The 142,518-nt window shown below is 43.9% G+C and overlaps 8 protein-coding genes and 1 long non-coding RNA gene across 27 annotated transcripts; 5 read left to right on the top strand and 4 right to left on the bottom strand.

The window, feature by feature from the left end:
* Positions 1-9,742: 9,742 nt before the first annotated feature.
* LOC111839884 (myelin transcription factor 1-like) lies at positions 9,743-34,607 on the top strand. Of its 9 annotated transcripts, none has more exons than XM_023804190.2 (23): positions 9,743-9,860; positions 17,692-17,792; positions 18,842-18,896; positions 19,281-19,311; positions 22,017-22,279; positions 22,974-23,918; positions 24,509-24,643; positions 24,770-24,860; positions 25,740-25,844; positions 25,928-26,142; positions 27,200-27,399; positions 27,492-27,746; positions 27,885-28,039; positions 28,231-28,293; positions 29,497-29,565; positions 30,454-30,516; positions 30,793-30,876; positions 31,193-31,414; positions 31,497-31,588; positions 32,294-32,397; positions 32,935-33,078; positions 33,854-34,037; positions 34,237-34,607. In XM_023804190.2, the coding sequence occupies exons 1-22, from the start codon at positions 9,803-9,805 to the stop codon at positions 33,995-33,997; spliced, it is 3,594 nt and encodes a 1,197-aa protein (XP_023659958.2). In that variant the 5' UTR covers positions 9,743-9,802; the 3' UTR covers positions 33,998-34,037; positions 34,237-34,607. The 9 variants fall into 9 exon arrangements, with proteins under 9 accessions (XP_023659958.2, XP_023659957.2, XP_023659959.2 ...); XM_023804189.2 differs by having other exon boundaries at positions 34,199-34,607; XM_023804191.2 differs by having other exon boundaries at positions 33,857-34,607.
* Positions 11,055-12,270, bottom strand: LOC111839886 (uncharacterized). Its single transcript, XR_002837208.2, has 2 exons — positions 11,810-12,270; positions 11,055-11,185 (listed from the first exon to the last, which is right to left on the bottom strand). It is a non-coding gene; the product is annotated as an uncharacterized lncRNA (long non-coding RNA).
* Positions 34,608-37,568: 2,961 nt separating the features above from the next.
* Positions 37,569-47,033, top strand: LOC111839808 (protein-L-isoaspartate O-methyltransferase domain-containing protein 2-like). Of its 3 annotated transcripts, none has more exons than XM_023804045.2 (6): positions 37,569-37,733; positions 39,762-40,101; positions 42,211-42,313; positions 44,095-44,266; positions 44,716-44,839; positions 45,295-47,033. In XM_023804045.2, exons 2-6 carry the CDS (start codon positions 39,795-39,797, stop codon positions 45,723-45,725), a joined length of 1,137 nt encoding a protein of 378 aa, XP_023659813.1. In that variant the 5' UTR covers positions 37,569-37,733; positions 39,762-39,794; the 3' UTR covers positions 45,726-47,033. The 3 variants fall into 3 exon arrangements, with proteins under 3 accessions (XP_023659813.1, XP_072571390.1, XP_072571391.1); XM_072715289.1 differs by lacking the exon at positions 37,569-37,733 and adding an exon at positions 37,763-38,217; XM_072715290.1 differs by lacking the exon at positions 37,569-37,733 and adding an exon at positions 38,245-38,691.
* A 772-nt stretch (positions 47,034-47,805) lies between these two features.
* Positions 47,806-70,983, bottom strand: asxl1 (ASXL transcriptional regulator 1). Of its 4 annotated transcripts, none has more exons than XM_023804038.2 (11): positions 70,442-70,982; positions 57,782-57,865; positions 57,221-57,340; positions 56,419-56,572; positions 55,836-55,909; positions 55,637-55,721; positions 54,264-54,427; positions 54,079-54,175; positions 52,803-52,908; positions 51,442-52,273; positions 47,806-51,098 (listed from the first exon to the last, which is right to left on the bottom strand). In XM_023804038.2, the coding sequence occupies exons 1-11, from the start codon at positions 70,496-70,498 to the stop codon at positions 48,330-48,332; spliced, it is 4,542 nt and encodes a 1,513-aa protein (XP_023659806.2). In that variant the 5' UTR covers positions 70,499-70,982; the 3' UTR covers positions 47,806-48,329. The 4 variants fall into 4 exon arrangements, with proteins under 4 accessions (XP_023659806.2, XP_023659807.2, XP_023659809.2 ...); XM_023804039.2 differs by having other exon boundaries at positions 47,806-51,092; XM_023804042.2 differs by having other exon boundaries at positions 50,960-51,098; positions 51,425-52,273; positions 70,442-70,983.
* Positions 70,984-72,930: 1,947 nt separating this feature from the next.
* Positions 72,931-88,763, top strand: LOC111839807 (zinc finger protein PLAGL2-like). Of its 2 annotated transcripts, none has more exons than XM_023804044.2 (5): positions 72,931-72,987; positions 83,235-83,331; positions 83,857-84,320; positions 84,754-84,970; positions 85,254-88,763. In XM_023804044.2, the coding sequence occupies exons 3-5, from the start codon at positions 84,007-84,009 to the stop codon at positions 86,340-86,342; spliced, it is 1,620 nt and encodes a 539-aa protein (XP_023659812.1). In that variant the 5' UTR covers positions 72,931-72,987; positions 83,235-83,331; positions 83,857-84,006; the 3' UTR covers positions 86,343-88,763. The 2 variants fall into 2 exon arrangements, with proteins under 2 accessions (XP_023659812.1, XP_023659811.1); XM_023804043.2 differs by lacking the exon at positions 72,931-72,987 and adding an exon at positions 77,531-77,666.
* A 2,338-nt stretch (positions 88,764-91,101) lies between these two features.
* On the bottom strand, positions 91,102-102,081 carry LOC111839857 (transmembrane 9 superfamily member 4-like). 4 transcript variants are annotated; one of them, XM_023804137.2, is made up of 18 exons: positions 101,895-102,081; positions 101,041-101,148; positions 100,267-100,366; positions 99,795-99,963; positions 99,094-99,241; positions 98,394-98,472; positions 97,199-97,311; positions 96,177-96,288; positions 95,969-96,036; positions 95,497-95,647; positions 95,311-95,392; positions 94,438-94,513; positions 94,028-94,111; positions 93,622-93,797; positions 92,953-93,016; positions 92,712-92,831; positions 92,525-92,614; positions 91,102-91,918 (listed from the first exon to the last, which is right to left on the bottom strand). In XM_023804137.2, exons 1-18 carry the CDS (start codon positions 101,907-101,909, stop codon positions 91,769-91,771), a joined length of 1,905 nt encoding a protein of 634 aa, XP_023659905.2. In that variant the 5' UTR covers positions 101,910-102,081; the 3' UTR covers positions 91,102-91,768. The 4 variants fall into 4 exon arrangements, with proteins under 4 accessions (XP_023659905.2, XP_023659904.2, XP_023659902.2 ...); XM_023804136.2 differs by lacking the exon at positions 101,895-102,081 and adding an exon at positions 101,513-101,875 and having other exon boundaries at positions 91,104-91,918; positions 98,394-98,517; XM_023804134.2 differs by having other exon boundaries at positions 91,105-91,918; positions 98,394-98,517.
* A 1,032-nt stretch (positions 102,082-103,113) lies between these two features.
* On the bottom strand, positions 103,114-118,221 carry LOC111839877 (tyrosine-protein kinase HCK-like). Of its 2 annotated transcripts, none has more exons than XM_072715287.1 (13): positions 117,789-118,221; positions 114,560-114,690; positions 113,072-113,102; positions 112,558-112,651; positions 111,381-111,476; positions 110,687-110,790; positions 110,182-110,331; positions 109,543-109,695; positions 109,273-109,459; positions 108,755-108,827; positions 105,608-105,761; positions 105,353-105,484; positions 103,114-104,891 (listed from the first exon to the last, which is right to left on the bottom strand). In XM_072715287.1, the coding sequence occupies exons 2-13, from the start codon at positions 114,677-114,679 to the stop codon at positions 104,689-104,691; spliced, it is 1,497 nt and encodes a 498-aa protein (XP_072571388.1). In that variant the 5' UTR covers positions 114,680-114,690; positions 117,789-118,221; the 3' UTR covers positions 103,114-104,688. The 2 variants fall into 2 exon arrangements, with proteins under 2 accessions (XP_072571388.1, XP_072571389.1); XM_072715288.1 differs by having other exon boundaries at positions 114,560-114,687.
* A 9,160-nt stretch (positions 118,222-127,381) lies between these two features.
* LOC111839874 (neurotensin receptor type 1-like) lies at positions 127,382-135,737 on the top strand. The gene is made up of 2 exons (XM_023804171.2): positions 127,382-128,094; positions 135,261-135,737. The coding sequence occupies exons 1-2, from the start codon at positions 127,426-127,428 to the stop codon at positions 135,459-135,461; spliced, it is 870 nt and encodes a 289-aa protein (XP_023659939.2). The 5' UTR covers positions 127,382-127,425; the 3' UTR covers positions 135,462-135,737.
* A 1,798-nt stretch (positions 135,738-137,535) lies between these two features.
* On the top strand, positions 137,536-140,563 carry LOC140592272 (neurotensin receptor type 1-like). The gene is made up of 2 exons (XM_072715286.1): positions 137,536-137,667; positions 137,924-140,563. The coding sequence occupies exons 1-2, from the start codon at positions 137,639-137,641 to the stop codon at positions 138,165-138,167; spliced, it is 273 nt and encodes a 90-aa protein (XP_072571387.1). The 5' UTR covers positions 137,536-137,638; the 3' UTR covers positions 138,168-140,563.
* The last annotated feature ends 1,955 nt before the right edge of the window (positions 140,564-142,518 follow it).

Below are 142,518 nucleotides of genomic sequence, written 5' to 3'. Positions count from 1 at the left end.
AAGAAGTGCTGGCCTGTCTCCTGGGTGACCCTAGGATGATCGTGCATGGTGTAATTTAAAGACAATTGAGGACATTTTCCTGTGTTACCAAATGCATACCTAAAACACTAATTGTATCATTGGAGAAAGACTGAGCAAAAAGAAGATTTTCCTGCACTGCTCCCTCTTTTACCAACTACACCTCCCCTTTATTTTATAGTTCTCTTATCCCCCTCTCTCCTGAGATATTGTGGACGAGTTTTCTTTTCACATAAATAATACTGTTTTTGTTTTGGGGGGGGGGGGGGTAGGTTTGAAAGCACTCAGCATTGCTGATTAATCTTTATGTTGCTTGGTTTTTCAGTCTTAGTCCATGGGGTGTTTGCCGTCGCCATGGCGACTAAGTGGCACGCATGCTGTGCGCCCGCAGTGCTCCCCGGCCCCCAGTTAGAGCGCAGTGACGAGCAGCAGGGTGGAACCCCACCGTGCCACGTGAATGGGGCAGCCGACCTCTGACCCCGGGAGACCTGCTAATGCAGGTAGATCCGCATGGCCGCCATCATGCGCATGTCACATGCTCGGACGAGGGCTGAAAAAGAGGAGGCCTGCCAAGGCCCTCAGGGGCTTTGCAAATCAATAAGGGGGAGGCCTGCCTTCACTTCACAGTAAGTGGGAAGGGGATCTCCTAAAAACCATGTGTGTGTGGTTTTGCAATTATTATATTGTGGGGACCAGATTCCCTTCACAATGTGATAAAAACCTGTAACCTTTTACCTTGTGGGGACTTTTTTTCAGTTATGCACATAAAAATGAATGGAGAGTCAGCATAAAGATATGAATATGTGGACTGTGTGTGTGTGGGGGGGGGGGTTGTATATATCACAGCCTGATTTTGTGATAGTCATTTTTTCTTTTGTAAACTCAACTAATCTGTGCCTGCAATCAAAGAACTAAAAATCCCAAATGTCTTTCATTGGTTGCTTATAATTAATGTTAGGGCTGGGAAGGGGGGTTAAGGTCATCATTGTTGTGATCAGGGTCTTGCCCACAAGGATATGAATACAAAAATATGTGTGTGCGTATGCGTGTGTGTGTGTGTACGTGTGCAGGTGTGTGTGTGTGTGTGTGTATGTGTTTTTGTGTGTGTTTGTGCGTGTGTACGTGTGCAGGTGTGTGTGTGTGTTTGTGTGTACGTGTGCAGGTGTGTGTGTGTGTGTGTGTATGTGTTTTTGTGTGTGTTTGTGCGTGTGTACGTGTGCAGGTGTGTGTGTGTGTGTGTTTTTGTGTACGTGTGCAGGTGTGTGTGTGTGTGTGTGTGTGTGTGTGTGTGAGTGTGTGTGTGTGTGTGTGTGTCCACAAGGGATAAACTTAATCTGGTACAGCGACTGGCTGTGAGACAGGGGCCCTAAAAATTAAGAAAATAAATGGATTAGTCTGGGTTTTTGGGGCCCAGTATGATATGCTTTCATGGGGCCCCCACCACAGACAAAAACACATGGAATACTGACAACCAGCCTCACCCCAGCGCACATATATTCAGCAAAATACAGAGAAATGCACAGGTCTTACTGGGTACCTGCGAAGAGTGGATCTGCCCCAAGCGTGGTGCCCCGTCTTTCCTGGGGGCTGAGCAGCCCCAAGCGGCAGCCGCTCTTCCCCCCGACTATGACTCAGCTCCAGTGGCTCAAACCGCCAGCTGTATATACTGCGCGCCACTGCGCCCCAGGCAGTGCAAGCTGGACCTTATATAGAGGCCGTCAGTCAGACTCCCTGTTTAAACACCTGTCACCGGGCAGCAAGTGGAGATCACACAGCACACATTCACACCCTGGCAACTCCATTACTGCTGAATAATCTATACAATGTGTGCATACCGTACACAAAGCCTTCTCTTTATGCTTTAAATTCATATCCACGCCATTGTGAGTTTTAAGAGCAGCTGCTTGAAGCTCTACCTTCATTCTGAACTGCCATAAGCTCCACCCAGTTTCCCTTTACAAGACGGGTCAAACACTCCTCTCTAGGGGGTTAATGGATCTCATTCACAAATGCAAAGATTAAAAACTACAATGTTTTTGGTTACTAACTCTTGCTTTCTATTCCTTTTCAGACTCACCTTAGAAATACGCGCATTTTATTTTATGTAACTGATTTGCCGCAGCCCACCACAGGACAGAGTCTGAGTAAATCAGCCCACATGGCTCAAAATTTGCCATTTTCTGCCTCATTTCCAGGAAGTGATGTACTCATTTCGGAAAGTTAGCTTACTCGGAAACAGGCGGGAATTCCCCAGAAGGACAGCCGATCCTGGGGTTACGAAACTTTGTTGTGGATCACTGAGTGTTTGCCGGCTGAGTGACCTCCCGGTGACCTCTGTATGAAGGCGGAAGATGTTTGTGCAGAGATGAGGAGAGGGGTTTTGTGGTGGCAGGTTGGGCTGGCAGGAATGGCCTGGCTTAAAAGACCAAGCGCCCTTGCAGGTGCAGACCCTGCTTTTGTTTAGAGGCTATTCCGGCCTTCAGCTGTGGGGAGCCCCTCTTCCACCTGGCTAATGTCATTCCTGCCCCCTGCACATGCAAGCGGGAAGCACACGCAGCACAGGTGAAGAGAGGGCACGCACACACACACTCCTCCACACGCAGCACAGGTGAAGAGAGGGCACGCACACACACACTCCTCCACACGCAGCACAGGTGAAGAGAGGGCACGCACACACACACACTCCTCCACACGCAGCACAGGTGAAGAGAGGGCACGCACACACACACTCCTCCACATGCAGCACAGGTGAAGAGAGGGCACGCACACACACACACTCCTCCACACGCAGCACAGGTGAAGAGAGGGCACGCACACACACACACTCCTCCACACGCAGCACAGGTGAAGAGAGGGCACGCACACACACACACTCCTCCACACGCAGCACAGGTGAAGAGAGGGCACGCACACACACACACACTCCTCCACACGCAGCACAGGTGAAGAGAGGGCACGCACACACACACACTCCTCCACACGCAGCACAGGTGAAGAGAGGGCACGCACACACACACACTCCTCCACACGCAGCACAGGTGAAGAGAGGGCACGCACACACACACACTCCTCCACACGCAGCACAGGTGAAGAGAGGGCACGCACACACACACACTCCTCCACACGCAGCACAGGTGAAGAGAGGGCACGCACACACACACACACTCCTCCACACGCAGCACAGGTGAAGAGAGGGCACGCACACACACACACTCCTCCACACGCAGCACAGGTGAAGAGAGGGCACGCACACACACACTCCTCCACACGCAGCACAGGTGAAGAGAGGGCACGCACACACACACACTCCTCCACACGCAGCACAGGTGAAGAGAGGGCACGCACACACACACTCCTCCACACGCAGCACAGGTGAAGAGAGGGCACGCACACACACACACTCCTCCACACGCAGCACAGGTGAAGAGAGGGCACGCACACACACACACTCCTCCACACGCAGCACAGGTGAAGAGAGGGCACGCACACACACACACTCCTCCACACGCAGCACAGGTGAAGAGAGGGCACGCACACACACACACTCCTCCACACGCAGCACAGGTGAAGAGAGGGCACGCACACACACACTCCTCCACACGCAGCACAGGTGAAGAGAGGGCACGCACACACACACACTCCTCCACACGCAGCACAGGTGAAGAGAGGGCACGCACACACACACACTCCTCCACACGCAGCACAGGTGAAGAGAGGGCACGCACACACACACACTCCTCCACACGCAGCACAGGTGAAGAGAGGGCACGCACACACACACACACTCCTCCACACGCAGCACAGGTGAAGAGAGGGCACGCACACACACACTCCTCCACACGCAGCACAGGTGAAGAGAGGGCACGCACACACACACTCCTCCACACGCAGCACAGGTGAAGAGCGGGCACGCACACACACACACTCCTCCACACGCAGCACAGGTGAAGAGAGGGCACGCACACACACACACTCCTCCACACGCAGCACAGGTGAAGAGCGGGCACGCACACACACACACTCCTCCACACGCAGCACAGGTGAAGAGAGGGCACGCACACACACACACCCCTCCACATGCAGCCCAGGTGAAGAGCGGGCACGCACACACACACACTCCTCCACACGCAGCACAGGTGAAGAGCAGGCACGCACACACACACACTCCTCCACACGCAGCACAGGTGAAGAGCGGGCACGCACACACACACACTCCTCCACACGCAGCCCAGGTGAAGAGCGGGCACGCACACACACACACTCCTCCACACGCAGCACAGGTGAAGAGAGGGCACGCACACACACACACTCCTCCACACGCAGCACAGGTGAAGAGCGGGCACGCACACACACACACTCCTCCACACGCAGCACAGGTGAAGAGAGGGCACGCACACACACACACTCCTCCACACGCAGCACAGGTGAAGAGTGGGCAAACACACACACACACTCCTCCACACGCAGCACAGGTGAAGAGAGGGCACGCACACACACACACTCCTCCACACGCAGCACAGGTGAAGAGTGGGCAAACACACACACACACTCCTCCACACGCAGCACAGGTGAAGAGCAGGCAAACACACACACACTCCTCCACACGCAGATATGTCTGGACACTTCAAAAAAGAATCTGATTCTAATATCGAGATCACGGCCAGATCCAGGTAAATGACCTTCACGGCACTGTGCGGAAATAAAGCATTTAGAGGAGCCTGGCATCAGAGGAGGCGATGCTAAGAAAGAGCCCAGAGACATTCCTGAGCCCCCCCTCGTCCCTCGTCCCCCACCCCCAGCCTCAGCCTCCCACTGTTCTATCCCACCCCTGTAATTTGCATACAGATGTCTTGCGCAATCCATCCATCTCATCAGCTGCTTGCCCCCCCCCCCACTTCCACTCTCTCTGCTAACTGCCAGGGTCAGTGGATGCGGTAGATGAATGGAGGATGGGGTGGGGGGGGGGGGTGGTGTTCGGGGGCATCATCGGCCACCCAGGCTCACCAGCTATGTGCCCACTTTGGCCGCCGGCATCCGGAATGTGCCGCGTGGCGTCACGACCGCCGGCAGATTCCGCAGCTCTCTGCTTACAGCTCACGGCTTTGGAAATTCCTGACTTTATTAACTCATCTGGCTGCTTTATTTCCCTTCATATCAGAGCCGCAGCAGCGGAGGGGTCCAATGGAAGGGGAGCTGGAGAGAAGCATTAGGAGACTGTCGAGGAAAGCGAGAGCCTTTTCATGAAGGAGGAGGAGGGGGTCTGGCAAGGGGGAGCTTTGGGTCTGATTGGAATGGGGAGGGAGCAGACTGGAGATGGGGGTGCTTTGTACCCTTATTCATGCGACAAGCCTCTCTTCACCTCTTGAGACAAGCCACATTTACTTGGGGGGCATCTGCTAGGCTGATTTTATTGGGCTTAACTGCAGGTCTATGCTGCAGCACTGACTGCAGGTTTTATTTTTTTCGATTATGTTTTTTTTCCTTTTGGGATGTTTCAACATATAATTTTTGGGATTTTTTTTTCCTTCAATCTGCAATATAAGGTGGATTTAGAAATGAATTTAAATTCTACTTGCAGTTTTTTGCGGATTGAATCTTAGATCAAAAGTAAACTAATGCCTAATAGTACTGTTTATTGATTTTTGTTGTTGTTGTTGTTTGCAGCAAGTAACAGAATGAGAGAGAGAAAACAATCATAACATTGGCAGTAACTTCTTTGTGATTCCTATTAAATAACTTACCGAAAGTTAACATTGAATTTTACATTTTTGAGAACCATTAATATTTAGATGAGGCAGCAGTTATATGGTTGCCAATTCACAGAGCTAATTCATACTTTCATAATTCACCATGACAGAGAATTTATTGGCACGGAAACACGGACGCTTAAAAACCCCTGTCTCTTAAAAATGCTTTGACTTTCTCACTGCTTACACTCTGAAAGTGCATGTTTGGTTTGATTTAATACTTGAGATTACCAAGCTTTTTCCGTCGGTTTTTCCTGCCCGCAGAGCAGCCTTAAATAAATAAATAATTGGAAACAGTGGAAGCAGGCCAGGCTGATATTACCCACAGTGACAGCTGGCCTCTGAAACCAGGGCTTTTCTTTCACACGCACTCGCACACGGACACACGCGCAGTAGCGCGCACGCACACACACACACACACACACACAGCCTGTCCCCCGACAGCCCATGCATTCTGGCCTCGCCCCAAAGTGTGGCAGCTTTTGTGATTGTAATGAGGTCTTGTCTGTGAAGTGGGGGCTTCTAGCTACCATCGGCAGGGTCTTTATTCACTCCTCTTGCTGCTTCATTGGGAGGGGGGAACGGGGAGGGTGCTGAGAGGTGGAGTTTACCCTCAGACAGACAAGGATCACTGGCCTTGTGTCCTCAGACAAACCGCGTTATGCTCCAACTTGACTTGATTTGTTCTTCCTGGATTTTTCCCTTCCCGAAAATCCCAGCCTCAGGAATCACAACACTGAGGTGTTTTATTTGAAAACAACTATTTAATTTATCTGAATCTTTTATGAAAAGCAACTTACGGAAGAGAGAAGGGTCGTAATTTATGTGCACTCCCTGGGACTCAAACCCACAACCTTTAGGCTATTAGCACAATAAACTACTTCTGCAGCTACAGGAAGTCTAACAGCACTGTTGTTACCTCATCATTTTTCTCTTAAGGAATTCTTGTGAAAACTGATGAGTAAAAACAAAATCAGATGCATTTGTGCTAAATAGGTTTATAACCTTTTTTCCCTGTCATTCATATATTTTGGCTGAATGTTTCTTTATGTGGCCGTGTTTGGAGTCCCGCTGCAGCTGACTGATAACGGGGTCTGGGCACAATAATGAAGCCATCATGAGCGGCTGCGGGGCGCGGAGCAGTGTGAAAGCACAAACGGCCTCCCATCTGTGCGCAGTCGCTTTGTGCGCAGGATAATTACTGCAACTTCACCTTTGTGTGGAACACGGTCCGCACGAGTCGACCGGACCGGCGTCCCTGAGGAACCTGAGACGGCAGGACAGCTGCTGACGCAAAAACACCAAAAAAGCAGCGACGGCCATGTTGCAGGATAACGAATCTCTTAATGCCACTGACATGGCGGCTTGTAGTTACTTTATGATTGTAGTTACAGTACGTGTTTCTGAGTGATGCGATGTGGCCCATTTTCTCATCCTGACTTAATGTGATATCAGAGTTGTGTTGAGATTTGCCAAGTTAACTTTTAAACAGGGTAAAGAGGTCACAGATTGCAGCAAGCAATCTGCAGTCAGCATTGGACTTCATTTAAATGTTTTTATTAGCAATAATAAAGGCTTACAGCTACACAGTATTGTTGACTTCCTGTATGATTTCAAAGTGTCTTACAACAAAAATGCATAGTGAAATTGGAGTAAAGGGAAGAGTGGGCCAACAAGACTTTAACCAATTCTGGAAAAAGGACAAATTAAAAAGGAAAATGGCCAGAACGCATCTCTCCAGTGTGCAGTTTCCAAAAATCCAGACAGGGCAGACTGGGGCGGGCAGAGTTGCTAGGGGAATTATTGTGGGAGTTGGAAGTTGGGGGGGTGGCTTGAAACCCCTTCATTGGAGAGTGGATGATTTTTTTGGGGGGAGGGGGGGTAGGGTTGTACTGAAAGTTAATAGGTTAACGAGCATTTGGTGTGCATGAGGAATATTAGGGGGTGCCTGGCTTTTTCGGCTGAATGGGGACCGGAGGTGTGGGGAAAGCCGGTACTCTGATTGGTGCAGATATTCCATTCATGGCAGCCGGTGTCTCTAATGAGTGCCTGGCCCCTTTCAACCTCTCTCCTGTCCCCTTGCCATGGCAACCAGTACGGGGCGTCATTATCTGGCAGGGCCATCTGTCGATAGGGGCACTCAGTCTGTGCAGATTCAAACGGGGCAAAGTCCACCATTTACTGGGGCCGGGAGCTACCCCGGCTGAGAGCACATGGAGACAGCGGCCGAGGAAGAGGAGAGGGGAAGAGAGGAGGAAGCACGGAGACGACAGGGGGTGGAGCCCCCCAGAACGATGAAATATAAGCATTTCACAGCTGGGGTGAGGCTGAAGAAACACCCAGTGGAATTGGTGCTGCTGATGCGATTCAGAGGAAGACTTTTTACATGGATTTGCTAACACTGTGAACGAACATTTGTTTAGTCTATATCTAAGTTTACATTCAGGAGAAACCTCACTGCTATAAGCTGTAAATCCACAGAAAGATGATCAACATTGTTTAAGTGATAAAATGTAGGGCAAATAAGGAATAATCCACCAATCAACAGAAATGTAAATTATACAAATAAAAAAATATGTTTGAATTCTACTTGCTCACTTAACCAGAGAAAACAAGCAGGGTTCCTGGCTGTAGGACAGTGAAGGTGGAATCATGTACTGTCTGCACACCACCCGGGACTCAAACAAGTATTTCACAAAGGCAGAGCGAGCTTTGGTTTGATTTGGCCTGTGAGAGGCATTTTGACATGTCATCCGAGTTGTTCCGCAGGGGCACTGGGGAAAATGAGAGACATGGTACCCTACAGCCCAGTGACACTTTAGCGCCTTGGGGTTTGTGCTGTTCTCCATTCCTTGCATCATGCAGAGTTTTATTATGACACCACTGTGTGACAGCTCTGCTTTGAGTTACCAGCACCATCACTGCTAAAGCTCATCCTTGTATGCTATAACTATGCCTATAGCATAACTGTAACATGTATAATGTGACTTCAAACTGTATATCTATCTATTCCTCCGTCTATCCAGCTTCTAACTGCATGTGCTGGTAAGAGTTGTGAGGACTTGGAGCCTATCCAAAGAAATATAGGGCAAAAGGCTGCTGTGGACTCTGAAATGCATAAACATCAGAAATATGTGATGAGTTAGTTTTTATTGATAGATGAATACATTTAGTTGCGTATATTAGTATTACTATTTCTGTATATTAGGGTGCTTTATGATTTGACAGATTGAGTTCCCACTTGCCCGTTTGCGTATGTCTGACTCCGTGCTGTCCGTTGTCCTTCTGCTGGCTTGTCTCTGTGAAATTGCCTGGCACGTATATCTCCCACACGTCTGTGGAAGCATATTTTGGCGCCAGTGCTTCTGTCTCCTGCCTGAGCTGAAAGTTGAACGGCAATGCACAGACCCAGAGGAACATCTCCAAAAGCCACTTAGCTCTAAATTGAATATTGACTGTAACTTTATCTGTAGATACATTGACAAGCACACTGAGTTACACACTGTGTTGGCATATGGACTGGTACAATGACACGGAAACTGGAAGGAAGCACAAACGGATACAATGTCAATACTTTGTTACCTATTTTGATAATGAGCATAATTTACTTCAATGTAATTTCTTTACCTAATTAAACTTAAAATAATATATTCAGAATCACAATTTTCGATATTACAAATATTTATATAATAACGTATTTCATTAGCTTTTTATGCGAAGAGCATTTTAAAAGTTGAGTTAAGTTGGGGTCAATTCGTGGTAAGGCCATTAACAAAAGTATCTATGAGAAATCTTAGTGAGATTCTCTTCTTTAGTAGTATAGTAGACCACATGTCCTTTGTGTTTGTTTTGAATGGTCATTGTTGAGGAACGCTTGGGAGGTGTGTGGTCGTGATTGGCTGTAAAAGTGGCTTCTCGGGCTCGTCTACTGACTTCTTGTCTCTGATTGGTTTGAGTAAGTGAGCCCCGCCCTGACTGGTAACTTGTCTTCTTACACGCGCAACTTTCGCAAGAACTAAGTAACTTCTTAGTAGTTGATGGTGGTTTGCAGAAAAAAAACCACCGCAAAGATGAGGCTCTGTGGAACTTTTCTAGGTTAGTACTCAAACGTTTTCTTTTCTTAACTTCTTTTCTTCACGTCTCAGTTTACGCCTGCGCGTTTCGTGCTGCCGAGTTCCAAAGCTGCCTTAGAAAGTTTCTTTCAAAGCTTTGATTTAGAAACTTAGCACTAATGTTAAATTTCACTCTTAAGACTTATATTTATATGAATTGTATAGAAAATGCATTGTATTATATTGGTACTTCTGTTCCGTACTGTTAGAAAGTTTTAACATTGTTAAATGGATAACCTGTTCAATGGATGCATTGTAATTTTTATACAGTCAGAAATTATGCATCTCGGATTTTTAACCATAGTATATTTGAAAACTGGCAACCAATATCCGCATTGATGTAAACTTTAAAATAGTTTCATTTTTAATATTGATGTTTAACAAGCGTGTCTAAGAAATAGTAGGCCAAGGATTCTGTGAATAAACCAGGTTAAAATTTGTTTGAATAAATTAAACGCTAATCCGATTCAAAAAGATTACCAAATCACACTGATATTAGACCGATTTCTTTTAAACGTGTCAGCGGGTGAAATGAGTTGTGGAAGAAACTTTGATACGGGCAACGCTCGAAGTTGTAGTTTACTTTTGACCTTCTCGAGTGCTCGTCCTAAACGTTTATCCCCTCCAGACACGAACAGACAAAGAAGACGCTGTTTCTATTGGGACTTGAGGCTCAACAGCGTGGGGACAGCCCGCGGACTTGTGAAAAGTTTTTTGTGTGTGTCACTGCGTCAGCTTGTCCCATCTGTCAGGGGACCGAGCCAGGTCGGGGTGCGTCATTCTCTCAGCTGGCATCCTATGTAATATTTATGCACGTCGGATCCTGTCACAATATAGTCACGCCGCTAATTATAGTCTGGAGAGACGAGGCTACTCATCTGAAACGGGGCTGTAGGCATTATCTCGACTGAAAAAAAAAAAGAAAGAAAGTACTCCAGCTGGTAACCTAAGACGTTCATACTCATTAAATATGCAGAACCTTAGAGTTTACTCTCTTAAACTCTTCAAAGAGTCGAGGGACATATTTTAGAGCATTTAAATATATGCAATCAAAAAAACGTGATAAGCAATAATTCCTTTACACTATAGAAACCGCATTTTTGCGGGGGAATATATATTTATAAGTATATATTAATTTGACATAGTTAGAAATTAAGTCGTTTGCATACAAAAAGAATGGTGTCACCGGGGTTGCTTTATTTTTGGATCTTTCCCTTTTCGAAATCCGTGTCTATGCAGCAATCCAGAGACCCTGTCCTTGGTACTGAAAACGGCTGTGAAGTGCGCTAAAACGCGCTGTCTCGGGTCCTGAAAGAAAGGGGAAAAGAAACTGCAAATCAAGGTATTTGGATTTGGGAAGTTTCCTCAGTTTAGAGGTATTTCTCTGCCGAACTATAGTTACGATTTGCAGTACTTTCATGTGGAGATGGTATTTATATCATCGTCGAGGCTGCGAGCGGTGGGTTGTCTTAGCAGCTAAAATGCTACGCTGACGCCGAACTGGAGTTCAGCTTAGATGCGTGACAAAGGGGTCGGTAGAGAGTCTGTTTGACTGCGATAAGAATTTAATAGAATTTCTGAATGGCAAAAGTTTGCTTTAAACGTTTCCAACCCGGTCGGCGTGGGAGCGCAAGATAAAGAATGACATTTGCGAGCATTTCTTTAAAATCGCTTGCACGAAATTGATTCATTATTATTGCTAAGATACTTAGTTTACTGTTCGCGACTCTGCTATTTGAACTACATAACTTGTGACCTAACAAGAAAAATGGAATACCTGAGGAAACATTTGAGATTAATACAATGGAGCTAATAATGGGCGCGCGCGTGTGTGTGTAGGCATATATATATATATATAATATACATATAATATACATATGTTTGTGTGTGTGTGTGTGTGTGTGTGTTTCACAGCAAAGTAAATGCACTTACTTGAACAGGAACTGCTGCATTAGTCGGTTATCTTCCGAAAGTCCTGAGTTCAGTCAAGCGTTGTCCTCATAAAATTGCGTATTGTACAAGGGAATAATCTTACGATGCCTTTATGATCCCAGTATAGTCGGATCTTAATCAAGAGGAGATTAGACTGTCCATTGTTTGAAGTGTTGGATAGTACCATTTGCTAGGAATTGTAGGGGGAGGGGAGCTTGGATAACATTAGTGACATATGCGGACTACTATGCCTGGAGAGCACATATAGTTATAAAATAATGACTATGTGAATTAAAGACCTTGCGTTTCTTATTTTGTCTTTTCAGTGTCGCTCGTTAAGTATACCTTAGTTTTAATCGAATTCGTCCACTTGTCTCACAAGTATGCCGTCACATTTATCGTGGCATTATAACGATACAGTGTATAGTAGGCTACAGTATACAAGAATAGACCATTCTACTCCAATCCGCCTCGCTAAAATAAATAGCTGTTTAGCGCATAGCCTACCTGTTATTTAACGAAATTGTACTGTAAAACGGAGATCATCCACAATCTCCAACAAGGATTAATCCGTGTGTTTACGTGCTACACTGGGGTGCCCGAAGCCCGTCCCATCTTATGTTGTATGGTTTACTACGGCTTTTCAGTGATGTCACAGAGAGGGAGGGGGGCTCATAAGGGAAAGGTAAGTCAATATTACGTTTTCATGCTGGCAAAGGCAGATGAAGCCATGTTTATTCCTATGAATAAGTAATAGTTAAAGCACCCGGAGATTTCCACCTTTTGTAGGGCGGAGACGTGGCGGAATTGTGTCCTCACATTTTTATTTGACCACACCAGAATAACGGTGGATGTTAATAACGAAAACCGAATCGGGAACGGACATATTCGGGACGTTGTGCAGGGCTTCGTATAGAAGTTCATGAAATAAAGACGAAAGGGGCCATTGCACTTGTCCAAAGGGAAGGCTTCTGTGGAAATCACCCTCTTAAGGTATTTGTTATATTTACTATTATAAAATTAAGTAAGCACACTTGAACAATTAAACCATTTTCATTGTTTGCGATCTACAGTAAGGCATAATTTCCATGCTGTGTTTATTGTAAGGCATGGTGTTTCAACCCAGTTCTTCTCAATATGTACATGCGATGTTCTTGTCCGCTGTAATGGACGCCCGGTGGGTGATCTTTTAAAGACGCCGACACACATTCTGCTTCTTGTCAAAGAACAGTCTATAAAGCCAGGCCTAATAGCAAGAGCTATTGCTACCGTGTTTTACGCAGCCACACTGGTTTGTTAATGCCGAACCCATCAACGCATATTCAAATAAAAGAATGTACTTCGTTTTCCAAATTTTAAAATATAAAGCAATAGTTCGATAACACCGTACTATTTTTACTGGAATTGCGGGTAATATTGTTTCCCGTTTAAAAGCATAGTGACAATAATATAATTATACCAATTTTGATGACTGCAACTTAATAATACAAACATGTTAAACAATATTTTTATGCATAATACCATCGTATAATATTTCTATATTTTATGTGCATACCGGTATGTGGAAAATAAGTGAAAAACGTCTAATACTGCTAATTTCATAATAAGGGGCTTTTTTAAAAAAAAATCTCTTTCGGGCTTATTTGTCTTTTGCGTGGCAGAAGCGTAACAGTGTCTCTAATACTTCCAAGAAAATAAACCTCTGATTCCTCGTTCTTTGTCTTATCTAGCTAAATCGGTTTCATTATACAATATTTTGTATTCTTCCATATCAAACTCTGGTATTATTAAGTGCCAATTGTACTATGACAATCCTAAAAAAATTACGGAAGTTCTTATTTATAGAAATTATATGTAGCCCATCGCGGATTGACGTCCCTGGTCAAAAGTTAGTTCCATGTGTTTATTTTTGGTTATGGCGGAACAATAACACCCGGCTCCTATAGCTCTAGGAAAGAAAAGTGAAAGGTGGGGGAGGGGGCCGTCATCCCATTTCCAGTATCGAAACACAAAATGTAAATGCTCTTCCGATGTCAACCACTCCCAGAGATAAACACAGTAAAGTCGCTGGCATTTAGTTTAATATAGTAAACTCACACGCATGATAAAACTGAATTCGGAAGGGTTTCACACATTTGCAGTTTTATTTTTTGTCGATGTGCAAACACATAATAATTAAAAGCAAAATAATAACAAGGCTACAAAAATGTAGCGAGACCAAGACAAAAGAATATTTTGCCTGCATTGTGACCGCTATATGACAATGACACGATTAACAAAAAAATCGCGTAAATATGGTTACCGTTGTATTAAAATAACGAATCGGTGTATCATCTATGCCTCGAAGAACAGAGAAGCGTGATGCCAAAGAACGGAAACTAGTTAGACGCCAACATATGGCTATCGCGCGAGGACGCCCCTGGCCATGTATAGCCCTGCCACCCAGAGTGCGCTCTCTGTGCTTTTAAGACCAGCCGTTAAGGATAATTATACTATTAAAGAAAAAATCAAGCCCGTTTTCCTTGTCTGTCTTACTTATTTAATAATCTCTTCCTTTCCCCCCAAAACATTTGCTGTATATGGTTAATAAATTTTGCCTAATTTAATAAGTTGTACAGTATCGATCAAATTATCTTAAAGGGTCGTTGTTTTTCTATACTGGCCAAAGACTTATTATTGAAGTACTTGTAGGGAGCTCGCAGTGTTCTTGTACAAAAAGAATAGGTCAATAATTAAATAGGCTACAATAAACCGCATATAAAACATTCTCTGTGAAAAGAAAGGATGACTACCGAGAGAGCTTAAAAACAGTCTTCATTTCTTCTACTACTTTACGTCTGATATCCATGATTTTTTTCCAGAATTTCTTTCAGTTAGGTTACATTTACATAATTTGCAAACTGCAGTTAAAATGTCATTCAGCTATAGAGGTATACCAAAGATAAAAACGCAACTTAAAGCAACAAACAGTAATAATATTGACTTCAATAGCAATAATTGTGATTTGTTTTGCATTTTTGTAAAAATGAAACCCAATTAGCGTTTTCTGTCTTCGTAAACTCGGATGGCCGTCGCGGTTAGTTTCCATTTTGGTTGTGGCCGTTCTACAAAAAGTGGGAACGTGATGCATGGAAGGTGAATCAGGCACCTCGCTGAACAGGAAAGCAGAACGCGGTCGGACTTCCGAGAGTTAGATGGGGGTCTCATCAATAAAACACGCGGTCGTCACCACAGCAACGGGCACGTGGGTCAGAACAGTCCGAGTCATCAATAAAACGTGTCGTTCGCAGCGTGTAAACCAAGAAGTCTTGGAATATGCAGTTGTGATGGCATGGAAGGAATACATGCAGGCGGTGCTGATTAATTCATATCCGGTTTCATCATCCTTATGCTGTAGTTAATAAATTAGCTAATACACACAATCACGCTGTAATACATGGGCTTTTTCACTGTGAATCTTACCGTGCTGTTCTTATTTGTCTATTCTGTGTAGCATATTTTACATTGATCTGTTGCTCAGAAGATGTTTTAATATAAAAAGACTTGTGTCAGTTACATATTTACAATATTACACATTTATGCACTGATACTTTTCCTAAACTATCCAGCTATTATCCAGCTTAAGGCCTGCAGAAGTGTGATTTGATTATCATGGCTGGTGGAAAATTGGATTTCATTTATAAAATGTGAAACTGGATTTAGGCGGTGGTTTCTCAGCAAATGGTTTCCACTCTTCCGGAATGAATTTACTTTTTACTCTTGCTCGGGATTTCCCCATTTGTTTCTGGCAAAAACCAGCGCAGCCAGATCGAACATTGCATTATCTGGAGAGACTTTACAGTTTTTCTCATTTCTGGTAATGGCATCCAGACTTGAAAGCAAATCACATGACATATAGCTCATCATGTGATTAAAGGGAAGGACACAAATCATATGAATCCCCACCTCATTTTAATATGATGTCTTGCTATTAGGATGGAAAGGGAGCTCAGCATGGCCATTATAGGCTCATCTTACCTCCCTCATCATTTTTGTGCACATAGTTAAATTCTCTGCGAGAAGGAGAGCCCTCCGGAATGACTTGGATGGACCTTTAAAGCTCATACCAAGGATGCCCTTGTTAAGTCCATTACAGCTCTTATATACCCCCACTGCCCCATCAGATGCATAGTTTATGAGTGGATGCTCTTTTTAAATGCTGCATGCATACTTTCCAAATTTACACAGTAACTCTCTTCTACCTAAAACTGTCAGGTCCATCAGCTGATGCAAGTAAACAGGAAAGCGTGGGTGAGCTGTTCTTAAAGCACAGTTGCTACATTAAAAAGATCTTCTCGGTCATAAGCTTACAAGATAACAGTTTAACACTGATATAAAGAGCTTGCATCAATTTAAGCAGCGTCTAATAGGGGTGTAATCTTACTTCCTGTAAAACAATACTCACCAAGTCTGTAATAACGGAGTTAGGTCCTGATATGTGATAGGGAGGGGGTTTGGCTGTGACCAGGCCATTTTTCTTCCTCTCCCCAGGAGCGCGGCATTAGGGCTAGATTTAGTCAAGACCTAAAACTAAAAGCCTGAACAATATCTGGAAAATCAATCAAAAATTGAAGGTGGTTGACAGGATCAATATTTAAATCAATAAATACATTTTCAGCAGTGTGGTTTATGACCATGCTGCACTTTCCCTTTAAGTGTGTCAGATGGCTGTTTAAGTGAGCAGGGGAGACGGATAGAAATAGAGCAAGCGAGTGTGCGCACGCATTAGCAGAATTAAAAAATTTTGACCGTGGTCCCATCAAATATACATCGGTGGCTATTGTGCAGTGTGTCAGTAGGTGTCCTGTCAGGGCTGTGAGCATGTCTGGTAAAGTGTATTGCATTTTCAGGCAGTGGGTGTTCTGTCTGACGTACCCCATTGAAATTGAGCGTAATGACTTCCCCCATCCGGGCAGCCGTGACAAGCTGTGGGGACAGTCATGTTGCATTCGCACTCATGCAATCAGTGCAGTCATACTGCATCTTCACACGCGCGTGCTTCACCTACTGCTGGAAATGATTCCTCAGCGGGGCTCTAAAAACAGGGGAAATGGGCTGGGCGAGTCTTCCACGGTGTCAGTGCACCGGGAGAGAGCAGTAGGCGGTCCCCTCAGCTGTGCAAGATGCTGGACTGGGGCTGCACATGCATGGGGGATGTTCACCGTGAGGCGTATCTTCAGCCCCGGAAGATGCGAGAAGCTCTAGTTTCGGAAGGGCTCCTATTGACACCACAAAGAGGGGCGCTGTAGCGATGGGGAGTGTATTGTAGAGGCGTAGAGGGTACAGGACTGTCATATTCAGGATTACCTGTTTGTTACATCATGCCACCCCCACATTCCCAAGGTTTCATCACCGGTGTTCCTACTTGGTAAAACATCCACATAAACCTTATTAACTGGTTTTCATAGCATCCTTTACCCAGAAGGCTGTTCTGTGGTGTCTTTATTTAGATCAACAAATACCTGCCCCCCACATAGGAGACATAGGCAATCGCCTAGGGCCCCATTTGAATAGATATTAATAAGTTTACGCTAGTTTTAGTATTTCGTTGTTTTTGATATAGATTAATCGAAAAAAAAAGTTTTTCACCCGCTCCGGGTGGTGGGTTGGGGTGAAGGGTCAAGGGAAACAGGGGTGTTCCTCAGAATCTCGGCTAGGGTGCCAGAGCACTCAGGACCGGCCCTGACTCATGCGGTTTGCAGCGGTACCTTTTGTCCAGCTCGCTCTGTGCCCTTCGCACTGACGTGTAGGTGCTGAGAAGTCCTGAGGGGGCCGGGGGACACCCTATATACTGCAGAGGCTGACGACTTTTAATGCTTGCTATGCTGTCTGCCGTCCAACAGAAAATGAGTTCCGAGGCAAGCTGCTGAATCAGAGGTGGACAAGGGGGGAAAAGATCAGCAGCTGCAGGTCATCAAGGGGCCTGCAGAGGGCGCACATCAAAGTGAGTGACGCTGCACTTCCTTCCTGCTGCCTCTGCATTTGCCTGTGGTGTGTGTGTGTGTGTGTGTGTGTGTACAGGGATGTAGGAACCATAGGGTGGAGGGGGGAGGGGAACATGTACTCCCCAATGTTTAATTTGGCTTAATTTGTCTTCCCCATAAATAGACCCTTACCTTTATATTATGTCATGTCTTCCCCAATAACAAACTCTCTCCTACACAGTGTGTGCCTGTGTTGGTTTATTTCTCTGTATATCAAGGGCATAGCTTTGGTTTCAACACGGATAGGGACCAAATCAGCCCTGAACCTCCCGCCCCCTTAAACACACATGTTAATCTCACAGTATTGGTGGGACATGTCCCTGCTGTCCATACCCAAAGCCACGCCCTTGGTGTATACTTTTTTATATCTAGATGTGCATGCATGTGAAATATGTGACCTGTGTATAAGAAGTAAGCTTGGGGGCCTCACTATCTGGGATAATGTACCCCTGGGGTCTGTAGGGCTGTACCCTCCCGGGGTCTATAGGGCTGTACCCTCCCGGGGTCTGTAGGGCTGTACCCTCCCGGGGTCTGTAGGGCTGTACCCTCCCGGGGTCTATAGGGCTGTACCCTCCCGGGGTCTATAGGGCTGTACCCTCCCGGGGTCTGTAGGGCTGTACCCTCCCGGGGTCTATAGGGCTGTACCCTCTCGGGGTCTGTAGGGCTGTACCCTCCCGGGGTCTGTAGGGCTGTACCCTCCCGGGGTCTATAGGGCTGTACCCTCCCGGGGTCTATAGGGCTGTACCCTCCCGGGGTCTGTAGGGCTGTACCCTCCTGGGGTCTATAGGGCTGCACCCCCTGGGGGTCTATAGGGCTGTCTGAGTATTTGTTGCATGTATGGCACTGTATTATCCACCTGCCCTGATGTGCAGCTTTTGTCCACATTTGACTGGCATAGCGGTTTCTGCTTTATGTGCCCCATCCATTCAGTTCGATACTCTGTGTGTCTCCGTGTGTTGTGTGGGTGTGTGTGTGTGTGTGTGTGTACGTGCCGTCATGTCCTTGGCAGATGAGCTTGGCCGGCGACGACAAACGAACACGGACACGCTCTAAAGGGACCCGAGGTGAGCTCCGCGCCACAGGCTGAGGATGCGGGATCAGTGGTTCATGCTTAAAAACCGACTGGCCCATCCACAAGCTCGTCTTAAAAGCACGGCAGGCATCGTTTAGCTTCCTGCTGACCTAAATAAGCCAGCTGTGCGCTAATGTCACCTTGTGGGCTTTTACAGCCAAATCCAGGCCTCTGGCTTGTTGTGTGCACTAGACATGGTTTGGCTGCAAAACGGATTCATGTACAAATATAGCTTAATTTTTTAACAACATATCTGCAGTTGTTTTACTTAACTGGGTTCTTTTCTACATATGTTGTACATTTGGAGTGAACAAGGCATTCTGATATCTGGACAGGTAACATTCCATAATTGTCACTGTTTTTCTCTACCTTTCAGTGCCTGTTGAACTCATAGGACAAGACTTAAGGTAAGAGGCCATTTTCATGGATATTTCAGAGTGACTACCCCAGACAGCACGGAGCACAAGGCCTGGGCATGTGCACACACATACATACAGACCAGCACAAAGGACAGTGTTATTGGCAAAGGATGTATTTGTTACGGTTGTCTGCTTAGAATCAGCATGTAAGGTCATTCACCTGGGCTGCTGCCTTCATTGTTTCTTCTTCAAAATATTCACTGTTTGATATTTGCACAGGCACATTTTATTGCATTTTATTGCTTTTTCTGTGTTCCTGAAGAGGTCCCTGGTTAATTTCCAACCATACAAACTCATGTACCCCGATGCTGACAAAGAGGATGAAACATGACCCAGTGGGAACACTCCTATCAAAGCAAAAAGCGAATTCTGAATATTCTAGCAATATTCTTTGGTTAATAATGATGATAATGGTGGTGATGATGATCATTATGATGATGATGATGATGTGTAACTGAGGCCCAGGGTATAACTAATCAAAAAAGTTACATAAATCTTAAATATGAAAATATAAAATATCAATAAACTGAAGTATTTCTCACACATACATATAAACACAAACCATAAACCCCAGCAATAGCAATGATAGACTGGCATGAGCCACATCACTCTCTACAGGAATTTAATTGAAAATGGCAATAAAATAGTGAGGTAGGTCAGTAAGAAATTACCAAATTATGTTAAACATTGAGTTCTACAGTTACAAGATTTCATGTCCCTTTATCCCCTAGCATTGATTGGATGAGCGACATGAGTCTAACAAATGACCTTGTGCCAAGCATGACCTACAGGGCAGCCTTATAGGCTAATTAAGACCATCATTATAGAGATGTTGTATTCATGACTCCCTTTACTAAGCCTTCAATTGTGCCATTGAGCACCCCTGTGGTCAGTATCTCATAAAGTCTCAATGTCTCCCCCTAGAGGCTGTGCAAAGAATAATTTCAATGTGTGTCTCTTTGCTTCCCCTTAGTGGCTGAGTCAGGCATTTATTATAGTGCCTTGACCCCTAAATAGTTCTTGATGAAATTTTTAGGTTTTATTAAGTATTATTAGTATAGAACATATTTTTAATTGGGTAAAAAAAACTAACCCATCAATAGGTAAATGCAGTAAATGCAGAAGTATGTGTTACTTTACTTTAGCCAATGTGAAGAAGGAAACAAAATAGCATCATCACTTTTGTGATGAACCGATAGGCTGTTAAAGGACCGTATGCAATGCATGTAAATATATAAATGGATATTGCTAGCATGCCCAGTAGATGTATCTCTCCATCCTATGATCCTGGTCTAGGTTATGGGTATATGGGGAGTGGGGGAATTCCAGCAGACATTGGATACACCCTGGACAGACTGCCAGTCTTATGCTCTTCAAATATGAAGAGAATACATATATTTTTGATATATAGACAGACCACTAATCAAATAGTAGTATATATCTTCTAAAGAACATTATGTATACTAGTGTGACAATAAGATAATGCATGAAAGGGGTATGCTATTGCCCGGTGATAGACTGGAATCCTGTTCAGTACGTCCCCTGCCTCGTGCCCTGAGCTGCTTTAGTCTCATCACTGCCCAGTACTGGATAAGCCGTTACGGGAGATGGACAGATGTTTTAAAAGGCCGTTCACTGTACAGTTCACTTGCATTTATGCCAGTGCTTTAAGACATGACCAAAACTATTTACAGTGCCAGTCAAAAGTCTGGGCACACCTGTGTTTAATGCATTTGTTTTTATTTTATCTACGCCATTCACATTATAATAAAAGGCCTCAAAGCAATGAAGTAATATATATCAAATGCTGCAACAATCAAGAGAAGTGTTCAACATCTCAGATTTTTCATCTCTTCAAAATAGCCCCCTTTTGCTGTGATGACAGCATTGCAGACTCTTGGCATTCTTTTAACCAGCTTCCAGATGTAGCCACCTGGAATGTTTCTCCAACAGTCCTGAAGGAGTCTCCACAAGTTCTGGGCAAAAGTTGGCTACCTTGCTGTTACACTTCGATCCAGCTCATCCCAAACCAGCTCTATAGGGCTTAGGGTGGGGGATTGTGGGGGCCAGGTCATCTGTCACAGCACTCAATCTCTTTCTTTGTTCACGAGATGATACTTACCACTAGTGTTTGGGAAGTAATTCATTACAGACAGAGGTGGAAAGGTCTTTTTGAAAAACAAATGATTTTCACTATATGTGTACTTCCTTTTGACCGGTACTGTATGATTTCTTACTTTGCCTAAGTATCAGTTTTCCAATACTTTGACATATTTGTCTTTTACAAACCTAAGCTGCTTGTCATTACTTCCATGAAGTGGCACTTTATTAGATAAGTAAAGAAGGACGCTCTAGCAGCATAACAAATCAAAACTGGAACAATTCAGTTTATGTACTGCAGCAATGTCAATCCTGGAAGTCGAATGAGCATTTTTTTTCATGCCCATTTCCTGTAAATGTGTCCCATCTGGCTCAGTTTGGCTGTAATGTTATCTGTATGGTTTTAGGTAAATGGTGGCACAATGATTTGTCAGATTAACTCAATGTCAATGTGTGCTGTCTTTGCCACTGTAGGCAGACCATAGAGTCTCCATGCAGTGTGGCCTTATGATGTGCACCATTCATATGTGTCTGTGTGTCTGTGTATGTGCTGGCATGTGATTCACTTTTTTGCTCCTACATCCCCTCATTAGTGGCCTTAGCAGCCCACCGCCCCGTAAGAGGAAGAATCAGGAGGCGGAGTCAGAGGCAGAGTCAGACCAGAGCCGACCCAACTCCAAAAAGAAGGCCAACCCTCTGAAGCTGGCCTTAGACGAGGGCTACAGCGTGGACAGTGACGGGAGCAGCGAGGAGCCGGATCCGAGAGAAGAGGAGCAGCAAAGGGAAGAGGAGCAGCGAAGGGAAGAGGAGCAAGCCGAGGCAGGAGAAAGAGCAGCGGAACCAGAGCTTGCCGAAGGTGGTAGTGTGACAAGAGTGACACGAGCCATGACACATTGTCAGGATTAGAGGGTTATAGGGGACACTGGAGCACCTACTGATGTTATGGCTGATAAGGGTGAAGTCAACCCTTCTGCGTCACGACTTTGCCCATCGCAGTTTCGATATATCGCGGGGGTCGGCACAAGAAGTTGTACAGGAATATTGGAATTTTTGGGGAGTGACGCAAAAGCCGCAGGCAAAACACGAAAGCCAGCAGACACACAAAAAGCTTAGTAACTCATAAATGCATGAACTATATGTACAATCTATATATAATAGACATACATATCTAGCAGTGATTTTGTGTTTCTCATATTATATTGTGTCCTGCCGCATGCTTGCTTTGCTCGCAAAGGGGACCAAAAAATTTCACAAGGTTTTTCCAGACCACGGGGGGCCTGCACCCGTAACCCCTGCATTGTGGAAGAGTTGCTTTCATGAAGAGAAAGTTCGGATTCTGTCAGAAGTCCAGCTGAAAGATCTTCAGACTGTTTTTAGTAAATGTGTGTGAAATCGCACATGACATAAATGAATCTTAGATAAAGGCATCTACTCAGATCTTGGCCAGTTACCCATAGATCTCCACACCCTCCTGACCTCTGACCTCCACTCTCTCCTGACCTCTGACCTCCACACCCTCCTGACCTCTGAACTCCACTCTCTTCTTGCAGAAGGACAGCCACCGATGGAACACCTAAGCGGAGAGAAGTGTAAAGAGGCAGAACCCTCACCTGCTGGAACCTGCGGGGCCGTACTCTCTGGCCAGGGCCACACTGAACAATACTCCAGCCGTCACGAGATGGCAGCCAACTCACTGCTTCACCTTGGCCAGGTTGCTGAAGCATGTGACGCCAACAGCAGGCCCATGCCCCTCCAGCTACCGCCCCCCCAGGAGAGGGACAGTCAGGAAGTGACTGCGATGACCGAGGAGAAGGAGGAGGACATGACACATTCACCCATGGCAGACAGGGCAGATGGGCAAGCTGGGAAGGGTGAGGAGCAAGAAGAGGAAGGCGATGGAGAGGAAGAGAGTCAACGTGCAGGCCAGAAAGACAACTCAGACCACCAATACTTCAGTGGCGGCTACTCAAATGTACCAGGGGACAGAGTGCAGCCTGGGGAGAACCTTGCAGAGGAAGAAGAGGATGATGAAGACGAGGAAGAAGGCAATGAAGATGGCGATGGGGAGAACTGTGCTGAGCCTTCTGTTAGCATCAGTGGTGTGACAACTCCGGGGTCTGAGATGGTAACACAGGATAGAGGGGGCCAGCTCCCTTTCGCTGAAGAGGACTACGTTTCCCACAAGGCCATGCCATCCATGGTTATTGAAGTGCGGTCAGAGGGCTCAGAGAGAGAGGAGGAGGAGGAGGAAGATGATGGGGAGGAAGAGGAGGAAGATGACGACGAGGATGACGAAGATGGCGGCCCGTCGCAGCAATCCGTCCTTTCAGATGATATAGAAATGTATGACATGAGACGGGGTAACCTGGGCCTCCTGGAACAGGCCATCGCCCTCAAGGCCCAGCAGGGGTCAGACACGCCCAGGCAGGGTCACGGGGACGAGCAGATGGGCAAACGCACCGACGGCCAGCGCAAGGGTTACTCCTTTGGCAAAGGTAGGGCCTCGTTCAGACACCCACGCTTCTTCAATCTCTTCTGTTTTTAATTATGCTTCGAGCTTCTAAGGTAGCTTCTAAGGTCGCTTTTAAGGTTGCTTTCTGGTGAATTGCCTTCAGTGTCAGCATACGGCGAATCAAAGCAACACAGACAGCGACACGAGAAGGAAGGGATGAACTGAAGCGAGCCAGAAAGGAAAAATGCATTTTTGTTCCCAGGCACACTACCTGATGGAGAAACCTGAAGGTCTTCATTGTGTTTTGGCATCGGGCCAGTTTCAATTAGCCCACTGCCTTGCTAATAATGAGCAGGGCTGTGGTGTGGCTCCCAAATTCCAGGGATCCCAAGCCTGTTCCTGTCAGTCTGCTGTGTATATAAGTTTGCAGCCAGGCAGTACCTTGTTAACATTGTCTAGATGGAGAGGATGCTGAATTGGATCAACCATGGGCAAATTTAATTTAATCAATTTAAGTGCTAAAGTCGATTCAATGGCAAAGACGCAATTATTTGCACACCATTGTTGCTGAAAGTTTTCGTCTTTCCTGAGCTGATGTGTGTGGCCCCTCCTCCATCTCCCCCGCCCCCACAGAAAGCTCTCGGGCAGAGAAAAAGGAGGTCAAATGCCCCACCCCTGGCTGTGATGGAACGGGTCACGTGACCGGACTGTATCCCCACCACCGCAGTCTGTCTGGCTGCCCCCACAAAGACAGGATACCCCCAGAGAGTGAGTATTCGCTTCCACAGTCATCCACTGCTGCTTTATGAATGGGGCAAGATCCTGCAGCACAGAGAGTGCTTCCCACTGGAGGGCATTTCGCAGTGAAATAACGTTCTGTGTCTCCTCGCTCAGTCCTGGCCATGCATGAGAATGTGCTGAAGTGTCCAACGCCTGGCTGCACAGGACAGGGACACGTCAACAGCAACCGCAACACCCACCGGAGGTAGGGCTCTCGGTGCCTCATTGTCTGAAGCAGACAGAAGCTCTGCCTGGGTGTCTGTGAATTACACCTGGAGGCGTCCAGCTTCCCCTGCCCCCTTGTGGTGAATTGTGAAAATACAACCATTTCTTCACTGTCAGTTGAAAAACACGCATCTCCAAAAATGCATTATTCCAGCACTGTGAAAAAACACATTTTCTCAGAGACTTCTTTACAAAATAAACCTAAAATAACGTAATGAGGCACCCATAGCACCACAAATAGAAACCTATCTTTAGGAAGCCATCAGTGTACGGTTTAATGTTTTAAATTGACTTGCGTGGATTGTTGTCAGCAGGGCAATACACAAACTAATGTCACTTTGTATTCACATTTAACAATGATGTTCGTTAGCTAGCTATTAGGTAACAATGTTACAAGTTGTTAAAATAAGCAATTTAAAGTAATCCATACAAACAACCCTCATGAATACAAATATTACCTAGTACAAATATAAAAATCACTTAAATAGATGCCTTCATAAAACATCTTTTCATTGGTTAATTATATTCAAACACTATCTGTAGACAGAGGAGAATGGATGTATAGTAAAGTATAGTAAAGTATAGTATAGTATAGTATAGTACAGTATAGTACAGTATAGTATTGTGTCTTTTTCTGTTGTATATGTACAGTTTTATGTCACTTTTACGTATGCTTCTGTAGCGCTCTTGGAATTTACTTTGGGATTAATGAAATACTACTACTACTACTACTATTACTACTAAACATACGCGGTTTTCAACGGACAGTGATGCTTTGCTACAAACAGCAGGCATCTTCAAGTCCGAACACTCCCTGTCCTCAGTGCTTGACTTTAGTCTGTGTCCCCTGTCCTCCCAGTCTGTCAGGGTGCCCCATTGCAGCAGCAGAGAAGCTGTCCAAAACTCATGAGAAACAGGTGACACCCCAACCCGCAGGGAGCCCTCATTCGGACAGGGTCCTCAGGTGAGCCCTGCCCTGCCTCGTGCCTCCACCCCCCAATCAGGAGAGAATCCACACCAGTGCTCACACCTCTCTGCATCCCATAGGCCAATGTGCTTTGTAAAGCAACTGGAGATCCCCCAGTATGGCAGCTACAGGCCCAGCACTCTCCCCGCCACCCCTCGGGCCAACCTGGCCAAGGAGTTGGAGAAGTACTCCAAGGTCTCCTTTGACTACGCCAGCTTCGACGTCCAGGTCTTCGGGAAACGGATGCTCGCTCCGAAGCTGCAGCCAGGAGAGATGTCACCGAAGGCACTGAAATGTGAGGCCCTTCTCTCACTGCGACTTTTATTGAAGATTAAAATATAAACAGGTTACCCATAGCAGGCAAAACCTGCATACATCACATTTAATAAGATAATGTAACAAAAGGTAGCCTTTATTGCCATTGTACAAGTACAACGAGATATAGTGTGTGGTTCCCAGGATAACAAAAATATAAGACATTTACACACGACAGAAAACATTTACATAAAATATGCAGTAAAAAATGTGCAAGAATGTATGTGCATGTACAGTACTGTGCAATAGTTTAAGGCAGTCAAAGAAAATGTTTATGGCTATTTATCTTGGTAGTAATTGTATATCTGCTCAGAAAAAAAACACAATTCAACATTATAAGGTGTGCAATTTAACAGTGACACAAGAATTCTGTGTGTTCTTCAAAAATAAACGCTATGCCGTTGGATAGCTAGATAACTTCTGTTTTGGTTCCAAACCCTCTCCTCAGAGGCACCTCAGTCATTCTATGTATTCATTACATTTCTCCGCCAGCTCGATTAATTAATTATGGGGTACTGATTAGCCAAACAAGGTGGGATTGTGGTTGAGTCAAAATTCATGGCTGTTTTGGACAGTTGCTGCAAATACTGCAGTAATTTCAGGATAGGTTTTGAAATGGCTAAGCTGACACACTTCGACAGACAATATCATAGTTTTACACCAACATGAAGATCATTTCAAACGATTTCTGTGAATACCTTTGAAGACTTTGGCACAGTACTGCAAGTTTGCACATGTATACAGTAGCAATATATCATCGTAATAAGGTGCAATTGATACATTATAAAGTGTTTATAGTCCAAAAATATGACGAGCAATGTACAATATAAAATAAATATTAAAAATATCAGTTAAATATTTACAGTTCACAATATAATAAGTAATGGTTGGTTCTGCAAGTGAGTTTTAGGAGAAGCTGCTAGTTGTCTGGTTTAGTTTAATGCTGGCTCAGTCTAAATTCAATCCCATGGTAAATCTGCTCTGAGTTTCACAGTCTGTTACTCAACCTGGTTCTTGTCTGGATCTCTGATTCACAGCCAAACCGTCTCCCAGCCACAGCCTACCGGGCGGCTACGCCAAGTCCTCCTCGTCCTCTTCTTCCTCCTCCAGTGGGTATGACTACTCTCACGATGCAGAGGCTGCGCACATGGCCGCCACAGCTATCCTCAACCTGTCCACACGCTGCTGGGAGATGCCGGAGAACCTCAGCACCAAGCAGCAGGATGCCGTCGGCCAGGTCTGCTTCGGAAACCTCACCCCCCATGCCATACCTTAGCCCCGCCCCCTTCCTGTCAGTTTAACACCAGTGACCTCTGCTGCCCTCTCTAGAGCATGGACATCGAGGTGGATGAGAATGGCACGTTGGACCTGAGCATGAAGAAGCCTGTCAAGAAAGAGGGCTCCAGTCCTGGGGTGCTGTCCCCAGAGCCTTCCTCCTCTTCCTCATCCTCCTCCTCACAGACCCCAGGCAGTAGTGGAATAAACGCTTCGTCTCACTCAGGACACACCCACAAGCAGGAGGAGTGGGAGGGGCCTCTGGACTATACCACACCCAATCGCCAACGAGAGGAGGAGACAGAGGAGGTCAGCTCCCTGTCCTGCTCCCTTCTTTTACCTGGATTTCTTGCTGCTATGTACTTATGAATTGATACTCCATAATTTTTGTTCTTGAGGAGAAAGTGCTAAATGTACGCTAATTTTACTGGGTCTTGTGGGATGCAGGCACAGCAGGCCGAGCAGTCTGAAGCTGCATCAGATGACGATGAGCACGAGATGATGGAGGACAGCCTGGAAGACAGGAAGTACCCCGGCGAGGTCACCACACCCACCTTCAAGGTCAAATTCCAGCCCAAGGACAACAAGAAAGACATTTTGCTGTGAGTCCAAACCTCATATGTATCCATTGCGGTTCATAAAGACAAGAACTATCATAATGCATACATTTACCTGCACTAAAGTCAGCACATTATTTTGACTTAGGCTGCCAAATACTGCCTCAGGGACAGGAAGTGTAGAGTCAGTATGAATACCTCTGACGCCACCTGTTGGCCACTTTGACTTCCTGCAGGTGTCCCACTCCAGGCTGTGATGGAAGTGGTCACATCACTGGAAACTATGCATCTCACCGCAGGTAAACAAGCAGACTAATAGGCTAAAATAAGCCAAATGTGGATCTCCCGGCCTTAAATCAAGCCGCTGTTGGTCTGTCCCCTCTTTAGAGGCAGTCTACATAACAGGATCACAGCTTGTGAGAAATGACCACAGCAGCTCTAGATAAAAGTCTGTCTAGGAGATATTTGTTGAATATAGATGCCAGGTGTTCTGGCCTGTTATTATACGGCTTAAACAGCCTAAACATCTGTTGTAGTGTTACCATCCCAGCCTTGGGTGCTGTAAAACTTTCTGAAATAATTATTCCCAAAAGAAAAATGAAATAGCAATTAATATTGTTCAATAGAAATATGTTGATTACAAATGCTGACTCCAGCAGAACTATGTATGCAAATCAGTTATACCTCAAAAGTAAGGCCCCTCGCACAAATCCTAACCCCCCCTCATGTTTATAAATGCACATTCTGCTATAACACATAATAGGCAATATAAGGGTTTTTAAAATTCAGATATAAACATCCATAGCAAGTGAAGGTAGTACTATTAAGCTTAACCTGAAAAGATTACTTGTGTTACATGGAATTATATTGGGGAAATGGAAGTTTTTTTTTTTGGTAAGTTTGATGATAAATGTATAAATTTCTGTAAATTGTACTAGCAGACAGGAGCACTGCTAGAGATTTTGGGCTCCCAGCTCAAGTCCAATTCAGTTATGTTACAAATTTTTCAGGGGCCCTTGGAATCGTCCTGATTTCTCTGCACCTTTACGCCACCCCTGTTAGCAGAAGCTGAGTGAATGTTTTTATCAGGAAGCTCATCAGCTTTTTCTTTTTGGTATCTCCTATGTTATGTTGACACAAGCCCACCCAGCTTCTGAATGCCTGCTCTGTCTTCCTGTGCTCTGTGATTCCGGCACTGTGCATCCCTCTCAGCTCAGCCTGTCACAGCTAGCTGGGTGTCACTAACTGTGGCGCGTCAGCCACCGCGGACATCTCTGTGCTGCCGGCCTGCCGCTGGCTGGCTCGCACAGCCCCAGGCGCTAAAACGCTGGTCTCACCCAAAAGCCGCTGTTCAGATCAGCGCGAAAGACACAGGCAGCGCTTTTTAAAAGGGCTTAATTATCCTTTCGTTGTGTTTCCTCAAACTGCTCTGACAGAATACTTACCCCTCCCACGATTGTTGTTCCTTTTCCCTTCTTGCCTTCTCTCCTTCTCTCTCTCAGCCTGTCTGGCTGTCCTCTTGCTGATAAGAGTCTGCGGACCCTCATGGCAGCCCACTCTGCTGAACTCAAGTATGTCTGCACTGCACTTTCCCTCCTCTGCTCCGCTGCATTGTTAACTGCAGATACTGCACCGTTAACAAAGCCCACTGCACTATTACTGCATTGTTATTCTTACTCCCTCTCGGCACCATTTCCACACTGTCTCCCCACTAATAATTCAGGGTTGCCAACTCTCACGCATCAGGCGTGACACTCACGCTTTCAGACTCCCGCGGTCACGCGAAAAATCTTAAGGCAAATCTATATTATTCCATTATAAAACTAAAATTAGCTGCATCAAAACCGTTGCGGTAGTTTGCAGATCCTACAGACTATTTACAAGGTAATAAAACTTGCGCAGACTTGCCTTGAAAAGCTCGCGCCAGCCAGCTGACCGAAGTTGGTGACACTGATAATTATATTTACTGCTGTCTTATTATTACTACTGCTGCTTGCAGGTATTTCACCACTAACTGTGCTTATTCTGTGTTAATTACAAATACTGATACACTCTGCTGTTGCTGCATGGACTGCTCCCTCTCCACTGTTAACTATGCTTGATGTAATATCTATTATTACTGTGCTGCTTGCGATTACTTCAATGCTAACGGTGCTCATTCATTTGAAATTGCTATTACTATTTCCCTCTTCTGTTGATGCTCTGTTACTGCTACTCTCTGTGGCTGCTTCACTGTTTCACTTACTGCCCCCTTTCAGATTTAGCTGCATTAAACATGATCCTTGATCATTGATCATTTGTTTGCTGGAACAAAATCTATGTTGGACAAGAAAAAAATAATCGGTAGTTAATGAGTCTGGATCTTGTGTAAGTGGTGAAATACATTTAGGGTTCAAGTTAATGCTGAAGTACAGAGCTTTTGAAGGAAATGTAATAAATATCCCGCCTGTTCCTGACAGGTGCCCCACTCCAGGATGCGATGGTTCAGGTCACATCACAGGAAATTATGCCTCCCACAGAAGGTACGTTGCTGGGAGAAATGGGGCTCCCATTTCTCTCTTTTGACACTCAGTGGGTCTCTGATCCCTTCTTCAATCATTTCACTCAAAGGACTTAGAATTTTACTTCTATTGACTGGCTCAGTGTTCCAGGTCTCCTCATCTTTAATTATAATTACTTTTTGGTTGGTGGGATTATTGTAGAATAAGCCTTACAACCTATTTTTTTCGCCCCACGCCAAAACCATTTTGAAGGTAGTCCCTGTTTCCTTTAGTGAGATTTGTGGTCTCTTCCTTCAGTCTGTCTGGGTGTCCACGTGCTAAGAAAGGAGGGATGAAGACCACACCAACCAAGGATGACAAGGAAGACTCGGAGCTTATTAAGTTTGTACCATTTAACTGGTAGCTTGTGTAAAGGGTGGTATAGTGCAAGGGTCATACACTCCATATGGTGGGGTAAAGGATGGCCGACGACTGACGGTTGTAATGGTTGTAAATGCTTCCTTTGTGGAGTGACACCTTATGCCATGCCTGTTCAACTTAGGTTGGTGTTTTCTTCAGCCTTTACACCGAATGGTGAAGGCAATACTGAGTGATGGACAAACTGAATGTTTTGTTCGGTTGTCTTCACTCATGTTTCCAGCTGTCTCTCCCTTCCCTTTGGCTCCTGCTCTGCTTCCAACTGTTTCTATGCCAACAGATGCCCAGTGCCAGGCTGCGACAGTCTGGGCCACATCAGCGGCAAGTACGCCACCCATCGCAGCGCCTACGGTTGCCCTCTGGCGGCGCGTCGGCAGAAGGACGGCATACTCAACGGCTCCCCCTTCTCGTGGAAGTCTTTCAAGACCGACGGCCCCACCTGCCCCACCCCAGGCTGCGATGGCTCGGGACACGCCAACGGGAGCTTCCTCACCCACCGCAGGTGAGGCCAAAGGAACACATTCCACTGCTCAGTACCTGCTTCTCTGGGATGTTGCATCTGACCCGTGTGTTTGTTCTCGCAGCCTCTCTGGCTGTCCCAGGGCATCCCTAGCCAAGAAGAAGGCCAAATGTCCAGGAGAGGAGTACCTAAGCACCAAGTTCCGCTCCAGCGATGGTGAGCAAAGGCCCTGGGACTGTCTGTCAGGGTGACGTCACCGTCCCTAGCAGAACTCAGCTAAACCTTAACTGATTCCTCTGGTCAATGAGTTTTTACTTCCTTTTTGTCACACAAATCAAAATAGGTGAATCTAACGGTAACTGTATGCTTCTTATCGGAATCTCCTTTTGAAGCAAGGATTTTGCGTGACAAATGATTAAACCTTAATGGTGAACGAGACTCATCTAAAAGGTAGACGTGTATGATTTTATGTATCTGGCCTTAGAAACATCCTGCTTAAGGGTCCAGCAGAGTCAACAACCATACTGGGACTCCGCTAGCCTTCATATCATTTTTCCATATCAGAGATGTCCTCTGGCGAAACAGACTTATACAGACTTATACTTAGATTTATACAATTCTGTAAAGCCTGAAAAATGTTCAAAAATAAAAATAAAATGTTTTTTTATTTTTTATCTTTTACATTCTGAGTGCATTTCTGAAATCAGCATTTAAAGAGTTTGTAAAAAAAAAAACACCACACACAATTGTTCTTTGACAAAATCTTTGTTGCCCAGTGTTATTCAGAAAATTGCCACCAGTGAGGTCTACAAGTACATTAGTTCCTCGTAGCTGGATTGTTCATTAGACATGTAGAAGTGTCATTTGATTCTTAAACCTTCACTACTGGTTCTTTATACTTTTTTTTCCTCCTGTTTTCAGTTCTGGATAATGATGAGGATATCAAACAGTTGAACAAAGAGATCAATGAGCTGAACGAATCCAATAACGAGATGGAGGCGGACATGGTCAACCTTCACACGCAGGTAGGCTCTGCTTCTCCACCTCATCTACATTACTAACCCCCGTCCTTATTTTTGTCTGTGAATAAATCCTATCTGCCAACTGCCATTATCTCAGAATACTTTTTTGTCAAGGACAGAGAGGATCTTTAGTGAGTGGCATAAAAATATCAAAGGGCACCTTCCCTTTGAGCATTTATCCTGAAACATGAGAAACAGTATCCCTTATATGTGTTCTGAATGAGTCAGAATGTTATCCACTGTCCTTTCTTGTGTGCATGACTTAGAAGATGTCATAGTGCCCCATATGTGGGTGGGGTAATGGTGGTCTGATGGATGTTACAGTCAAGGTAACATGGTTTGAATCAGAGATATAGCACTGAATCCTATTGGATTAGATCAGTGTTTCCCAATACAGTCCTCGGGGATCCACAAACATTCCATGTTTTGCTCCTGGGAAGGGGCTCAGAGGGAGCAAAAACATGGACTGGATTACTGGGAAACACTGGATTACATCATTCTTAAGAGCAAAACAGCTAATGGTATTTTGTCTCGATGCAGATCTCCTCCATGGAGAAGAACCTGAAAAACATGGAGGAGGAGAACAAGGCTATCGAGGAGCAGAACGAGGCACTCTTTGTGGAACTGTCAGGCCTCAGCCAGGCGCTGATCCGCAGCCTCGCCCACATCCGACTCCCCCACATGGTAAGCGGCTTGTCCCCGTTCGTGACAGTGGGGGTGACAGGGTGAGGGTATGACTTTGGGTACCAATATTGTGGGAGTGCCATGTGTGCTTAGGGGAGCAGGGGGTTCAGGGAGGATTTGGCCCCTACCAATGAACCACAATCAATATCGAAACCAGCCCTTGTGATAGGGGCTTGTCTAATGATACTTTATTGATCCCTATGGGGAAATTCCCTTTTCTTGCTCTCCATGACATACATGTAGGTGAGAGTAAGCTCAGCAATGAAGGGCAGCCACCTGTAATGGCACTCAGGGAGCTGGGGGTTGCAAATATCAAGAATAAAAATGCTTCAAGGGCCTGCAGACATGCTGAGGCTGGGGTCAAACCAGTGACCTTCCGAACACTGGCACCAAGGTTTAGCCCACTGAGCCACTGCATTACACTACACTGCATAATTAGGGTCAGAGTTAGCACTCAGTTGTCATGCTGTATACTGTAGGTCTGTCATACCTCATGTTTATTACACCAAACTCTATTTTTGCTTGATTTTCTTTGTACGGATGTTATGGAGTAAATCAGTTTCACAGTCACTAGAAGGGCAGTTACCGTTATAGCACATCAAATCTAATGTCACATATTCGAGCTGGCAGTTTCTGCAGTAACAATCATCAGTCAAATGGGAGAGAGCGCTCTCTCTTGAATACAAAACAGGTAGACTTAGGGCAAGAGTGTTGAGAAGAATTGAAGGTCAGTGCTGAGTTTTTAACAAATGTCTTTGCGTTTTGCCCATGACAGCAGGAGCCAATCACAGAGCAGAATTTTGACACCTATGTGGACAGACTGATGGATATATACACCAACAAGGAGTGCTACCAGAACCCTGACAACAAGGCTTTGCTGGAGACCATAAACCAGGCTGTGAAAGGGATCAAGGTCTAGAGAATATGACAAGGAAATGAGAGAGAGTGAGAGAGACAAGGTATGGGATACACAGATGGCCAAATGGCAAATAAAAAAGGGCATTCAGGTTATATATGCGACTGTAGAATTCCTCCAAAGTTAAAGAGCATTCTGAGAGAGAATTAAATACAAAAAAACCCAACAGGACCAAAATCCATACTTGCTGCTCTTCATTTTCAGGGGCTTGGCGGAACAAACCAAATTTTTCTCTTTTTCAGTTTCAAATGTTATTTTCTCTTCCACAACTTTTTGAGGAGATGGTTTGTCAAGAACAAAGCGCGCAGACCTGATGCAGGATATGGGATTTAGCCTTACAGACAAAGAGGACTACATATCACGCCCCAGCTCGTCGGATTGGGTGGGAGCAGAAACCCAGCACTCTCAGATTTAGGATCTTATGCCCTTGATGTAGCTGCGGTGCACAGCAGCTTCCTTTCCGCCACACTTACACGAAGACCTCCAGCGTAGCGTTTGGCCTCAACAGACTCAATGACATGCACCTCGGCCTTAAACTCCTCATTTACCTGCCTGTCTGTGCTGCCTCTTTGTAGCTCTCTTCCACAACGTAGCGGCGTTCCTGCATTTTGGGGGTGGGGCTGGAGGGGTATGGGGGGGGGGGGGCAAGGCAAAAACATGGGTTAGGGGTAAATCTCAGCAGAATTTCGATTCTCTGTGATGACCACACCTTCTTGAGGCTGTGACAGACAATATGTGCATGCACGCATCTGTGCTTGGCACTGACCTTTAGTGAGCAATTTGAAACAGCGGAGAAAATGTCCTTTCTACCATGAAAAAAGCTGTGACTGTTTAGAGGACGAACGCAACCTCTTCACCACGCAATGGTACAAGACAAAACAGAACAGACTACGGACCTGACAAGCTTTTCCTCATACAGAAATATAACTATCTATCATGTAAATTAATTCCATTCCCATCTAGTTCGAGGTACTTATGATCATAGAAATTGCACTTCATTTGAAGAAATAGTGAGTAGTTGAATTATTGTTACATAAATTATTTAAGTTGAATCTGTGAATGGTACGATGTAATTTATTCATTCTATTCCACGTTACGTTTTCTTATTTATTTTTACCATGCCTATTTATTGACTTATTTAATTGTTCTGAAGGATAGCATGCAACTTAAGATGTTAATGTATTTGAACTGGCTAAGAAGTAGCGAGATATTGTCCTTTGTGTCAAGAATAAAAATGCTATTTACGAATTTCAACCACAATGAATTATTTTATATATCATATTTTTTAATTTAGAGAATGGGATTTTTAACTTCTTTTTTAAGTGCAAATATTTTATAATGGACCAAGTTTGATAATTTTTAAAAGTTATCATTTTTGTTGATATTATTTATGTTTTCCGTTAAAGTATTTTGACACCCCCTGAATTCAGGAAAAAAAAATGAAATTATGTATTTATTATTTATTTGATATTTAAAGAACAATGAACCGTAATATTGTTAGATATTTATTTTGTAACGTCTGTGTTTGTGATGACTGCGTAAAAATAGTTGATATCTAAATAAAAATCACAATCAGAACAAAGGGCATTTGCCTTGAAGTTTCTGCATGTTCTACTTCGCAAAAGCATTTTCTGTTATCAATACAGAATTATTGATAGTTATTATTGTAGCTCCCCATTTTTATTTTTGCTCTTCTGTGTTATCAGTTCTATCTGAACACTAAGAGTACGTTTGCAGTAATTCCTTGTACATCTGTGATAGTGAAGTTTTTAAGAATTACTAACATGCAGATATTTTTTTCAATTGCATCATTCAGTTATTCATAGGTAGTACACCAGAACCCCAACTGGGAATAGATCAAGCAAACTTGAGGTTACAGGTCCATTATACTGTCTAGTACTGCAGATGGGAAGCACACAGTCCATTTGCATGCAGTGCCAGGTAACCCATAAGGCGACTTGGGCGACCACCTCAGTCTGCATCTCCTGTGTGGTCACCAACTCAGCGAGCCAACTTCACTTTGCCTCCAGCAGGGGGTACCAGCAGCAAGGCTTGCCTAGGGAGCAACATGGGCTTCGACCAGTGCTGTTCACAGGTACACTACACGGCCAAAACATCTGAGACGTATCTCTGCCTATATTTGCCGCACAACAAGATCTGGTGGCTGGACTGAAGGGAGTAACCCTGTAGTGGTTTGTATTTTTTGAATTTGTAGGGTCCAATGCAGTTTTATGCTTCTAATCTTCTTTAAATAATGATGCTTCATTTTCTATTCCTTGGTTTTCACATATCCAGTCTCACCCTCCTACAAGACACAAATACAAAGGGGTCAGAAGGGAAAAGGTTTTCGAAGTTAGCGGCATTTCAAGGGACCAACAATAATATGATTATGGCATCAGTCATGGGATTTGAAGCAGTGATCTACTGGACACAGACACAGAGCCCTAAACCAGAGCCACACACCATCCATTAAGTGCTGCTCTGTGACCCAGGAATTATCGTATATAAGTAGGTGAGGAAAACTGGATTTAATTCTTTTTTTTTTTCAATCATCTGTCATTTATATAAGACAAAATGGTTACACAAAATAAGATTGTTGCCATTAAGACAAAATTATAAGGCAATACAAAAACCAATAACCGTCAGGCAGAATTCTCAAAATCAAGCACAAAGTAATTAAATACTGTGGCATAATGTAATGGATTTGCCCAGTCAGTAAGTTTCTTCTGCTTTGACACCAAGGAACAGTAGGAGGCGTCACAGTACTCATGAACATGAACACGTGACCAAAAGATTACAGGGTTTGGTCTTGTTCAGAAAGTGCTTTGCTGGTGTATTTTTGAGACAAAGGAACTTTACATGAATTGATCCAGTAAACATATCCCTCTACGTTAAGTAAAAAACAAAAAAGCATAAATCAGGTATGTAGCTCTGAACTGTATTGATTTAAGAAAAGATCATTTACAAATTATGAATATTTACAGAGTAGAGGTTTTAAGACAGTATTAAGCCAGACTTTCAACCTGTTTTCAAAAACGTTATATATAGACAAAAATGAAGAAACATGTTTTTACGCATGATGACTCTTATATTCATTATTATTAGGCCCAAACTGAATAAAGTGCTGCCTGTCAATCAAAATATTAAGAAAAAGGTACTGAACATACACTGAACATACTACCTCCCAAAGGAAATGTGTGTGATTTGCTAATGGTATACACATGTACAAAGGTATCTTAAACACAGATTTCCTTGGGCAGAAGGTTTACACACTCACTGTCTAGACTCCAAAATTTAATAACATTTGTATTGATTAAGTTCTAATCTAAACACCCAAATTTATAATGACCGTTTTATTATTAAAGTATTCGGTGAATGAATTATCGGATCTTACCTAGATACCCAAGCAAATATGGTTTTGTGCGCATATGTTTTCACCTCCGAAGAAGGGCAACAATCGCTTCTGATTGGGTCAATCCTCACTTTAGTGACGCCGTGGCCAATCACGGACAAGTGCGCGTTGGGTGCGATGAGAAAAAACCAGATCCGTTTAGTCCACATTTGGTGTGTTTGTGTGCGTGACGTAAGAGCACCAGCTGGTCAATGTTTACTTCCAGCTCTGTACTGGATCAGATTATTCAGGAACAATATCTTGGAAAAAGAGAAAAACGCAACGAAGATATCAGTGATATCAGATTAAATTATAAAGAAAATACCCCACAAAGTCGGCATATTCTCGGTAAAATATGAACTTCTTAGACCGTTACGATTAATGGTTTTTGATGCGTTTTCATAGCTAGTTTCTCTGCTGTTGCAATGCTTAAACCATTGTGTTTTTCTCACTTGTGGTGCTTTAAAAGGTCTGATTTCACGGCTTAACCGGAAGAATGTGGGGAACGTCTTGCCGCGTTTTTACCGTAATTTGCAGTCATTACTGAATTAGCTGCTGGTTTCGGTGAGCTTATCTAGATATATTTAGGTTGATTCGATAGCTAAGTGAATGGTCATCTCTGCTCCTGTGTTTCGTGCAAACGAGACGGGCTGTGTTTTCAAAGGCAGGCGGCGTGCCGGATGCACACGAAGATCGGCCGTTCATGTGTGGCGCAGCTGCGGATAAAGGCACGGCAGCTGCAGCCCTCTCTGCCTGGAAGTGCTGCCTTATCCACATTCGCACGGAAATACGTCTGCTTTGACAGTTGATGGAGATGGGGGTGTCAATAAACGTTAGTGTGCTGACATGTACACTAAAATGACAGATGAGCTCATATCTCTTAACGTGAAACTCTGCAGCGTGTGCGAGCACGGATGCTGATTGCGATAAACCAGCTGAATCTGGTCTTCATCCATTTGCTGGTAGAGCCGTGGCACTTGTGATTGTTTTTCCTGTCTTTTACAGTCATATTGGGCAGGATGGGGTTTGGACCACTGTTTGCTGAGCGGCTTCGCTCTGATGTTTGAATTGCGCCGTTTTCGATTTACAGTTATTTATAGTTACGGAACATTTTATTGGTATTTCAATTATAAAGGGACAGATAGGTTTAAAAGACAGTAAGTAACCATATTGTTAAGAAGCTGTAATTGTCATTTCACATCACAAAAGGGGAACTGGTGCTCTGAGGAGCTGTTCAACTAAATTGTTAGTAACATCCACCTGCTGTAAGAGGATAATAGGCTACTGGCCGCTTTTAGATTAAAAGGTAAATTAAATTTTCTAGTTCAACTGGAATCCGACTTGTATGACTGGTAGTCAGACAAGAAAGCTCACCCAGTTCTAGCTTGTGCAAGGCGCAAATGATGAAATTTTGCTACCAATTTCGATTATACTGATTTGAAGTACTATAGAGTAAACCTTGTTTCTGATCTGAAATGGTGATTGATTTAATAAATATATGTTACATCCATGTAATTCATGTCTTTTTAATTAATGACCATGCCATCTTTTTAAATGTAATTTGGATATTGTCATTTTTGTATTGATATAAAACAGAACTTTTGTCCAGCTCTAGATATGAGATTATTTAAAATGAAGAATGTAAATTCAAACATCCATTCATTTTTTATACCTGCTTGTCCAATGCAGGGTATATTTTAAAATGATCAGAATTTTTAACCCATGTATGGTTTTGTAGAAATCTTCACCACCAATTTTCTGTCATAAATTTTCTTTTAAAACAGACATTTCACTGTCATCCAATGTAAGCCAAGTAACAGTGCTCTTTCCAAAATGCACATTTGAGGTGTTTTCAACTCATTTTATTACACCTAGACTTAATAAATAGTGCATACCTTGTCCTGGACTTGCAAACCAATTTCCTGCAGCCTGTCCTGTTCAGCATTGTGCACGGGGCTGGGATTCATGAGCAGGATGGCAGTGCATCACAGGGCAACCACAATTTTACTGTGTGCTGTATGTGGACTTCAGGAAGCAGCTTATGTTACATGGGGAGGACATGCTAACTCCTCACACAGAGCAGTGCAAGTATCCAAGCCACCAGCCCTGGGTGTTTGAGGCGACATACTGAGCCATCATGACACCCCCTGAGTTATTATTAGTGTAATTCCATTGATAGTGTGATCACTTCAGTTTGGGGTTAGAAATTGTGCCCATTCACATGGCAGCACATGGGTAAAGATTTTCTAGGGAAGGGCATTTCAGCTACGACAATTAGCTTGTGGCTGAATCTCTGGAGAGGTTTGTTGAAGCTTGGATCTTGGCAGACATACCTTCAGATGTATGAAAAGGTCTGACTTCTGCTGTGTCTACCAGGTGTGGCCCCCTGGCCTGTCACTCCACCTGAAGATGGGTGGTGCTGTAAGCGCTGGGGAAGACAACGACGAGCTGATTGACAACTTGAAAGAGGCGCACTACATCCGATCCGAGCTGGTGGAGCAGGCCTTCCGCGCCGTCGACCGCGCCGACTACTACCTGGAGGAGTTCCGCAACAGCGCTTACAAAGACCTGGCCTGGCGCCATGGCAACATCCACCTGTCCGCCCCCTGCATTTACTCTGAGGTGATGGAGGCGCTGGACCTGCAGCCTGGGCTCTCCTTCCTTAACCTGGGCAGTGGAACTGGGTACCTGAGCACCATGGTCGGCCTCATCCTGGGTGAGTGAGTACAGGTGCATCAAACTGGTGGATCAAAAGGAGATAATGGATGCAGTGTATCCACAGAACAGCAGATATCAGGAAAAACAGACAACAGGCGAAAAATATTATCTGTTTATTTTAGAAAATAAATTTAAAAAGCAAGGTATACAAAACATAAATAGGCATTAAAACCAGTGTAGCAATCTATGCATGCATGCATATCTACATTACTATATATCTACTCTGAAAAGCCAAAACATTATGCTCATCCGTACATAATGTGAATAATGTTGATTGTCTTGTGAAAAACAGCATGTCGAGGTCTGGAATATATTAGATGGCAAGTTACGATTTGTTACTTATAGCTGACATGTTGAATGCAGAAGAAATGGCCAAGAGTAAAGACCTGACTGACTTTGATAATGGTCAAATCATCATGGCCAGATGACTGGGTCAGAGCATGTCTGCAGTGGCACGGCTTGTGAGCTGCCCGCAGTCAGCTGTGGCGAGTACCTACTGAGAGTGATCCACAGAGGGAGAACCACGATCTGTCAGCAGGATGTTGGGAAGCCGAGACTCCTTGATGTGAGATGTGAATGGAGGCTATCCCATCTGGTAGATACCAACCGGAGGACTACTGCAAAATCAAACAATCCCATACAGATAATTTTGATAATCACAGGAGTATTTTGTCATGATACACAGAACCTGGCTGCATATGGGGCTATGAAGGTGAATGTCATGCTCCATTGTGCCAAGGTCCTGTTCCAGTAATTTAGTTGCCCGTTGTAGGTGCTTTTGACAGTGGTCAGGGATTAGCGTGTGCCGTGGCACGTTACTTATGTGACCATCATTAAATTATCTTACATTAGTGTCACAATGTTAGAGTGGAAAATGTATTACTTTTATCATATTAAGTATGTGTGTTAGCATTATGTAATATATATGTATCAGCCCCTGCGTCTAGAGACAGGGCAGAACAAAGTGGTCCCTAGACGCCGAAGGATGAGAGAACAGGAACTATAACTCTGGGTGGGGAATAGGCTTGTCAACATGGCCAAGGAGGCCTACCCTGGGTTGTGTAGCGGTTCCTGATAAACCTTTGTCTGTAAGGGCACTAACAGCATTAACAGTTTAAACTACGCCCCATGTAAGCCCCTCCCGCCAAGTATAAATAAAGAAGCCAAGGGACTGCCCGGTGTGACACTGAACTGAGGCGCAGATACTGTCTGTTGCATCTAAGTGAGTGGGCACCCTTGCGCAAGTAAAAGATAGGAAGCGTGCTGTCTCTTTAAGTCCTGAGTCCCAGAAGTGCATGTGTGGAGTGGCAAGCGACAGCGCTTCCTCCACATAGGTGAGGGTGAGAGGGGGTCAAAGCTACGGCGCTTTCCTCCAGCTCCCCAACACACAATAGCCCCTTTATCGTTTTGTACTAAACAGGATAGCCTTCATTCACATCCCCCATAAATGAGTCCTGGTCACCCAACACCCTGTCGGCGGTTCGTGATTTTTCCCTCCTTGGATCACTCTCAGTAGGTACTCAACATGGCTGACCACGAGCACCGCACAAGCCTTGCCATTTTGGAGATGCTCCGACCCAGTCTTCTGGCCTTAACGATTTTACCCTTATCAAAGTCACTCAGATCTTCATCCCTGTCCATTACTTCTGCATTCAAAGCATCACCTATGAAAATCAAATGTTAGGTTACTGTCTAATACATCCCAGACCTTGATGCACATCGTTTTTAACGAGATAGTCAACATTATTTGCTTCTTGTGGAGGTGGACATACTGGGACATGGGCTGGGAGAAACCTTATTTCCATTATCCAATGGAACGCAAAAAAATCCGTTCAGGAAAACATGCAGATGGCTTTATTTAAGCTTTTGCAAACCATGGTTAATTCAATTTGGAGTGAAATTAAAATTCCATTTTCTCAAAAATAGAAAGTTTGTTTAAACTGAAAGCTCATACTGAGTTTTTAAAATTTGGAAGAAAAAAAATATCCATGTGGCGCGGCAGTGAGCTTAGTTTTGGCTTTGTTAATGTTATGTGTTGAGATGGTATGCAAGGATATGTGGGCTATGGGTCACAGCATTACCTCTGTGGCCCTCTTTGATTAAACAGGTCCATTTGGCGTCAACCACGGGGTAGAGCTGCATTCAGACGTCATCGATTACGCCTACCAAAGGTTGGACATCTTCATCAAAACCAGCGACAGCTTTGACAGGTGAGCAAGCCTCAGCGAGTGACGTGATTTTCATAATAAAAGAAATTGTTAAACTTCACAATTTCCCCTGAAATGCACTAAGGGCGCTTTTCCACCGCACCAGGTACCGTACTTTCAGTACTTCCATAAAGTACCAAAAGTATGGTACTTCTTTTATGTTGGTTTTACACTGGCGTAAAAACTGGTACTGGCGCCAAATGACATCATCAGTGACCACCCCTGACTGACATCATCACAAAGCGCGGCACGGTATTTCTTTCACTGAATTCACTGTTGTTATGATCCTTCACTTTCCTGTAGTCCTGCTTAAGTGTTTTGATTTTCAAGCGGCATTGTTCGGTGTTTCGCGTGTGCCCCATTTCTTCCAAGCGGCTTGCTATTACGGCAAATACTTCTTTATTTCAAGTCGTGCCATCCAAATCCCGGTGGATCTGTTCATCCGACCATATGGCGATTAAAGCCTGTATTTCCTCGTTTGTCCATCCTTCCATTTTACTTTTCTTATGTTTTTGTTTCTACTGCTTTTTATTTCGTTTCTTGCTGTTCACTGTGTTTCAAAAGATGGCGGTTGTATTTTGTGTTATAGCGGCAGGCTATTTGCATAACCAATCAACAGCAAATACGTTTGCAAGTCCCACCCCTAAATACCGAAGTACCAAAGAAGTACTTAAGTTGGTTTGGCACTTTCAGTACTGGTACTCGACCGGAAGTAAATGGAAAAGCGAAAGTACCGAAAGTACCATACTTTGTGCGGTGGAAAAGTGCCCTTAGTTACAGGATCTTCTCTCACTTAACCAAGTCCCAAAATAAAGTGCTCTGTGACTGGAAAGAGGCACAATTAACTGAAAATGAGTTGCTGCACACCCAGTTTTATCTGACATATTTTACTTTACCAAACAACAGCAGGTGCAATAGATTTAAATAACAAAACAAATCTGTTACTTATGTAAATTTCCAGTATGTTTTAAATTTACTAAATAACACGACATTGACCTTTTTCAGTTTTTTTGCTTGTCTTTAAAAAAAGTCCATAGGTTACAAACCTCCAAATAAAACTGAAATGTACTATATTCTTCCAAATAATAGTAGGTGCAGGGTAATTTAAAAAAAAAGGCAACATTGCATGTTATGCACATACAATTCTTACATCGCTAGTAAGCTGAAATAAGATCAGTCTTTTTCATACCTTCACACTGTACTGTCATTATAGCACAGGGGGTTAAAGTTTCACTAAAACATTTTTACTCTGTCATAGGAAAAGACCTTAGTTAGCTTTGCAGTTTTAATGATTAGTCCTTTTCAAGATTATCTAGTATATGTTTACTAATAAGTTTAAAGTTTAGCTCTGGTGCTTCACCACATTTTCGTGGTGGTTCCCTCCTGGTTTACTTTGGCTTTAGCTTTGAGTCAGCAAAGAACTTCAATGGTAATGACATGTTAGCATGTGGCTGTGAGGCTATTGCCTGTGACGTGTGGCGCATACGTAAATCAGACCAGTTCCGTATCGGATATACATAAGACCGATCGGCTGAGTGCGCTGAAAATCGTCCAATTCCGGTCCCTGGCCAATTGATCGGTGCATCTCTCGTTCGTTTGGCTCCCTCTCATTCCGTTTGCATGTAGGAGTATGACCTACTTATGAAGATACCAATTAAACACCCATGTGAGAACATCATAACAGGAAGTGCATCTTTTTTAACATAGTTGCACTACATAAAAGAATGATTCCTAAGTTGGCGTCAGTGTGGAGTGAGACACGTTGATGTGGACTTGTGCTGCAGGTTCGAGTTTTGCGAGCCCTCCTTTGTGGCGGGAAACTGCCTGGAGATTACGCCGGAGAGCAGGCAGTATGACCGGGTGTACTGTGGGGCCGGCGTGCAGCGTGAGCATGAGGACTACATGAAGAACCTGCTGAAGGTTGGCGGCATTCTGGTGCTCCCCCTGGAGGAAAAGGTCAGCATGTGCATGCAAACATAGAAACAGGAGCAATGAGGCAGAGAAGCAGACACACTGAGATTGATACACACATAGAAATAGACACTCAGACTGACACACACACAGAGGCACGGACCGACATCCTCATATGGAGACACATACAGACTAAAACACCAATAGAGATACACACAGAGACACATAGATACTCACATAAACACTCACCTAGAGACAGACACAAACAGAGAGACAGTCATATAGAAACAGACAGATGCACAGAAAAGCAGAGACTGCTGGGCATTCAAACAAGTAAAAGACTAAAAGACAGCTTTGTTGCGTGGGACTGTTCAATGCTCATTTCAGTAATTTTTATCATATGATGAAAAGAATGTGATTTCTGTTGTATTTTAAGGTGGAATGTCTAATTAAACAAATGTGAGAGAAACAGTGAAGCCTTTCCCCTCTACCAGCTGACAAAGATCACCCGCACGGGCCACAACACCTGGGAGACCAAGAAGATCATCGCTGTGTCCTTCGCCCCACTGGTGCTGCCCAAGAACAGGGACACCGACAAGTCCAAGATCGTCCCTCTACGTGAGTGTTGGCCCGCAGAGGCGCTCCCCCTCCCAGCCGAGCCGGCTTTGCTTTCTGAACGAGTCACGTGACTGAACTTGGTCTTGCCTTCATTTCTCAAAGTCTGAGCCTGTGTAGTATTTTAGATGTTGGGTGTGTTTGCTGCCTATGTTTTTTTCTTTTTGAAAGAGCCCTTGATCCAGGTGTTGGGTGTTGATGCTTCTCTTCTTTTTCCTGTTATGTGTGCTTACCCCTCTGTCATTCTCTGTCCCTTATGTTCGTCACTCCCGCACACTCCCTCTTGACCCATTCCCGTCATGTCTTCGGCTGTGACTGCATGTCGCCCTGGCATGCGGTTACCCAAAAATCATGCCGGCCCGTGTGTGCTCACCTCTGCCTGTGTGATCCCCCGGCACGTGTTTGCTCCCGGCCTCCTGCCCTCTTGCCCATCCGTGTCTGACCACGGCTCACCCCAGCGGCGATGTTCGAGGTGCGCCCCCTGCAGGACCTGGCTCGGATTGCCATCCGGCACACCTTGAAGATGACGGCCTTGCAGCCGACCAGGTTGCGGTCGGAGAGGGGCGGAGCCAGGAGTGGGGCTAGGGCACGGCCAAAGCGCAGGCGGACGTGTCGCCGCGCAGACTCACTGCTCCTGGCCAACCGGCACGCGTTTGTGAGCCGCACAATCCCACGGAAGCACACAGACGACGGCTGCGACCGCTCCGAGACGGATGAGGAAGCAGAGGAGGAGGAGGGGGTGGTGGAGAGGCGGGTAGATTTGACCGGAGAGGAAGTGGGCAGGGAGAGTAGGCCAGACACCCCTGTCAATCTACTCAGGGAAAGGATCCTAGGTCTGCCGCTACCAGAGCCACTGAAGATGTATTTGCTCTACTACCGTCAGAAGTAAGCATGGCAGAGCCTGATACAGCTTCTTAGGGTTTAACCCCTACCAGCTCCGAGCCTCTGTCTCTTAACATGAAGGAAAAACACACACACCCTCAAACGCCTCAGTTGTGGAGGGAAAACACCTGCATTTTTTGACCAGATTTTTGTCAAGATATGCTCTTAGTATGCTGGTGCTTCACTGTTCACCTCGTTTTTTCCCACCCTCTTGCATTGTAGATGATTCAGTGCCACAGGATCACAGATTTTGACACTTGTGCATAGTGAGGTGGATCTGACAGTAGGAGTTCCACGAGATGGATTTGCAGGTAGCCTCCTTCGATAACCTTTTTCCAGTGGTTCTGAGCACATCTAGAAAGATAATACAGACTCTGCTGGGAAAGGATCAGTGTCTTTGTCCCCTTAATCGCAGACAAGCTATTGGCTGCCCAAAGTAGAATTGGAAAATTTCCCTAAGGGACACTGGGGACTCTCAGGCGAGTTCCATTGTTCCTATTTTCAGATATCATGGGCGAGTTCAGCTTGGTCCTAATGGGTTAGGTGTCTACAGAGACAGTGAAAACCATGCAGGCTTTAAGTTCTAACGAAGCTCAGTGCCACGCCGGCCGGTTTCTCAGAGTTATTGTCAAGCCTGGCATGAGGGTGTTAGAGAACCCTGGCTCCAAAGATTCTCAGCTTTCCGAATGATGGATCACCCCACAAGTAGTGGACCTACACAGCAGTAATACAAGCCTTTTCATCCCATTACCACTAGTTATTCCTCTAGCAAACATTTTCTTCTGTCCGTCCAAGAATTATACCAGGAAATCATATTATTTTCCCGACCGAACTAAAGATACAAAACAGAAATTAATTTGGTTACGTGCGCAGGTCAACCGCATCTTTGTGGCAGTTACAGTGTTTACTTTGTGATTACAGGATGTGTTGCATTTAAGACTTTGTGCGATATGTGCGTCTGAGTGGTTGGGGGAGGGGTCAACTAATTTCCTCCTGCATTATTAAAAGATCTTTGAGACTTGCTTGCAGATGAGCAGATAACTTCAGGACAAACTGTGCAGCGGTAACATCAGACTATTCTGTTTGTGCAGCCTAACGTGCGGCTGGGTACTTTTGTCTTGTTGTGGCACCTGCATCATGACATTTAAAAACTTGGCAAGCAATTTCTGGGGTGGATAAATGACCTGCGTTTTTACAGCTTTGAAAACAGCATGACCATTTCCACAAGAGCTCCGCCGTGAGCCCCCAGTCACTGTACCCCCCTTCCCCCAACAAGACCTCCCCCATCCCCAAATAAAGCATCTTTAAAATTTCATTTGTGTACGTTTATTTACGTCAACCGTACGCTCACGTCACTTGTTCAGGACGAATACTGCTGGCGCCGCACCTATAGCTGGCATCATAGGTGACACACAGAAGTGCTGCCAGCGGAGGCAGCGGCGTGACACTACAGGGCAGGTTGCGGTACGGGCCGCAGGCAAGCAAACATCACTCACATACGTACTATTACCGTAATGGGGGATTTCTGCTAAGTGCCACATCACTGCAGCTGTTCTTTACAGACAGGATAAGGATCAATGCGACAAGAACCACATGCAAGTAGGCAGAAACTTAACACGAACCTCCCAGACACCACCAGTCACTGAAAACGTGTGATTAACGGAACAGAAGACCGCCCACCATAAGGCAATGCCGTCCAGCAAAGTTACACTCATCCAAAACATTTTTACTTGACTGAATTCTTCCCTCGAAGTCAATGTTTCCCCAACCCAGTCCTTAGGGACCCCCAGACAGGGCCACATTTTTTTGCTACCTCCCAATACACAGGTACCAGATATTCAGTGTTCTTGATTGGCTGGGAGCTGGGAGCCAGCAATGTGGACTATCTGGGGGTCCCCAAAGATTGGGTTGGGAAACACTGCTCTAAGTGACCCAAACAGGACGACCAAGTCAGACGGCAGCCATTGGCCCAGGCCTTATTCCAGAAGGAGTCCCATCCGCAGGCTGGAAGAAGCAAACCACTCTTTGGTTTGGAGGGTGGGCTGATGGAGTAGCATGCCACCACATAACCATGAGTCACAAATGTATACTGATTTGAACGCACGGACTCAGTGCCAGCTTTATTGGAATACTGTGCTTTACTGCCCAATACAGACTTGGCTTCAAAACAAAAGGCAAATGAAAGAACTTAGAAGTTTAAAAAAAAATGTAATTCACTTGTTTAATGATTAAAAAAATATTTCTTTGCGACACAGACATACAGATCAGCTCTGTCCCCTCCCCGAAGTACACCGAGCGTGAACTGGGGGGACGTCAGGATTGTGACACAGAACTTATGATGTCAGAGGAGATGAGGTAAATGTTATTGTGAAAAGGAACAAAAAAGGCACGATTTACAAGCAACCATGCCCCATAAATTCACTTAATCATAATAATATAACAATAATAATAATAACAATAATAATATCAACATCAACGACAACAACCATAATTATTATAACAGCATTAGAAAAAAAATATGCAACAAAAATACAGACAAGATTTTTATCATACAAGACGCAATTCCCTGGGCCTGGCGCCCCACCCAGGGGGCGCCACATGGCAAAGGGTACTATCTCACCACCAGACAGGACACACAGAGTTTCGAGGGCCCGATGCAGTCGTCGTGGCAGAAGGCCCCGCAGCCCTGGCACATGATCATTGCCTTGAGCCTGCAGGAGCACTTGAGTGCCACCTCCTCAGCGGTGCCGTCAGCGAAGGCCAGGATGCTGGAGGCGGAGCCTGGGCCAGCTCGCTGCCGCAGCTGCAGCACACTGTCGGCGATGTTGCGTGGGAACCCGCTGCTGTCCACCACGGACACATTGGCCGTGTAGCTGAAGCTGCCACTGCCGCCGGGCTGCAGTTTGGGCAGCTTTCCGTACAGCTGTTGCTGCAGGCTAACCTGGAAGGGGAGCGCAGAGGGCGAGGAGTCTGCCGGCCGACCGTACACCTTGCCCTGCTCCTTCTTGGCCATTCGTACGAGGGACATCTCCATGTTGAGCAGTCCCTCCATGGCCCCGCCGCCGAGGTAAGCATTAGCCAGCGGCTCGTTTTTGGTTACAGTTGACATGGAGTTTTTCGCAAGGGCCTGGCATGAGGGACGGACGGCCTCGTTCTTCACTGTGGGCGCCGGCGCCGGTGACAGCTGGGGGTCCAGCTTGGGCCGCCAGTCGATTTTAACGGTGGGCACGACCTCAGAGGGACAAAGGTCACCGTGGGGCGGAGATGGGGTTTCGGCCACAGCTCTGCAGTGGGCTTGGGGCCCTGTGCCTCCCACAGGTCTCTCGAGAGCGCCACCCTGTGGCGGCTGAGGTCCAGGGTGTTCTTTGACTGCAGTTGGTTCGAAGGGGGTGCTCTGGTTAAAGTCTGAAGCACGCATACAGGACAGGGCCGTGATGACAGGCACTGTCCCCACCACGCTGAGCTGCTTGTCTTGCAGTTGACGCGCCTTTGGCAGGGGTGCAGCTGTGCCGAAGCTCCGTCCCTTTCCGGGAGAGGCACTGGCCGTCGGAACCTTGAGGTGACTCGGAGTAAACGACTCCGGCAAGGTTCCCAGAGCCCGGGAGTCTGAGGGACCTGTAGACGGACACCTGGACCGGACAGCTAGGGTTCTGGTGGGTCCACCGTGTTGCCGGCTTGGCTCCACATTGCAGGAACCTTGGAGGTGGGCCGAAGGTGTAGCTGGCCCGGCCGGGAGGCGGTTGATTTCTAGCTTGCTAGCAGAGTGGGACTGGGGTAGGACCTTCTCCAGGGGCAGGCTGCCCTGTAACAACTGGGTGACCAGCGGGTTGTTAGCCTCTACTGAGGATACTGGCCGGGCTGAACCAATGGCTTTTCTAGGGGCGCTAGCAGTGCCAGCTAGCTTCAGCAACACCTTGCAGTTCTCACTGACAGAGACAGGTGCCTTCCCAGGGGTCTTGGACTCATCCGAGTCTGTCCGTCCCCAAGGATCAACATCACCACCAGCCTTGGGAGCCACGGGAGAGCTCTGGTTGCTCCGCGCCTGAAGGTTAGTAGGAATCATCTCTGTGTTATGGAGACACAAGGGAGCGGACTGGCTTGGTGGCAGGATGGCAGTGTGCCGGGGAGGAGTGCTCAGGTGACGGGATGGAGCGGCCGGCTGGCCATGAGCAGCATTCGCAGGATGGACCCACTTAGATAGCTGGTTGCCAGTGGCATCCAGAAGATGGGCCCGGTCCTGGACATTCTTTGGGTTGGGTGGCACGCACCAGTCAGAGTCCTCCTCGTTCACCTCGTTCTCAATGTCCGAGGCAGTCTCAGTCGAGTCACTGTGGGCCCCCGTGTCATCTTCGGTGCCAGCAGGGAGCTGCGGCTCTGGGCTGACACACGGGCTGGTCCCGCAGTCAGGGTGCGGATCCGAACCTGCCGCCACCGCCGGCTTGGCCGCCCGCAGTGTTCCTTCCTCTTCATCCTCAGTCCTCCCGGTACTAAGTGGCTTGGGTGCTTCCTCAGACCCTCTAGGCCCAGGGTTCTGCTGATTCCAGCCCAATACTGTAACTGTGTCCGCATTGTGAGCTACAGAGATAAGCTGCTGATGCTCCCCACTCTGCTCACCTTCCTGGATATGGCCGGGGGAGAGAGTCCGTATGGCCTCCATGCCTCGACTCCCAAACCTGGGCAGCGTGTCAGGGATGGAGGTGGGGGCCAGAACAGTCACCTCATTGACGCTGGTCGCTAGACTGACATCGCATCCCACTATCTGGTCTTCATTCACCCCGCCGCCTCGGCCCTGTTCTTTCCGGTAGTCGCCAACCCCCACTCCCATGACAGACGGTGTCCGAACATCAGGAGTCTGTGTCGGGGGGCTGCCGTCCATAGAGACAGCTTCCTCTTCCAAGCATGCCTCGGGGGTGCCCTCTGCTGGTGAGTGTGTGCGACCACAGTGCGGGTCAAGCTGTGGCTCTGGATGCGAGTGCGAGAGAGGCTGGGCCATCAGCTCTATGTCAGGCAGCTGTAGTTGTGCTCCTGTAGGATGAGGGAGCGCAGCCACTCCCGGCTCCTCCGAGGACCCCTCTCCTCCTCCCGGCTCGATGGGGCCCGGGTGCTCTCGGGCCCTCCGACCGGTACCGCCGCGATCCGGTACTCCAGGACCGCCCCCCGGGCCGCCCCCGCCCGGCCCTGCCCCATCGCCAGTGGCTGCAACAGCAGCAGCGGCCTCACGCTGGGCACGGGCCTGCTGGGCGCGGGCCTTGATGTCAGCCAGGGTGCGGGCGCCGGTGCCCGTGCGCCGGGAGGCCTCGCCAGGGGGCACGATGCGGTGGCAGATCTGGTAGGTTGGCGGACCCTTAACCCAGGGCGGTTTGATTCGGGAGAGCTGAATCTTGGAAAAAGACGACAGAGAGAAACAACGGTAGCTTTTAGAAGGGCGCTCTGCAGTGGATTCCTTGTCGTTAGATAGGGGCTGAATTGCTAGCAAAAGAGTAAAGCATTTTATTAAGCGGTTTCTAAAAAGCATACAAACGGTAGCTACAATTTGCATTCAACACATGGGGTGGGGGGTGTTCTTTTACAGCTTCTTTGTAAGATCTCGCCCACCAGTGCAGGACAGTGAAAGAGCGCGGTTTCTGCACAGCTGCCCGCTTTAGGCGCAATTTCGACTCCAGCCAAGCGTTAAGGCTTCACACACAACCCAGAAAAACAACTTACAAATGACGACGTCATACCCGGATAGGTGGGACCTTGGGTTCTTCCGCTGTGGGCTGGGGCTTCTCGGAGTGAACACAGTCAATTGTGTTACGAAAGGACTGACGGTCATCGAGACGCGGCCTCTTCTCGGAGAAGCTGCTGTGGGCCTGGGGCTCCTCTGCCCTCCTCTTCTGGTCCTTAACCGGCACAGCAGGGCTGGAGGCAGGGCTGCTGTCCCGGCTGGGGCCCGCAGAGGCGTCGCCACCTGCGCTGGGGGTCCCGAGGTCCAGTGGGCTGGTAGCGGTGGGGACGTCTGAGCTGGTGGTGAATGACCCTCGCCTCTCGGATGAGGAGGAGGGCGAGGATGACGATGAGGGGGACGAAGAGTCAGAAGAAGAGGAGGGGACGACAGAGACCTCCGCCGCCTCAGGGAGCAGCCGGGCTGATACTTCGGGCTCGGGTTCGGGGGCTGTGGTCGTGAGGGAAGAGGCCGGGACGGGGTCCGGGACTTCGTGGGGTTCTGCGCCAGAGTCTGTTGGGGGCGTAGCCTCCGCTTGGCTTGTCGTAGCCTCTGAGACCTCAGATGCGGTGGAGGGGGTGGGCGTGGCAGTAGAGACATCGGAGGCTACCAGCTTCTCGGGTGCCCCAGCTGCAGCCGGCGTCACTGCCTTGCACATGGGCCTTCTGGCGCGCCGCCTCAGGTCGGCTCGCGAGCGCCGCCGCATGCGCCCATCCCGCCGCCTCCTGCCCACACTTCGCCGTTTGGGTGCCACAGTGACCGTGGCCGCCTCACTGTCCAGAGCAGCGTCCGCCACGGCCCCTCCATCGTCCATCGTCAGTTTGAGGGACTCCTCCCTTGTGAGGCCGGACCTGCGGGCGGCACCAGGTGAGAGCAGGCCCAAAAAGGTCTACCTGCAGGTATCTATCTGCGCTTTAGTACTAACTGTCAGGGGGCAACACTGGGCTTACGTTCTATGCCATCCAAATGAATGCAGTGTAAACACCCAGATTCGGTACCGTTTGGCAGTTTTGTACCGAATGACAAATACCTGCACCAACCTCTGAAATCGAACTCAGGATACATTTGTATAATTGACTCCAAATTGGTTGATCATCCTCTGATTTGCTTCAAAACAAACCATTTTCCATTCCAGGAATAATATATCTGTGGCATGTTTACATCACTGTGCGTATTCCTTAGCAAATACTATGGTTTGAAGAAACTAAAGTAAATGAGTGTTGTATATCAGATAAAGCTAAATGACTAATTATGGGATTAATGCCGTCAACAGCCTAGAACTACAGTTCTGTGCAATAACTAAACCCCTGAGCCAGGATTAGCCCCAAATCATATAAACACGCGAAATTCCATCCTGCTAAGCTTGCAATGGCTACTTACTTCTGCCCATGGTATTCCTCAAAAAACTTCTCCTTCCAGGCCTCCACCTTCTTCTCCTTCTCCATCTCTTGTCGGAAGCGAGCTTGCATCTCATGCGTGAACTCGCCTGTGAAGGTGAAGAGTATTGTGGAAGCTAAGAGGCGACTCCGAACCTCCAGCTGTATTCTATACTTCAGGCAGAACCCCAGCTGCAGTCAGACCTCTGTTAGTACCGTCAGCTATGGGAACCTGACTGGATTTAATGCACTGCACTGAACCCAGTCACTTCACACTGGAAAGACCATCTCGCTACCTTACAAGGCCACAAGACCACCAACGACCACTTTTGCAGATTTTGTCCATATTGCCAGGGCAAAGTGGCTCAAATCTTGTTTTTTGCCTTAACGTGAGTTATTTTCAGGGTTGTGTGGACACAGAAATCTGATCCGAGTCAGATTTGAGTGACTTTCTTACATGGTTCTAGATCGTATACCTATCCAATTTGTGCCCAAGTAACATGAATGGGGACAGATCAGAATTCTTGTGGTTTTCTGCCTATGCACATGTGCTGAGCGTCTTTGTTGTTGGTGACGCAGGTGGCTCATGCAGAACCTTGAGCATGTGCACGTGCGTGCATTTCGGAGGACAGACGCATTCACATTACACTAAGTTACAGGTCACTTGTAATTACAAATGAACCATCAAAGTAGACAAATCTGAGCAAATAAAAATCGGAATTGAACAATGAAGCATGTAATATGAAAGCAGCCGTAATGCTTCACCTACACAAAATAGGCAGGATTTTAAAACATCAAACTGTCGATGACCGGGGAGGTTCATGATTCCCTGTAAAATTCACATTATTACGAAGGCGTAACCAAAATAACCATACAAAGCGAATAAATTACATAATTTTAATCTCACACAGAAATGGCCACTTTTGATCAAGCAGAGCAGAGGCATTTCACACCTATGATGCTTTTTGTGAAACCAGTTTTAAAGTTGAAACCCTTTAATAATACCAGTTCAATTAGATTTTTGGAGTAATGACAGTTGTAGAATTTCCACTAGAAACGATTCCCATTTTTGACCACGACAGAGAGCTTGTGTTCTGTTCATGGAATTTCACGTTACCAGAAAGCCAGATGAAACAGCAGGAACCCTACAACTGAGTTCATATAGCAGAATATTTATAGGAAGGAAATGTCAGGCAAAAGCTAGAATGCAGACAGCTGTACCCCTTCCTGGGATCCAAGCCACATTCTGAGCAAGTCAGACCCGAAGCCTCGTTCCTCACCTTCAGCCAGCCGCTCCTTCCAGCTCTGAGAGGCGTGGGTAAAAAATTCGTTGTTGAGCGCTGAGCTGCTGAGACGAGCCATGCCATCAGCTCCAACCTGGGCAGGGCGAGAGGGGCATCCATGCCAAGTACATTAATGCTGGTCGAGGTCAACCTCAAACTGAGGGACGGACGAACAGACCCACCTGGCGGTCCACTTCCGGCAGGAGCTGGAGCAACTGCTGCTGGGAGTGGGGGGGGAAGGTGGCGAAAGTGCGCGTGTTGATGAGGGCGCGGATGTTGGTGTTCACGAGGATAGAGCCTGGTGTCTCGAAGTCCACCTCCACTCCTCGGCTTCTCTTCATGGGCCCTGGAAAGGATGTGGGGAAAACAGCAGTGTCAGAGGCTCCCTAATGCGCGAGATACCAAACCAGGCAACTTCCCAATGCTTAGCGACACGCTTGTGGGAGTTTCTTACATAAAAATGTTCTAAGGGCCGAAAGAGATTCAGAAAGAGAGCCAATCAAATTGTAAAGGGGGTGGGACCAAAAGATCTGATTTCCGTCTCCTCTAGTTGCTTGGACCCAACAACTCTACAATCTGATTGGTTCAAATAGAGAACCAATCATTATTCCTTCTGCCCTCAGAACATTTTTTGAGTAAGTAAAACTCCCATAACCTAGTAACACTGATACGGGTCTGACGTGAGAGGGAGGCGTCTGCTAACGCAGACGGGGGCCGCAGAGCTCAGAGGGAGGAGGTGATTACATGAAAGAGGAAGGTGCTCTTGCAGCCTGTGACAAACAAACGAGCAGCTGCTCACGCATTCTTCGTCAGGCTGCGGCTTACAGGCAGATCACAAGGTAAAAACATGCAGCAGTGTTCTGGCTGTCTGAGAACAGTGGAAGGGCAAGGAAGAGGATGGAGCATAAACACATCCACCTTCACAAAAAGGAGAATCACCTGCTACCTCAACCTAAATTTTACCTGATCTAGAGAAAGAAACAAGTCAATGTGAAAGAGCCCTTGCCTGGGATTTTGCAGGATTAGGAGCACCTACTGGTGCTTTTCCACCGACACCAAGAACCAAGTCCAAGCCATACTGTAAACTGGCCCTTTCACAGTGCAAAGTGTGTGAACTGTACCCGAACCATATCAGAGCTATAAGTGCTTACTAGCAGGGCCAAAAGCGTGACCAAGCCCAGCCGTTTGTGTCACCACCATCTGATTGGTCGAAATGCATGGAGAAACCAGTGTTCCTGTATGCCAGTGGAAAATCATCATATGATAGGTATGGCTTTTACACAGTGTGTGAAAGAGCAGGAGCAATGTTTTTTTGTCAATCAATCTACCTAGTTATGCAAATAATTTAGAAAAACCAGAGATGCTGTAGACATTAGCAAATAAGCAAAATAAATGCATTTTTACGGAGTCGATCGATTCATCCAGCAACCTTATTCATGACTTGTGCACCAGAAAAACAATGAAGGTACAAACAGCCAGGAGGTCTGTCCATCTTTACATTAATTGTCTAGCAGCAGTGGTACTGTCAGAGAGATAGAGAGGAGCCGGCATTAACCTGGTGGGACGTGCTCGCCGTTGACTTTGAGGGGCGTGAGGACGACTCGTGGCATCATCACAGATTTCTTCCTCTGTCTACCAGACTGAAAGAGAGATGATCATTTTCACACCCGTGTGGCACACAGTGGCGGAGACAGGAAGCGGCGCTGACAACACAGCAGATCCTCTACACCCGCGCGGGGCGGGGGCGGGCTTACCTGTGAGGAGCGGCTCAGCCGGGGCTGCGGCTCTGTGGAGCAGGAGGCGCTGGAGGACGTCTCGTCTACGGAGGCTGCGGCCAGGGAGGAAGTGAGATGACAGTGACCGTCACACACTACAGGTATGTGTTGTAATAATCTGAAGTTTTACTCAAGATGATTTTAAGCCTCAACCTGAGGTCACATTCACTTCTGCACCTCTGGGATCATCATAATAAATTTGATTTGACCCCCCCCCCCCCCCCACCTCACCTTCCAAGACCTGTTCTGTTCCCTGTTGAATATTAGGAAAGGCAATATTCACTCATTCTGGAGGGTAACAGCACACTCCTGCATTGGGCCATCAGCAGTAATGGAGCATAAAATCTACCACATCAGCTTTACTGTAATTTTATAACCATGAAGCTCATTAAGTTTAGAAAGTGTTTTTGCTGGATACTGCTTTTGAAAAACAGATAAACAATTAAACCTGGTCTAGAATGTAGTGACTTGCTAACAGGATGAACTCTAAGGGACGGCCTAAGCCTTCTATCTCACATGGCTCCACCCCTCCCACTGTAATCCACCAATCGAGAGTAAGCACCATCATTCTCCCCGCTGGCCCCCGCCGTTTCCGTGGAGTCGCAGCTCTCCTGCTCGGCGGCTTCCCCAGCCCCTGCAGCCGTTCCCGCTCCCGCTGCTGACGCCTCCACGGGTTCTGGTCCAGCTGGCCCTTTTGTCCACTGGAGGGCGTTCTTCTGTAAGGCGTGGGAGGGATGCGGTGAACTTATAGTCAAACAGCCCGCGTCAGGACACATCCTGTCCCCTGGCCTACCCCAGAGCCCAGGCAACACCACACAGTAGAAGTCCATTTTTAACCACCTGAATGCTTTAAAAAATTGTTCTGTTGTACATTTACATTTAATATATTTAGCAGACACTTGTAGCCAAAATGACACATATTGAGAAAGTAGAGCAGGTTGTCCCTGGAGCGATTGGAGGTTAAGGGTCTTGCCAAGCCTGGGATTCGAACCAGCGACTTTCCAATCACAGGCACAGTATCCTAATCCACGTGCCAACCCTTTAGTTAAGCTTAAGTCTGCAGCAGTTCAGGCCAAAATCTGCTAGCCAATACACCGTGAAAGGTATGACACAAGAACAGTGTTGAAAAACAAAAACCCAGTAGGCAGGGGTTGGACTGGCTGTGAGGATCAGAACATCTCTGGCTCCATCCCAGACTCTGCACCATCTCTGTCACGGTCATATGACAGAAACACTGCCTCTAAATGAGGATACACCCAAATAATCTGATCGACAGAATGATGAGGAGTTTGCATGTAAGAATCTCATTAAAATACACCCTGCAATCTGCTAGTACCCTGCCCATGACCCCAAGATGGCAGCACCTTGAGTGTGAATAGGCTCATTCGTCCCGGCAGCTTGAAGAAGATGCTGTTTTTGACTCTGTCGCCACGGACCTGGGAGTGCAACATGGTCACCAGGCAGGCCAGGGGGGCCGTGCCGCTGTTGGTAGAGAAGGGGGGGGCGGCAGTGAAGGAGAAAGCAGTTTATGATTAGATGCGTGGGTTTTTAAACATCGCCTGCACTGCTTTTCAGTGTTAGCCTGTTATTTGTTAATCCCTGAAGCTTACCTCCTTTATAATGCAGTGGTATGGAAGGCAGCAGATGCAACAAACATGTTGGAAAAACAGGGAGAAGTAGTTAACACTCATGGCAATAATGCTGGTTGACTTCAAGGAGAAAAGAGCACAATAAAAATGGATGGAGCTGCCGTGGCCTGGGCCCTTCCCAGCGGGTTCAGGGAATAATATAAAGCAGCGTTTCCCAACCTTGGAGGGAGCAAAAACATGGACTGTCTGTGTGTCCCTGAGGACCGGATTCGGAAGCACTGATATAGAGGGACTAATATAGCGAATGTGTGACAAGTGCCCAGAAAGAAGGTTTTACCGCATTTCCTTGAGGCCCTTGGTCTGAATGACATGCAGTATCTGTTTGGGTGTCATGGGAGCGTCGGAAAAATTCTCCAACACCTGTGAAGAAGGGGGGGGGGGGGGTGGTGGTTACTCACATGGCTGTATTATCTGTTGTGAAAAACATCTTCAGAAAAAACCCAACTTGAAAACACCGACCTCCCCCAAAAAACCAGCGCCCGCACACATGGCTCCCATTGAAGGGTAAACAGTCATGCAGACTGAGGAAGCCATCTGTGGAGACGCTCCGCGACTCGCATCACCTGCACAGCTCACACCACGGGAGACGCAGGTGGCTGCCATGGAAAAACAAGACGAGCACATCCATAGGCGGCACTGGCTCAGGCATCGCCATAGTTGAGAGAGAGACACAAGTATGCCACTACGCATTTAAAAGCAAGGGGGGAAAAAAAGGCTTTAAAAGGACAAAGCGTTACTGGGGCATTGGGAAAGGCAACAGACAACCTGTGCAGAATCCTGTGCACCGACTGGGACACAAATGAGGGCCAGAACCAGGGACCAACCAAACTAAAACACAGAGGGGGAGAGAGACAGACAGATAGAGACAGACAGACAGGCTCAAAGAGAGACTTTATTGATCACAGAGGTAAATTAAAGGAAGTCCCTGAAGTCGGTCCACCTAAGAAAATCTAATTTCACCTTACATATGTGGGTACGCCAGAGGAGGACTGTCAGACCAGTGTTTGACCAATATCAGTACCCTCCCTGTCCCCCACCCACCAAAATGGGGACGGGTCCACATCAGTCGCCGGAAACAGGAAATCCCAGAATGTGTTCTGCTTTTGGCATGGCGAACCTTCCCTCCCAGACAGTTCAGAACCATCGGCACATTAAATCTGATTGGCTGGCAGCCAGCTATGTGGCCATTCAGCAGCAGATACAGAACAGTAGACTGTGACACACTTATGAGAGAGGCTGGGGAGAATGTCACGGGCGGAGAAACACACCAGGGAGTCCGGTAACGCTGCCACATCCCCCCCTATCCCGTTTGCTCATAAAAGGGAAGGAGATCCAAAGCAAAAGCTAGAGTTACAGTTGTGCCCATACTGGAAGAATGGTCTGGGATAGCAGCATAACACAGCATCCAAGTGCAGTCAGTGGGGGGGAAAGTGATCTTCCATCCAGAAGAGGGGCCACTGTGAGCATGAGGCATATCCAAGGAAACTCGGGGGACACGCTGGACGGGTCACAAGTCAGAGCCACCGTGTTTTTGGACAATGGCAGAAAAGCCATGTGCACAGACAGACAGAGAAATCAACCTTAATACAAGATAACGCACAAACCCCACCTCAATTTAAAAGTATCAGCTAAGCCCAGGGAACATGCTGGCTGAGCTTATCTCAGATGAAAGTTGATTGAACGTTAAACTTTACGTGGTAGGGCCAGCACTGAAATTTAACAACCCAAAATTAATGAAAGCACACAAACATTCAGACTGAAATCAACTACGCTAGCTGACGAGCAGATCCTCAACAAAAAGACAAATCTAACAGCATGTGCCTTGCACAGTGCTTACATATTACTAGCATTTCAGACCACACCTTAAATATATCAGGCAAAATACTCTATAGACTCAGACGACTGTCCAACAACTCAGTACTTCAGCAGCCATTGCAGTTCCTGTTACAACACAGGGTTGAGGATTGTTCTGCCATGCACAAGGGGAAAAAGGGGAGGGGGCTTTCAATGTCCTGATGCAGCCGAACTGGAGGAGGACATTTTTGTATAGGGGCTTGTTTTCACAAACATGTAAAGAGGAACATACTGCTGCAAATTTTAGGGAAACAGTTGGTCCACACAATATAACCGTTTCACAAACCGCCCCCCAGCAAATTTCAGAGGGCCTGGCACTGCAGATCACCCACCCGGGTGAACACCTGAAAGGCATGCTTCACGCTCCGCCGAAACACCCCACCCCCGTCCAGGAAGATTCCTATCTTTACAAAGCAGGCTGAACCCTGACCTTAGGCAGCAGCTCTTGCACTGCAGACGGAAAAGCAACCACTGGATCAGGGCAAACAGAGACACACAGAGGTTATTACGACGGTCGTTCAGATGAGCCTGGCTGACGTGAACATTTCAGTCAGGATCTATAAACTCGGATAACCAATACTAACTAGAGATGCACCAACCCAAACCTTTTTCACAGATCGGGTATCGGCCATAAGTGACCGATTCACGTCCGATGCTTGCTTATTTAGATTTTGGTAGTCTCTAAAAAGATAGCTCCTATTTCATTTCGAATCTATTTGTACGGTCAATCGCACGACAGCTCTTTCCCATTTCAGATGTGTGTTTTTTGCGGCATTCAAGCCGAGCGCTAACGCTGCCACTCAGCGGGAGTGAGAGCAGTTACTTCCACCTGCTGTGACATCATGTGCATGCCACTTGCAGTACGAAGAGTGTCAGAACGTCAGATAAGAAGGTGACGATCTTGGGAGTATTTTACACTTAACAGCAGCTAGTAGCACAGCGATCTTTGTATATAATAAAAAAAAAACTTTTTGAGGTGGGAGTAGCTATGTGGAAAATCCCACTAAACAAAATGCACGCAATTGTGCGAGAACACGAGTAATATGAAAAAAGCAGTGAATTTAGGAGTCGCTGGCTTGGACAGCTTTGCACACTTTTTACAGCTTGTGGTAGACAAGGGGCTGCTGTCACAACGAAGTGTAAGTGACACTGTTGCCATTGTGGGGCATTTTCAGCATTCGCCACTTGCGTATCCTCGCTCGGAAGATATTGAAATTGAACTGTAAAATGTCTCAAAAATGCTTAAACTAAGCCGTACAAAAGAGGTGGAAGAGCACATTATGTATGTCTCTAGTAGCCTAATTAAAGATTTTGGCCATATATTTTTTCATCTGTATTTAATAGTTTGAAGTTTTTATATATTATCCATTTATTATATTCAAATATTAAAAGTAAATAGAGCTCTTGTATCGGAATCTGTATCAGTATCGGCAGTTGTGTATCAGAATCGGATCTGGAAAAATGTGGATCGGCCCATCCCTAATACTAACCCATATAGTTTTACACTGGCCAAAAATTATACGGAGACCAACAATTTTACTTAAACAGTGCTTCCATGGCTGATATGATGCCAACTAGTCAAACGTTTTAGTATGGTTTGTTCCGTTTTCGCTGTTTGTTAATAAGCCCCCATTTCGGGTTAATTCAGGAATCAGGTCGAGCAGATTTCCATTCCCCAGGCCCCTCGTTCATTTGTCATAAGAGTTTTTACACCAAAGTAGACGTGGGTTTTTATTTGTTGTCTGCCAGTGGGAGTATGTCCAACTGACGTAAATAATACTCACCGCAAAAATTTCCCATGGTATTTGTGTATTTATGTATGTTTAACCACACACACACACACACACACACACACACACACACACTTTGTCACAGCTCAGCCCCAGACTGAACACTTACTCATAAAAACTACGAGTGGTACATGGTGATGCAGAAATGACAGCTTCTCTGCAGTTCTCTCCAATGAGAGCACTCTTTTCTCACCATAAATCTTCATCGGGGGTCCTCGACGCTGTTAATATTGCGGAACCGGTCGAGTCACACATTTCAGTCCTGACCACCGACCATGTCAGCTAATATTTATTAATAATTCTATGAGCTGGCAGCTTCACATTAGTTTCATCTAAGGTCAGACGCAATGGCAGAACAATCTAGCAAAACCAGAACAGAACATAATGCATGCACCAATCCGGCTGCAGCTACTTACATTTTTAATTCAAGTTTTTAAGCCAAAAATCTGCAAGTAAGCAGGAACTTACACGGCACTTCCTCAAAAGCCTGCCCTACAGCCGATACGGCCGCCATGCACGGCCACCACTACTTACTCGTGTACCTTTACACATTTCTAATAAAGAAAAGCTCATTGGAACCAACTTTGCTCGGATTCTTACTGCATGTGACACTGCAAACCTGTCAGAAACATCAATACAACTGGTACCTGTGCTAATATAACAACACTGACCACATTTACACTGACACACACTTACATACAGGTTATGCTTATGTAACCGTGGGGGGGGGGGGGCTGTCACACTTTCACAATTTAATTAAATGGAAAATACACAAATCAAGGAAATTGACACATGCTGTGAAAAAAGACCAACACTAATTGTCAAAACTGTTTCCCTGATTTCTTAATGAGGAAGTGGACAGAGAGGCTGGTGCAGACATGGGAAGCCAACTCCCACCGTGACGGAAACCTCCGCGAAGCGTGCTCTCGCTGCCACCACAGCTTCCCAGAGCTGTATTTTTAGCACCGGATTGCAATGACGCCTGTTTTTCAGACCCCATGTCTGCAGCGTTGGGTAGCAGCTCTTTTACTAAGGAAACCAGGAACGCAAAGGCTTCCAGCTACACCCCAGGAAGCGGGAGCCACAGGGGCCAAATTCGCAGAGACCCCGGCGGCACAGATTCGGCTCGGCGCCCACAGCGGCACACCCTTCGGGCCGCATGCACACCAATCCCGCAGTTAACGACAGGGACTCCCAAGATGAGATGCAGAACAGAGTAACCATGACAACTGCATGCAGCTGACTGGCTTTACCTGATAGGGGTGGAAGGCTGAAACAATTATCTCTCGGTAAAAGCTGTCAAGGGGCAAAAACAGGACAATAATACCCAGTACCAAAGACGCCAGCAGTAGCTTGATTACTACCAGTATTCAGCAGCTTAGAAGAGGCGTTTATCCATTTCACTGCATGTGGATATTTAGGCTTCCCAAACAAACATAACCCAAAACCAAAGGTCACCTCCTAGAAATGACCAAACGCAGAAGGCAGACACTGACTGGACTACACTTTCATAATGCTTCCTGGCTGCACCATTTCCTCCCAGACCAAGGACCCGCACAAACAGGAAATGTTTTTTTTTTCCAATGCAGAGTTAAGGCGATCACAAGCAAGAAAGGCATGTGTGCCAGCCGAAAGGGGGCCGGACCAAAGCTTGAGAGAGAAAAGAAGCCCTTCAGGGACAAAAGGAGGACAGACAGCGGGGAAGCGGATAAAATATGGGCAGTGTGAGGCCAGCACAGCCCTCAGCTGCAGAAGGTCAACCCTCAACCCTCAGTGCATCCGAATGTAGTTCAGTTCTCTTTGGTTCCAGACCCACACCCCTTTGCCACAATCCGAGTAAAGGCCCAACGAGCCATTTATACGGCGGCTCTGCTTTTCACACCAGCAGAAGCCAAGACCTTCCCTGTGCTGGTTAAACACTCAAAGGGCGTGGGGGGACACAGGCATCCTGCCGCGGTGACGACAGATGTTATGTGAGTGTGGTGGGAGAGACAGTCTGGGGAGTCTGGTAGCAGAAGCTACACGGTCTCCTAGGAGCTCACACTCATGTATGTATACACACACACACACGCTACCATGGAAGGAAGCAGCCAGGCAGGTGGGCGCCCCGGCATGCAGGGTAGCTTCCGAGAGTCACTCAGCTCCTCCACTCATGACTCCCCTTCGCTCCCCCATACTGACAGACACCCTCAGGCACAACTCCAGGGTTCTCGGCTCCTGGGGGCCCGGTGGTCCGGCCCTCCCGGGAGAAACACAGTCTAATGCAACGTCAGCCGTACCATGACACAGCTGGCCGACAATCCTCAGCTGTGGCCTAAACAGAGCACACACACACACACACACACACGCACCATGCGTTTGCCGGCTCCTGCGACCTGCTCACACGTAGCTCCATCACTTGCAAGCGAAACAAGCTGCCGAGGAGCTTCATGCGCTATCTGACCACCTGCCAAAGGCAAGGGGGTAAGACTGGCGCTCCTATCAGCCCACGGCCTTTTGCCACATTCAGACCAGGCAACCCTCCCAGGGTTGGGATGAGAGGTGGGGGCATTCCGCCAGGATGGCTGGCCAGGACATCCTTTTCAAAAAGGACACCCCCTCCCCCTCATGGAATTGCCAATCATAATATAAATCCAGCATTTAAATATACTGAGCCATTAAAGAATATTTACTGGGAATGCAAGGGGCACCTGCACCCAGACAGGCCTGGGCATATTTTTACAGACCCCCCCCCCGTCCAGATCAGTGTGTGAAGACTTGCAGCCACCCAAAAAGAGCATCCTCTGCAGTTGGGATGAATTTTGACGCAACGTTTAAATGAATGGCATGAAGGCCATCGAGAGATTAAGTTTTGCAGAAAACTGCTACCAAGCTTTTAGCAAATTGATTCACTTACGCGTTCTAGTATGCCAATATAGTGATGTCACCACAAAATACGCAAATTAAAAATCACAAACCTATGCAGTGGCATAACAGCCCCTAAAACGAATTCCACATCCAGGGCTGCACGATATCACATCATGATACAATCATGCTAGATATTCTGTACTATACAGACACTTACACAAACCATTTGGTAAGTAGATTAGTAGTATGCCTCAGATATCAATGTGATGTGTATTGTGAAGCCCAAAGTTAGGAAACTGTGTAAATTTGGTGTCCCTACCTTTATTACATTTGATTAGAGAAGCACACCACATACTACTGCTTTGGTAGTATGTGGGATGCTACAGCTGCAGTGAGGAGAACACTATCCAGAGTCAACCCTTGCAAAGCTTAAGGTCCCGACAGCATACCTGGCCGGGTACTTAAAGGGTGTGCAGATCAGCTGGCTGACATCCTCACTGATGTGTTTTAAATCTCCCTGAGCCAGGCAGTTGTACCCTCATGCCTGAAAACACTGCAATCATCCCAGTTCCCAAGAAATCACATGTGCCCTGTCTGAATGACTACCGTCCTGTAGCACTCACCAGGCATTATGAAGAGCTTCGAAAGACTAGTCATGGGTCACATCAAAGCTGCCCTTCCCAGCTCCTTGGACTCACTCCAGTTTGCCTACCGCCCAAGCCAATCCATGGACAATGCCATTTCCACCGCTATTCACCTGTCATTGACCCACCTGGACAGCAGAGACTCATGTCAGGATGCTGTTCATCCTTCAGTTCAGCATTTAATACTATAATTCCCCAGAAACTGTACACTAAATTGAGAGGGCCGGGCCTGAACACACCCCTTGTGAACAGGATCATGGACAGAAAGGCCTGTCAGTTTGCACTGGTACCTATAACTCCAGCAGCATCACATGTAAGCATGGGAGTGCACCAGGGCTGCGTTCTCAGTCCTCTGCCCTTTACCCTACTCAGCCACGACTGCAGAACGAAGTTAGGCTCCAACCACATCATCAAATCTGCAGACGACACGACAGTGGCGGGGCCTCACTGACAATAAGTATGTCTCATCATACACGGAGGAAGTGGCAAGACTTGCTGCCCGGTGTAAATGCAATAATAACTTTCTTAACGTTCGTAAGAGAAAAGAGAAACTCACTACCGGAAACACACTGCCCCCCCACCGCTCACCACTGATGGTGCCGCTGTAGTGAGGGTCAAAAGCACAAAAATCCTGGGTGTCCACATCACTTACAGCCTTACTTGGGCCCTAAACACAGCCTTCCTTGCCAACACATTTTCAAGGAACTAAACAGAGCAAGGCTCCCCTCTCCAATCCTCACAACTCCCTATAGGGGAACCATTGAAAGCCTGCTGTCCGGCTGCATCACTGTCTGGTATGGGAACAGCAACACACTGCGGAGGATAGTGAGGGCAGCGGGGAAAGTCATTGGGGTGCCCCTACCTCTCCTGAAGGTCATTTCCAACAGCTAGCAACATTGTGGAAGACCAATTTCACCCACTATATGGACTTTTTTTTCCTCTCTTGCCGGCTGGCAAAAGGTATCAAAGTATTCATGCTGGTTCCTCCAGAATGTGCAAAAGCTTCATACAGGTAATCAGAATTCGTAATTCTAATTTGAAAGAGGAGATATTGTGGGTAAACAAAGGTTTTAAAAAAATAATAAAAAATGTCAGTGGTCTGGAGGTACTTTCTGCAGTATAAAGTCAGACATTCATTAAAGATAAGGATACGCTGAATTTATACAAATTACTAATTTTGGGTGTCATAATACGCCTCTAATATTTTTAGGTGTACTACTAATCTGCCTACCAAATTGTGGGCATAGGTAAAAGTCCAAAACCGTACCGAAAACCTGCCATCTGGACAAATGTTTACACTCATCATCTGAAGCCCTGGTGATTATTGTGCACGCGCCATATAATAAGGACGTGATATCATGCATGTTTAAACTACATCCAAACGTAGCTCAATTTTCCTTGGTTCCAAACCCACATCCTTTTGCCACAACCCAGGTGCTGCAGCCACTGTACCTCCATAGCACCTGAGAACACTTTGGAAAGGCAGACACCCCCAGAACCCCCATGCATAGCTTTCTGGTGCCCACACACAGTTGCACAAACACCGGCAGGCAAGCAGCTGCATGCCCAAATGTGCAGCGCAAACCAGCAGGGGGGCAATTTTGAATTAATCTGAAACATGCACGTTTGAAGCACGCACAATGTTGACGAGCTTCTCTTCTCTGGAAGCTCAGATCAAAATGATGGCTCATCCCCAACCCCATACCACCAATAGTGCCAGCAGCATCTGGACGGAAAAGGCCCCAACTGGGAAGCCAGAAAGGGATACACGCATCTTTTGTTATGGTGAGCACGTTCTAATCACGCTAGAACCTTTGGAGTTCTTTGCTCCGTTTTTTCCTACAGCTCAGCACGACACAGAAAGGGAAAACAAAGCCGGAAAGGGATCATGAGCTCTGCTGGAGACAATATACATTCAAACGAGGAATGCAATTGCAACATCTCGCATGCAACCATAAACGAAAATTTAAGGCATACCCAACCTTTGGGGGTGGCAGACCTGAAGAGGGGGCCAACCTCCAAATTTGAGACAGCAATAGGGTAACAGGCAACATCACAGTTCTATACTCCACATGGGTTCTATTCTGCACACTCAGACAGGTAGACCAGGGGTAGGCGGCATAGACGACCACAACGTCCCAGCTTCACAGCCCTCAAAATGCCTTACTGCTGCTGATACTTATTACTTATACGTAAAACAGCTACATTTAGTCACATTAATGGAAGTATATACAATATTCACCTCACACATTTCTTACAGGTTGCTTTTCCATTTTTTGAGGTAAAGCTGTCATAAAAATTTGCTTCTTAATATTTCCTCAAAACAGTGCAGATACAGTTCTGCAGATAATGCAAATATAATGTCATTAAATAAAGCCACATCTTTAGTTTATTAGTTATAATGTTGTGTGCAAAAATTTGTGAAAGAGGCTAGGACTTAAAATAGCATTTTATTTGTAAATGAATGTTACATTGTTGAGGAAACAATCGTCTTGACGACGAATTAAGGGAGCATTAAGGGACTTAACTGCTTGAATATGACCAAAAAATTAAGTAAAATGGTGGAGTCGGACAAATTAAACATTGACTCTATAATACAATGTCTTTAATACGTTTAATTTCTAGAGGTACTCTACTTGCAAAGTAATTTTACAAACATAGGCTGATTTGAGCTATTCTAAATAAGGATGCCTACTGAATTGCTCACAAGACCTCCGCACAACTAGTGGCTACTCAGATAAATATATTGTAGACATGTCTAAAATTATTAGCCCTTTGATGTCAGTATATTTGAATACGAATAATACACTTTCCAAAAATGAACAATAAATATCACAGCTTCACAATGTCCCACCTTCACAGCCTGAAGGAACTGAATGAAGGCTCAGTAGCATCCCTGGATAAGGTTCAGTTTCATCAACAAATGCATGATGCGACCATGCTGTAGATCCAAAAGCTAGATTTTCTTTTTAATTCATACATGCACGTGTGAAGAATGCCTGGTGGGTGCAGCTCCGTGCACGATCGAGAAGCCTGTACGGCCCACCTCTCTCCAGCTGGGCACACTCCTGAACTGCAGTCTCTAACCACACTGGAGCACACCCACTCAAGGCCAAAACAGTGGCTCGAGACGTCAGAAGAGTGAACGGCAGGAAGATGCTGGTAGTGATTTTAAGCCCCACCTCTTGCCAATTAGCAACCCTCTGAGCCCACAAAGTGCTCTCCAGATGAGAAGCAGCTTGAAAGCAGAGAGCCAACCACCAGCAAAGGCGAATGACAGCCTGTGCGATGATCCCAACCTCAATGGTGAAGCAAGGGCCAGTCCTTCCGCTAGACCTTTCACGTCTCCAGTGATTCCCAAAAATTCCCGAAGCCAGCATTGTTTCAAATCCAAAAAGAAACCCTAGCAGAATGTTCTGGGGCAGTGCTTAGATCTCCAGAAAAAGACACCTCCCCTCGAAATACAGTTCTGGATTAAACGCCTCCACAAACACCAGACACACACACACATATGGGGCACTACACTTTTTTCCTTTTTCAACCATGGCCTGATCCTCTGCAGCAGAACTGAAATTGTCTTCAGCAAGTTCCACATCTGGACAAAGGGCTACCAGACCAGCTGGACAACATGCAAACACACATGCATACACACGCCTGTACAAATACACATGGCTGCACCCCAGCAGCAAAATACTGAAGCCCTTGGTGGAAACAAGAGGTTTAAACACTCAAATGGAAACTTGGGCATAACCCTGTGGAGGACAATTTCTCCTATCATTCTTCCTTAAGATCAAACAAGCTCATCATTAAGATAGTGAACCTCAAGTTTGGGCCTGACACTACCTGGGTGCACAAATGAATACAGAACTGGACTGGACTGCAGAAGAAAGTCCGACGGGATACACCATACAGTCAAATGCACACATACCACATCGACAGAAGACGCTCCCTGCACCATTTTTGTAAAACTGTTTCCCCCACAGACCCAGCAACTTGAACCAGAATTCACAGCCAACGTCTGGGCCTCCACCCAGTTTCGGTTCATGAGAGAGTCAGGAGGGAAATGTGTCCAAGCCACAATGACTCAAGGGCCGGACAGCGTGGGGGACTTTCGAGATGCGAATCAGCCCCTGGTGGGACAGTAAGTGAAGCACCACTCTTGACAGCAGCCTGGGTATGCTTTTTTTTAAACCAGCAAACAGAAGGTATCTAGTTCAATTCCCAGGAGGGCAGCTGCTACTGAAACCCAGAAATAAAATGCACAACAACCACTTCCATCCACTTATGAAAAAGATACTGGGTCTCGGTCACCAGTCTGACTAAGACGAGAACCTGCAACCTTGCGGTGACAGGGCAGGCTCTCAAACCACACGACCAATGAGCTGACAGAAAATCTCCAGTTTCACTGAGAGCTCACACAGCCGCTCGGAAAACACCTCTCACTCGAACAGCGAGGACAAGCTCCAAACAGCACCCCAGAACCAACATGGCCAAACAACGCAAGCAGGGCTGAGGGCACAACACACGCAAATGAGAGGTATGGTCTCCAGAGATGACAAAAAAACAAAAAAAAAAACAAATTTAACGCGGAATAAAACCTTCAAAATAATAAACTGCAAGAGAGTTAATCCATGTCCCTGAGCAGGACCATCTGCCAACAGCTTTGATGTCATCGTGGTCATAACCAAACGGAAGCAATGTCCCCATAAAAGCGACAAGCAGCCTGCACCCCTCCTTATACCACAAATTGGCTGTCAAGAGGTTGACATTATCATACAATGTCAGATCACGGTGCACTGGGATTCTTTAGGATGGCCAACAACCCCCAGGATTCTGAAAAAGTGGGTTCAACAACCTCAAGGTGCTATTAGCTACGTATATTCAGTGTGGAAAGACCGATCCATCTATTTTTTTTATAAGCTCCCCCATTCTTCTGGACAGGGGAAGCCTTACAGAATTGCTCAGGTTAAACCGCCAGGGACAAAATACCCAGAAACCTTAATGCCATTGCTTTTTGGGAGATTTATACCCTAATAGTCAGCACATCTGCCATCTGTAAAGGACTTGCCAAGCTAACTTGGTGATTTGGGCAAAAAATTACTTTTATTGTGTCGGAGGAGCAAGGGTCTATTTTAACAAATAAGCGGACACGTATGCGTGTGCAGCATTGGCGGACAGCCGACCCAGCCGACTACCAAAACACGTAGCCCATCCTGACAATAGCGCTACATAAACAGCTAGCTAGCCGGCTAACTAGGCCGCTTTCACAAAAAAAGGGTCATCCGACGCTGACAACATCACCACCACCGCGGCTAAATGGCTGCGTTAAAGGCCGGCAGCGAAGAGCGACCCGGCCGAGCGACGTCCCAAAAGATGACATTTTCTAACATTATTGTTAAAACCCATTGCGGATGCTAGCACGAACCTGCATCCGCCAGCCTGCTAGCTAACAAAGGGTCAAACTGCTAGCTAGGTGCGTACATAACGCGCAACGCAGCCCACACCGCATTTGCAAACTAGAAGCTTCTATAAAATAAAGCCAACCCGTCTGCTGAAGTAACACGCCGCCGCCGCGAATTTCTACATAAGCGCGTTATTTCCCCGTTTTCCAGAAACCCGCCCGGATAAAGGAGACAGGATGGTACTTAGGGTACTCCCTGTAGCTACAAGGCCAGCCCCGAACAAAACGCCCCAGAGCCGGCGCACCTTTGTTAGCCGGCCGCCCCGTCCGGCCCGGACCGCCCGCGGGTGTCGGAGGCGCCCGAACCACGAGCCTCGCGCCCGTCGGGGCCGCGTCTTACCATGCGCGCTGCCTCGGCCCACGTGCGCTCCTTCTTTCTCTTCTGTTTGTCCTTCATTTCCTTCGCTCTTTTCCCCCCTCTCTCCTCCGTCTCGGAACCTGTTTACGAAAAAGCTGCGCGATTCAGAGAGCGCCTACAGGCTAATACCCTCTGTCTTCTTTCGCCTCCCTTTTCCGCTCGCACAGAACAAAAAAAATGCGTGTCCTCCTTCGTCGTGTGTTCAAAAGGCGCTTCCGTAGCGCATTAACGTGCCCGTCGCTCCTCGTCGGCTCCTCTTTGTAACGCTAGATAGTAAAGAAGCACAGGGCGCAGAGACGAGCCCCAGCAGCTACAGACGCTTGTGGCATACTGCAGGAAATCCTCACTTTGGAATGCAAGGAGGCGAGAGCATAACAACGGGGTCAAAGGTCACACACACTGCAGGAATGCAACACAAAACAACTCTTCCCCCATCCCCCTCTCTAAAAGGCAACGCCACGGCGGAGCTTCTCCGACCGAGAGGACGCCATTGTGGCTCAGAAACTACGATCGCCGGGGGAGGACACGTCGGAGAGCCTAAATGTCGACCAATTCGCTACCCATTCACTCCCTTTTTGCCTTTTAGGGAAAGAAGAAATGGCGCTTTCCAGTGTATGGTCCAAATGTTTATGCCGACGATATTCTATATTATGTGCACAACAGGTCCAGATATTAACTGAATTAACACTAGAGACAATATGATATTGGACAGATCTTAGTATTTCATTCAACATAAGCCGATTTGACATTAAACTTATATTAGACAGCGTATACCAAATACACAATTTATTCGTTGAAATATGTGTTTATGGTCTCATTTTTGACGAATACTCTTTATCTGCTAGCAGATATACGTAATTCGAATGTTTTGTAACATAAATTAATCGAGGGGATACAAATTTGAACACAGGATGTTGTTGCTAGTAGGTAAAATACCCTTGACAAATTTAAGCAACCCCACCTAGTGGCGAGCGCATGGAACATCTTATTTTTGTCATATCCTGAGAGCTGAAACGTAAACTAGCTACATTAAATTCCATTAATGGAAGTATATGCAATACATTCACCTCACACGTTTCTTGCACGTTGTGCCCTTTTCCATTTCTTAAGCATTTTCAACACATGAGATAAAGTTGTCATGTAACAATTTGCTTCTCAAAATGTCCTCAAAAATAGTGCTGATACAGTTCTGCAGATAACAATACAAATATAACGTCATTAAATAAAGCCACGTCTTTAGTTTAATAGTTATAATGTTGAGTGTAAAAATCTGTGAAAGGCTGGAAATCAGACTAGCATTTTATTTAGAAGGCGCGTATACATTTACGGCGTGCATGCATACTTTTGTTGGAATTTAAGTAACACTTCTTCTACTCTAGGGACCGAACAAAAAGGTACTTTCAGAAGAAGAAAGAAAAATAAAAATATTCATGGAACCCGACAAGGACCCCGTCCTATATATTTTACCTGTATCATTGGGAGTAAATAATTGACACTGATTTCTAAATTAAAGTTATTGAGAAATTGTGTTTCAATATGATTCATTTCTATATGTATACTCTACTAACAAAGTAATGTTACAAACATAGGCTGATTTGAGCTATTCTAAATAAGGATGCCTACTGAAGAGTCCACTGCACAACTAGTGGCTACTCAGATAAATACATTGTAATATAAAATCGTTAGGTTTTTGATGTCGCTCTCATAGTATATTTGAATACGAATAATACAATTTTATAAAAATATCAATAAACTATGGATAAAAATGGGAGAAAAAACTTTTTATGTAATGCACGTTTTTTTAAAAAAAAAAACGCAAGATGTTGAATTCATGCACAGCTACTGATGATGTTAGTACATTTATAAATTGCATATGTATACCAATATTTTTAATTTTAATATGATTTTCACTTGCATTGGTGACTATTTTTAACATCCTTTTAGGTCAGGCTATTACCGCTTAACCATTTAGGTTACTAATTATGGTGTAGTTATTACCACTGGTTAGTTGTTGGCTATAGACTTTATTCAATTAAAACACAAGATAAATAGGCCTACGTATGTTTTAATTGTATACGCTGTCGACCCGCTTAGTTGAAAAAACATCTCTATGACCTTTTAGTTCAAATAAACAAACTATTACATACTGTGTAAAATGTAACATTTTCCACTTTTCCTTCGTTTTCGTTTTGTGAACGACTTTATATTTTACACACAAGGATGAGAAAATCGTTCTGTAACGATTGTAAAAACAAAATCGTTAACTTCATACTCATGAATGCCTGAACTTATAGCTACTAGCATCTTATTATTTATTCACGTCACGTGAATTAATAATATGTTTTATTTTCTCTGAATTGATTATATATATTCTGTCGGAATAATTTGTAGTTAGTGTGAAGAGATATGGATATATCTGGCGTGACAGTTACATGAGTGCATTATTTGATTGGCTATTGTTTTTTGGATTTGGCTACTATACGGAATAACAAAACTGGAGCCCTTAAAACTTCATTCGACAGAATGCAGTGAGTAAAACAAATCACTGTTAATTACCATGTTGCATTGCATCGCTTTTTGTACTTACACTAATTTATAGTCTACTGATGTCGAAGAAACTACGGTTCAGTGTACTGCCATTTGAAATCATCCTTCTTTCTCACTAATCCGCCACTAGGTTTTTCAGAGGAGTCAGCATGTTGGAAACAACAAGATTCAGTGTGGTCTCCATTCAGTTTATGGCCAGTCTCCTCCCAGTCCTCAAAGGATTTTATTTGATCCAGTACATGCACCACTACGATTTAAATCTCTCTACTTTCAGCAGTTTTATAAATATCCGCTTACTTCCGTTTGCTCACGTTAATAGTCTCTCAATGACATACTGACCTTATTTTTCAACTTTTGTGTGTTTTAGTATTTATTTCATAATTAATTATTTTAATTAAATGACACGGAGATTTCGTTATCACTCTTGCTTCAGGATAAAAGAACACTTGAGAAGAAATATTTGTGTAAATTAAATGTTGCAATGTTAGTCTTTCTTTTAATATAATGACTCCTTAATGCTTCATAAACATATGTGTGTTGTTTGGGCGATAAAGCGTCTTAAAAAAAATCAGTGCGATGCAAACAAACTATGTTACTCTTACCAAAGTTTGCCCAATAGAAGGGAAGAAAATGTAAACACTAAAAAATGTCTCAGAGGACCACGCCCGAAAAGCACTGGGCGGGAGCTAAATTAGTTCTGTTTGCACTGCAGCAGAGGGTGGATGGTAGCAGGTCTCCTCGTAAGCTTCAATTAGTGATTTGCGAAGAGCATCAGGGATTTTTCACGGAAACAAATCAGCGTGTGCAAAAAACAGTCTGGGTAGCGAATTAATTATTATTATTATACTAGGGGTCAGCTTAAAGTTTCCGCTATACCATACGACTTTATTATTCAACCGGATATGAAAAAGGCAATGCACAAGAAGGAAAAAAATCATGTATCGAAATTGTTTGCTCTCACTCCCCCCCCCCCCCCCCCCCCCCCCCTATTACCCAATGGATCAGAAAGACAGCAGACCAGACCGCCAGTGGTCTCTGGGGTGAGACCCCTGTCAGTCAGCAGATAAGAACAAGATGTGGCAGAACTGCCATATGACCAGTGTGATAGCTGTCGTGTGTGACAAGGCTGGGCAGCAGCACAGTGCCTTTTCATCTCTTTCATGAGAAAACTGCTGGTGGGAGAGCTGGGAGATGGGGAGTGTGCAGGCGAGAAGAACTGAAGGGGGAACTGAGATGATGCTGGAGGCTGTAGTAGAAGGACAGTCCATTTCCAGATTTCCAGTAGATCCAGGCTGAGCATGGAGACCACCAGTTCTCAAAAATCTCTCTATAGTGGGCACCTTAGGGCTTCATAATTGGGCTCTGTGAGGACTACCAGTACTAGACATAGCATACTTGCTTTGAAACAAATCTGGCACCCAAAACTTTGTGGGCGGAGGGTGGGGATGTGCACACAATAACTGCCACAATCAAACAGAGCCTTCTGACCACAGAGTCTATGAGGGCAGTAAACAAGGAGAGGCAGCGAGGAGAAGAACAAAAACAGTCATTCCCCTTCTTGTCATCTCTGTATCTGTTTTGCCATTGTGCTCTTTATTTTTGACTCCTCGGTGGTTTAAACAATTTGGCATCACTGATGTGGGTCTGGCAGACACATCACATTAAGGAATTCAGACTCGTGACTAAAACATGTTTGCATTCATGCATGGTACCTAGTAGTGAACCAGTGAACAAATCACGATAGTGAACATTCATGAACTGAGTGGTAAAGCTATAAAGAGAGTGGAATGGGATGAAAAGTGAACTGAATAAGTATGATAGGGCTACACTGTGGATGGGATGCCAGTCCAACACTGGGAATATGCACGCCCACACTCATACACTATGGGCAATTTAGAAACGCAAATTAGCCTAACTGCATGTCTTTGGACTGCGGCAGGAAACCAAAACAACACTTAGTGAACATGCAAACAACATGCAGAACAGGAACCCTGATTGTATAGGAGGCATGAGGCAATAGTGTCGCTCACGGTGCCAATCTGAATAAGTAAGGAGAACAGGTGCATGTACAATGTCTGAACAAATTATATAATCAGTTTGCTTGCATGATCAGTTGCTTCTGCTTGTACTTTTACTCTCGGATGTATAAAAGTGTTTTCTGTGTCTAAAATTGGAGCTTATACAACCGTGGACAACAGCACACCAACGCTGTCATGTTTCAGTCTGTTAATGAATTTAAACTAAGCGTACATATATACACACAAACCACTATTACAATTGTAAAAAAAAAAAGTCAATAAAAGATATATAAGAGATTATCTAGATTATGGTTAACTGTGACTGGGAGCCCGTGATTGGCCAAAAATAACAAATATAAATAGAACAACTGGTATATTTAAGAGATAGTGATGCATTGCTTATACATAACAAATATTAATAGTAATTTATTAATAATAAAATATAGTTACTTCGACTCTCAGCCCAAGTATCGGACATTGATGAACGGATATAGCTTATGTCTTGATAAATTACGTTTCTATGTAAAATAACTTTGCTTGATCAAAATGATATTTTTCTAGCGGAGGGGGGTGGGGCTTGCATGTTCACCTCGTGTCGGGTTTCCTCTGGGTACTCCGTCCAGGGTGTAACCCTGCCTGGGATAGGCTCGAGAACATTAAAAAAATATATAAGCGTATTAATAGTACCTGGATTATAATGTCTGTACAGGAAATTCATATTTACTAGCTTGTTGTGAGTTAACTGTATATCTATCGTTTGTTTATTAAGTTTCTACCGTGGCTAAGCTCTTCAAATTGTTTTGCACAAATCCTATGTGATGTCGAGTTTTAAAAACCGATATGGGAGGAAACTATTACAGATGTATATTCAGGTCATTTAAGTAGTAATTTTCAAAAAATATATAGCATCATCAGTGATTAATCTTTAAAATTATAATCGAAATTAAAATTTCACTAATAAGACAATTTTTAAAATTCGTTACACTCAATTTACATTCATATCAAAATATTTACTAGTTTAAGGCTACTTTAAAATATTACATTTTTAAATAAGTTTGGGTCACTTAGGTTAGGGGAGTTCGAAGCTTCTTCAAATGTATTGTCAACCATTTTTCACAATAATATTCCATAGAAAAATACAATTAATGTATTCTATTTTGGCTATAACGAAATTGTGTATCGTAGGATCAAATATACTAATTTCACTAAACTGCAGTCGAGAATGGTCATGATTTATTGGCGTAAAAACTATACAAATGGAAAAGATGAACTCCCTCGCTAAATGAAATAGAGGTCTGCTTCTCTCCACACTAACCCCTTCTAAACTATCACACATATAGACCACCGCGATAAAAGCGCGCGTGGAGGGGGATGGGGAAACGTGAGGAAACGCGCCGATGTGCCCTGGAAGTGATTCTTTCGCCCCAAAATAGGTGAAAAGGGAGTAAGGGACCACCACAGAGAACCGCCCCTGGATCCCACGGCGACCCATGTCCCTAAAGCCGGATGACACCGACCAGAATCCGGAAAGATGTGCTCTTTTGGCTCAATATTTTTGAAAACCCCCTTAGGAAACATGTTAACATGTAATTGAGTCTTGATTTTTAAATATTACTAAAATAGTTACTAAAATAGCGTACTTGTTTTAACATGTGATGCTCTATCCAATATTACGATATATTTTTGTTTTTTGTTGCATAGGTACTTTTGCTTTTTATACATTTTTATTTTTTAAATTAAAGTATCGATTATATATTTCTTTTTTTAAAGTGTATATGTATGTATATATATTTTCGATTATTTTAATATAATATAGAATAATAGACCTACTACATAGCCTACAATTCAATGTTTCAAAATAAAATGAATAAAGAGTATCTGAATTTTAATTACAAATATTTAAACTTTATTTGAAATTGCAATCTCCAATTATTATATATGAAATATAAATAAAAGAAATATATTTAAATTTTACCAAATCTTTCATGGGCGTATCAATCTAGATGACCCTAATAAATTAGTGATAAAATAAACATTAATCTTTCTATTAATGCATGAAACACAGATATTTGGTGTCGAAACATGAAGGAAAACACCACTGATGAGTATATAGGCTAAATTTGAATTAATATATTTGATTAAACAAATCCTACGGTTAATATATACATATTATTTTGTATATATACACTTTCTTCTATAGATAATAAGTTTTTCATATTAAGCCAATGAAGTTTTATTTGGTATAAGTTACTGGGCGGCATAACGTTTTGTCAGCCTATATCCTTATTATATAGGCCTACACGCTTATGACTTTGCTCACTCTTTATAACGCATGTAATTAATAATAATAGGTACTTAGTACAGATAATACTGCGTTGTGTGTAGAGTCTTGCCAGCTGTAATTAAAAAAAAAAAAAGTTTACACATCCGAGTAAAAAAAAAAAAAGAAAAAAAGTTTGTGAAAGTGACGTGACGTCACACTCCCACAATGCTCGCGCCCCCTAACTCTAGCTCTGCAGCCAGAGGAGACAGAAACAGTCAGGCCCCGAAAAATAAAAAAAATATAGAAAAAATTGGAAAAAATAATAAAACAACAAATCCGAGACAAAACGACAGCATAAGGTTCCGAGGGTACTCCCACGGTAGGTTTGCACTGGGTCAGAGTGGAATGATACCGGGGTTCCTTCGGTAATTGACCTGTGAGTTGCTGGAAACTTTTTGGTGGATTGCTGTTCATTTTTGCGAGTCCTTTTAACGTAGTTCCACTTCTCAGCGCTTATGTTTTTTTATTACGACCGTGTCAGTAATACTGAAATACGTTTCCGTTATGGATCGATTATTTATTGTTGGTTACCCGGTATTACTGTATTAAATGTTTAGGATTGCTTTTTATATGTATTGTTTTGTGATTTTTGTAGAAGCATTACTAGCGTCGAGGAATTTTAATCATTAATTAACTTAATCTCACCATTGCCCTTAAATAGATTGCCGATATGCGAGATTTAACTTCCAAACAAACTGGTAACAGCTTTTGCAGGGGGGTTAGGGTTTCCTTGCACCTTCAGAATTTTAAGCAATGGGGTATATTTTTAAGGAGACCATGCCATTAGCACAAGCCATATGCGGACGTAAATGAGTACATTTCGTGGTTAGCTTGCGTAATTTATTCTGGACGATTAAACCAGATAGAAATTATTGTGCTTGCTGGTTTTTGGTGCATCATTTTGTACTTCCCTATTGCGTATTTGGCAAATTCAGCAAAGTAAACCAAAATCTTATCTATGAATTTTGCGTGTTTCCTACTGTTCCCTAGAACTACGGTCTGTCAGTTGTTGTTCTAGTGAGTGGTTCAGCTCACAGTCGTTCTTGGGCGGGCTGTTTTGCGACGAGGTTCCTCGTTTCTCACTATCTTTACTTAAAAGATAAAAGTATTTCGAGTGCTTTTTTGTTTCCGCTCATTTGTATGCTTGTGCCTCGATATGTGAGGTATACAGATCACTTTTTCCACCTTAGAAATACCCACTAAATGCATTCGCTTCTGACAAGTAAGTTTTGCAAAACTTTCATTCTATACTGCCCGTATAAAGAGGGTAAAAAAAAACCAATTAGGCCCGTGTGACGATCCAAATTAAGTAGTTGCCTCCAAACAAAATGTACATCAACCTTCAAAGGATGTTTTAGAAAAGCCTAGTCTGACGTAAATCTAAAATCGATTATAACGTTAATGCAAGACACAAATGATTTACCTAAATTCCGTTCACAATTTCCATGCCAAATATAGATTACATGCGTTGGGCTAACCTTTGTATTTTAAAAACCCCTTAAAGTAGTGTTGCAAATCTTTTAACGAAAGTAGACTAATTGCGCGCAACTGTGCCCAGCTCGGGGTTTTACCTGAGTGGTAATTAAACCTCAAAGTGTGCAGACTGCACCTACAAGCGCTCAGTCTCACCGAGGTGCTGTAAAGCACCTGCACCTTAAGCATTTAATTTCTAAGTTATGGTTAGCGATTAGCAGCAGGTACGACGATGGCAAAAGATGAATTGTAGTGCATTCCCTAGTTGGTATACAGATTATGATTTAAAATTTACAAAAAGTAAATCGAATATCATTGATCATCTAAGAAAATGATGCCAGTAAGACGGAGATGAATAGATCGATAAATATTTTACACCTTTTCTATGCTTTTAGTCAGTTTTACCTGTAGTATCGTTCTCCAGCTGTTGTGCATGTCTGCCTTCACAAATGAGCACGTCCACTATTTACCTAAACTGTTACATTTTGTTCCTGCCTTGTTACTGATTGTTATCGCTATATGTTTTCTAGCCTTTCAGTTTATATGTGCAGCTGGACTTTGAATAAATTAACTTTAATTCAATTCTATTGTGGAAAAACGTTTTTACAGGAACTATTTGAGGAAGGTGTGAACGGCACAGCTAGCTATGAATAAACTGTGAAAATGATTTGACATGACATTTGGACAGGTGCAGACTTCTGGGAGGGAAGGCCAAGTTGTATAACACTCATTTCCCCCCCTTTGTCTCAAACACATGCCTTCCCATCCTTTGTGAGCCCCCTGTAGCTAGTTCATCCTGCTAAGTGATGGACTGTGTTCCCATCATCTGTGTACACCATCTTGTGCTCTTAGCTTTCAGGGATTGCCTTTGCGTCATTTTGACCCAGATTGGATAAGTGAAAATGGATGGCTTATTTACTTAGAGAAAAAAGGAGAACCGTATGCTTTAAAAAAAAATTACACCACAAGTTTTGTATGCAGTTTAAACTTCTAAAAATAACTTGTGCCATATTTGTTGATACTTTGATTTTAAAGCTTCTTTTATGTTACTGACATAACCTGATTGGTTTGTATATTATACAGTTTTCGGCAGCCACATTTCTAAAAAGCTGCTCTTGTTTTAAGATAGAGATCAGCTTATATGTCATACAGAATGTCTGAAATATGATCAGAATACAGAATACTGGTTAGTTGCATTTGTCATGGTTCCCCGATGCATTTAAATTCCCTTTAGTAACACTTTTTGCTTTGCGGTACATATTCTTCCAAGTATACCATAATTACCCACAAGCCCCAGGGATTACATACAGATCTGCAGTTCACACTACAATTGCTGGCTCCGTTATTAATTGGAAGTCCTTCCTCTGGCTTTATTCAGCAGTGAGCTTGATGTCTGATTAGGGATTTTTTGCCATTGAGGCAAGCAGGTGTATCTGTTGGCTTGGTGTTAGTGAAGCACACTGCAGGTGTATCTGTTGGCTTGGTGTTAGTGAAGCACACTGCAGGTGTATCTGTTGGCTTGGTGTTAGTGAAGCACACTGCAGGGGGAGCTGTTGGCTTGGTGTTAGTGAAGCACACTGCAGGTGTATCTGTTGGCTTGGTGTTAGTGAAGCACACTGCAGGGGGAGCTGTTGGACCCTCAGGATACAAAAGAGGCATCCTTTTGTTAAGATGACTACTCTTACACAACAGCGTGGCGGAACACCGTCAGCCTACAGAGTCACTGAATGTCACTGTACGGTTTTCGTCTCACACACATACCTAGATTAAAAGACTAAGCTGGCAACTTAGTGGTTAATGGAATGAGGGCAGGTATTTTGGCGCAGGGGGGCATCAGTTTGATAAAAACCAGTGAAACGTTTTAAGGTTTTGTGTGCTTTTAACGTAAACAAATTTAGGTACATGACTGACAGGTTGATATATAATTGTGTGATTGTAAGTTATTGAAATAAACTAAATTGGACATATGCTATTTTCTCACTGGTTTGCTGAATAATCAGTGTAAATAGACATTTATTTACTGTATATAAAAATAGTGGAAGTTCCCCATCATTTTCAGTACTGATTCCCCCTTGCAAAGAATGTCATGCTATGCTGAATTAGTTCTGTGAATGGTCAGATTAAGCTGAAATAGGAAGCTGACTGAAGAAAACAGTGTATCTAGTTGTTCCCCCCAGGCTGGGGCTTCTGTATGCATGTTATGGGTAATGATTTCTGCGCTGGTGTGCTGCAGTGTTTTAAAGCATAGATTTAGCAGCTGACCTCACTGGGGGAAATCCTGCCACATTGCATTTCCTCATTACTCTCAAAAAATAATAGCAAGCCTTAAACCAGGGTTCCCCCATTCCCGTCTCGGAGGGCAGAATCCAACATAGTTACTAGATATCCCTGCTCAAACACACCTTAATCAGTGAATTACCTGGTTCGGTAGGTGTGTTTGAGCAGGAAAATGCCAACTGTGTTGGATTCTGGCGCTCGGGGACTGGATTTGGGGGACCTAACCTTAAACTATGTGTCTGGTTTAACACTGTTGGATTCCAAGGGTTGTAGACTGTAGAAACTAGGACAGCTTGATTATGGCAAAAATCATAATCATGATTATTCAGCATGATTACTCATTGAGTTTGGAGATATCGTGCATTTATTGAACTTTAAAAAAATGTCCCCTTTTAGCAGTGGACTTCCTTGAAATCTAAACATAATGAAACTGAGAAACAAATAAAAAAGGTTGGAAAGGGGTATGCACAAGACCAAACGGGAGCATCACGGAAGGCAAAATTGTAATTGAAATTAAGATTCGATTAATTGCCCAGCCCAAGTAGAAACTGTAAGCTACTGTCTGTAGTCAGAGCACAGGAAAGATGACATGAAATTCTTCCTTGTCAGTGAGTACATAAGAAGTCAGGTCAGCTTTGAAATAGCCAGCACTGTAACTACGAAGAACAAATGATGAATTTCCCCTTTAAATATTCAGCTTTCTGTTTTACAGCTTTTACACACTGTCCATCTTGAAAATGCTTGTAGCCTTAGCACTAAATACTGTAACAAGTAGTGAGGGTCACGTGACGGCTGGTTGATCAGCTGCACATGTCCGTTGGAGCTGTCTCCAATGTTGGCTTTGTGGAGATAAAGTAACCCCTTCACATTTGTGCACTTGACATATGTGGTTTTGGTAATTCAGGAGTTGTCTGTGAACAGTTAAACAGGAATATTTTTGGAGCTTGCCAAAAGATCGCAGAATCTCACAGATGAAATCACACAAATCATATATATATATTAGTAATACATAATGTTAGTTAGTATAAGTACAATAATACATACTCTTTAATATTAAAAGTCTTGGCTTGGGTACTGTGCATTTTTGTTTTGGCAACAAGCCTTACTCGTATTAGTAATGTGTGTGTGTAATCTCAGGCTTCTCGGGGTAACTTTTAAAGTTTTGAGTGCTGTTCATTTTGCCTTGTTAATAATGAGTCCAAAACTTAGTGCTCCCAGTGTGTACAGTAGTAAGGGCATAATTTAAATGGTTTGATTATTATATGACAAGGTCCTTATAGGATATGACAAAGTAATTACTGAGGTATACTGTACACTGAACACAGCAGAATTTATATAGTCTTCAGACTTGTATTCTTTCTAAAATTTGGGTAATTACTACTTACAAGTTTTATATGTGCTTTGTCAGATATTTTGTACCGGAGATGTGTACATTTTGACGGGAAATGGTTAGTTGGGGTGTGGGTACCATGATATGATTGATGATTGATTTCTTTATTATATTTAATTTGGCAACAGAATACACAATTTGCGCTTTTAAGAAATATTTCTGTTCTTTTTTGTGAAAGTTGCATCTGAATAAAACAAAGACGCAGACTTGTGTAAATCCTATTGGCCGTGGATTTCTCCCTGTAGCCGAGTGCCATAGCTTTGGTTTCAAAAGAATGACCATTATAATTTCCGATTCTTAGCATCCTTAAACAATGCAGCTACAACACTGAATGCAGATAGTTTGCCATGTTAATTGAAATATATTAATACAAATATCACATATAATACTTAGTAGTTGATAAACAGGGAAAAAATATTGGGTTGGAATCAGTATCTGCAGATACTCAAAATTTTTATAATGGGATTGGACCAGAACAAATGACATTGTGCCATCTTCAGACACCTGACATTTATTATGTTTTTCTTTTTTTTGTGTTGCAATCTCCTGTCAACCATGCTGTTTACCATTATCATTTGTTTTTTATCCATGTAGCCAGGATGTCCTTTTCTAACAGTTATAACCCCCAGCAAAAAAATCTAGCATGTTACTATTGTCATGTAATCGTAATGGTGATGGTAGGGACATCAAAGAAAGAAATGTGAGCTAAAATAAAGTCAGGATATGTATCTGTAATCTCCCATGCAGAACTGCAGGATGCCCAGAAGCACACCCCTCGCCCCAGAAGTGGTCACCATGGGAACCGGCTGACAGTCAAAACCTCGTTCCCATGGTCATCTGAAAGGTAAGCTTCCGGCCTCTTTCCTATGTCCTTTGATTCCAGGAAACCCCTTGCATGTTCTCCTCGTGTAATTCGGGTTTCCTCTGATTGCTCTATTTTTTTTTCCTCGCAGTTCAAAGCAAACTCATATTCTGAATTCCGTACCGCATCCTAATTTCATTGTTTTAACGGTGTGCATTTATTTCTCTGTCCGTGGGCCCCATTCCCCGCTAAACCATAACAAACATCTTACATGAGTTACATGAGATTCACTCTCTGATAGCACTGGATTCACTGCCCATCAAAAAAACTGGCCAGACTTGACTCTTCTGTTTACTCTTAAAAAAAAAATGCTTTAGGTTTATGGTTAGCCATTCTGTAGTGTTGACTGACGGCTAGCACCCCAATACATACGGTGTGAGCTGTGAGCAGATTTGGCTCTATTATATCCTCATGTTAACGTTTCTTGTGTTACAAAGAACTGTGTGTGAATGGTCTGTACCGTTCTAAAAAACAGCAAATGACAATGCTGTGCATGTTGGTTTACAGATTTGAATAGCAAAGGCCCCTGCGCAGATCCTGCTACGATTGGACATTTACCTTGTCTGGCCCTGCTTTGTCCAGCAACTGACCAGTCACGGCCAGCGAGGCAGTCAAGCTCCACCTACCTCTCCATGGCAACGAAACCTTAGGGCTGCCATGGCAGCAGCCACCGCCGATGTCCCATGCCAAACTGCCCCAGTGAGCCCAGAGAACCAGGACCTACAAAACAGAACCGCCGCTACCTTTAGCGCCGCCCTGCTGGCAGAGCAACCACGCCTGGAGCTGAGGGGAGAAGCTGAGAGTGAAGGGGAGCTGTGGAAGGGGCTCGGTAGGAACCAGTCCCCGCTGTGTCTCCTGGGCTCGCAGGACAAGCTCTGCCTCCAGACCTACTGCCAGAGCGGTGAGAAGGCCTTTCACTGCTCCCAGCCACACTGTGCCAAGGCCTTCGTCTCCAAGTACAAGCTGCTCCGGTAGGCAATCCCACACAGGGCATTGGCTCATAACCCCAGGTAGCATGTAGCATGTAGCATAGGGATGCACAGTGATGAAGGATAAATACCTACACTGGGCTAAAATAGAAATATGATAGATAAGCATCAAAATGCTATGAAACAGGTTAAACATGATGCATCATCCATAACTGCTGTTTCATTTCGGGGGTGGGGGGTGGGCTCGAGTCCTTCATGGGGCGGGAATGGGATGGGATGCCGGCCTATCAAGGGGCACGTACTCACACACACACGAAGTCACACCCTACGGGCAATGTAATGACTTCACTTAAAATGCTGGACTTTTTCTGGCCCATCTGAAGTAAACCACATGCACCCAGTGTAAAGGCTGAGTTCGAACCCACAGCGCTGAAGACACGATAATGACCATCGGGAATCCGTTTCCTCCACCCAGACACATGGCCACGCACTCCCAGCAGAAGACTCATCAGTGCTCCTTCTGCGAGAAGATGTTCCACCGCAAGGACCACCTGAAGAACCACCTGCAGACCCACGATCCCAACAAGGAGGCCTTTCGGTGCGAGGAGTGCGGCAAGCGCTACCACACCAAGCTGGGCTATCGCCGGCACGCCGCCATGCACTCGGCCGCCAGCGGAGACCTCACCTGCAAGGTCCGTCAGCGCCGCCTAACCCTGGGGGGAGTATTAGGGTTGCCAAGGTTTATCAGAAGTGGTTTGGTCACCTTGCTTTTTGCTGGGTTCTTATTCTAGGCAGATAGTGCTTGACTGGGCAGCCCATTGACTCTCGTTCAAGATAACTTGTTAAGAATTAAGTAGGATGTTTGTCGGCTCTTTGTGTTCCTGCGGGTGTCGGTCCGTCTCCGGTGTCGAACGTGAATCCGGGTCCGAGTGGCGTTGCGGTTCCTTAACCGCTGTGCTTCCCGCCTCTCACCAGGTGTGCCTGCTGGGCTGTGAGAGCACAGCGGCGCTTCTGGAGCACCTGAGGGGTCACTCCGGCAAACCTCCGGTGGCGGGGGTGACCCGCGAGCGCCGCCACCCCTGCGCCCACTGCGACCGCCGCTTCTACACGCGCAAGGATGTGCGGCGTCACCTGGTGGTCCACACCGGTCGCAAGGACTTCCTGTGTCCGCACTGCGCCCAGCGCTTCGGTCGTAAGGACCACCTGACGCGGCATGCCAAGAAGAGCCACCCGCAGGAGCCGTTGGAGGGTAAGGCTGAGCTGACCCCACCCCCGAATGTGATTAAGGAGGAGCTCAGCCATATGTCATGCGGGGGCCCCCCCAGGGTCCATCCAGGGAACAAGCCCTTTGCAGGGGTTTTTCCTGTTGGCCTGTATGACCCACATCTCCAGCCAGCCCATACTTCACCAGCATGCCGGCCAGGGATGGGCCGCCATATGGAACCACCGTGTGGTCCTCCTCACCCTCCAACCCAGCTGGCCTTGCCTGTCCCTCTATCTCATCACCAGCACCATCAACACCACCTGCAGCAGCAGCAACAGCAGCATCACCCCCCACCGCTCCCTCCTTCTTCCAGGTACCAGCCTGGATCTACCTCATCCTACCTCAAGATGGAGATGGAGAGCTTTCTGATGGACCTGCAGAGCGGCCTGCCCCTGCCGACACTGCCCGAGCCCCAGGCTCTGCCTCCAGCCCCTCCCCACATCCTGCCCGGCGACGAGTCGGAGTCCCTGTGTGGCGACGTCCTCTTGCCCAAGGGTCCGGCTGAGTCCTTGTGTGGTTCTAGCATGGACTTCTCCCACCTCCTGGGCTTCCTGCCACTTAACCTGCCGCCCTACAGCACCCCCATCGGTGCAGGCGGCCTGGTGATGGGCTACCCGGCCACTTCCTCATCATCCTCCACCTCATCCTCTTCATCTTCCTCTCACGTGGCCGAGACCCTGGGCACATCCCTTGCCTCCGCCCAGGTTCCACATCAGGAATCGTTGTCCTCATTGCCCCTGGGGTTCAGCTCCACCCTCAGTACCAGCACTCTTCCCCGCTTCCATCAGGCCTTCCAGTGAGGACCTCTGTCCAGCCCTAGAGTTCCAGGCCTCAGAACTTTACAGCTTACAGAGGCCCAGGTGAAAGGGCTTAGAAGGTCTGAATCCTGCCAGATACAGACCTCTATAAACTCTTGCCCCAAAAACAGTAACGCTGTGTCTGTATAGTAGGAGATAGTACCATAGTGACTGGAAGCATGATGCTATCCACAATAAACCTTAGGAACAAAAAGTCAAAGATTAATTTAGATATTGCTCAGAATGATTAGTTTGTAGTGGATCAACGTCACTTACCTCACCCACGTGGGAAGTTTAACAGGCTAAGCCAGATGGTGAAGTTATGGGGTCAAAAGTTCCCGGCTGCTGCTCCAGACGGCATAGCTCTACACGGGATGTACAGTGAACTTGTGTGAAGAAGGAGATTGCCTGCAGCTGTGATTTATGAAGACCTCAAGGGTTCGTGGCTGAAGTGTTTCTTCCCACGCCAAACAAACAAATCCTGAGAGGTGGATAGTTTAAGTCCAGAAAGTAGAAGTCCAGACCAAGATTTTATTTCAACCAACCAGTTGAGTATAAAGATTCACAGTCACAGAGTACTCAGTTGGTTGGCTGAAACAAAATCTTGGACTGGACTTCTACTTTCTGGACCTGATCTGCCCACCTCTGAAAAGCGTAAAAGAGAACTCAGTGCCCCCTTTATGTTTTGGGGTTTATGGCTACCTACCTACAATCGTACGAACAGTCGTACAGATAGCAGACTAGTTTGCCTCAGGTTCTTCAGAGGATATGTGAGATAATCTGCCTCAAAGGAAAGCTACAGAGATTCCCCCTGAGCCGTTTCCGGCACGAGCCGGAGGCAAGGTGAGGCCAGCAGAGGCCTTTGAGGTGGGACTCCCACCCAAAGAAGCACTTTCAACACCGCATGCACTTCACCCCAACAGAGATTAAAAAGACACAAATCAGCTCTTAGATTTGATTCTACATCCCTCATACATCTTGCAGCACTTGCTCGCAAACTCATGCCGCTGAGGCATCGTGAGGCGTCCATCCTGTGTGACTCGCCCAGCGACCTCTAAATGGATCAAGCGGTATGTTAGCAGCAGCCACCTGACATATGTGAATAATGTCAGGCAAGTCAAGCAGAGATCCTGTGAAGGAATATTATTGCAGTGTGTGAAACATTTGAAAAAGTTATTAAATCTGCTTCCGCTTCTGTTTAGTGGTAGATGTACTGAAGTGAATGACTAGTGGTAAATTGTTTGGGGGATGGTGGACACTTGTTTTTTTTTTTTTAAACCCCAGATATCATTTGATACGATACTATACTGTTCCCATTCCTCCACCTCTAACCTCAGACATCCTCCAAAATGCCATAGCTGCCCCAGTGCCTAGGTTGTGTCTGATGGGCCCTGTTGTTTTAACCTATTTGAATTAATTAAAACTGGTCCCCAGTGCAGATCTCTGGGGTAAGTTTAGCTAAAAGCTGACTGTCAACACTACAGGCTCAGGGGCTGAAGGATTAGCCGTCGCGTGCTAAGTTCTGGAGCTAAGCTTCCGGAATTGTGTTCCAGAGCATAGTGAGCGAAGACAGCCCAGTCAAACCACACTGTATGGATTCTGGCAGCTCCTGGACCGCATGAACAAAATGAGGACGAGCATGCGAATGCCCCAGCTTGCCCTTTTTTTTTCGGTATTGAATGCCCTTTTAAAACAGGAGGGACAATCAGGAACATATCAAAGGATGCACAAAATCTAAGCTGCTGACCCAGTTCTTATCAGGATCTCCAAGGAAACTTTTGCTCTTCAATACGGCGAAGTAACTAATTCACTGGTTGGAAAAAGTAAGTCGTTCTAATGAACAGTGATGCACGAGAGCTGGATGATTTTAGTGACATAAGTTGTCTGCATGTCAAATTCAACTGGATGAACTTTCGCCCTCATCTCCATGTGCCTCAGCCTTCCACACAGGCAGGGTGGATTCCGAATGTCCTCCACCGCCAGTCCATATGTGACTTGTTTTGGGGATTAGGAAAAAAAAAGTTATGGAGTGAAATGGAATCGTTGTTATAGTGACGTTCAAAACGAACAGCTCTGAGTAAAACCAACAGGGATTGTTGCGCGTCGTCTTACAATGTGCGTTTTCTGTTCAAGAAACCTTTAAAACAACACATCACCTCATTGTTCTCAGCAGAAATCCAGGGAGGAGAGCCAGACCCCGGCACCCCAAACTCCCCCATACTGCCTCACCTTTTACTGTAACTATAGTAACAGTAAAAGCTGAAAAGGGGGGCCAGAGTGTCGCTAAAGATGACATCGTCACCTAGCTGTAGCCTATTGGCTTTGCATATCTGGCTTGACCTTTGAACCCAACGATGATGTGCTCCTGGGTGATACCTCATGTGGGGTGCCTCTGAGAATCAGGCTCTGTTCTGCTCAAAGAAAGGAAGGCAAAAAAAAAAGGGAAGAAGGATGAAAGGGTGATGAGGTGCCTCCCTGGCTTTCTGAGAGCCCCTGTGTTATGTTAGCACTTTTAAACCGTGTACAGAGTAGTTATTCCAGCTGAATGCAATCAGCCCTCAGAGGATCTCCCTGTGGTACTGGCCTGTTTACTGTGGTATGAGGCCCTGTTTACTACGGTCAGGAGGCCTCCCCTGACTGCGTTCTTTATCATTTCGTATGTTTGTGCCATCGGTTTAATGTTGTGTAGGTTTTATGCATATCTATGTGTTTTATTTTATTTCTTTGTTGTTTTTATAGAATGACAGTATTTTTTTAGGGCATGTCCCTATTGCTGGAGAACATTTCACATTATGAGAAAGTAAACAGGAATAAACTCCCTCCCTCCTATACAGTCACTGATCCTTACCTTATCATTTGCCCCTTTTAGCACTGATGTAACGCATCAATAATGCTTACTTTGCCCACAGGAGGTTCTTTCCACCACTTTCCCTCATCAGCCCTGTGTTCATAGGCTGTGGGGTTTCTATTTCAGATCCACACCTTTCATCGATTGGGCGAGAAACTGTCTCACCTGTTTCAGATGTAAACACACCATGTACTGTTGTATTTATAGGTAAACATAACACCAGTAACAAGCAGGAGACTGGTCCTGTGCAGCTATCAGCACAGTACTTGAAGCTTCCTGGTAAATTCATTAGCTTTTTCTTTTTAAAGCACACTCTTCATAACCCCAGTACCGTCCCACCAGTGGCACATAGGTGGTCTGCAGACCGCTGCACCACGTTGGGACACAAGCAGCATACAGCAAAGGGTTGCCAGATCTGGTCTTTCCATTTTGCTCTCCCATGAGTTCAAGTCAATCTGTTAATGACAGTATTAATGACTAATTACTGGAAGACTACCATTGGGGGACTGGGGTGCAGCCAATCGCTGCATGAACATAATTTCCAGCTCCCTTTCAATTGCATTTGACCTCCATGCGTGGTGAAATTTGGTCAGGTAACCTAAGCCCTCAAATGGAAATAAGGCTCTCTAGGGCCAGAATTACCAACTACCCCATCCCTGTCCACCCCCACCCACGCAGCTTCTCTATCTTAACTCGGCGTTTGCATTCCAGACCCCTTTGTTTGAGTAACATAAACCGTCCTACCTACCTTTTGTTGCCAACACTAAGAGAACAATAACTGGAACAAAAAAAGAGAATGTTAACCAGGTTCTGTCCTGCACTTCTGTATGGGCTTTTAGCTACAGGGAAGGGCTGTACAAAGGCACTTCAGTGGCAAAGTGTCTGCTTTTTACATTATGATTTTCAAAAGTCTCATTTAAAAGACTGCACAACCTGACAGATTTTTACGCTTGTGGTTTCAACCGGTATATTGAACTACAGTGCAGTTTTGTTGTACTTTTGATTTGTAATGCAGTATGTTATTAAAGTGATTAAAGGAAGAATCCACCATTAAACTCAATTGAATCTCCATCTCCTTAACGTTTAAAGTGATGCACACGTGTTAAAATGTAACTATTAAGGCTCATAGTGCATAAACTGGACACGGGGGACTGTAAAATCAGCAGTCGTAATTAAAAGTCAATGGGGGGGACATTGTTATTATACCTTTGAGTAACACACTGCCCCACAATTGTTTAGGAAAATTTGTGAATTGATTAGCCAACACAAACATATCAATGAATATGTACGTAAAGTCTGATTATATTTGAATATATTTCCAGGAAGACTGCAGATGTGTCAGACCTTTAAAAATGATAGCTACTTTCCCCCAGATTCAGGCAATATTCTGCAATGATTGAAGAGTAAGTCATATAAAGTCTAGAAATAGAAGAGACTAGAATGAAAACTGCAATGCACAGAATGCACCAGGAAGTGGTTGCGGTGCCCTCTATGATTCTCAGGTGCATGGATTCTCAATTTTCTACACTAGCTCTGCTGCTTCTCAGTCTATACCTTGATTTAGGAAAATGGTTCCAGTTCCTGAATTCAGCATAAGTGATGACTACAGACATAAAGAAATGAAGAAAATCCATTAGAAGCTGAAGGTAGTAATAATGGAACACACAGATCAACGCCATCAGTTAGTGTTTATAGGTTATCATGCAGCGAAATTTGCCTAAAAATTGATCAACTTGCATCCTAAAAGCGGCTTTGGAGGTAGCAGGCACTACAGATCACTATTTCTTTTTGTGGAACCTCTTAAGGTGATGACACATGGCAACCTTTTGAGCAAAGTCGTCGGGCAATTGCCAACCAGGTGAGACAAAGGGCAACTCACCTGGATCTGGATGATCACGAAATTGCTCACTGCTGATCAGTTGTTTTTGCATTGAAATTTGTAACCGAATATCAATGGTAAAGTGCCAAAGCAACATTGCTCAAAAAACTGTCCTGTGTATCGTCACCCTGAGTCTCATACCTATGGAAGCTCTCCTTTCCACACCAGCACAATGGCAGGAAATACATAACTGACTTATGGGTGCCATCAGTTTATTCAGCATAGAACCATAATCATGCAGGATGAAATAACAAAAAAAAAAATCAGATCTGAATAAAACATAAAAAAGCATAATTATTCATGCATGTTCCCTCAAATTGGTATCAGAGAAAATTTGTGTAGAATACCAGCATTATGTATAAAACAAAATTCCGAAAGTATAGTTGATAGTGTAAGTATAGTATAGTTGTCAATTAAACAGTACTCCATTTCAACCAGCACCCAGTCTCCACCCACTCTGACTCCTGCTCTGAAAAGTGACTCAAATCATCTGAAAAGGCTTGATGCAATTGTCTGGGTTACAGTGGCTGTCCTTTATATACTTTTTTTTGTCATTTATTCCCTTAGAGGCCACTAGGGGTCTCTCTTCTTACCAATCTTTCATCCACTGAGCATCAATCCACTGTTTACTTGCTTTAAAGAACAACAAAAAAAACACATTAGAATTCCCAAAGGAAATAAGTATGAACAACAGATGATTGCTCAGTCAATCTTGACAGCGGCATAAATCTTGTGTATGAACGCGTATGCTGCATAAAAGCCGACTGTGCCCGTCAGGAGCCAGAAGGAGAGGACCATGAGGGCCGAGTAGCCGAAGTAGAGCAGCGAGGGGATGACGTCCACAATGTCCAGCTGCGGGAGCCATACAGATAAACACACAGTCAGGTCTTCATTGTAGAAAGGCCAAGCAAAGATGTAACAGAGTAATCAGCACTTTAGATGATAAATAAAGTAAAACAGAAGTGAAGAACCATGGTTTTGTGTTGAGGGGCACTAAACATGCCCAATATAAATATGGAAGTTTAGTCATAAACATTCCCAGCTACCCATTAGATGTCACTTAATTCTGCCCAGCTCAACTATTAGTAAAAATATATATATATATATATATAGTATAAAATCCCCAACAAAAGGTTGCTTTTCATTTAGGCCTGTCTGTGATGATGTAAACACTCATTTCTTTACCCTAGAGTCCCTAAACCAATCCACCTACCAGTCCACTCATTTGGGACTTGCTGAATATCATCACTGCACAAACTGGTTTTGCTCATATTTATTTTCATTGCCTTTCACCCATTTTCACCTCAAAGTCTAATATGTAAATATTAGACATTCTGCATATGGGGAATAGGGGCGTCCTTCGGATATTAGCGAGAGCATGATGAAGTGTGCCTCTATGGGAATAGTGTAAGACAGAGGCTCCCTACGTTACAGATAGTACTCTTACGTGTGCCCTACCTTGTTGAAAAAGTAGAAAATGGCATACAGGAGCATGTAGAAGGCAGAGCCCCCCGATACAATGAAGGATCTCCACCACCAGTGGTAGTCCTACGGAAACACAGCATTGACGTTTTAGCATGAGTAACTGCTCCCCCTCACCATTTTATATGCTCAGGAGAAGCCACCACAATTTTCCTTCACTTACCTCAGCACATAGCTGGAAGTAGACCATAACTATACTGATCTGAGAACAGGACATGACCAGGATGATGAATACCAGGAACAGGAACCCAAACAAGTAGTAGAATTGATTCTTCCATATGGCCTGTGGAAGGGGAGAGAGTGCAACCACATATCCATCAAATACTCCTAGAAGGAACAAATATCTTATTCCACTAAAGCTTCTGACAGGGCAGTAGGCTGTATGGAGCCTACTGACTACTCACACTGAAGATGAAGAAGAGTTCAATGAACATTCCACCGAAAGGAAGAATTCCAGCCATCAGGATCCTAACAAAGAAACAGTAACTGATGAGAAGACACTGGATAATTTAGTAATTTAGATGTTACTATGAGCTACCACATCATGAGGGAAGGAGATTTCATTTTGACATCCTTTGATGGAGGTTTTGACCTAGAGCTATTACTTAATGCAGGCTTCTTAGTGATCTTCTCTCAACATTCCAGCAGATGAGGCCCACTTTGTCCAGTGAAGGACTTTCTAAGGCCACACATGCAGATATAAACACGCGGCAGAGACAAACTCATATACACTCTCTAAGAGTGGCCAGAGGAAAAGACAAGAGAATTTAAAGCTGCAGTAGTGATGGACAGATGAAGCTTTATCAACCATTTGCTGTATTTTTTGACCCCACTGGATGATGCGCTTGGTTTGCTTTGGAGGAATGCTTTGAGCCCAATTATGAACCAAGACCACCATCTAGTGGGATCAGAAATTTCAGCAAATGGTTCATGAAGCTTCATTTGCCCATCACTAAGCTGCAGCCTTGCATGTTGAGGTTCTCCTGCTGAATTGGTCTTGACAGGACAGATGCCACAGAGACAGACGTGGTGTGATCACGGATGAAGGGATTCACCTTGGGCTGGCCACTTACCCCACAAAATTGTTCATGTACCAGTGTTGTTTGGGGATCTGGCGACGGATCTGATTGGTATACACAGGGTTTTCATAGGGCTGTTTGCGGAAACCCAGGAAGTAGCCGATACATACCAAGGGCATGGAAATGCCAAACCACATGCAGAGCAACGCGCCCATGGTGGAGAAGGGGACCTAGGGATTGAGAAGGGGGAACCAATCAGTGTATTCATATTTCCCCAGGGGAAAACCTTCCTAATTCCCCCTAATTTTTAATCATAACAGGTTATTGTGCTCGTACACTTGATTATTGGATGTGTGTTTGTGTGCGTCTGTTCCTCGTGAGAGTTTATGCATGTGCATGTGTGTGTTAGAATGTCAAGGAATGTTTGTGACCTTCTGACCCCAGACTGTTACTTATTTACCGCTCCTGACGAGTGCTTCCCCCAAATAAAGAAGTTGAGAAAGAAGCAAATTCCAAAAAACACAGCAGGGAAGAGAGTTGCTGTCTGTAGGGGAAACATACATACTCATTCATCTACATATGCATATAGTCAGTAAACTAAAAATGAGCCATTGAGTGGTAAAGCTTAAAAGATTTAAATATACTGCCTACAAAGCCTGCTGTCTGCTTGCTTTAGAAACAAATGTGCTACAGAAATACTCTTATTATCATAATCTAAATACCATGATGACAGGATATACTGAACCTATGAATCTGGCCGATGTAAAGAAGCAACAACACAACTACATACAAAACACCATACTGTCCTTTAACTTGGAAAAGCCAACCTCTGTGCAGCCGACCCCTAACAGTAAGATCGGCAGCACTCACACAGAACGCTCCTTTCAACCACTTCTTTCCTCTCACAGAGTGGTACAATCTTCCTGCAAAATATCCGCCGAAAACACTGTAGAGAGAAATCAGATCTTCAACAATTCAGACACGATCTACTAGACTAGACTCAAAATCTCCTACCACTCTGCAGAAACCCCCCACACCATCAGACACATGATGGACACTGTGTAGACTTGAGACCTTCTTTCATATTGCAAAGAGACATCATATAGTCAACACCCTCTACCATAGTGTATATACTTTCAGCAGCCATACCACCTGCAGTTCAGACCATCTGAAGCTTTGTAGGTTTGGGCCTGGCCAGTACTTGGATTAGAGACAAACTGGGAAAAGCTTGGTTGCTACTGGAAGAGGTGTTGGTGTGGCCAATAGGTTAGCCCATGCTGCGGTCTGTGTGGATCCCAGTGCAGGGATGAGGACACTTTGGTGTTAAAATGGCACTGCCTTTCAGATGAGATCTAAAACCACAGTCCTGATCCTCTGAGGTCATAACAGATCTCTGGCCATCTTTCAAAAAAGTAGGGCTGCTACCCTGATATCTTGGCTAAAATTGCCCACTGTGGCCCTTTCAAATCTGGCCTCCTAATCCCATCTCTAAATCTGATTAGTAAATTCTCTCCTGCCCCTTCACCACCTTAGCACACAGGTGGGTGCTACTCAGTGGTGGTGGTTGAAGTGGCTCCCCATTAGTTCTGTAAAGTATCTTTAAAAGTATAAATGTAACATTTGTTCAGATTCGCATGCAACATTTTCTTTCATACTGCAGAAAGAGACCAGGACTCAACAGCACCTATTAGACTCTCCACGAGCACATAGCACAGAGTCCCCTAACATACCGCAGGTACGTACCCCATACACATGAAGAGGAAGCAGGCTGTGGTCATCAGAGCTCCTCGACTGGAAGGAGAAAGCATTCCCAGCATGGCCATGACTGCATTGACAAGAAACACACAATGCAAGTTCCAGTGCTGCACGTTTATATCAAGCAATCAAACAGCAGAAGACAGGTTGCATGTTGTAGAGGGAGCCACTCACATATGACAATGAGGATCATACAGAAGAGCTGTACACCGGAGCCCAGCAGTGAACTGAGAATCATGGGATATCGAGGGGGGCGGAACACATCACCATGGATGTTCTTCCAGCCAGACTCTTCCATAGTCTCCTCCTGGCAGATCACAGGGCACTGTGGTAAAATCATACTTTGATTTGAGATCAATTTACATTCCCTCAAACTGTCTTCTAAATATCATTGACTAAAAGCACTGATTTCGCCAAACCAAGGCTCCATGGGCTATTGTACCACGTTATACCTAAAAGTAAAAAAGAAAACCCATTGCAACCAATTTAGAGAAGCCCAGGAGAACAAAGCAGTGCTTTTTTGTTTTCAGGAGAAACTGCAGCAAAATTGCATGATTATATTATAATTATATTTGAATAACAAGATACATCGTAGTGATTTTCATTAATGAAGACCAGCAAACACAAGACCTCTTGTGTTTCTTACCAAGTCATACTTGTTGTACGTTGCAATGTCCATCTTAAGGATCCTGATCATGATCATGCTAAGAACAGCTGCACGCAATAGGAGGAGACAGTCAGACACTGTGAGCGAGCTGTGACTCTCATTTTAAGAAACAGACCATGACATAATTGTACAGTTTCCTGCATGTGACTATCAGTGCATTCTGGGAAATAAGCTCTCCAAGTTTTACCAGAGAGTAAGAGGACGACCACCAAGGAGTTGATAATTGAAAACCAGTGGATCTGCACGTCACTCATGGTCAGGTAGGTGTCCCAACGTGAGGCCCACTTTACTTGGCTCTCCTGCAAGGGGTGGAAAGGAGGTCAAAGTAGATCCTTTGTCTAATGCATATTTTATCATTTTTATTATGCATACGCACAACTTTCCTGACATTATTCGGGTTAAATAGCTTGGGTAGTACTACAACTGCAGTGCCCCACGCATGTGAATACAGCCATATTAAACAGGATTTGTTTTCACCTGGAGACGTAATCTAATCAAAGTAAATACTGATGAGATCCACAATTTTAATCAGTCCGAATCCGTCAGTTATTTCAAGTGTCCAGATTAAAAGTTCAGGAGCGAATTACCTCTCCTCTGTGTTTCAGAAAACACGGACCCCGTTCAGTAAAACTCTCAGTAAGGAGGTCATTTAAATAAGAGTTTTTTGTAAGGCGGAAACAGCATTTATGCAAAAAAAATGTGACCTTGAATGGGTACTGAGCTATTCACATGAATGTCTGGTGGCCTACATTTACAGCCTCTTCTGCATCAAGGTTTTCAGTAGGTGCCACCAGCAAATACGTGGGAGCATTTACCATGACACAGGTAAGCCTTGTTACACTCAAATTTACTTTCCATGAGTCTCACCATTCACTGAGAACCGCAGGTGAAAAACGAAACATATGGGCAAGGAAAGAAAATATCAGCTGTGTGAAAGTGGGATACATTTTAGTTACACGTCAGTGAGATCTTCATATGTCAGTAGTGCTGTACAGAAGAAAATCATCATCAGGTCATGCGGTATCATCATTTCTATGCAAGCAGAATTTAATATAAAAAGTATATAATTTAATAACAAAAAATTCAGAACTTTTACTGCTCTGATCATAGTATTTATATTTTTTGTCTTTTTGTTGTGGTTTGAAGGGACATGACGTTCGTAAAACTGCGTAATTGACATTTGATGGCAGGGTTCGTGTTTGAGCTTACCTTCCAGTGAACAGAGTAAGAGAAGATGACATCGTTCTCCTTCTTGGGCTCAATCTCCAGGGGCAGTGAGACTCCAGGAGGGCTACAGTCACCCCAGTCATCAGGCTTCAAATCTTCAGGGAGGTTGGAAGCCGTTCACCCAACCGGTCATCAGCAGCAATCATCAGTCATCAAATAATGAGCTCAGCAGTCACCAATCATATAAAAGACTGACCAATGAATTACGAGCACCCAGAGAAGGCTCTTCCCTAGAAGTCATATAATTTTTTCATTGAGGTGTTCTACCAGAAAAAGCACTATGGGTAATTTAGAGGTACCAATTCGTCTAACTGCATATTTTAGGATTTTAGGAGCAAACTCACTGAGCACCAGAAAAACAGGTAAACATACAAATAGAAATCAAGCCCATAAAACTGGAGGTGTGAGGCAACAGTGTTAACTGCTAAGCCACCGCGGCTGTGTGACATTGTAAATATCACCAAGACAAACAGTAAGCCACTTTACAGCTTAATAAGTATTTCATGTGAGATGATGAGTATGCTGGGAAAAGGATGCTAAGGATAGAGCTGTCAGGCAAGAGGAAAAGGTCTAAGAGGCAGTTCATGGATGTGGTGAGAGAGGACATGAAGGTGGTTGGTGTGGAAGAAGAAAATGCAGAGGACAGGAAGAAATAGAAACAGATGATCCACTGTGCCGACCCTTAACTGCAGCAGCCAGAGGAAGAAGTAAGCAATTTATCTCTAGACTGACATGTGTACTGTGGTAACTGTCCCAAAATCAATGCCCCTTGATGTGTACAATCTATATTTTTCATATTTTATGTTCATTGTGAGAAGTGCTTTTGAGGTGAAGTAATCGAAATCTAGTTAATAGACTAATTAATTTAGCTAATGCCTCTAAACCTGGTTGTTGTTGATGCATAATTTTTGTGCCATAAAGTTAGAGCACATCACCATCCAACCTGTTTTCCAGGTTGACATGATAGGTGTACTGTAGCAAGATGCTTAACACAACAACTACTTTTCACAATCAGATCTATTTCAGCTTCCAGAACCCAAAAAAAATAGCTACCACACACTACATACAAGGTGTCATGAATCTAATTTCATTTCAGGCAGCTAAGTGATGATCGGTTCAGAAACAGATGCTTTGCTGATATCATGGCCCTTACTACACAACAATGATCATCCAGTACCTTCTAATCTCACGCTCCGTGGCACCACTTCGAAGCGCACAACCCGGAAGCTTGGCTCCTCATTCTCCTCTACTTCCTCCTTGTGGTAATATATGATGAAAGACAGGTGGTTGTGCAGGTAGAACTGGGGTGGAGGGAAACCAAACGACAGTGGCACTCTTGCACCAACAAGGACATTTGTCTCATGCTCAGCACTTTGCTCGTTTTACAATTCAGGCGATTAATACTCATCCTCAAAAAATTTTGCAAAAATACCAGGATGACATGACACAAACAAGAAAAAAAAACCGTCAGACTTCAGCTATCTTCTGTAATTGAATTATTTCCCTTATTTAGACTTTCTTAGCGTAATAGGATGAGTTAATAATAATAGACACTTTTATTGATCCCTATAGAGAAATTGTTTTTTTTTCCACCTCCCTCAACTTGCTCATTGTAGAGTAAGCTGTCTGTGAAGGGCAGCCACTTGTTGGGGCACCCAGGGAGCTGGGGGTTAAGGACCTTGCTTAGGGACCTACAGAGGTGCTGAGGCTGGGTTTAAACCAGTAACCTTCTGATTACAGGCACACAGGCTTAGCCCACTGAGCCACACACTGCCCCCATGCTGCTGTTAAATGTATACCTAGGCTGGCTAGGCTAATAAAAGTGCAATGGTGTAAGTAGGATCACTCTATACCATTGGGTGAATAGGCTGATGTACCTTATTGTTGTCCACAAAGCCCAGTCTGTAGCCATGCTCAAACTGCACATCCTCCTGCTCCTCCTTCTCCTTCGGCTCCTCTGTGTCCCTGGGCCCTCCAACCGGTAAGAACTCCAAACGGGTAGCCACAGGAAGGTTATCTGCAATCCTATGCATAGGGCTTCTGTTATGTCTATCCAACAGCATTGACACAAACAGGAACTGCCCATGGACTGTCTCATGCCTTGTCCACACGTACACGGGTATTTTTTAAAACGTACCTTTTTCTATACATCTTGGGCTTTTGTCCACACGTAAACGGCTTCTTAGGTTTTGCAAAACTCCACCCAGGGTGAAGATTTTAAGAAACTCCGTTTTCAGTGTTGACATGTACACAGGGAAAACAGAGTTTTTGGCTCGAAATGCCACCTGTTGGTTTGGCATGCTCTTGACAGTGCATTTTAGCGGTTTCATGTGGACGGAAATATTTTAGAAGACAATGTTCATGTGGACGGGGATTTTCTTTAAAACCCCATTTTAAAAAATACCTGTGTACGTGTGGACGAGGCATCAGATAGGGGTTCAGAGTTTTCAATAGTGAGCTGGTTGAGTGATTAACAGATTTGGGGTAGCAACCTAATTTGCATAAATCAACATAAACACTTATAGACTGACAGATTTGTAGGAATACACCATGATCTGATTGGTGGAGAGAGACTCACAGGTGCACATAATACTCTTCTAGGATTCGCTGAGCCACAAGTCTGCTTTCCTTCTCACTGAGCCTCATTGGCTTGTTGGGCTTCATGCACAAAACCTTACAGCTGTATTCCTCGCTCATCAGAGCCTTGTAGGGTGTGTTAACAATGCGGTCTCCACGCAGCACCTCTCCTGTGCAGTACAAACACACAGGATACACTTCAACTGCAAGCAATTTTACTTGAAAGTATAACAGAGGGCTCAGATTGCTGTAGCCATACAAGATACAGATCAAAATCACAGCCACATATTCATACACATAAACAGTATCTTTAACCTGTATATCAACCCTCCGATAACTACAGGAGGTTTCGTATGTTCTGGCAAGTCTGACTTCACTGTAGAATTCCTCTGGATTACATTCATTTCATGGAATGGAGGTAGACTCTTCTCCTATTGGTCCAACATATCTCCATGGGGACTGGGATGGCGTACCCAGGTTCTCGGCATTGTAGACCACCTTTTCTGGCTGGCAGAATGGCAGTGAGTAGTACTCGTAGGGCAGCTGAGTATGAGAGCTGGTCAACTTCACAGCCTGAATACAGAATAGCTTGCTTATCAACATGGTAAAATGGGTTTTCACATACTGCATGTTGCTCTCTAAGAGAGATACAGGCACACATTTATATACAGGTGAGAGCAAACTTCAGGCTCAGGGTGCAGCTTTAGCCAGTGCCCAGTGCTCCTGGGGCAAATGGGCACAGATGCCTAACCCTCTCAGCTACACATAAGAGTGAACGACATTAAATGTGTGGTCGTAGGCAGAGTGCCTACACTCATGTGTTATACCTACTTCCCATCTATAACATTTTAATCATCTAGATCAGTGTTTCCCAGTTCAGTCCTTGGGGACCCACAGACAGTCCATGTTTTTGCTCCCGGTAGGAGGGAGCAAAAATGTGTACTGTCTGGCAGGGTGCTTCAATGGAGCAAAAACTTGCACTGTCCAGCAGTAAGCTATGAAGGAACAATAATGTGGACTGACTGTGGGTCCCCAAGGACTGGATTGGGAAACATTGATTTAGATGATAATTTTATGCATAAGTTTAGAGGGAAAATAAAAGAATAAAAGTAGCTTTTTGCTTTTCTCAGAAATATGTTTTCATTTTGCTGTGAACTCAGAAAAATAAAATAAAAACAGCTGCTGCGTAACTTGAACCTATGATTAGTTTATCAACTAATGAGAAGGTGTGGAAGGTCACCGCCTACTTTGATTTCCACCAAGCTGTACTTCTGGTAGTTGATGGGAGCGACTCCAGGCACATAGAAGGTCTGAATGCTGTGGACCATAGAGAGCAACAGGACAGCACGCCATGCCTAGAAAGGAAAATGCACACTCAGACAGCCTGGTGTGTGTGTGTGTATGTGTGTGTGTGTATATATATATATATATATAGAGAGAGAGAGCAGACCAAGACGCATATAGACACGGTTGTAAAAATTCAAGCATGTACATGGAATACAGAGAAACGGATGGCATAGAAAGCTCACATTCTCAGACCACAGCACCTTCCACATTTTCTCTATATTTTCTATTCCTTAGTCCGTCTACAGTTTAGAGATCAGTGACATGTAAAGCGACCCACCATACGTTTGTATAGGATTAGGTGGTTAAAGGAGTAACGTCAAAAATCTAGCAATGAGACAACAGACAAAACAACGCAAAAAAGTTTTTTCTCACTTATCGTATTGATCGTGTTTAGAGCTGTGGATGGATGCGGCGCCCCGATATCGGCATACGTTGACCGAAATGTACGTATGCAGGGATTCAAACTCACAACAATGCAGGTGGAGAAAGACAGGGTTGGATGCAGTAATTATATGATTAAAAACCAGATCGTTATCAAGTTAGAAGGCTATTTAGTCTTATTTAATAATAGGTGACCAATTCTACAAGAAACAGATTGCAGCAGACAAGAATCATTAAACATCTAAGCACTGTTACCTGAGTACTAACCGGCAAAGCCAACTTGCTCATATTTCAGCACATTATTGGTATTATAGCATGCCTTAAAAGACAAAATGGAAAGAAAAACACCCCTCCCTTTCTCAGACACACTCACCAGTGGCGCCGTCATCCTAAATACGTATATTTCCACAAGTCGTATTACAAGTTTCTTTCTCAAGTTGTGAATGTATTTGCCCTTTAGTTGACGCCTGGCTGACGCCTTTGAATTTGAAAACAAAACAAAACAAAAAAAAACTGATATCCTATATTGTTATGTCGCTGACATGATAAAACGATTCACCGATAAAGTGTAACTAGCAGCATAATGCCCGTATTACCTGGAGTCATTGAAATATGTGCATAAAATATTTTAGGGAAAATAAACTAATTTCAGCAGTAAGTTAATTACGCGATTTAAAACGATGATCAGCCCCCCCTTAGCAAAAAGTAGTTTATTCAAGTGTACTACGAGTATACTTATTTTATACTAAAACTGAGGCAGTATACTTGAAGTTTACCTTTTTATATACATTTTATATACTTAAGAATAGTATAGTGAAGAAAAGTAAGTATAAAGAAAAGTCTAAGACTAAGTGCATTAATACTTACACTTATACTTTAATACTAAAGCTTATGCTTATACTTTAGTATACTTTACTTCTCAACATTCTGTCTTGTGATTTTGTAAATACATTATAGTCTATAACAACGAGTGAACCAGTAAAATATAAAAAAAAATATTAGTTTTAGTAATTCTAAGTTCATAAATTTATACTTCAAGTGTACTTCAATAAACTAAAATGTGCACTAGAAGTATATAGGCTACCTAGTATACTAGTAGTATATTGAGTGTACTTGTATGCTTGAAAGTATACTTTTGTCAAATTAAAATGTCCTTATAAAGTATACCTAAAGTATACTTTTATAAACTTAGAAATGTTCCAATTTAGTCCGAAGAAGTATTAAATTTGTATACTTTCTAGTACAAGTACATGGTCCGTAGTATACTTGCTATACTTATACTCAAGCATACTTAATAACATGAACTTCAGGTATACTGCTTTTTGCTAAGGGAATACCCATTTATTAGTATCTCGAGTTAAATTACACGATAATTCAAACTGAGAACATTTCACGTGATATGAAGTATATTAACTGTAGTACTGTATATTAGTGATTTGAAAGATGTCAATATGACAAAGGAAATTTTATAATTCTTAATTATAACACTATCAAGGACCTTTAGCCTAGTTCCAAAATATCACTTATCTCAAGAAAATTTGTCTCTCCAGAACCGCTTTGTGATGACTACAAACGCTGCACAAGGACAGAAGTTACGCCGACATTGGTGAAAGTTTATTTTAAGATTACATCCAGTTGCAAAGCACAACACGAAGACTTCTGCAAACTAAAATCGGAAGATTAACTGGTACATTAATTATTGGGAGTTCAAACTGCAGTTAAAAACTTTAATATGTTATTCTATGTCAATACCAAAATCACACATCTATTCTTGCTATTCAATAAATACATAAATGTGACAATGAAATATTAAATGTAAAAATGTGCAAATTATCCCAACCAAATAATAAGTCAGTTTTACCTTTAATCTTTATAAACTGTTTCAAAAATATTATTATATCATTTTTCATTATTTTACTTATCTCCGAAATGAATTTGTTACACGTCTATTGAAACACTCTGTCCATACACTTGAACAACGTTTCCACAAATATCGAACATTTGTTTCCAGCCAATGTGCAATGAATAGACAAAAAATATAACAGGACAAAGACAATATCTACAAGACATGCAACAACTCCAAAATACATAAGACTTCATTATATGTTAGTTACTATATAAAACAAAGTGACACTGCTTTATTTATAGTTTAATTTTAGATAGATTCGGTTCTAACACTCCGCATCACAATAAAGTTCAATCCGGAGACATGCGTGCTGGTGATGTACTTCGTATATATCGCCCTCTTTTGGCACACAGGGAAAATGAAGGGAGCTGAAAGGTTACCGTTAGACTAGTTTGACGGATTTTCCTACGTGTGGCTCAAAAGAAAATCGTTTGGCTGTTTGATGAGGCACAATCCACCAAGATTCTGTACTGTGTATGAGCTGCAATTTTTTACATGGTAATACATGGCAATGTCTTTAGACATTGAAATACCAGCCGACCAACATTTAAGAATTTGAATATATAAGGGAAAGAATGGTAAATTCTTCAGAAGAATGTCTGCTGTCATACACTTTGAAATTGGTTATGAATTTAAATAAATCAAGTAATATCCATCCATCCATCCATCCATCCATCTTTGAAAGAGTGTAACCCTCCAGCAATATTATTGTATTATTATTATTATTGGATGAATATTAATTGTCCCATCCATCCTTTTTCTGTAACAACTTATCCTATTCAGGGTTGTGGGGGGTCCGGAGCCCATACCGGAGCCTATGAGCACAAGGCAAGGAAAAACCCAGGATGAAGCGCCAACCAATCGCAGGATGGATGAGTTGTTTAACAGCAAAATCACTTTTGTGATCTCCACTATTTTTGTGAACTTTATTCCATTATAAATCTAAAATTAGCTACATCCAAAGCATTAGGGGCAGTTTGCAAAACCTACAAAACTATGTACAAAGTAATAAAACATTTACATATATGTAAATCTGCATGTAGATTTGTCTCGAATTGAAAATATCATGGCAGCCAGCTGACCGAAGTTGGCAACCCTGTTCACCTGGTGTTTCAGGTATAATGACAGGCGACTTTAAAGACTGATATCAACTGTATGTACACATACCTTGCCTGTCTGGGTATGAGTTAAAGTTGGTTATATGTGGATGTGTGTATGCCTGTACATTAGCAGTGTTCACGTGAGAATGTGTGTGTGTATCTCAAGGCTGCTGCTGGTACTGGCTCTCCGTGGCCGTGTAGAAGTCCTCCAGCACGCTCTGCAGATACTCGAAGGTGGGTCTGTCTTCGGCTTTGTTCTTCCAGCACAGCATCATGATGTCATACAGCTCTGGAGGGCAGCTGTCTGTACGTGGCATGCGATAGCCCTTTTCCAGGAGACGGATGACCTCCGGGTTTGACATTCCTAAAGATATTTGCACATGTACACACACACACACACACACACACGTACACACAATGTACAACGTTCAGAGATAGCTTCATTGCTTCACTACTAGGATGAGTCCTTAAAGGTCACCACATATAATAGTTTTGGCCACTATGCCAGCCAGCTTTACTGATTGGCCCTTTTCAATCAGAGGTGGAAAGTTCAGGTCCAGAAAGTACAAATCCAGACCAAGATTTTGTTTCCACTAGCCAGTTGAAAAAAAAAAAGAGTAACAAACTCGGAATACTCAACTGGTTGGTAGAAACAAAATCCTGCTCTATATTTGTACTTTCTGAACCTGAATCTTCCACCTCTGTTTTCAATCACCATGTGACAGACATGACCAACCTTGGTCACCATACATCAGTAACCATGAAAGTTGTCCTTAATGACCTTAGTCACTAAATATGAGTCACTGTGCTATAATAGTCACTTGCCTGGATATGGTGTGCGGCCATAGGTGATGATTTCAGTCAGCAGGATTCCAAAGGACCAGACATCGGACTTGATGGTGAAGGTGCCGAAGTTAATGGCCTCGGGGGCAGTCCATTTGATGGGGAACTTGGCACCTGCCGGGACAGAGTCAACCTGGCTTAGTGGGTCTCGGAGCCTGTCGGCGGGTCCTTCTGAAGCTGTGGCCAGCACGGAAACGGCAATCCAAAGCAAACTGGGGTGCTCTGCCACCTACTCACCCTCCTGGGCAGTGTACTCGTTGTCCTCAATGATACGCGCCAGACCAAAGTCTGCAATCTTGCAGACCAGAGCCTTGTTGACCAGGATGTTGGCAGCACGCAGGTCCCTGTGGATGTAATTCCTCCTTTCGATGTAAGCCATGCCCTCTGCAATCTGGGAACGCACAGGGTCAATGTCTCTTAGGAGGAAACCCCCCAGTATCAGTAGCAATTGTTCTTTAACTTCCCAAAAGCTGTGAATAGCGCTCCCAAAGGTTTCTCAAATGGTAGTGCAATTTTCATTTGCTTTACCTTGATAATGTTATGTCATATAATACTGTATTTGGACAGCTGCAGTTACAAATGCTGACTTCTTGAAAACACACAACTTTCAGGCTTGAGCTAAAGAAATTTTCTATGAAAGTTCTTTGCTGTCACACGAAATGGCTTGGGGGGGGGGGGGCAAAGCATAAAAAGTAAGGTGCTTAGAAACTTCAGTGAATCAGGTCAGGTCATGCCGGGGAGCTTGCACCGGTACAGCACATTGCCGCCCGCGTCCACCACACGACAAGACACCTTGGGATCCGGGTGTGCGAGCCCCCCGGGCCAATGTGCCTGGTAATGTGCCTCATTTGGCACTCCCTGAGCATCTGCTCATTCAACACAAAGTCAAACCAGTGGCACCCAAGGATTCTACAAACGAATTCAGTGAATGTTCAAAAAAAACAAAAAAAAAACAATGAATTTTGAACCTAAATTTTGAAATTCATGCATCTTACAGCATCATTTATATGCTTCCCAAACAGTACTGAAAATGACCTCAGGGACATGCATCTCATTATACAAACAACAACAACATTATTATTATTATATAAATTAAAATAAGCGGGTATGGAAAATGGACAGATGGGCACATGTATATCCATGCTTTAAAAGCAATTTGTTTTGTGGTACATTAGGGGGCACTGTTGCATGACCTTGCTCTGTAAGAAGCGTGACATGTACAGCAGGAAAGACTGTATTACAGACAATACAGCAAACGTGCAGTTACACAAGACACACTCACACTCTTGTCTGTATTGAGCATGACAGGAAGTGTGACAGAAAGGCAGCAGAAGGGTTAATAAATCAATATGAAAAGGGCAGGCTGAACTCTGAGCTAGGTTGGAGGAGGTCACGATGCAAACTTGAGGGACTTTGAAAATGGCTTCAGAAAAGAGAATTCAGCACAAAATGTAACGAGGTACTTATGGTCTCGTGAATCGACAGGTCGATGGTAAGACTGTTCTGCAAAATGGAGAAGTACAACAGGAGGCCAATCCAAAAACACACTTCCTATTTCTTTGCACTGGCAGATCAAATACAATAACACCCACCTTCTCTGCCTGCCTTCTCCCTCCCTCATAGGTTTTTATCAGGAAATCTGTGTGTCTATCAGTGTTTATGGATCTCTGTTCGTACCTCTGTGCCACAGTAGTGTTTACCACCGCTCGGATCATGCATTTGCAGGGGGCCTCTGATGTTTCAGGGGTTCAAAGTAATTTTTTGAAGGCAACAAGAACAACAAACTCATTCCTGCCTCTGTAGGTCTGTACCAATACCAGACGTGGTAATTTCTGGTCCAGAAAGTAAAAATACAGACCAAGATTTTGTTTCAACCAACCAGTCCAGTTTAAAGAGTCACAGTCAGAGAGTACTCAACTGGTTGGAAATTTCAGCCGCTGACCAATACCTTTCAGTGCTTATACCTCATGTGTGTCTGTGTAGGATTTCACATCATGTTTCCATGTTTAGAGTGTGTCTGCACCACTGCCCGTGCATGTGCACAGCATGTTTTTATCTCTGTGCGTCTCTGAGCATCTCTGACTGTGTATGCTGACGTATGGCCCCACACGCCATCTACGGCTCCAGGGTGTGACAGTGGGTATGAAACACACACATCACATATGAGAAAATTTTACGGAGGCTTTATAAAACATGACATACTGTCAACGCCAAAATAGCTGGCATCATGATAAAGAGAAGCAATCACGATATCGAAAAAGCATTTTTCTTAAATTCTACAAGTCTTTTACAATATTACTTCAATGAAAAAAGTGTCAAAATTATAGGTATGTCAAAGAATTCTAATAAAAAAACTAACTGTCCTGCATTATTTTCTTTTCAATGCCGGTCACTCATTCACATGATTTGTGACTAAAGTTGTGGGACAGTTATTGTGTGGGTTCGAAGTAAGTTTGGCTGGTATTTTTTCCCCCACTTCTATCATCTCACAAGCTGGTCACTCTAGCCCAGCTGCTATGTTTACGTCAACTATGCAAATATATGTCAAACTGAAACAAGCAGTTAATATTAGATATAGACCTGATATTAATGTCATGAACCAAAACGCAATCAGGAAAAAGAGCTTTTCTCCACAGCATTATGAACTTTGTACTCATGACAAGTTCACACCTAAATGTTCAGACACCTTCAAAGCCACATTGTGTTCAAACAAATGTTGGTGAAGCCATTCGGAAATGCAAATAAATTACTGGGAAAAAAACATTGTAGCTTATGGTCATTCCACATTTTTTTCTTAAATGGTTTTTGTTAGATCCCAGTCAATAATCACATGGAAAGCCTATTTAAATGAGAACGTTTAAATTGTACATGAACCAGTTCTAGGAAATAGTAAACAAACCATTTCCACTCTAACCAAGGTTTATTACGGTCAAGATAAAGGCTTTTAATAGTTAAATAATCTTTTAATTGAAATGTAGAAAAATGTACCAGTTTTATATTTCAAATAAATGTATAAAATTAACTGGACTGTTATTCTCTCATCTTAATGGCTTGTATTTAAGCACTATCCAATATTAGTCCTGTGTTGGTCATGGTTAATATAGTATGAGCAACTGAAACCACTGATAAGCATGCATACCTGTACTCGTTTTATACGTTACTGGAGGTGTGAGAAGCATCATGATAATTTGCTTTTGTACTGAGAGATCTGTATTCACTGGCACACATTAAGGCATGAAAGGTAGCGTGCACCAGCTACCACAGCACGCAGATGTGAGCCATCTTACACGGGTTGGCACTGTTCAGCCCACTGCTCTAGCTGACAGACCGCTGTACTAGACACCCACAGACATATGCCTACAGCAGCAGCATTTGCAGCCTCACCTGGGCTGTGAAGTCGATGAGCTTTGGAAGCTGAACAGCGTTCCCCTCGCTGCTCTTCAGGAAATCCAATAAGCTTCCTGGAGACGGAGACAAACACGTGCAATCAGCTATAGCCATAAACCTGTGCTCACCCAAACACTGGCATGGCACTTAATGCTCATACTCACTTAACGCTCATTCTCACCTAATGCTCAACGTCCATACTCAATGCTCAAGGCTCATACTCGCTTAATGCTCATCCTCATTTAATGCTTAATGCTCACTCTAACATGCACATTTTTGTTTTATTTATTTACCTTTATGTTACCGGGAAGTTCCATTGAGATTAGCAGCTGTACAAATTTACTGCATGTTAAAATACAACATATACGATAGGATATACAAAATCCACACACTAGACAGCTATTTAAACACACTGGCTTCTGAAATAAATGCACACAGCTCCTAGTTAAAGAACAGATGCATACATCCTACCTTTGAAAGTAAAAAATTGAAAGATAGTAGGATGAAAGGGCTACTTGCCTTTTTCCATGAACTCTGTGATGATATAGATGGGCTCCTCCTTGGTCACCACAGCATTCAGTCGCACCAGCTTGTCATGCTGCAGAGTCTTCATCAGGTTGGCCTCAGCCATGAAGGCCTCTAGGGACATACTTCCCGGCTTCATGGTCTTCACAGCAACCTTGGTGTGCTGGTTGTAGGTAGCTATAGACAAGAGGAACTACATTACGCTGCATGCACAGCAGTCAAGCTGACTAGTCAGCAAGACTGAAGAACAGGCGGCCTACCCATCCAGACTTCCCCAAACTGGCCGGCACCCAGCCGCTTGTCCAGCTTCAGGGATTCGCGGGGGACTTCCCAGGCATCCTTCTCCCAGGGCTTCTCAGGCTTCAAGCTTATGCAGGCGCTTTTGAGGGGCTGGCAGAGTCCATCACCTTGTTCTGTTTACACACAAACAGACAAGCCAATATGAAGATACTGGAACCATTGTTGACCTGAAGAATGCCTGTCTATCCTGAAATAGGGATTACAACACCTAATCACAACCTATCAAAAACAAGCAAAGTTCACAGATGTATCCATACGCCACGGGTTTCCAGCTCCAATCCTGGAGTGTTACTGTCCAGTAAGTTTTTTATCCTATCTGGCTTCTGATGAGTCACACCTGTTCTCAGGTAAATACCAGGAAGCGAGACAGAATAGAAAAGCTACTGGATAGTAGCTCTCCAGGACTGGAGTTTGAGAGTCCTGCCATACCTGAACATTCCCTATTTGTGATGTATGACAATGTGGTTGGTCACACCCTGTGAATCATTGTCAAGACACGCTACCAGCAGATGACGCTGTGTGTTGATACAGACTCTGATATCCTTTTTGCGATTATGGGCGGATGTCATCAGCGAGGATGGCAATCAAATGTCACTCACTTTTGTAGTGGGTGACCAAGTCCTGCAAGGTAGCAAATGTGATCCGAGGAGAGATGTAGAAGCCACCATTGTCCAGGGTGCGGATTTTGTAATGCTTGACGGAGTTCCCAGACTGGGCATCGTAGTCTTTTACCGACAACGAGTAGCTGCCTGTAAGATAGAAGCGGAACACATCAGGGGCAAGTCAGAGGTTAACATGAAGCAAAAAGCAGCTCTAGGATAATCAAGTGTTGCACATTTCACACTTAGTGGTGACAGTAATATATTTATTCTCTGCAAGCACACAGCAGCAGTTTAGAGCAAAGGCCATCTGAAGGCAGCAGGTCAGGCATAACTGAAAATAAAAACAAGATATTTTCTCACCTCCATAGCTGAGGTGCCAGTTAACTAATTACTCTATAATACTTTTGTTAGAGCCTGACTAGAGCTTATCTGGTTTGGCTTATTTTAACAGGCAAGTAGGTCTGAGCACGTGTGGGGGGAATGGACCAATGGCGTGGCTTGCCTTTGGTGGTCTCACTATCTCGGATCAAGAAGGCACCGACGGGATTGTCCGTCACCAACAGCTGGCGTTCCGCATCTTTCCGGCTCAGTCCTTTGAAAAACCAACTGGGAATGCATCGGGGCAGTCAGACAGCTATACCTCCAACCAAGATGCCCATCATGTCACATAACTTCCTCCCAGAATGTACTGGGACAGAAATGTCTCAGAGCAAGAGAGTCATTTTGCTAATTGATTTCTCATGATTGCTTCTCGCGTATAGTGTGAAACCTGGAGGAAATCCACAACAACACAGGGAGAACATGGCAAACTCCACCAACAAGGAGCTGAAGGGTCCAAATTAATTAGACCCATAGACCCAGGTAGGTGAGGCTATAGTGCCATAAATGAGTCCCACAGAATCCCTGCCAGTGCAGTGGGTACAACTGGAAACACATCAACTTTCTGTCGTCCAAGAAACACACAAAAAAGAAGAACATTTGATAGCCCAATAACGGTTATTACAGCCTCACACAGCAATAATGAAGAAGCTTAACTTAGCGAGGATAGAACAAGTCTTCTGAGAACTTCGAGTCTTTGTAAGCACTTTTTCTCTCCATCCCGGAAAGCGACTGAATACAAAAGCCCAGCCTCTTACAGAGAAGCACACCGAGACAAACAGACATAGAGAAGCCCAGAGTTAAGGCAAGATACCTACTCTTCAGTCTGCAAGCTGTCTTTGGCCACATAGTTACAGGGGATGAAGCCCTCTTTTCCTGAGGTAATCAACTTGGCCATCCACCACTCGCCTGACCTAGAGAGAGCACCAAAGAGACAGATCAGCAAACAAGAACTAGGGAAATAAACAAACAGGACATTTATATATTCTTTTACAATACAATAACCGCAGCACTAGATAAACATAGATCTACAATGCCTTTAACTATCAAATTACATATAAAGTATTTTTATGCCAATTTCAACATTACATGTATGATAGAATGTTGAAAATTTTGATTGTAGACGTATTACCATGTTAATTTTGTGCCAGTAAGGCTCCCCAGATTAGTAACACAGCTCAGGGTTTAAAACAACAAAAGCACTGCCTGGAATTTTTTACACATCATATGTGGGAAAGGAGAGCAAAACCAAAACTATGAAAAGTGAATGATAGAACAGAAAAAAGAAACAGGAACAGAACAGAGAAAGACTATGGACTGCAGACATACACACACACAGACACAGAGAGAGAGAGAGAGAGAGACAGGCACACACACAGAAACAAAGACACACACACACAGATACACACCCATTAAGGGGAATAAAGAGTAAGAACAAGGCTGTCTCTGGATAATGAGAGGAAACTATCATGCAAGCAGAAATCACGGACAGGCGACTAACTTTAGAAGCTGAAACTCCTTTGAAACCCAACAAAAACTAAACTGGGACCAGCTTCATCTTTGTAGCTGTGAGTCTAGCTCTGTGCCTAAAGCAGCCCCAGGCAAAAGTCAAGCTGGATAAATGTGTTACGTTCGGCATGCGGGCAAACGGGGAAGTAGGCGAGAGAGCCGCGAATACTGTAACACGGGGTTTTATTCAGGGCAGACAGGCGACGAACATCAAACATTACAATGACTGATCTGGGAAACAGAGAAAGACGTGGACTAATATACACCAGACTAGCCAGAAATAACAGGACACAGGTCATCGCAATCGGGAATTAACACGAGGTAACGAGGGGGGCGTGGCACACACGAGGATCGGATGAGCTGGCCGTAACCAAATGAGCATGGACAACAGCTAATCATTTAACAGACAGCCCTTCACGGACACATTTTTAGGCCCCGGGGACAAGCTTTCTATGGAGCAGCATCCAAGGGAAGAAGAGCACTCACTCTTCCAGAATTTTCAGCTTGTCTCCCTTCTTGAATCCCAGGTCTCCATCATGGATTGGCTCATAGTCATACAAAGCAATGACTGCAGTCCCTCCTGTTAGGGGGTGGAGTGACAGTGTTCGCCTTATGCTTTTAGCTCACAAACGTTCATACTGCATGATGGGATTGTCCCACATTTAAAGTTTTGCTTTATGATATTTTATATCCACATCAATTTTCAATCGAAATTTTTTGAAGGAGAAAACAGAACTAGATTATGTTTAGTATTGCACTTTGTGATTTTTATTCTTCAGAAGGACTCTGTATCAAATAAACATGTTATTTCCTCATCAGTAAAAGCAATAAGAAACTGGTATAAGAATGGTATAATTTATGGCAAAACCAAGAGGCACAAACTATGAATTCACATGGGGAGGTGGGGGGGGGGCAGCAGCCTGGACTTCAATGTGGAAAGCAGTTCACATAATTTAGTATACTGTGGAGCTCCTTACAGGTTTGGTTTGCACGTGCTTACCGTCGTCTCCAGTGGGAGCGCTGGGTTTCCTCTGTCTCATTGGAACAGGGGCCAAAAAATGACAGATAGACAAGAGAGAGAGAAAGAGGAAGAAAAGAGTGAAAAGGACATTTTCTTTGAAATCTCTGCACAAAGCTGACATTTGTTGTGTGAACTTTGTAATATGTTCGTTTTTCTATTGCCTCACTTAAAAGCCTCCAGTACATTTAAAACACTCAGACAAATACCAAAATCTATGCCCATCAAACAAATAAGAACTCTTATCCTGAACCAAAAACTTGAGACATAATGTGCCACAACCAAACACTGGGGAGCCAGAACTGAAAGGCCCCCCCCCCCCGGTTGGGTGGACCTGCACTGCTAGTTTTTACTGACACTTCTGCTACATTTACATTCCAGTTCTCTGAAAGCTTCTTTCGTACATCTGCAATTGTCACACAAACTCAGTGACCAACAACTCTCTCAAAGTCTAGTGTTGTGTTCACAGTCAGCAGATTATACTCTCTGCGCGCTCCTGTACAACTCTCCCTAATTTCCAAGCATTCTATACCCTCACTTTAGTATGCTACACACTCATACATGCCTCTTACAAGCTTACCATTCCCCAGTACACTTCTGTACTGCACTTCTACCATTTTCTGCAGCTTTATCCAAGTCCCCCACACCAGACCTTATTGTGCTCAATCTTCTCCTTACCTCCTTCCTAGTTTATTGCCTTCTACCAGTGACTCACACCCAGGTTTTCAAGTTCTTTTTGAACAACCTACTTGACGACAGTTTATATGAATGTCATGTCTATAAGAATCTATGGCAGCACTTTACTTGAAGCAGTCTACATAAGGGTGACATGTAACCATCATAAGAATGACATGACACATGTCATGCACATTAATGACACATTATTGATGTTTATGACTGTTGTCATAATGTGTCATTCTGTTTTTGGAACTGATTGACACATTAGGTATAAGAATTATTATAAGAAATATTATCACATGTGTCATGTCATTCTTATGTCATTCTTATGACGGTTACATATCACCCTTATGTAGACTGCTTCAAGTAAAGTGTTACCGAATCGATTAACTCATTCATAACATATTCATAAAGCGTCATAAACATGGCTGTAAATGTTTATAAAAAAGGCATAACACATTTTAGCCATGTTTATTATGCATTATGAATACTTTATGAGGCTCTCATCTATACTGCACTATAGATACCTTCGTAATGCAGTACAAAGCATCCTTAATTCTTATACCTACCATTATAATGCATTATGAAGGTATCTAGAGTGCATTATAGATAACAGCTTTAAATAACGTGCTACTGCTATCTCCTTCAGCATGTAGAGGAAAGGCTAAACTTGTTGCCTGAGCAAAACAATAAGTTTACTCAAGAGCTAAAAGGTTAGATTAAGAATCTGCATGAATTGTCTCACCCAGTACTAAACTTAGGAGCCCCCCCACATTATCAGGTCCCACTCACATGAGATGTTGGGTCCTCCACATAGTGAGGGGACTGTGTGTTGGCTTTGCTTGCATTTCCATCTGGATCTTTGCTTTTCTTCTCATGTTCCAGTGGCTCCTTGGATTTCATGCAGCCCATCTTGCCCCCTGCTGGACAAAAGTAGACACCACAGTGTTTTTACCCATAACTTGATAGAATTCACCATATCTACACAATAAATTACATATAAGACAAACTGGGATCTTTGTGCGTCCAATACACTCAGCTTTAATTTATATAATCAGCAATTAATTTGCCTCTGACTTTTCATTTTTGTGATCATAAACATTTCAGGAGGAAACCCATGCATACTACATTTCAATTCACCGATCTCTGATATGCCAAAATGACCCCATGTTTTGTGAAGTGAAATACTGAAGCTAAACCAAAAGTACGAATTACTTTAGCTGTCTGACCCTAAGCTTCACTCCAGGTCAAGCCTCACCTGATTTCATGGTTGAAACCCACATATGTCCAGAACTGTCATAGGCAGAGGTTAACACTCAACCTCATGACCTCAGTTGTGATCTTTAGGTGAGGTTACCTTGTACCTGTGGCCTGTACTACGAAGTGGGGTTACTGGCTTATCGGGGTAACTTGTCAGATTTAAGGTACCACAGTTTAAATGGACTTCATATTCGCTCACTTACATTTTGCCCAGACTACCTTAAATCCAGCAAGTTACCCCGATAAGCCAGTAACCCCGCTTCGTAGTACAGGCCACAGGCGTGAAAAATCCTAACAACAACAACCCCTAACTGAACAACAAGCAGCCATTGAGAAAAAATTTTCATATCGTGTTTTTTCTGCCGGACAGGCTGATATTATACATCCGCTGGAATATCTCCTCATTTGCAATAATCAACAGAAAACCATCACATAAGTCTAATAAGTAAGCAATTAAGTAAGTAAGTAAGCAAACAAACAAACAAACAAACAGAGGGGACAGTTGCTTTCCATTGAATAACCAAATTTAGCACAAACTATTCACACTAAGATGCATACAGCACAGTGTCCCATTGTTGGCATTCATGTGGGGGGGGTGAAAGTCCAGTGTCAGGTGATATTCAAAATGAGCTTGAATTTGGATTCCAAATAGTCTGCTGCGAGTTCCTGGTCTATTCAGCCGCTGAACTAAAAGCAGTAATTTCAAGTGGTATCTGTGCTAGTTTTAAAATAATATACTGAACACTGAGATGCCCCGTTGTACATGTGTATATGCAACATACACGAGAGATAAAATCTCCCAAACATTCTTCTCAGATTCCGGCACTCTCCTAGTGCAAACTGATAACCAGGACATGTTTCACTGTAGCAATTCTGACTAGCCATCTTGCTTAAATATGCAGTGGTGACTTCATTTTCTGATGTGTGAACCTTAAACCCCAGAGTAAAAGGTGCTGTGCCATGACCACTATCACTTGCTTTTGTAAATGCTTAACAATTACAGCCAAACTGGTCAAGATAGATATCTGGGGATAACTTCTACTGCAAGCTTACAGGTCTAACCACCACTTTCAGTTTCGCCGTTTGACTCTTGGTTCACTTTCCTGTGACTTCCTGTGGTAGCCATTACTAGCTAGATCCTTGCTAGACTAAACTGTTCTCAGGTCAGTGGACTAGGGCATATTCTCACGTCAAATGGTGAGTGCAACTTAAAAACCCAAATTTTTCTATCATTATAAAATACTAGTTTTTGAACAAACAATAAATCATTCAGCCCCTGTCACCTTCAAAATTAATTTGAAAAATAGTAAATATGTATGCCATTAATAGAGCTACATCAGTGTGACCTGCCTCTAGAATGTTCCATAAACCCTAGACGTTAAAGACTCTTCTATCAATTTTATATCAATGGATGTAGACAGTCTGGGATGGGAGTTGATGGTGTACACATCATTTATGCAGTTATTTGGCAGTGACGGAGTGAACAAGAAGTTAGCTAATGTTTTAAATCGCTAGTTTTAGCACCTACTAAACCTATTTCTGAAATAACACATTAATGTAGACTATTATAGGGCAAACATACTTGTGACACAAAACATTGGATATTACAACAAGCTTTTTTCAGTAAGACCTTTCAATAAGTAAACAGCGTAATGAATATTGTCAGGCCGTAATGACTGACAGGTATCACACAGTACTACTAATAGATTATCAAAGTCTTCCGCTTACAGTCTAACACTTTCAAACCATCAAATTACACAGAATATGAATTATATTGAAATTAAGTTTCATTTTAATGGTGGTCAGACTTATCCTGGCACTGGGCTACAATGTCTAATAGCGCTCACTGCAACCCTCGAGCAATCAGTGTGAAAACATTGACCTTATCTATGCTGTCAAAGAAGTAATGCAATGGTAATAGGTATGGGATGGAAATTTCTCATTGGTTACTAAATGGGCATTTTCCCAGGGATTATTGAAATATGTAACAAGTGCAAACACTAATTAGTATCATTTAAACTTCTTTTTCCTAGGCCATTACCAAAATGGCTGATTTGTCATTCAAAAGATGATCTTGCATCTCCTCACTGTTTGACAGGTACTACCTCAAAAAAAAATATTTTTCTCTCTCTCTTTCTCTCTCTTCCTTCTGCTGTGACGGCGCTTTCTTATTCGGCTGTAAATGTCAACTGGCCCACAGTTATTGGAATTACCACGGACCCGGATATATTTCTAAGACCTATCTGAAGCTAACACATAAGGAAACGTGCGTACTCTCACCCTGGCACCGCCTGTTGCAGTGCATCTACTTGCTTCCTCGTCAATCATAAAATACACCGGTCGGTGGAACGTCCCAGGCAGTACACCTGGATTCACGAGAGCTTCATTGTAGAATAAAAATAAATAAATAAAAAACGATATTGTGAGTAACGTATGCAGTTTAGCCTCTAGGTTTTGGTGGTGCTACTTAAGCGCATTTCACGCCACTGCCCCCCAGATCACACCATCTAGCCTATTTAAAGTTACTATTTTAGTGCCTAGTAAATTGCCCCACGCAAGCACAAGCACTGGAAGAGAAATACGTTAAAACATATACGGCGTGGATTATACATAAAATAACTATATATTAAAACATATTTTTAAATGTTCAATCGTAAAACACCACTACTCCTCGAGGCAATATATATCTGTAATCATACAATATGCGCATTGCAGTGATACATAGAATATGTAGAGACCTGTCAAATACGTCAATACTTACTTTCTACTAACTTTTTTCAGTTTCCAAATTTTGGCTTCCACGAAATTTGATTCTCCGCCTGATCAAGACTATTTAGTCTTTATAAGGTGGTTCCGCCATGCCGTTGGTTAAAAAGGAGCCAAGGATTAAAGAGTGCAGAGTGAACTGATCCAGTAAACTAACCTACTACCACCGTCAACGCGAAAAAGCATTAAGATCTGGAGAGCGCTGCTGAAATGTAGATCTCAGACTGAAAACGAAACTTCCGGATGCGAAATATTCACGCCAAGAAAAAAAAGTGTTGTTCCATCTGGTATCACACAAAATGCTGATACAAGAAATGTACCGATAATAACTAATAATTTATTTGTATTGAATGTCCATATAGTATCTAAACTATACGCCTACGCAATTTTGATTACTGTTACTGGTGACACTGACAATATTTCATCATTATTATCCTTGTCCCTGTCATCATCGTCATCGTCATCATCATCATCATTCACTGGTAGAAGTAATAGTGTAAGAAACTAAAATAAGGTTGTGTAAATGTTCTTTTCATTGCAGTCGTTAGATAGCAAGGTCTATCTGCACTTGAAGTTCAGGAATAGGTTTTATAATAGAAAAAATGTGCATTATATCACACCTATTTTTGAAATTTTAATCTCAGTAACCGTAACTCCATTAACTGGAATTACATACTTTCTCTCCACTAAATTAGATTTAATCTACAAAACAGCACAACTTAACTATGGAGCAACACTTTTTCAATAAGGAACAGCAACAGGAGAATTTTAGAGAATATGCATGTTAGGTTTGTTTGTATTTTTTTAAAATATATTTCCTATTTCTAAGCTCCCTCCCCCTCAACTGTCTACATAAATAACTGCCTCTGTGGATGGAAAATTAACTCTTGCAAAAAAAAAGTGCTTCCTCAAATGAAAAAGAGGAAGAGTTGAGTTTCTCACTCTTAAAATGCTTCATGTTCATCGAAAAAGATTGTAAAATAGACGGGAATGGAAAAAGAAAATGGACCAAGTGTTTTTTTTTTTTTCCTTATTAGCAGTTACACATTTACTGAAATACTTTTACAATATCCTCAAAAGAGCACCCAGACCAGACCGGAACAATACAACTGCTGTTAAAAATAGTTGGCAATTCACAAAACAGCAAAATATAGCCGAGCACAATCCAAAATCAGCGTTTCTGAGCATAGCACATTTTCAGACAGTAATTGTACTCATCAGTATTGTTATCATCATCATCATGATTTGCTGTGTCGGATCAGGTATTAAAGCATTACTTTACAAACATTTTATAATCTTCTAAAGCGACCTTGAGTTTTTAGCAGTTTAAAGAGCATTATCACTTTAAGCAATTATAATTAAGCAACTAAACAAAATAATTTGATACATCAGTGTAGCTTTAAAGTTATACAGTATATGCATACATAATTTTAAAAATCCTATACTGAATGGTCTCATTTTAATCATTTAAATTTAAAATGAGACTAACGCTGTTTATGGTGCTGTTTCACAACTAAAAAGAGTAACTGACCCATATGATAAAATGATTTTGTCAGGTATAGGACTGCAGCCTTTGTTAGGTAAGCCTATATGTTTCGAATTGGCCTCAGTAACTTGCGGATTCACAATGGAAGATAGGGAACTTGCCCTTAATTCGTCTTATCGGTTGCATCTGAATCATGACAGAAACACCTAAAATAGCAATAATAAAAATTAAAAAAAAAAAACGCAGTTGTGGACGATTAAAATAATTTGATTTTTCCTTCAATATCTTTCGGCCCTAAATATAGATATCTGTTTATGTAAAATTTTTAGGAAGAAAAGGGGGGGGGGGTCTGGCAATATTTGGCGTAGGAGGGGGACACGTTTCCCCCCGTCCCCCTGTCTCTGGCGCTCTTGTGTATGTCATTTTTGTGCTATCAGGGGCAGTTTGTCAGTGTGAGTCTGTTTCTCTAGTTTGCCTTGCGGAGCACAGGACACAAAATCCGTTGCAATTGTATGTGCAACTTATGAAAGTTATCAGGAGGGGGCGCCAAACAATACTGTGACTGGTAAGGTCGTAGCGTGCCTTTCACTGCACTGTGTCACCGCTATGTTGCAAAAACAATTTTAAACCTATGGAGAAAAGCCATGAAATACTCAACACATAAATACTCAGCGCTTAAAATCAATTTTTTGCTATTGCTGCGCCCAGGTTGTGATATCCCCTAACATTGCATGTGAGATTATCCTCAACTATACTATAGTTTAAAAACCTAATGTTAGTCTCTGGCCTTCAGTTCTGTTATATCTTAATTTTATCTTAATTTCTTTTCTTGTTTGTGTGTAACATTGTCCAGTGTCTCTGCTTTATTTTAAAATGTGCTGCATTTTACTTGTTTTATTATTGTATTGTTGTAGCGTACAGCGACATACGTTGTTTTTTTAACTATGGTACATCAGTGCAAATGAGTCTACTTGACAAATGCTAGTAGAAGTGCCACCCTAGGCAAGCTTCACCACCTAATTTCGCTTTGTCTCAGACTAGGGCAGCGGGGGGGGGGGAGGGGGGGGGGGATGGTTTGCTAAGTCAGCGCTCCTTCAGAAGATGGCGGCCGTCCATGTGGCATAACGGGTTGACTGGCACTGCTTGAGTGGCATTTCAGCTTGTATCCCTACGATATCTCTCCCTCTCTCCGTCTCTTCTATCCTCTGTTTGTTGCAGTAAATCAGTGACACACAGGGCTACAGAATGCACTTTGCCAGCAGGTTCCAGGTTCAGGTATCAGAAATGCTGCTTCCCCATTGCCAATCCAGAACTCGGTACCTGTGTTCAGTACAAAACTGTGGACCTGCTGCCTTCCCTGATGCTCCTAAGCATCTGCAGACTTCATTAACATTTATATTGTCCTTAGAATTAGATTTATCTGCATAAACACTAGACTCTCTTATTCTCACAGAGACAGTGAGATGGCCTGATATTATTATGAGTGTGTCATGTCATTGAAGACTAAATAAGGCTGTGTTCTATCTGTGAACACAATGTATTTCCTATTGTGGCATGTATACTTTCCCATGTCTTCTGTGAACTCTGTCCCATCCTCGTGTATCTCTAGTTACTGTATATCCCACCGCTTGTGTGTCTTACTGTCCTGGGTCTGATCACCCCGCTTTTCCCGTTGCACGTGGTTTAGTGCTTCTTAGAATGCCCGTGTTAGTGCTTTACAGGACTTAGTAGAAAGGTGTTGCTCTACCCTACAAGCAAACTTCTTCATCATTTCCCTGTGCTGCTCAAAGGGTATGCAGACCACTTCCTGTGTGGTGTTGGGGGGCAGCGTGACTAAACACAAGCATGGCAGCATTCCGAAGTTAAGTCGAGAGAGTCATGCTGCTGGCTGGGTAGGGTCAGGGCAGAAAGGAAACCAGGCCGCTGAATGTGCTCCAGGCTTTTAGAAAGCACTGTATTAAAGTTAATGATTGTATGACTGAAAGAACTGAAAGTTAAAATGCAGACCAAGCAGGGAGATGCACTCACACACAACAATGTGCAAATCATGTAGCTATTTGTAAACCGGGGGGCTTGCCCACTCAGTTTGGGCTAGCAACACAGAGCAGCTAAGTATTGTGGCACGTCAGGCAGAGACTGGTGATCTAGCCTGGTGCTATAGTGAAGTGCAGTTACAGCAGCAGGACAGAGGAAGGAACAATACACTGTGTAAAACTGTCAATGTGCGAGTTTGTGTGTGTGCGTGTGTGCGTGCGTGCGTGCATGTGTGCGTGAATGAGTATGTGCCTATTTGTCACGTCTTACTGTGTGTGGGTGTGAATGGGTGAGTGCGAGTGGACAGGCCTGCCGTACCACCCATCTGCTGGGCAAATGCATCACCACAGGGCTGCCACACATGCAGCACACCCAGATGTACACATATAAGCATACAGACACACACTTCCACACATACAAATGCATGCATATGAAAATGGTAAAATCCTGCAGAGAAACTGTACACACAAGAACAAGAACAGAAACCGGGGAACAAAACTGAGGCACAATGGGGTAACCCAAGTGCATACATGTGAGGTTTTGTTTGTCTGAAGATGAAGCATTGAATGCGAGAGATCACAAATGTGTGTGTTCAAGTTAGTGTTGTAGTTCTCGAGACCGGTCTTGGTCTCGAGACCGGTCTCGAGACCAATTTTTTGTGGTCTCGGTCTTGTCTTGGTCTCGACTCTATTTGGTCTCGGTCTTGTCTTGGTCTCGACTCTATTTGGTCTCGGTCTTGTCTTGGTCTCGGACATAGCGGTCTCGATGGGATGGGGAAAAAAAGAGAAAACTGCACATCCTCACAGAACAGTATCATTATTTATTACGCGCCTCAATTCAAATGCAACCAGTCAGATGCATCCATTTCAAAAACGTTACATTTTATACATTTTCTCCACGGACACTGCCAGTGCTTCACAGTCCACACACATCATACACATCGTATCATACATCGGCAAAAAAATGTCCGAAAATGTCCGCGAAGTCTATAGCATAGTTATAATTCAAATAAATTAGGTATTTTACATTGATTAGAAAGCACGGTCTTGGAGGTGCAAGTCAATCTGGAGGCTCATTCTCTTCAATTCAAAGCAAAGGATCATTACATAGCTGTATTCATAGCTTACCCGAGGCCTCTGTCCCTGGTATAAGAGACTTAATATGAACATCTTTCTGGTACATCCCATCTCTTTCCCTTGACGAGGTCTGATAAAATGGTTATAGGAGAGGATTGCTGAGAATATTATTTTCTATCTGGTCTCATAACTATGACAAATCTGGGAGATTTTAAATGAGAGACATATGGACATACGGACAATATAATTGAAAAGATAACATGAATTTGATTTAACGAGTAATGACACTTTACAGCAATGCCTTTTTTCTCTACAGTTGATCTGGGTAATGTGATGTCGATTCTAGCCCTAGTCTGTTTTCGGTCTTGGTCTTGGTCTTGGTCTCGACCAGTCTTGGTCTTGGTCTCGCCTTAGTGTGTCTTGGTCTTGGTCTTGGACTTGGTCTTGGTCTTGGTACCCTCAAGTCTCGGCAGTGTCTTGGTCTTGATACCCTCCGGTCTCGGCAATGTCTTGGTCTCGGTTTAGGCGGTCTTGACTACAACACTAGTTCAAGTTTCAAGTTTTGTTTGTCACATACACAATCATAAACCATATTACTGTGCAGTGAAATACTTTTGAAATACTTCTTGTATCGGGCTTGATGAAATATGCAATACAAAGAGAAAAAGTAAAACAGTTTAATTAGAAAAGAGTAAATAAGATTTGAATAAAAATAAGAGTAAGACCAGACTGATGACAGTAGACAAAAATGGAGAGCAGTATATCAACAATTAAAAAAGACGTGCAATGAGAATGAGTAGGTAAAAAAGCATAAAGTGACTTGTTAGCTATGACAGTCCAGGATACAAAGCCAGAAGAACACCAGCAGGTGAGTGGGGTGAGGCTGAGACACCAGGAGGAGAGCGGGGCGTGGCCAGGACACCAGGAGGAGAGCGGGGCGGCACTGCTGCAGTGGGGTCAATACAGGCGAGGCAACCCTTCAGGGGCCAGGACCCTGAGTCTCGGGCAAAGCGGCCCTCTGTGGGCCAGAAGCCTGGGACTTGGGCAGAGGAAGTGTGGGGTGCAACTCTTTCTTCTCCTGGGTCGGGTGATGGAAGCATGGAGGCGACTTCTCTTGGTCCAGGCACTGGCTGAACTGAGTCCAGCAAGAAGGTTTCAGGTGCGGGGTCAACCCGCTTCTTCTGTCTCCTCTTTTGGCATCTGGAGATGGCGGGTGGAGTGGCCATGAGCTAGAAAGCAAATTGGTGGCAAGCTTTGGGGAGCCAGCAGTCACATCTGCGGCAAACTTCGGGAAGCCAGTGGGCAAATCGCCAGTGAGCTTCGGGGAGCCAGCGGGCAAATCGCCAGTGAGCTTCGGGGAGCCAGTGGGCAAATCGGCAGTGAGCTTCAGGGAGCCAGTGGGCAAATCGGCAGTGAGCTTCGGGGAGCCAGTGGGCAAATCGGCAGTGAGCTTCAGGGAGCCACACTGTAGGGAAGCGGTGTGCTGAGCAGCTTTATGCAGTGGAGTCCCAGCAAGCCAGACCATCTCAGAGACATGGGGTTCCAGAGGGAGCAGTGTGGGTAGGTCGTCCGTGTCGCAGCCAGAAGCTCGGTAAGGCGTCCATACCAGAGGGGCGACCTGCATGCCGGGAAACTCTCCACGGCCTTCGTCCTCCTCAGGCTCCTCCAGGTCACTATCACTCAGTGGATCAATCAACGGGTTGTCCATCAACCACTAAGGAGTGTGGACTGGAGGCACAGGCGGAGGTAGGAGGTTGGGTGCAGGGGAAAGCATGCAAGCAGACCCCCAGACTAAAAGAGGGTCCCGGGGATATCCACAAGTCCTGCCATTCTGTCACATTGGGCAGGACAAAGGAGGCAGAGGCAGACGTGATAACAAACAAAAGGGGTTTTTATTAAACTCAAATTATCAACAGCTGGAAATGAACATGATCAGAAGAGATCAGAACGGGACGAGAGAAAGAAGAGGGGTCTAGGCAACACGAGGAAACAACATCAATGACAGTATCACAGCGCTAAAACCTTTGAACCCATTCGATAAGGTATGGTAGGCATACGTGATCTCACTCTTCAAAAGATTGCATGGATTTAGGGCCACAAAGTTGAGGGACACTGGCAAAAATGCCACCTATCTATTAATATCCACAAAACCTACGCATGTGCACTTTGAATGCAGAAACATCAGGACCAGGGAGACAAAGTGCCTGAAACACTATACAGCTAAGGTACAACTGGCAGACCGTAGGGTGCAGCCCCAGTGATAAGTAATTGTACCCTCAAAGGTACAAATTGGTACTATTTTTCCAAGTGTAAAGAATTAACACAAATCTGATATTTCAAGGCTTCAGTGAAGGTTTGCTTGGATTTCTGTATTACATTTGTCTACAGAGGTTGGAAACTGCAAGTATTATTCAAATATTACTTCCATGCGCCAAAACATGAAGAGGTGCTGACATTTAAAAACCTGTTTCTTGCATTTTTATCAGGGTACAAGAATGGACTGTAAGCAAATATCAGCCCAGGAAATTCCATTTGGCTTCAATATTTTTCACTCTGGGAGAAGGATCACCTTCAATATTCTTTGTTCTGGCCCATGGAAGTAGCAGACCTTAGGGAGTCACTGGAATAAGGTTCACAGGTGGACAGAATCTCTAGGCACCTCCAAGGATGCTGAACAACGCAGGTTATAGAGTCTGGGGATGATAGTGTTTTTAAGGAAAAGGTCCCTAGCAATTTGTTGCTTGACTGTGCTAAACCACGATGATGGGGACCAAGTCTGTCAGTTCATCCAGAGATATTGGCAATTTCACGCATCAGTACAGTTTTTTATTTATTTTACTGGACTACCTCAGATTACCTGTCTTGAACAGGAAGCATCACAGGAAGCATCACAGTCCTTCTGGGAATGAACTACATTCAGGCTGCAGCTGATCTCACTTACCATGTTGTAACGGCAGTCATAGTTATGTTTTTATTCGTATTTTTTTACATTGACAATTTCAGTTTGTTAATGAAAACCAAATTTCAACCTAAATCCCCCACACATTCCTGCAAAATGAAACGCCACATCTATCGACCCATTAGCGCGAGAGACATACAGTACATGCAATGAAGTCTACCCAGCTCTCTCCGCTATTAACCATTTCTAACCAGTGTTAAACATTGTTGCAATGTCAGCGTAGTGAATATCCTGATAAATATGCAGAAACGCAGATGACAGTTTCCATTTTTATTTGAACGAACTGGCAGAGAAAGTACCAGCAATGTCACGGACAGCCGAAGTCATTAGTATATGCATCGAAATACATCGCGGGATTACAAACCCACCGCAATAGGGGAACACTATTTTCGGCATTTCAAGAGAACCCGACACTTATGTCACTGACATAACTCTATATCACGGACGTTATTTACACACGTACTCCAGTACCGCTGCTCCCTATACGCAGAGTACGCAGTCTGCGTAGGGCACCAACTCCCAGGGGGGCACCATCCCAGCTGCTCAAAAAAATCGTTTTTATATATTATAATAATAAATTAATATTAATTATATACATATACAAATAAACTAAAATATACAAGTTGTACCCAAATCTCTGGATTGCTCTGCGCATAGCAGTGACGCTCCCTGTAACTGTTGCCTCTGCTGAGCGAAGTTTTTCTAAAATGAAGCTCATCAAAACGTACTTGCACTCATCTATGGCACAAGAGCGCATGAGTGGTCTGGCAATTGTCAGCATCAACTCTGAATTAGCAAAGGCTTTATCATATGAAGAGCTCATTTACGACTTTGCCTCAAGAAAAAGCAGAAGTGTGCCTTTGTAAATTTTGAACTTTGGGAAGCTCCAGCAGATGACAGTGTTGATTTTATTTCAGTTTATTATTGTTTATTTTATTTATTATAAATGTTTTATTTAAAGTGTAATTTTAGTTTGTATTTTTTGCTGTAGAGCTACAATTGTAATTTATAAATGATACAATTTATTTATGTATTTACTTTTATTTAAATAAAGTTCTATTTTGGCCCCAATAGTAGGTGTTTTTTTTTATTATTTTATTTTTACTTCCGTAATATTTGGGGGAGGGGGCACAAAAGTAAATTTCTGCTTAGGGCACCCATTTGGCCAGCAGCGGCCCTGCATGTACTTACACTATGTACAGTCCGGTGCAATGCATACCGGTCCGCCTGTAACCCTCAGTGTAATTATTGACTCATGACAACTATTAGATCAATTAGAATCATCTGCCTCCTGTTCCATTTATGTGACGGAGATCTTAGAGTATACATCAAACAACATCAACTATCTATCAACCGGAATATCAGTCTTTCAGCATCAAACAATTCCTCTTCAGCTTCTTACATTCAAATAAGTATTAATACCTCCGCCTTCATTCAGTGCATTTAAAAAAAAAAACTGTAAAGCCAGAAGGATCTATGGAAGGCTGCATGTCACCCTACGGCCATTTCATCCCTGCATCTAAAACATTGTGAAAAGCCAGCAATGACTCCGAACTATTCGGTTAAATGCATGAGCGTCACTAGAGATTTATGAAATGGGGAGCTAATCCTTTATATATTAGGGGGGTCTAATAGAAATGGCCCACATTATTTAAAGTAATTAGTGTACATTTATTTGGTTGGGGGGGCTAAAGCCCACTAAAATAAGCCTAACGACGACCCTGGTTAAATGTATACAATAAATAATCAAATGAATATTGATTAATTCATTATATTTATTCAAAAAGGTCCCATTCGTTCTACAAAAACACAAAATATATCTATATTTTCCAACAACAGCGAACCGTTTGAAGATGTTTATCTTTTTATTTTCTTACATTGTACCGAGACCTATACACCTTGCCATTCTGGGTGCATGTTCAAAGCGTTCAATAATTTTAAAATTATGCCAAGTTTACCCCTGTAAAGCACACGCCTACTCGGTAGGATATAAAAGCCGCTTCACCACTGGTCTCAGAAAGCCGGTAATGAAGTCGAAGGGCGGCCGCTCGGATCCTGCATCTTTACTGACTTGCAGATGGATCCAAATGACAGCGTGTCGTCCGCGCAAAGCACATTCAGCTCGGATTTCCGAAATTTATCCCGACAGCTTCAGGTGTCCGCTAATCGTTCCCAGCCGAACGGCACCAAGCCCGAACTCGAGAGCAGTTTGGACGTGAACACGCTCCTGTTCTCCAAGGTGCTGGTCACCGTCATATACTTGGTGCTGTTTCTGGTCGGCTGTCTGGGCAACTCGGTTACATTATACACGCTGCTGAAAAGACGGACCTGGCGGAACCTGCAGAGCACAGTGCATTACCACCTGGCCAGTTTGGCCATTTCCGATCTGTTTATTTTGTTGGTCAGCATGCCCATCGAGCTCTACAACTTCATCTGGGTACATCACCCGTGGGCGTTCGGCGATGCCGTTTGCAAAGGTTATTACTTCATCCGGGACGGCTGCTCCTACGCCACGGCGTTTAACATCGCCAGCCTCAGCACGGAACGCTACATGGCAATATGCCACCCTTTCAAAGCGAAAAGCATCATGTCCCGCAGTCGTACGAAGAAGCTCATCAGTGGAGTGTGGGCGGCGTCGTTTCTGCTGGCAACACCGATGCTTCTGACGATGGGTCAGATCAGCATCGACGGGGAGAAGATCTGCACTACCGTCGTGTCCACGGTCACCGCCAAGACCGTGCTACAGGTGGGTGCAAGGCTGCATCAGGCAGGTGGCGCAGTGATTGGGGAACTGGAATATTAATTCTACCAAGCCTTCGACCTTATTCGTAAAAGAAATATGTTTGTGTGTATAACACCCATATAGGCCTACTGCAGTATTGTATGATGTTGCGTATTTAATGTTTCTGCAAACGAGGGAAGTAACTAAGATGAGCAAACATTGTTATTGCTCGGTGGGCAAAACTCAAGATTGGTATAGTGAATGGCAAATGTTGTTCTAACGAATACAAATGAAGCAGTTATAGGTGCCTTCATGCATCCATCACGTAAGGTTATTATAATAACAGTTTTGAGTTCTGAAAAACTACAATTAAGTAAATTTCTTTTCCCTTCAATAAGGTCACGTACTTCAGCAGAGACTAATTTTCCCCGGATAACATAAATTACGCGGATAAAACGTCATGCGGCCATTAAGCTTCCTTTACATTTACAGCGTACGCATCTTCAGCAGTTGATGTTAAGAAATACCTTTAGAAATTTTTATGAACCAATAAAGCAAAATGCAGTGTACATGTATTCTTCTCTCAATTTTTCATAACCTCTTTACTATGTTGAATTGCAGCAGATTTTTATGTGTAGAAATGGTCCATTATGCTTAATCTAGAGCAAACATGGCACTTCTGTGAAACTGAATCGGCAACATCATATTGCTATGTTTCGATTTATTGATAAGTTAACTCAGGCTAGTTTACATGAGAACAGAGGTGCAATATAGCATTGCTAATTCTTAGTGTGTAACCTTTTCTGTATTATGCAATATAAACTGAAATTTATTCCACCCCTTGGGACTACAGTTGTACCTCAGTTCTCGAACTCATTATAACGCGAATTTCTTAAAAGTCGAACCTACTAGTTCCAAAAAAAAACCAAAAAACTTAGAACTCAATCTGAATCTCAGAAGTCAAACTGTGAACGCCGGCCTAAGAACTTGTAGGCGCGGGGAAATGAGTCACGCTGCACATCTCTTAGCGGAAACAAAGGGTAAAGCTTCAGTCTCAGCCTCGCATTCGCTGTGATAGCATCGCGCATGTTTACACTAGCTGAATACATATATTTAGACAGTAAAATACATTTAGACAATGATAGACAGTAACAGTAATTATATAATAAAATACATTTTAAAATAAAGATTTCTTATTAATTATTTTAATATTAATAATAAACCATTAATACATTTAATTATAATAATATTGTTGTGCCCATCGGGGCCAGAACGGAGACAAATGCGCAGATGTCAAGGTATCGGGAATAGGGGGTTTAATTACAGGTAAGGCAGGCAAAATGCAGACGGCCGGACTGGGGAAACAAATTGAAATGCGGACTAAATACAGAGGACTAATGACAACAACCAGAAACAGCTGATCACACGGGGATTCCACACGAGGTTAACGAGAGGGCGTGGCACACGTAAGGAGCAGACGATCGGGGCAGGACACATTGTTTGAATACATTTATTTTCTTAATTTAAAAATTACTGTTTTGATAAATGTACTTAGATGTGTTTAGTACAGTATATGCTCTTCTTGTTTTATCCGGTTCATTTTGTGTTTAAATGCTAAAAAAAAACATATTTCTGTGTTTTTTGGGGCCATGAACCAATTAATTGGTTTTCCATTATTTCTTATGGGGCAAATTCGATCAGAACTCGAACTTTTTAGGATTAGATCCGGAGTTCTGAACAGGTTAAGTTCGAGTTCCGAGGTACCACTTTATCTGGAAAGCTTCCCAGAGTGGACTGAACCCCCAAGCACGCCCAAGGATGCTGAATAAAGCAGTCGAGCCAGAGTCTAGGGATGATAGTGTTTTAAAGAATCTAAGGTCCTGTTTCAGTTTGTTGCTTGTTTTAAACTGTGCTCAGCAGTTGATGAACCAAGATTGAACAATACAGTAATTTTTTTTTTTACTGGAGTACCTCAGATTACATGTCTTGTTCAAGGAAATGTCCCTCAACAGTCCCTCAACAGTCCCTCAACAGTCCCTCTGCGAATGAACTACATTCAGGGTGCAGGTGTTCTCACCCATCTTATTGTCACTGCCGTCATCTTTATTTTTGACTTTGGCAAATTTCTATTTGTTAATGACATCAAAATAGCAGCATAAATGCACCCCCCCCCCCCCCCCCCCCCAGCTGCATTTGTATTATGGTCTCCATATTTAGGATACATTTGCACAAGAAAGCAAAAAAGTCTGTCCAGTTCACTCGGCTATCAACCATAATTTTATTTCTGACCAGTGCTAAGTATTTTATTTTTACTTTTCTATTTAGGAATAATCAGCAGTGTAATTAATGACTCATGACAACTATTAGTGTAATTAGAGTCATCCATCTCCTGTTCCTTTCACTTCTGGAGTGACCAGGACCTTTCAAGACTAGTCTCCTTTGAAGAGCAAATAATTCCTTCCGCTTAGTGTCTTACATTCATGCAAGTTCTTACGCCACCCCATTCACTCGCGTGAATTTACTGCATATACAGTGCCCTCCACAATTATTGGCACCCCTTGTAAAGATTTATAAAAAGGGTTAGAAAAAATCCACCTTTTAGTGAAGGAGCTTCATCTCGCACTGATAAAAATGAGAAAAAAATCCAAGTACCCAATAACTGTGGAGGACACTGTACGTCGATGAGCCAAGACATTTTGACCACTGTCACACATGTACATACTGTTATATCGCACAACCCAGCACCCTGCTTCCTCCCAGTTGTCCCTCATCTACCTCAGAGTATCTCTGAAATGGCAAGGCTTGTGGGCTATTTGTGGTTGGCCGTGGTGTATGCCAACTGAGAGTTCTCTGAGGAGGGAAACACCACCATCCACCAACAGGGTGTTGGGCAACCAAGTATGAACTAACAGAAGGGCTACTGGGGCACAAATGGCAGGTAATTTTAAAGATGACAATGGGAGCAATGTGTCATAACAAACCCTGCTGCGTATGGGGCTGCAAAGCTGCTGACCAGGCTTGTTGGTCCAGCAAGGTCCTGTTTCGACACTTGTTTTCTTTGTCCATTGTAGGCACTTTCGATAGTGGCCAGGGGTCAGTATGGACACTGTGACTGGCCTGCAGCTATGTAGCCCCTTAGGCCACCTCTGTGCCTTGACAGACTGCTCCTTTGGCCATCATTAAAATTATCTTCCATTTGTGCCACCGTAGACCTTCTGTTGGTTTGGATCAGACAGGATAGCCTTCATTACCATCAACGAGTCTTAGTCACCCAGTACTCTGTAGACAATTTATGGTTTTTCCCTCCTTGGACCAGTCAAAGGCAATATTCAGGGTGGGATAACAGGGTGTCTACAGGTTTGACCAAGTTAAATTTAAGACATTTTAAGACTTTTTAATACCATTTTCAAACAAAATTTAAGACCAAATTGAAAGTCCCGCAAAAGTCAAGCACAAAACTATGAGGATATTTTAAATTATTATTTTATTTAACTGATTGTTCTTGGGAATATTCAACAGAAAACACTATTCCAGAAGAAGAAATTAATTTCTATTCCATGACAATGTCAAGGCACTCACACACTTTGAATCCAATGTAACAGTGTAACAATGTGAATGCACAAACTCTTGAAATGTAAGCTCACTTATGCTGCTTGAAGCACTTGACAATACTCTCACTCATACATACACCCACACAATACTCTCTTACTCACAATACTCTCACACACACATACAACTTTCTCTCACAAACACACACACACACACAATACAATATTCACGTATCGGCTTTTATCTTTCCCACAAGTAAATGACTGAGCAAGCACGGAGTCAGGAAACATTGCCTTAAAGATGTCATCAATTCCGTCATTTGACCTGTACGACTGGTGGCTCGTCACAGTCCTCAGCACCCAGATTACTTCTGCCCTCAGTGTCGGAGTAGAGCCAAATATTGTTCGGATGTCTGACGATGTCTGTGGTTGTTCAGCAGGCTGTGGCCTCGCACCCTCTTCTCCGTTAGCAGTGACGGTGCAAAAGTCATTGATTTGAGGCTGATGTTGGCGGGCTGTAGCAAAAGCTACGTGTTTCCCGCTCTGCATATGAGACTCCAGCGCTTTGATCCCCATTGTACCCAATTTAAAATGTTTACAGCAAACCGCACAGTAAGCCTCGCTGTCATCTTTGGGCACAGCTTTCAGCCACCACGAGAAACTGGAATTTTCGAGCCATTTGTCACTAAATTTACATTTACCCATATTTCCTTGCCTTGTCTCGAGACTACGCTGACTAAATCCAGATAATCCAAATAAAGCCAGCGCTGGGGTCAGGGTTGCCAGATCTGACTGACAGGTTCCAGCCCAAACACGACGCAAAACCCGCCCAAATCATCAAAAGCCCAATTTTGGCAACACTGACCGTTGTCAAGCAAGCACGTGTCTAGCAACAGAACAGATTTAGAACCTGCGCGGGAGATTCTCCTCAAAACGATAAACTTTTCCTTTTCAAAGTGTAAAAAAAAACATTTTAATGATGGAGAAATTCCCTCTAAAATTAAGATAAAAAAATTAAGACCCTTGGATTTAGATTTAAGACAAATTAAAACATTTAAAGGCCTTATTTTAGGACAACGGAATTTAAGACTTTTTAAGACTTTTTAAGGATCCGCGGCCACCCTGGATAAGGGCAAACCACCCTGGGTACATTCTAGGGCCCCCAAGACGCAGGTAAGAAGGGAACCAGCAGCTTGACACAGGAGGCTCTTCTATTGATAACCCTTAGAAGGACTCTCACAGTTGACAAGAGAACAGCAACCCACCATCTTCTCCTCACTTTGAAACACAGGGAGGTCCCATGGCACATGACAGGTCGCGCACACGGTATGTACACTAGTCACTATGCTGACATTCCAAACACAAGTTGTTACCCGTGACATTACAAGCGGGGAAAACGTGACACACGGGACATGGCACAGTCATCACGAGTGACACCGTGCAGGGACTACTTACAACACACACCCAAAATGCACTGGGGACATGTAAATTAGCTCTCACTAGTGAGAGGCAACTCGCCGATACTATAATATAATTACATTTGGCGGCTAGACCTGCCAGTGTGAAATCCCTCGATACACCCTCTGATCTGCAGCAGTCCCAGCCCACCCTGACCAGTATGTTTGCCACTAGCACCCCGTGCTTTGATTAACATATTATTCATATTCCATAGTTTTTTTAAACTCCCTCTCATTTCTCTTTTGGCTCCAGAAAATAGCTTGAACAGCCCACTTAGGGCCCCCCCTACCCATATCAGCATAGGGCCACCATAGAAGTTAGTCCACCACTAAATCTAATGATAATATTTTAGTGGGTTTAGAAAATGCTGTTATTGTAACGACACAGTTTACCTTTCTTGTGTGGCTCAATTTTACTCGAGTAGTGCAAGTTTAAAGCTCTTTTTTGATGGTACATCGTGTTCAGATTGGAAGAGCAGCAAGCAGCAGTCTTTTTCCACAGAACTCCCTGTGCACCAGACAATGACATTCTGGAGTGTTGATCCTTTGGGAAATCTTTCAAAACTAATCTTCTCTTTTTTGTTTCATTGTTTTTTACTTATTGCTTTAGCATTAGCATATAAAAGGGGGAAACGGTCACGAGAAGTTTCCAGAAGCCCGTATTAGAACTGATGTATTGTTCAAGGGGTGAAAAGGATGTTTGCAAGGAGAGCAAATGGGCTTCTGTTGCTGTGCCTGTGATCTGCGTGTGCAGCCATCCTAGGGCTGCGATAAAAAGCCGGCTGAAGCACAAGGCACATGCTAATGGAGGTATGGGCTGACTGTTAATGTTTTTTCCAGCTTCAAATTAATTAACAAAGCATGAGCACAATGTAAGCGCAGAGAGATTGTGCATTGAACACATAATACATGCAGAAGAATAAAAACCTGCCCATCAAACCTGACATTATTGTGATTTTATTTCATTGCGGGGCTGAAAGCTATTAATTAAACTTAACAGGATCAATCTATCAGATCCCTGTCAGAATTATCAAGTGGCAGCTGGCAAGTAACATAATGTACTTTTTATTTTGCATGCTTATGTTCTTTGTGAGCAATGATGCTGCACTGGAAAAATGCTTGATTTTTGGAAAAAAGTTTTAGGCAGCCGAGAGAAATGTTTAAAGCTATTTATCTAGGTAGTAAGTGCACTTTTGCTCAGAACAAAAAAAAACAATTTAGCATTAGAACATACACAGATGAAGAGTAACATGATAAAAACTCAAAAGAATCTCTTCTGTTCTCCAAAAAGTTACTGATATCTAGTTGGATGGCTAGATGAACACCGCTTCAGTTCCCAAACCTCTCCTCATGGGCACCTCAGCCATTCCATGTATTTATTAAATTTCACCACCAGATCACTTAATTAACTCAATTAGTTAAAAAAAAAGTCAATGAGATATTGATTAGCTATGTGAGGTGTGCTACTGGTCAAGTCAAAAAATACATGGGTGGAAATAATGGAGTGATTTTAGCGGAGGTTTTGAAAAGGCTAAGCTAACACACTTTGGCAGGCATAATAACACAGTTTTATACTAATATGAAGATAATTTAATATTTTTTGTTGCCAAGACTTTTGCACTATACTGTATGATTTTAGTTATGTCAATGTGGCATCTTTAGTTTTCATTTTAATTAATTTAAAGTAGAGTGAATTGAAAACGGACCGGCCTACCTGCCCAGGAGCAGTCAGTGCTATCTAGTGTCATCTAGTTATTGAATCCTTAGGGGTAAAAGGTCCCAAGGACCCAAATGTCTGAGAATATGCCCAGAGTGAATGAACAGAGGTGAATGAATTGAAGGGAATGGCCCAGTCTGAGGAGGACTGGGTGGGGTGACATGTAGCCGAATCAAAAAGAGAAGGTGTGCGCTCTTTATTTTACTGATATATTGATTTTGATCAGTTTGGGTAAACCCATGCATTTTGGTGTTAGAAGTAGGCCAATGGACCAATAAAATGCCTTCTTAAAAATATATTATACTGCTGAAGGAAAACTGCAGAGAAAACGTAGCATGGATTTTTTGTGTCTGACACAAAGAAGATCTGGTGCGGGATGGAGATACCATCAGAATGAAAGCAGAGTTTACATTCCAGCAGCTGATATCTGCTACGGGTCCCGTGGTCTGCTCTTCTCGCCCCCTGCAGGTCAACGCCCTGCTGTCCTTTGCAGCCCCTATGGTGATCATTTCGGTGCTGAACACAGCCATCGCCAGGCAGCTGCAGCAGATGTTTCAGCCGAACTGCCGCGCGTATTTTATTAAGGGTTCCGAGCCAGAACCAGGCATGGCCATGGAAACGAGCCGCGTGCGGTCGCTGCGGCATGGGGTCAAGGTGCTGCGTGAGTAGGGCAGCTTGCCATAAGTCACTCCTTAATATGGTCAGACACCAAATATGCAAACAAAAATACTCTTATGACAACGGTATACACACAGAATGAATGTTGCCATAACACACGTTAATGCTGACAGTTCTGGCATAACTGTTTATCTCTCTAAATTTATATAAATAATGTGAACTAGTGGCGAGAACTGCAAGTGCAGAAGTCTGCAGTTGTGTGATCTTTTGTGTAGGACCAATAACCATACCTGTGCACAACTTTATTATTGTTGCGGCTGACATCAGTACGGCTCAGTCTGAAAAAAATACTGTTGCAAAGCATTTCAAAATAGTTTTCTGACAAAATGTTTTTAGATATTTGATTTTAAGTGAAGTAGTCTGGAGGATGGAAAAAATAAAGATGGTCTGTGCTTCATACATATTGACTCAATCATAGAGCCATTGAAAGTATTTTTATATTTCCATGTTTCAGTTGCTTGATCTACTTTTTCAAGGCAATTGGTGAATTTTAATGTGGTTTGAAAACCTTTGATGTTTCCACAGTAAGTGGATGTGTCTTAGCATGATGTTCTGACTATGAGGGATGTTTCACTCCCGCCTTTAAAAGGCCGGGAGTACAAAGCTGTGGCATAGTCACACTCAGACCTCTGACATGGGTTTTTTGAAAAGAGAATGTGTATAATTTTGAAAAGGGGCATATTGGTGGCAAGGAGTTGAGGGAAAAAATCAAGTGCAAAGAACATTGTGGACCATGAACAAAGTGTTAACAAAGAGTGTTAAATGAAGCAACAAGAATTACTTAAAATTATTTGAAAAGAAAATGGTAAGTACGAAGATTAAGTATAAGGTCAACTTTACCTAAAGCATAGACTATTGATGAGGGAAATGCAAGGATACTCATTGTTCATTATGCATGTCGTCAGGGGCGTTGCTAGAGATTTTGGGCCCCATGAAAGCATATCATATTAGGCCCCCCAGTCCAAACCAATCCAGTTATTTTCCTAATTTTTAGGGCCCCTGTCACTCAGGGGCCCTTGGAATCGTCCTAGCTTTCCTCCCCCTTACGGCGCCCCTGCATGTCGTCATTTGGAACTGAGGCAAATTTAGTTTTATATTGTGACTACAAAAATGTAGTTTGTACTATACTGAGATATTATCCTTTATCCTTTATGCAGCCTGTGTTAGACTCCAGGCTCCTCTGCAACCCTGTACTGGATAAGCAATTTGATGGGAGATGGATAGACTTTCTTTATAAAAATAGCACATTTTATAGCATATTACCTCATCACTATCCTTAAGGAAGCTGGTTCCTGGTTGGCCAAATATGATTTTCAGTGTCCACAAACACACTGAAACATACTTCACATACTTCAGCTTATTATTTGGCAAACATCGTTTGGGTTTTCCTTAATGAAGAGGAGTTGCATTCAATCGTGGAAATGAGGGAACCACCTTCTGATTTAGGCAAAAACGTGAGCTCACAGTTCTGCACTAAAGCATATGTCCACGACCATGTCAGTAACCAGGCTCACAACAGCTGCCCAGAAGAGAAACAGAGAAGTAAAACTCAACAGGATCACTCTGGCAAGGTTGTTAATTTCTTGGTTTTGATGCTATAATGGTCCTGTGATGGGCAAGGTATACCTGGAATAGACCCTACACCCCCCCATAATCGTGACCAAGATAAGCGGATGCAACATGGATGGATGGATGGGTGAATGGTACTATAATGATACCATCAATAGTTAGTTAGGTTTCCAAGCATGTCTTCCTGGCTTCTTTCTTTAACTTAATTATACTTAAGCCTAATGTCACAATTAGCTCATTGCCATGATGCCTAATTGTTTGCTTGAGCAGTATCTAAATGTTAGTAGTAAATATATTTCCAATGGGCTGGAACATCAAAATGAATGTTATTGTTTCAAAAACATCCAAGCACACCATAAGGAAATACCATTCTAATTCTGCAAACATGTCTTCGTAATGCTTCGGAATCTTCGCTAACTTTGCATGGCTACTATTTCTACTGTTCTTTCTTCCATCTCACCATCTAAATTTGCCTTGTTGCTTTCGCTCTATTGTCTCGCCCCCCCTGCCTTCTCCCATGCTTTCGGGGGGCACATCTGCCAGGCGCGGTGGTCCTCGCCTTTGTGGTGTGCTGGCTGCCCTACCACTCTCGGCGGTTGATGTACTGCTATGTGACAGAGTGGACAGAGTGAGTGTCATTTGCATCTGGACCCCATGTAATTTGATGGCCCACCAACTGCCCCATAATGAATAAATAAGAATAAATAACTTTGGTCCATGTGCCATCACTAACTGAATGGACAGAGTGATGGTGATCTGGGTTACATGTTTTTCCACTAGAGTTACACTAGAAGCAGTGAGGTGTACATATTGAAAATGCAACCTAATTGAGTTAAAAAGTAAGCACTGACAGAATAATTAACCATTTCTTGCTGTCTCTACAGAGTAATGTTTGACTTCTACCACTATTTCTACATGGTTACCAACGTGCTGTTCTACATCAGCTCGGCCATCAACCCTGTGCTCTACAACCTGGTGTCTGCCAACTATCGGAAATTTTTCTTCTCCACACTCCACTGCTTCTGCGGGGATGAGAAGCTGCAGGAACAGCAAGACCAGCATCAGGTCCGACCCAGGTTCTCCAATAGCATCAGCAGCAACCACACATTCAGCATCAAGGGCGCCTGAGCTGAATAAATCTTTTTTTTTTTTTTTTTGTTCTTAACACGTCAGTTTTGGAAAAGAGGTGGAGCATTGCATACTATCAGAAACCATAATACACACAGGAAGTGTCTGAAGTTGAATCAATCCCTCACTAACTGTATAAAGCAGGGGTATGCAACCCTGATCCTAGATTGCCAGTATCCGGCAGGTTTTATATCCTTCCTGGTCTCTGATGAACCAAACCTCATCTCAGGCTGATATTAACTCATCAGGCAGGACAGAAAACCTGCTGGATACTGGCACCCCAGGATTCGGATTGCCTGCCCCTGGTGTAAAGCATAGGCTCACTATAAGACCACACTACAATTGACCCTTCCCCCTCATGGGGGTTAGGGGCACAGCCCCCCCCATGATCTTGAAAGTCCTCTTTGTCCCCACGGCTAGCAAAGCAAGCATGTGAGCAGAGTGAAGCAAAGCGATACAAGAAACGTGAGATATCACAGGAGAGGATGCTGTAAACAAGCTTGTTGTCCTCCTAAACCACCCATCTTCTATAACTGCTTATCCTATTCAGGATTGTGAGGGATCCAGAGCCTATGGGTGCAAGGCAGGGGATGACTCAGAGTGGGATGCCAGCCCATTTGCAGGGCACACTCAGTCACACCTATGGGCATGATGACAAGGGGAGAACATGCAAACTCCACACCCATGGAGCTGTGGTGGATGCTGGAACCCTGGTTCCAGAGGTGTGAGATGACAGTGCTAAGCACTGTGCTACCATGCCACCTCCTCTTTTGAATCAGCACTGTACATATATTTTATGAGTTCATGTGTTACTAAACATTTTTGTGTCATCTGGTGGCCTTCATGTGTCATCTGTGGCTTTCACAAAACTCCCAAAAAAATCCTGTTTAATTTCTTATGCTATTGAAACTGTGACGGGGAAAGTTATGATGCAGATGGATCTACCGTAAAGCCTACAATAGTATGTGACTTTTTTTATCTTTGTTATGAAATATCCATATATATACCCATAACTGTATTTTGTGGTGTTAAACCTTTTAAAACATCATCAGTTCTGTATACCGTGCGCTTGTGTTTATGTGCCATACCAGTTACTGGGATTGAACATAAATTTAGGGTAGCTGGAAAATCACCAGTTAATGTTCAGTGCAAAACTGCATGCATCTTGGGGTCGGTGTCAGGGTCAGCCCCTGTTGTCACTCTGTGTCCCTTCCCCGTTTGGCCAGCAGGCATTGCTGGTCATCCCGTCCTTCATGTTTGTCTTTGAGTTTCCCTTATTCTGTTGGCCTCATGGCTCAACACCCTGAGCGTCCGGTTGTCTTTGTACCGTCTGTCCTGTGTTTGAATCCCACCTCCTGTTTTTGTATTTTGCTCCCTAGTGTTTCAGTTGAGTTTGTCTAGTTATTGTATTTGGTGATTTTGTATATGGTTTTGTTCCTTGTGCCCTCTGCCTGTGTCTTTACCTGTTTAAATTCCCTAGTGTTGGTTTCTGTTTCCTTGGTTAGTTATTAGTTTCCCTGTTTAGTTCCTTTGAGTATTAGTTTCACCTGTACCCCATTTCCCTGGTCTTTGTTAATCAGCCTCACCTGTCCTGTGTTAGTCTCGTTACCACTTAGTATTTTAGTTCCTGCTTCTGTTCAATTCCCTAGCGGTTCATTGTTGTCTGTGTGTTGATGTTTGTGATGTTCAATGGTTTTGCTATTTTCAGTGTTTGATGTGTATTTGGTTTTTGTGTTGTAGTCTTAGTTTAATCCCCTTCAGGTTTTGAGCCCTCGTGGTCCTTTTTGGTTTTGTAGTGTTTATCTGTTTTATTTAATAAACCCCTTTTATGTTCCTGGAGCCGCTAGTGGGTCGTCCACCCTTTTTTGTGCCTGCCTGATGCCTCGCTCCCGTGCCCGAGCTGCCCAAGTCCCTGACGAATTGTTTTATTGCAAAAGAAGGAAACAAACTTTCATTACTGTGGATATTCTTATTATATGTTGCAATATAACAAGAACATGCATTAAAACAACAAACAAACAAGTGCACCATATGCATCCAAGATACAGTAGGTTACACGTAGGCTTCAGACTGTAACGGGGTGACTGTATTCATGGTGTTTCAGTGAAAAATTAAACTGAGCCTAGTACTTCGAGAAAGGAGCTTGTTAACTGGATCTACCTTTTCAGGGACCCTAAGCAAAGCTCCACAAGCAGGCAATTCAGGGGCCCTAGGCAAAGCTCCACAAGCAGGCAATTCAGGGGCCCTAGGCAAAGCTCCACAAGCAGGCAATTCAGGGACCCTATGCAAAGCTCCACAAGCAGGCAATTCAGGGGCCCCAGGCACCTGCAAATTCTGCCTATAGCTAGAGCCAGCCATGTTTCTGCCTGCACATAAACATCTTGATGTGATGTATATAGTTCTTTTTCATTATTTAAAAAATTGTGTAATTATTCTTTTTATAAATATGTATGAACATACTATACATATATTCTTTAATGCCTTTGTCTAGGCCCCCGATGAGCTTCTAGGCAGTTGCCTACTGTGTCTAAGCCTGAATCCAGCAGTGATTTACATTCCTTATGGTCAACAGTGAACAAACACATCTCTCAGTGCCCCTCCCATTTTTCTCTTCCTCCTGTCCTCCTTACTTTCTCATTCTTACTCACCTTTTCTCTACTTCCCTCACTATCTCCAAACACAGAAGTCCTCACCTGAGGCCTGTTCCTTCTTGCTGATATTATGATTTATGTTGGAATAGTTAAGCATTTTAGTTTTCTTTTTTTTTTGCATGTGGAAAATTGGTCTTTATTTGGAGCTCACCATTTGAAGTAGTAACTTTTTCAGTTGTCCTTAATGAATAGAAACTGAGCAATCTGCAAAAAAGTGAACCGAAATTGCAATTTGTGGAAAAATAAACATGCTCAGGATTGTTTTTCTTAGTGCATGATGTTTGTAGATGAAGAACATACTTACATTGATGATGTGTAGCTCAGCAGACTCTGTGTCAGTAACCAGAAGGGTGCCGGTTCAAGTGTTTGCAGAAGAGTCACATGTCTCTGGGCTCTTGAGCAAAGCGCTTAACCCCCAGCTCTAAGGGTTCTACGTGCATATGCATGTGTCTGTGTGTCTCATGGAGAGCAAAATGGAAATGATAAGAGAATTTCCCCACTGGGATTGATAAAGTACCACTATCACACACATACGCCATAGTTTTAGCGTGTCAGCAATCATGAACAGTATGACAAACTAAAAGAAACCTCAGCACAAAGAAGCCATTCTCAAAAATGCTAATATATACAGATCCAAATCTCAGCAGATCCTTGGCATAAATGCAGTGGCACGTGTCCTTAAAGGATGTATCACATTTCTCCAGCACAAAATGTTCTTCAAATTGCTTAATTATAAGGAACTAATTCATAGAACTGAAAAATGACCCCTCCCACAAAGCAGAGCAATGGCTGGCTTTTGTGGAAATGGTACTTCCCATAGTTCCACGCTATACAGCTCATTGTAATGATAACAGTAATTATACTTTATTTGGCTGTTTTACAAGTATAAATTGTATAAGTTTTGTATAAGTACGAATAGAGGTACAAAGGAATTCTTTAGCTTTCGCATGTACCATGTTATTCTCCCATGAGACATGCAAACACAGGTAAGAAGGGAGTGTATACTATTCATTTGGAAGAAAATGTGCTACATTAGACATGTTCTTATTGGAGAATATGTCAGTTAACATGGAGATGGACCAAGTACGTTCTAACATGGGCTAACGGTGCTCTCTTACATTAGAAAATATTAGGTGATGGAAATATATATAGATCAAGTGTCTGTTACAATACAGTAAAAACCATTTAGAATAAATTTCAATAATAATTGTAATTCTTCCTGATTGTCTAATTTCTGACATTTTTAAAGCAGTAAATGCAAAGCCTGAAACAGCAGTGTGTTAGACAGACAGACTATATGGACACCTACAGGAACTTCTATGACACCGCATTATAAATCCATAGGCATCAATATGGAGTTAGTGCCCCCTCTGCAGCTATAACAGTTGCCACACTTCCGGGAAGGCTTTCCACAAGTTTATGGAGTGTGTCTGTGGGAATTGCTGCCCATTCATCCAGGAGAGTATTTGGGAGGTCAGGCACTGATGTTGGATGTGAAGGCCTGGCTCACAATCTCCATTCCAATTCATAGCAAAGGTGTTTAATGTAGTTGAGATCAGGGCTCTGTATGGGCCAGTCAAGTTCTTCCACCCCAAACTCACCCAACCCTGTCTTTATGGACCTAGGACACAGTTATGCTGGAACAGAAAAGGGCCTTCCCTACACTTTTCCCAGGAAGCATAGAATTGTCTAAAATGTCT

This window comes from Paramormyrops kingsleyae, chromosome 8 (genome assembly GCF_048594095.1).
Source record: "Paramormyrops kingsleyae isolate MSU_618 chromosome 8, PKINGS_0.4, whole genome shotgun sequence".
NCBI lineage: Eukaryota > Metazoa > Chordata > Actinopteri > Osteoglossiformes > Mormyridae > Paramormyrops > Paramormyrops kingsleyae.
This window is presented reverse-complemented; position numbering and strand designations above follow the sequence as displayed.

Coding starts and splice junctions, on each gene's coding strand:
- LOC111839874 (XM_023804171.2), top strand. CDS start 127,426: ATGGATCCAAATGACAGCGTGTCGTCCGCGCAAAGCACATTCAGCTCG. Junction 128,095..135,260: donor CCGCCAAGACCGTGCTACAG/GTGGGTGCAAGG, acceptor CGCCCCCTGCAG/GTCAACGCCCTGCTGTCCTT.
- LOC111839807 (XM_023804044.2), top strand. CDS start 84,007: ATGGCAGCAGCCACCGCCGATGTCCCATGCCAAACTGCCCCAGTGAGC. Junction 84,321..84,753: donor TCCAAGTACAAGCTGCTCCG/GTAGGCAATCCC, acceptor TCCTCCACCCAG/ACACATGGCCACGCACTCCC. Junction 84,971..85,253: donor GCGGAGACCTCACCTGCAAG/GTCCGTCAGCGC, acceptor GCCTCTCACCAG/GTGTGCCTGCTGGGCTGTGA.
- LOC111839884 (XM_023804190.2), top strand. CDS start 9,803: ATGGTGGTTTGCAGAAAAAAAACCACCGCAAAGATGAGGCTCTGTGGA. Junction 22,280..22,973: donor GGAACCAGAGCTTGCCGAAG/GTGGTAGTGTGA, acceptor CTCTTCTTGCAG/AAGGACAGCCACCGATGGAA. Junction 30,877..31,192: donor GAAGACTCGGAGCTTATTAA/GTTTGTACCATT, acceptor CTATGCCAACAG/ATGCCCAGTGCCAGGCTGCG.
- LOC111839857 (XM_023804134.2), bottom strand. Junction 99,964..100,266: donor CTACAATGCCGAGAACCTGG/GTACGCCATCCC, acceptor TGTACTGCACAG/GAGAGGTGCTGCGTGGAGAC. Junction 96,289..97,198: donor CTTACTCTGTTCACTGGAAG/GTAAGCTCAAAC, acceptor CACCCCTTGCAG/GAGAGCCAAGTAAAGTGGGC.
- asxl1 (XM_023804038.2), bottom strand. CDS start 70,498: ATGAAGGACAAACAGAAGAGAAAGAAGGAGCGCACGTGGGCCGAGGCA. Junction 56,573..57,220: donor TGAGCCTATTCACACTCAAG/GTGCTGCCATCT, acceptor CACGCCTTACAG/AAGAACGCCCTCCAGTGGAC. Junction 54,428..55,636: donor CGGCGAGCACGTCCCACCAG/GTTAATGCCGGC, acceptor CATCCTTTCCAG/GGCCCATGAAGAGAAGCCGA.
- LOC111839877 (XM_072715287.1), bottom strand. CDS start 114,679: ATGGGCTGCATGAAATCCAAGGAGCCACTGGAACATGAGAAGAAAAGC. Junction 112,652..113,071: donor CGCTCCCACTGGAGACGACG/GTAAGCACGTGC, acceptor ACCCCCTAACAG/GAGGGACTGCAGTCATTGCT. Junction 105,485..105,607: donor CGAGTACACTGCCCAGGAGG/GTGAGTAGGTGG, acceptor CTGTCCCGGCAG/GTGCCAAGTTCCCCATCAAA.
- LOC111839808 (XM_072715289.1), top strand. CDS start 38,194: ATGGAGATGGGGGTGTCAATAAAC. Junction 38,218..39,761: donor AGATGGGGGTGTCAATAAAC/GTTAGTGTGCTG, acceptor TGTGTCTACCAG/GTGTGGCCCCCTGGCCTGTC. Junction 42,314..44,094: donor ACCAGCGACAGCTTTGACAG/GTGAGCAAGCCT, acceptor CTTGTGCTGCAG/GTTCGAGTTTTGCGAGCCCT.
- LOC140592272 (XM_072715286.1), top strand. CDS start 137,639: ATGTACTGCTATGTGACAGAGTGGACAGA. Junction 137,668..137,923: donor TATGTGACAGAGTGGACAGA/GTGAGTGTCATT, acceptor CTGTCTCTACAG/AGTAATGTTTGACTTCTACC.